The sequence below is a fragment of the Accipiter gentilis genome, chromosome 27 (genome assembly GCF_929443795.1).
Source record: "Accipiter gentilis chromosome 27, bAccGen1.1, whole genome shotgun sequence".
In the NCBI taxonomy this organism is placed as follows: Eukaryota; Metazoa; Chordata; class Aves; order Accipitriformes; family Accipitridae; genus Astur; species Astur gentilis.
Window position 1 is genome coordinate 8,584,114 of NC_064906.1, and position 144,179 is coordinate 8,728,292.

The 144,179-nt window shown below is 38.3% G+C and overlaps 1 protein-coding gene across 5 annotated transcripts; it reads right to left on the reverse strand.

Annotated features, from left to right (window-relative positions):
• Nucleotides 1–24,526: 24,526 nt before the first annotated feature.
• Nucleotides 24,527–94,050, reverse strand: NETO1 (neuropilin and tolloid like 1). 5 transcript variants are annotated; one of them, XR_007509764.1, is made up of 11 exons: nt 93,910–94,050; nt 90,245–90,298; nt 88,474–88,611; nt 79,675–79,923; nt 55,086–55,127; nt 54,846–54,973; nt 43,892–44,120; nt 31,648–31,761; nt 28,767–29,325; nt 27,534–27,622; nt 24,527–26,280 (listed from the first exon to the last, which is right to left on the reverse strand). XR_007509764.1 is itself a non-coding variant. In XM_049830298.1 (11 exons), exons 1-10 carry the CDS (start codon nt 93,935–93,937, stop codon nt 27,548–27,550), a joined length of 1,602 nt encoding a protein of 533 aa, XP_049686255.1. In that variant the 5' UTR covers nt 93,938–94,050; the 3' UTR covers nt 24,527–26,280; nt 27,534–27,547. The 5 variants fall into 5 exon arrangements, 4 of the variants coding, with proteins under 4 accessions (XP_049686255.1, XP_049686256.1, XP_049686258.1 ...); XM_049830298.1 differs by having other exon boundaries at nt 27,534–27,608; XM_049830299.1 differs by lacking the exon at nt 24,527–26,280 and having other exon boundaries at nt 26,445–27,622.
• Between the last annotated feature and the right edge of the window lie 50,129 nt (nt 94,051–144,179).

A 144,179-nucleotide genomic window follows, 5' to 3' on the forward strand; every position in this document is an offset into this window, starting at 1 on the left:
TAGCCTGTGGTCTGCTTGTTGGTTAATTTACACACCAGCCATAGCTTTTTATGCTCATATAGAGACACAGTTCTTTCTTCATTAGAGAAAAAAATATGGTATTGTTCCACGGGTTAGCAGAAATTGCCAAAATTGAGAAGGGATTGACTGATGAATAGGAAAAACTGATAATGAAAAAAACCAGTTTGGATAGGCTGAAATAAAAATGAAATTTATAGATTCAGCTGATACAGTGCTCTACTAGCTTGATTTAAAATAGCAAAATACTTCTAGTAGATACATTTTTCGTTTTGTTTTTTTTTTTAAATGCCAGACTGCTTGAGATTAAAGGATTAAAGAATGACAGCCATTTTATTAGCAAAGAAATGTAGAAGAATGGCATACCAGGCAAATACATTTTAAAAAAATCTGATTTATAGAGAGCAGAGAAAACTTGCCGTTTCATAAATTTTTGCAGGTGCTTTATGGATCTAGATATCCCAAAGTTCCTTGATTGCTCTCACAATTTACCCCTGCTTGTTTCTAGGAAAGAAGGTGTCAATGAAGATTATAAAACTAGAACGGAATTATCCTGCCCTAGAAGTGAGAGGCTGAGCAAGAAAGGGGCTGAATGAAAGAGTAGTAAAGTTCCTGTACATACAAGCTTGTTGTTCAGAAGGGTATAGGACAAGAGCCTGGAGCTACTGCTGCTGGTCTCAACCCCAGCAGAAACTGCCCAAGTCCTGGTATTTGTCTCTTCTTCAACAAAGTAGTTGCTTTGCTGTACAGTGCTGTGACCCAGGCGGCAGGGTCACAGCCTCAGTAATCAGTTTCTTCACCCATGGCTACAGTCTTGTACCACGGACATCTTTTTTCCCTCCTTGACTGTAATTCATGTCATTCATACGTCTTCCCTATCTGGAAAATAGCTTTCTCTCTTTATCTGTATTGGGTTTGTGTGGCAAGGTTTTGGTAGCAGGGGGTGGGCTACAGGGGTGGCTTTTGTAAGAAGCTGCTGGAAGCTTCCCCTGTGTTCGAGAGCAAGCCCATACCAGCCGGCTCTGAGACGGACCCGCCGCCGGCCAAGGTCGAGCCAATCAGTGATAGTGGTAACGTCTCTGTGGTAACTTTTTTAAGAAGGAAAAAAGAAGTTGGGACAGTGAGAAACAGCCACCGGAGTGAGGAGTGAGAACATGTAAGAGAAACAGCCCTGCAGACCCCCAGGTCAGTGCAGAAGGAGGGGGAGGAGATGCTCCAGGCGCCGGAGCAGAGATTCCCCTGCAGCCCGTGGGGAAGCCCCTGGTGAGGCAGGCTGTCCCCCTGCAGCCCAGGGAGCTCCACGGGGGAGCAGATCTCCACCTGCAGCCCGGGGAGGACCCCACGCCGGAGCAGGTGGGTTCCCGAAGGAGGCTGTGACCCCGTGGGAACCCCGCGCTGGAGCAGGCTCCTGGCAGGATCTGCGGATCTGTGGAGAGAGGAGCCCACGGAGCAGGATTTCTGGCAGGACTTGTGACCCTGGGGGGGACCCACGCTGGAGCAGAGTATTCCTGAAGGACTTCAGCCCATGGAAAGGACCCATGCTGGAGCAGTTTGTGAAGAACTGCAGCCTGTGGGAAGGACCCACGTTGGAGAAGTTGGTGGAGGACTGTCTCCTGTGGGTGGGACCCCCCGGTGGAGCAGGGGAAGAGTGTGATGAGTCCTCTTCCTGAGGAGGATGAAGCAGCAGAAAATAACATGTGATGAAATGACCGTAAACCCCATTCCCCATTCCCCTGTGTTGCTGGGGGGGGGGGGGGGGGGGAGGGGATGGTAGAGAATCCAGGAGTGAAGTTGTGCCTGGGAAGAAGGGCGGGGTGGAGGGAAGGTGTTCTGAGATTTGGTTTTATTTCTCATTATCCTTCTCTGGTTGATTTGTAATAAATTGCGTTAATTTTCCCCAAGCTGAGTCTGTTTTGCCTGTGATGGTAATTGGTGAATGATCTCTCCTGCCTTTATCTTGACCCACAAGCTCTTTGTTATATTTTTCTCTCCCCTGTCCAGCTGAGAAGGGGGAGTGATAGAACGGCTTTGGTGGGCACCTGGCGTCCAGCCAGGGTCAACCCACCACATTATCCCACTTTGCCCAGAGAACCGAAAAATTTGTTACATTTCATTCAAGTATATTACTCTTGTCCTGCTGGCAGACAAACTTTTGACTCTTTGTTTTCAAGGTCCCTTCTGTGTACACTGACTAAAACATAAGCCTAGCCAAAAACTTCTTCAAACACCTTAAATTTAGTCCAGTTTGAGAATTTTCACAGTGATTGTGCCACTTCTTCCATAGTCACATTCAGGGGTACTGATTTCATTTAATATCAATGCCAAGTAATGCCAAGGATGCCTTTTTTACTGTTTTTAAACTGCAAGTCAATCAGCTCTCTACCCAGTTAGTTTATCAGAATTTTCAGATCCTTACATTATCTGCTGTGGTTCAGAGCAAAAGTATTACCAAAACCTGCCTTAGGTATCTATAAATCTGTGCCTGTTACAGTAACATTATTTCAAAAACATTTGATATCTCAAAAATGTTTGGTATGTATTTGTTCTTTTCATCACAGTCTATACTAATATTCTGTAATAATTTTCTGTATGAGAGATAAATCTGTATAAAGGTATCATGAGCAGGCTTTTGTAGACTAATGAGGAAGATATGAGCCTTAGCTTTCATTTTGTCTGTCATTAATAAAGGTTGCAATTAAAGCTGAGCTAACAACCATTCTCTTCCATTAATTTGTGATTTCTTTTAACCTTTAAAGACAAAATTGCTTCTTATACTCCTTGGAGTAAGCTAATTATTATTAAGCTAGTAATTCCGTGGAGGTTCCGTTAACATTTAATGTGTTGCTGTTCCTGACCAGTTAACTCTCAAAACTCTCCAGAATTTGTAAATATTACACTAATGGCTCAGGTAGTGTGGAATGAACTAATCATCTGGGAAACAAACAAACAAACAAAACCCACAAAAAACCCAAACAAAACCAACCAACCAACCAACCAAAAGCCCCCAAAATGGTAATTTTCTGTTCTTGAATATGCAACTCAGGCTTAAGTAGTTCAAGACTTAGCTTTGGTAAAGATCTTTCAGGAGAAGTTTTGGTTTTTTTCCAGATATGCTTTACAGCTTTCAAAATTTGAAGCATGCACGCCTAATTGGGGTGTTGTCTTAGGACTCTGTTGAATTCATATTACTTCTATTTGGTCTGATGTGGCCATCAATAATAATCTACAAGAAACTAATAGGTGTTATATGGCCAAAAAGTATAGAGGCAGATGTTCCTCTACAATTTTTCAGGCAATATGTCCGTTGCCCTCAGCAGGAAGCAAGTCTAATGTGCGGAACGGATTGTTTCATACTGTTTCTTTTTCAGCAGAACCACCCCTGTGAGCGCTCTTCTTTGCTGCAAGTTCTCAAGAGATGAGCTGCTCCGCTCTTCCGAAAGCCTCCTAAACACCCAGACCTGGCAAAGGCGCATGCAGATGAAAGGCATACACTGAGCTTGTGTTGCTGGACAGAGATACTTTCCTGATGTGGGATCTGGATCTGGGGTCTACAGTTCCCTTGCTTTTCTCTATTTGCTCCCAGAAGATATTTAGTACCTACCAGAATATCCTCTCCTTTCCCTGGGCAGAGGACTTTGCAACAGCAGTTGCAGATTCTGACATTATTTACTCAAGTCAGGAACAGTTTCTGCTACTTTCTACCAAAGCATTGCTACAGCAGTATATCTCCCTAAAGGCAGCCATCACAATACTGATTTGAAAATTATTTTTTTATTAGAACCAAGCGAGTCATGCTATGTTGGGTAAACAATGTTTTAATGTAGATTCTAAGGTCTGTGTGCTTCCCACACAGCAGGGAGGGATCATGCCTGCTTTTATATCCCTCCAACAATATAGAGCATATGCCTGCCCAGTTTGGCTGGCAGACACCAATGGAGTTTTGCCCTTGACAGTTCCCGTTTGTACAGATGGCTTTAAAAATGCTACTGGAAGAGAAAACAGCCTGCACTGTAGGAAGAACCTTATATAGGAGACAAGACTTAACAGGGAAAACTGTTTTCATCCTTCTCTCCTGCTCAGCTAGACAGCTTGAGCACAATTTGACTGTGGGTCTTGAAACTAAATTTAAGCTTATTTTTGTGTGTTATATTTAGTCATGTCAAGATTTTCAACATGATATTTGAAGACCCATTAGAAGAGTCATTAGAGATCTGGATATTTGACTTGCCTATATTAGTCATGTTTTTCATTTCCCTCCAAGTGGAAGGAAGGAAATAATTCAGGTGAATCACCCTCCACGTACTTCTTCACACTTGCCTTTGGATGGAATGAATCACTTTCTAGAGAGGCCTATGCCTTCCCGCTGACTGCAAGGGGTGCTGAGCAAAACAAGATGTAGATGAACTATAGATAGGGCCAGCATTTCATTCCAGAATCATATTGAAGTCAGGGAAAAAATTCCCAGCACTGTTACCAGGCCTCCATCCTTTGTCATGTGAACTGCCAGCTGTAGGACTACTGCCACCAGTTATACAATAATAATGTGCCTCAGCAAAGTATGTTTTTTTTTTTTAAAGGGTGGGTGGTAGAAATTCTAGCAGCTGTTTTTTCAGCTGTCCACAATATGATTCCTTCTCATTCACTCATAAAAACAATCCCATCCCAACGGTCTGCAATCATATCTGGTTAATTTCACACCCCTCACCCCAAAACCAAACAAACAGAGCAATACAGAAGAGCTGGCACTAACTTTAACCTTGGTGTACAGTGAATGTAAATACCAGAGGTGAAATCTGGCCTGTTGAGCTCAGTGAGCCTTTTAACATTGACTTCAGCAGGACTGAGGTTTTGTCCCAGAAAAGCTCCTCTTTTTCTGGGCTAAACCCCTAAACTAAAAGGTATGTACAGTAACAATGCATCATGTGCAAACAATTAACTGCCCATCTTACAATTCCTTTAACATCAGTACATGCTCACCTCATCCGACAGTTCACAAAACCTGTCCATAATATATGTCTTTCCATTAGGTTTGAGACGATGATAGTATGACACTGCAGTTTGTGGACATTGCAGTTGTTCAACAGCAACAATATGTAAATCTACTGTAGCAATGTAGATAGATACATTGGTCTATCACTGAAACACAAATTAAAGAGAAAGAGCTTGCAGAAATTAATAGTACACACCATCAGCTGAGATAATGGAACTATAAGGAGTTAATGTTTTTTTCATCTTTATGAATTCAAATGATAAAATTAAATACTTTAAAAAATCTTACAGTACTTTTGTAAACAAATGAAATTGCTGTATATGGAAAAATTCTAAGGATTGCCTTTGAATTAATATCATGGAGATAGAGTCACTTAATCACTTAATATACACCCTATCACCTTTATTAAATTATGGAAATCAGAAAACAATTCTCTCTGACAATTTGCTCTTAGAATAGTTACATTCAGAAGCATAATCTTTGAAACAATATTCAAATAAAAGTTTTTGGATGTCAGTGATCAGCAGTGTACAAGTTTGGGGATAACACAGTTGTTGCCTAAACCTTTAAATATCTGTATTTTTGTTGCATACATTCCCCAAACAATTTTTTGCCAACACAGGATTCACAAGCAACACAGCAAAGTTGTTGCCTTTGAAGCAAAGTACAGTTTTGTACAACCTATTCTGTGAAGTTAATCCGCACTGAACAGAATTTGGTTTTGAACCAAAGTTCAGTCAACTTTAGATGCAATGCAATAATGAGTCTGCATTGGCAGTGCTATGATGAAAGCTTTATGTAAACAAACGGAAATTTCTTTCTTTGTTCTAAGTAGAATGAAGATTTTTAGGCACAGTACCTGTAATATTTGGAAGCGATTCACTTCATTAGGGAAGACTGTATTAGCCCTGGGAAAATTATAATGAAAGAGATGTAAGAATTTGTCATGTTAAAGATAGAGGTTTGTTTATCAGGGGTTGGAAGGGGGGAGCCCTGTTCTGAAGAATAAAGTAAAAGGTAACTAGTCATCACACGAGAGCCACAGATATTTACCTCAACCTGAAAAGTTCATTTTCTAAACAGGCAGCAGGCTAGTAGCTACTTCAGTGAAGTTATTGTGTGGAACTGGAGTGTACAATTGTGTCCCTACTCACAGCGTATAGTGAAGCTGTTAGGTACATTTGAGAGCCATTTAAATGCAAATAGGATGTGAGTTTGTCAGTGACTAAAAACAGTATTCAAGGCAACGGCCTTAGTAATTAGAAACCATCTGGTATCATGAAAGCATACAATACTTTCAGTATTTCCACAAGCCAAGAGGTTGCATTTTATCTCCTACGGTAATAGAAACACCTATGCTTATGTGTTAGAGCTCTGAAAATTAACATGTAAAATCAGATCCATCTTGCTATTTTTCATCTGGGTCACCCCTAAAAAATAAATAAATGAGAAGCCTGGAAGAGAGAGTGCCATAAACTACCAGAAGGATATTTAAGAAGAACACACACAAACAGATGAGCACCTGACAAAATGAAGGAGCCTTGTTGAAACCTTTACCTCTTTTTTACCTGGTAAGATTATGAAAGACATAAAGCAAAAGATAAGTTTGATAGCTCACCTGTCAGATCTTCTTACAAAATTATGTTCTGTATTTTCCATGTGTGGTATGTAGAAGTGGATTCAAAATAAAGTAATTTATCTAAAACCTGTCTCTTCTCTGTCCCTGAGAATCTTAGGGTTTAGGATTTTAACGCTGCAGAGGCTGAAATGAAAATATTCTAGTCTGTCAGTCTAAACATAACCCACCCTTCATCATCTTTGTTTCCAAGCTAATATACCCTAGAGAATATACCAGCAGGTTATTCTCTATTAAAAACAAAACAAAACAAAACAAAACATGACACCTTCAGTGCTAGTCTGGGAGATTAAGTAATAGTTGAATACTGACAACAGATAATTTGAAATTTAAATTAATAGTTGCAGTAATTGTTGTCTTCAACATCATATTTGCATGACGTTTACCATTTTTTACTTCATTTGGCAGTTTGTAACAGTTGACAACAATACAGAACTTCAGCTCCAGAATTTATTAGTGATAACTATAAAGGACATGGAAGAAAGTAATATTAAGATATTTCATTGCGAGAGTTTCAATAGTTAGAGGAGTAATAGGAGAGGCCCACTATAGTCATGCAATGGATGCAGTTTTTATGCAGAGTGAATCTGTTGAAACATCTAGGTCTTTGTGTCTAATTGACCTAACTAATTTCCAATGACACAAATCTATTTGAGACTATCAGCTGTGAATCAGAATGGTTATTCTGCTTTCTGGGTATAAATTCTCAGGTTAAGAGGCCTTGATATGGTTTCTCTTCTAACATGTATCACTTCCATACAAAATCAACATTATCACTCTCTAGTACTCAGAAAAGATGTCTGCCCACATTAATGGATTGTTTTATAGCCTTATTTCAATCATTACATGCAGTATAAAGAAATCAACCCTGTTTGCTAACAACAATGCTTCATTCAATATCCCTGTGTGTAATAGCTATTTAAGTAAATAATTTTCATATAAACACCCATTTGTTCTCTTTTTGTATATGAGAGGATGAATTATTTTTCTGTACGCTCTTGAGCTATTGTCCTAAATAAACCTTAATCAATGAGAAAACAAACCTATATAGACAATCAATTCCCTGTAATTTTTGCTTAATTTTCTTTGCCAACTTGCCCATCAGAATGGTTTTCTAATGTTCAGCCATTTCACCTCTGTTCACAGCTAATGCACACACATTAATTTGATATGAGAAACTAACAATAAGATATTCCTGATGTATTTGGAACAGTGATAGTTTCATAGATAGCTACATAGTTAACATCACTTAAAAGATTCTTAAAAATAAGACTGCGGCAGCTGTTAGGTCGTCTGTAGATAACATAAAGTTGTAGAGATAACGTAAAGTTTCTGTGGAACACTCTGTCTGAGCTGGGACAATATGCAATTTACCACACCGCAGTGGCATAGTTGAATTCTTGAATTCTTGCATTTCATATTTCTGTGTTATTTCAAAAAAGAAGAGAAGAAAAAAAAGTGATTTGTTTTAGCTGAACAACAGGAAAGGAAGTTTATTGACATCCCTGTAATTTGGTCACTTTGAATTATTACACTCCGTAAAACATATGCAGATTCTCTTTCAAGCTGAAGATGTAAATCATCATCCATAATAATAAATACAGTCCTTCTTTTATAACATCTCTCACTCACACAGCTGATCCTCCCAATCCCCATTCATACTTGCACATGTATTTTCCTTGCATGACACTTCTTGCCAAAGCTGTTGAAAGGTTTATAGTCTGTGCCCTTCACAGTTTGTTAGCTCAGCTTTACTGAATTAAAATCTAATAACATAGATGACAGAAATAATTTACACATTATAAAGGAAAACAGTTCCAAAACTTTTCGCAGTGTTATCACAGTATTTTCTCAAGAATATAAAGAGGCATACTACCAACATTCTCTTGCAAGTTAGGAAAAGAGATTCATTCCAGCAGGCCATATATTAAGTTTTAATTAGTGTTCTTGCATGAAGTCTAAGAACTAGCAATAGGAAAATTATAAACTGAAGTGAAGAGACTATATAAAAAAAAAAGAACAAGTGAGTGTAATATTTATTAGGAAACTATACAATATAAGAGCAACCTTCAAAAACCAGTAGCCCCAAATGAACCTCAAGACTGTATTTACAATTTACAGATTTACAGTTTAATTGCATTATAAACTACAGTCATGCCAATCTGCCTCAAAGAATATAACTTTGCAAAACTTAATAGTGCACCTTTCCAGTGTTCAAAGAGAATTTCTGACCTATTGTAAACTGCACAAACGGGATCAAATAGGGTCACATCAATCAAGGGAGATATGAACTATGACTAGAGTCACCTAATAAGATATGTAACTTTTTATAAGAAAACAAATTATCAGGTGAAATAACAATCCCAATTATGATACATTGACTATAAAGTTTCCTGTAAAATTTGTGCTAACTCACAAGATAAATGCATTCAATTTGTAATGGGAAAAGAAATTTGGATTAGATATGAAAGCAAGAATTCTTGAGGAGTTCCACAATACCATTCTGTTTCCAAAACAGATTTTTCCAAGCAGCTTCATCTCCATTTAAGTCCCATTGCAGTCAGACAGGGGACTCAACCTTTATGGAATTATTGCAGAGGATGGAATTGCCTCAGAAGCATCAACAACGTGCCCCATAACATTTGTTCACTACAAATGATTAGTTTTGTCAGAGATAATGCTAATTAAACACTACAGATAACTCTCTTCAGAGGTGTCAGATAGAACAAAAATTTCTGAGGCATTTTATTTCTCTCTATGCATCTCATTACACCTAGGAAAGGAGGACAGAACTCTCAAAAAATGACAATTTTTGACTGAATTTTCTACAAAGTACCAGAACGTAATTGCTTCAGGCTTTTGGCCAGAAATGCAAGATATGAGCACCCTCACATGGAAGGAGGAAAAGGAGAAGAAAGTATCAGGAGTGTCTGGACTAGAGATGTCTCTGAACACATGGCAGAAATCTTTCAGGCTCCCTCTTCTTCCCTTTGAAAATCACGTGATTTAGAGCTGTGGAAATTGCAATTGGCAGTGTCCAAGTCCTCTTACTGTTACAACAAGGATTGCTGGAAGTCCAAAGGCTTTCTCGGCTACTTCGCTCTTGAACCTCTAGCCGTAATTACAAGCTTTTTGCTGGTTTTAAGGTTCTCAGTTTGTATCAACCGAGGAGGGAGGCAGAAGCAAATCATGTGCTCAAATGTATGCATGTTATTTTTTTGTCATATTTATTCCTTTCATAATGAGTGGAGAGAGTGAGGTAGTTTTGGGGCACAGTTCATCAAATCAACTTTAAGCAACTGCATGAGCATGATAAGATTTCTGCTACAAAAGTGCTATCTGTAAAGGAAATCTTGAGCAACTAGCTCAGACATAGGGACAGTCCTGCAGATGTCCAAGTAAGACATCACGTAACCGAGACTATGAAGCCAAAAGCCTTGAAGCCATTGTTCAGTTTGTGCTCTCAGGCATTTAGGATTTCAGACATTTACATGACTTGAAACAGAACTTTTTCCTTGGAAAGTACATGGGTTCAAGAGGCAGGGGAGGATTTAAATTTTTTCTACTTGCTCTTCAATTTAGGAAGATTGTTTAAACTTACTCAGGAAAAACAACAACAAAACAGGAACTTTGTAATCCCCCACTATTAGTTCTTTGAAAGAAATACTTTAGTTTCCTTCAATTTTGTAGCTTCTTTAGATCCCTTTTATAGAAATAGAAATTTTGAAAATGGTCACTCCTCATAGAAAAATCAATGATTTGGTGTTGGTACTATTAGTTTTCATTACAGTCATTGTGACAAAAAGCGAAGTCTCTAGTGATATCATTGCTTTTTATTTCTGAATGTCAAGGACTCGCATACTAGGGTTCTGGGAGTCTTAAACTTAAATTCTCCCCTTTCCCTTGGGAACTAAGAAATACTCAGAAATTTATCTGCATTGTTTCTCATAATTTACCAATTTATTATATGAACAGAAATCCCTGCTTTCTAGCTCAAGTATTCTGAATGTGACAAGCAACACTTAGACTTTAACGGTTTTTTTTTACTTTTGAGATACACTGGGTGCTTCCCATGAGCAGTGAGCCATACATATAGCTGTACTCATGAGTGAAGTATACTATTGTCTTCTGTATCTTCCAAGATCTCAGGAAAGGATGCCACTTGCTTATAGCAGACTTTCGCTGGGAGTCTATTCATTTTAGGAAGTAAAGGCCTGATCCAAACCCCGCTGAAGTCAATGGAAAAAGACTCCCATTGACTACAATGGGCTCTGGATCATGCCCTAAGTCCAATCTCTTCATTAATGCAGGCTTAGTAATAAGATGTCTTTCCAGTAGCCTGGAGTACCTAAGGTCCCGGCCATTTCAGCTGAACAATTTCACTTTAGATTGCCGTCCACTGGAATTTGAAAGGTGAATCCGAAGTCTTTTTCAGTGACAAAAAAATCATTAACTGGGGTCATTTTCAGTTCCTAGTTATATTGAATCCTACCAGTTCAGTCAAAATCCTTAGGCATCCTAATAAGAAAACAGCAAGAACAAGTGAAGCCAAAGAAATATATGTTCAGTGCACGCTTCAGAAACACAGTGCAGGCTCTGATATCATCAACAAACAGATGCATGTTGATGCTTTTGGAGACATCAACGTAGAGCCTGACTACACAGGACAAATTAAAGATTATAGCACAGTTAACTGTATAAGGTTTTTGGTTGTATTTCTTTTTCAACTAACAGACAAGGCGAGATACAAGGTTTCTCAAAGTGTTCTTTCAGTTTGCAGAACAAAGCACAAACAGTTCATAAATAATGAAAAATGGCAGAAAGGTATTAATATTACAAATAGTAATAACACCCTTAAGTTCTCAGAACTTGCAGATGTGAATTGTGAATGTTTTATTAGTGCAAACTTTGAGAGACAGACGGTAAATGGATAGAATTACTATAGTGTTATTAAATCAGATATAAAAATATATCTGTATTATGATCATTTTTATATAAAATAAAAATCTGAAACAAACATAGTTTGTGCTTTTACTGTTTAAAATTTGTATTCCTGATAAACCGCTAGACAGATCAGCTCTTCCAAAAGATCTCTAGCATCACCCGTTGCTCACATTTCATTAAATTGCCATTAGCAGCACTTATTATTTTACCTTGGTTATCCATACTGACAAGAGTGGCTCAAAAGTTGAAGCTTTTTCTTTTTGTAATCTATTACTGTTTGTTGCACTGGAAAATATCATCCAGGTGCCATGCACTTTTTATAATAAAGATCTTTCTAAAGTTATATTCTAGTGCTTAAAAAAAAAATTATCAATGTAAGTTTACCAGAATTTCAATAGGATTTACCATTAAGAGACCAGCACATTCACTGATCTATAAATGCTCGCAGACATGTCACGATCCTCCAACTAAGCCAGTGCAATATATCAATTTGGGCTAAGTTTTGAGCTGAAGAACTGTTTTGCCTTCACTTTTACTTCAGTTATTTTACCAGAGCCATTTCTGCAATACTGTTTGACCACTCAGATTTAGCTATAAGCAACTCAAAAACATGCTGATAACATTTATACTAATTAATTTTAGAGATAAATGAAGCAGATCTTAAACGTCTACATCCAAATATGCCAGTTTTCCAGAAGAATAGATTTATTTTGCATAAGTATAATTACAAACTTGCTTATCCAAGGACTCTCCCAAAATATGGAAAAACCTCAGGTTTGGTTCCATGGTATGAATCACCTCAGACTCATGTATTTCTCTCCAAACCACCTGAATATTATCAAAAAATGGTGTGGGGTTTTTTTTTTTTTTTTCCTTGCTGAATTTAAAAAAAAAAAAAAAAAGATCATGTGATTTTTTTTTTCTGTAAAATAAACTTAGGTCATTTTACAAATCTTGCCAGTTTCTGGCAAAGGAAAATTTGCTTGCTCTACAACATAACTTCAATCACATCTAAAACTCACATAGTCATGAGTGACATCAAGGAACACCTGATTTGAGATAAATGTCTGTGACATTTATTTCTTTTTCTTCTTCATCTAACAAGTTCTGGCCAGATACACTACTTCAGCTTAGAATCTAGTATTTAGTAACACAAAAGCTAAACCAATTGCAAGCCTGTTGAACAAATGAAGTACAAAGCCTGTTTTCAGTTTGACTCAGTAACTTTTTCCATCCCTTCATTCTTGTTTAAATTGATATCTAGTCAGTACTGTTTCATTCAGACCATAGTATCTTAAACTTGATGGAGAAAATGAAAGCCTCCCACAACCTGGATCAGGTGAAAAAAGAAAATTCATGCAGTTTATATGCTGTTGGCTGGAGCCAATATAGACAAAGTTTCATATCTCTTTGTTTGAATAAAAGGCGTGAATTTCTTTTGATATGTTTTCAATCTATCCAAGGATGTCCATTTATCACTTTTCAGATGAAAGGTATAGCTATGATCAGCAAGATCAATAGACATCAAAGCTCTTTAAGCAAGGTTTAGCAACTGCTTGCTCGAGACATATATAGCTTGGCTACTAAAATTAGCCTGGGTCATTGGATTATAAATAACATCTTGATCTATGGCTCCTATTTCATGCAACTAAACAAATGTTAAATTCCTGCCCCTAGAGTCTCACAGTGACACTGGCCAAATTTCAAACCCTGGAAGTTGTCCAGGGTGTACAGTGCATAGAAAACATTCCCCACTGATTTTCAGACAGAAGGAAAAAGTGTTAGTCAAGATAAAATGCTTTGCTGGAGAGGATTCACAGCACAGTGCTGTAATGAGAAAAATTCTTTCTTGCCCTTACTCCATCTACAGCAAGGAACTTAAAGCGTGCAGAAGGACACTCAAACACTCTCGTCAGAGGGAAAAGTTAATGCCATGATGAAATCCAATACGTTGTTTAAGCTAGTTTTAAAGTCAACAATTACACAAAGGTATTTGTAAATTAAATAGATTGTTTTCAGCAGTTCTAAGTCTTTCAATATACATCTGAGACAGAAATTTCAGATCAGTCTGTAATGTTCCCTAGAGACCTAGAGAAATCGATAAACAAGGCCATAATGAATTCACTTGTAAGCAGCCAACAGTTTAATTCTTATAAGGAGTGTGAATCACTCTAAGGCATCTAACACACTAGACTGTGTTATCTAGGTTTTTAGAATTAAAAAAGTTAGTAGATTTAGTTACATTGCACACCCTTAGAAATAACTTCTTACTGACTTGGCGAGTCAGTAGATTGGGTGGGATTTTACTTTCTCACCTTCTATCCCCCTACAGTTATTAAATCCAAGCAAAAATTTAATTTTTCATTTCAGATGTCCTACAAAGGTCTTAAATTATCATCTTGCATGTACCAATATGCTGTATGTAACTGCACAGAAGAGAGATAACTAGCATCTTTTTGGCCTTGCACATAAGGCCTAAGTGAGTAACTGTAGTGCAAAATCTTTGCTTAGAGCAAAGTTAAGATTTTCAAATATATACCTGAAAAGAGGGCGATATGCATTCATTCTAGTATTAGCCAGGCAGTACTACTGGTACATAAGCTGCAACCCAACAAGTACATGGTCACTAGAAAAAGTCTGAATGAAAATCAAGACAAATCATTCCCTTTCCCTTTCCCTTCTTCTCTCCACCAGTCAGGTAAATATTTTCCTTCTTTATAGAAGAACATACTGGCATTCAACTATGTTTTTAGAGGTGTTGCTTTGCCCACATCTCTTCATGCTCTCCTCTGAATCTGTAGTCCCTGGTATCACATTCTTTTCACCTGTATTGTCAGGCATAGCAACCAATGCTACAAACTGGGTCAAAAGGCATTAGTTTTAGTTGTCACTGATGTAAAATAACAAGCACTGATCTGACAGGTTTAAAAAGAAGAATGAATGGATATGAATGTTATGAGGCTTCAGAAATGAAACCACATATCAGTAATATTAATCTTGTTTTTACAATGGACGTTCTGTGAAATAGAAAGGAGGTTTATTTTCTCTGGAAATCCGTGATGAGAACCAGGACTCTTATTAACCAAATGCATTATTTTTTTTAATTAAAAGAGGAGAGAGAATGCATGCTTGCTCTCATATCCCTTATTCGTCAGCTCATTTCACAATTCATCCTCAGGCAAGCATATTTGGTAGATTAGGCCTCCACTAGAAAAGAATCATGTTAATGTTTTTTCTCTCTTTAGAAACCATCAAAACTGAAGCATATCCTGAAAAGTTTTAAAATAAAACAGCCCCCCTTTACCTAGGCACAAAGGAACTCTTAATTAAAACTTAATGAAGGACGGAAGAAAAAGCAATAATACAATATGAAGGGAGAGGTAGATGAGAAGGAAGTAGTCACCCTGAGATATTTAATATTTTAATTGGTTATCTGGAAGAAATAAGAAAGTGTGTGTTATGAGTCTGATTCTAACCTTATTAAAGTCAGTGGCAAAAAGCCCGGTGAGTTCAATGGGGCCAAGATGAAGCTCTAATTGAATTAGGAACTGACTTCAGATAAAATACATTACTTTCTACCCTTCTTCTTCCCATTTTAGCAGAAAGAAATAAGAAAGATTTATTGAAATCTGTCACAGAGGCAGATAATTGAGTTTGTTTTGACCTGGATCAAAAGAAATAAGTACTCATGAGGAAAGTATCTTTGACTATGTATTCACTGAAATAACAATGCTGCACACTGAGCTTTCCAACAGAAACTGACTGTCCTATTGAAGTGTCTAAAATCTGTCCTGCACTAAAACCTCTGGTGTCTAAACACCTTGCTGATAAGGTAGCTCTATTTAAACACAATAAATATTGAACCTTTCTCTGGGAAAAAAAAAAAAAAAAAAAAAAAAGTAGAATTAACTGAGGGAAAAAGGCACATCCCCTTGTGCTTATAGTCTCCTCTGCCACACAGCACTTGCTGTAAGTTCACATAAGGAATAAGATTGCATGAGGAAGAACTGCCCAAAGAAACCTTCACTCCCTTTTACTAGTTGCAAGATGACTTATCAGTTCTTACTGGTGAAAGAGCAGTAATAATAGACCAGAAAAAGAGCTCCATTTCCCTTTGCCAACAACACCATCTCAGAGTCTCATTCCTCCAGCTGCTACTGATTCCTCTTTGACCTTGGTCACTGAGTTGAGGAGAAGGGAGACTTGGCTATCTAAGGCATCTATTGGGGACCAGCCCTTCTTCTGTAGGGATTCTCTTCCAGCCCTCATAAACAGGAGCTTCCAAATTCTCCTGGAATAGCAGAACTGAAATATGGAAAGACAGATGCAATATCAGAGCCTCCCTTCAACTGGAAGGTTTCGGGTAGCGCTACCTAAAGCTAAGAATTCAAGTAACTTAATGAAAATAATTCCAAAACTAACCACCTGCAAGTGCAACACTCTAGTTGTTCTTGCATAGTTCTCTGTTAAATTACTCTTGTGAGAACTATTCCTTTTCTGTTTAAAGACCACCATTCATTAAAATAAGAGGGAAACTGAAAGGAAAGGAGTGAGGAAGAGTCTAACTCCTTGGCCCAGTGGTTGGAGGCCATTTTCTTTCATGTGAGAGACTAAGCTTGAAACCTCCCAGATCAGTTTCAGAAGGAAACCAATTCTATGTCATGAAAACCAATTCAGATGAACAATCACCTAGTAGTAAGTTAGAAGAATGTCAGACAGCTTGAATCTGCCTCTCATATTCTTTTTGATGGCAGCAAAAGAAGTACTTCTTTTACAGAAGAGGGGCTTTATTTACAGTGCTTTGGTTTCTGATGTACAATAAGGTTAAGGAGTCCAACGAACCTTTAGACGTTTTTTAGAGAAGGCTGTTTCCTTCCCTACTCTCCCTGCAGTGGCACAGGCTTGGGGAAATGCCAAGTACCCATTGTTCCCTTTGGCTTCTGCTGTATTTATCCTAGTAAGGGTCCAACCCATCCAAGATCTTGAAGCAAGATTCAGCTTTGAGACATTATGTACCTTTGACTAAACAGCTTTTAAAATTCATTAAGAGTGATTGAAAGACATAAAACCCAATAACAAAACACAAATAAAGTAAGTGTGGAGTTTCTTTAGTCATGATCTGGTAGAACAGATGTTTTCTAAGCATCATGACATTTGAGCTGCATCTTTTTTCCCCCCAGAATAAAATACTACCAGCATCTTCAGAAAGCAAACTGATAAGTCTTTTTAATTTATGTTCATAATCATAGCAATTGAAATACATTTTGTAATGCCAAGCATGAAATATTCTGGAAATGGATGAAAGCCTTCCTTTGTATTTCTCTGTCCAATTTCTTTGTGCAATATCAGCCCAAATACTTGCAGCATTAGCTTGGGCACATTTGCAGTTTTCAGCAATCTGATGACTGCTTATTGCTGTCTGGGGACATATAAGCTCTTGTGTCCATAATGGAGTATCCGCATACCTGGGAGATATGCATACTAAGTGATGAAAAGCATGCCATATTAGAAAATTGATTGCATATGTCAGCATATGCACCACATTTTTACAAATTAGTCTGTGTTAAACTCCACTCTATGCATGACTGGGAGGAAAGGAGAGATTCATGACTTTTGTTCAAACTTGAGCTTCCTGCAAAGTTTTAATCTAGAATGTATTTCCTGTTGAAAACAGCAAAGGCAAAATGCTGTAATATTCTCATATCATGTTTATTGGATTTATGAATTTTATAAAACTTCAATAACAAGCTAGGGGAAGGCTTGCATAAGCATCAGCATTACACGTTATGATTGAAAGCCTGTATCAGCGCAGCGTTCTCTCCAAACAATACATCGCCCAAGCAGTAGATGTAGAGATAAGCATTACTATTATCATGAAAGAAAAAAATCTGGATTGTGCTTTTTTTCTCCCTTTCTCCTTCACAATGCTTGTTATCATTTTAGACATCAGTGTACAAAAAAGGACAAATTCAAGCTCCTCAGAAGTAACTCTGCACTGCCTTTTTACTAAAAGGTCCTTTTCCAGGGTTCTGTGGATTGGGTCGTTGAATATGACCTTGTATTACATCATTGCATTTTTCCCTATTTTTCAAACAATGTACTATGATTACAGTACTGGCTAGATGGCATAGCTATGCAATGTTTTGCCATGCTCAACAGGAGTTCCGTAGCATAGTACCTGTTTCTAAATGATCTGTAAAATACATAGAGCAGAGGAAGGTGTTGAAACTGGCTGGCTAACAGCTTTCAAAAGTATTTCGGAATGTAGAGAGTTCATAATTCTTAGAACTAGATGAAACAAACATAACTAAAATGTTAGCAGACAGTGCCTGATCCATGTCTAAAAACAAACCCCATCAATTCATTAGAGGATTTTCAAATTGTCCAAAAGGAACAGAAATGGCTCCACTCCATGGTATGCTGTACATTAATTTTAGGCACAAGTGTACAATGATTATTTACTTACCACTGTTGGGGTTTTGGATGTTTTTTTCCTTAGCAGCCTCCTTCACTTTCCACTTTCTCTTGTATGTACTTTGAAACTGAGGATAATAAGGACTGTTTTCACATGGCAAAAATACAGCTATGGCATAAATCTAGCTAGCTGGAACTTTAAGTTTTGTTTCTCCCCTAACAGTAGAAGGATCCATGTGGCTATAGTACTCAGGTTGTTCTTTACATTGAGAAAATATATTAGCAATCTTCAGATGCAAAGATCTTCTTTCTTCTGATCCAGCTGGTACTCATCGCTGACAAAAGTCGGCTCCAAACAGGATAACAGTTCCTGAGAGGCTTGGAGAACTTTAAAATGTTAATAAATGTTGGGGAGGGAGGGGGAAGAGAGGATACAAAAATTTAGATCTTCAGACCTTCATGCTCAAGCTAAATGTTGTCTGAGCCATGGTGTTCAACAAAAAATTCTTCAGATAGGTGTTTATCAATGAACATATCTCAAGAATGCTACAGAAAATCCAGAGTGATAGGATGTATTTAAAATTAAATTAGTTACCTCTTCATTTCTACTTTGACTGCTAAAATATGGAGACAGATACAGTCGGCATAGGTATATAGTTAAGGCTTAACTAGACCAAGTTCTCCATCACCCACTAACTTCTATTATTACCGTCATAGCTGAAGGTGGGATTTCAGTGCTAACAAGAATGACAACAGGTCTGTCACAAAGAGCATCGCCTCTGAATAATCAGCCCATTTAGCATCATCAGCAACAGAGGGTGGTGAGCCCGTCCTTACAGACTGGATGACAAGATCTTGATTCAGGAACTAGATAAAAGCCTTGGTATGAAAAGAAGTTTCCTAATGACTTCACTGGATATTATGCCCTTGGTATGTAGCAGCTTGAAACCATATGCCTTATAGTAAGGAAACCAAAGGATGTTAAGTTTTGCAGTATTTCAGGGTAGTATTGATTAGGTTCAGAATTGCACACCATACTTCTACACACTTTTGCTACCATGATCTACTTCTGTTGCGTCTTAAAGACTGCATTTTATACCTTCTATTTAAATGTTTGGTTCATCATGATGCACAGATTCTACAGAAAGGAGCCTGTGCAAAGTCTGTTTGACTGATTCTGATATAGAAGAACCACTCATTTTCTCAAACCATTAAAAAGTTCCTAAATGTTCCCTTTCTTTTCTCTATATACTCCAAACAGATGTGTGTTTAAAACTTTATGCTATCTAAAGTTTATGTCCCTGTTGAGATTTCCATAAAAGTTTATGCCTGTTGAGATTTCTGTCTTTTGATCAAAGCCAGTTGAATAATAAAATCTTAGAGAACTAAAATCATGCAGAGCTTCCAGAGCACTTTCCTATTTTTATTTTTATGCTTCGTGGATCTAATAATTTTCCAGCAGCATATTAAGTGATTCAGCTAAACTCTAATGACATCTGGTAGCCTTTTTTTTAAAAGCTGTATATTATATATTATCATAGCAAATATTTTTTTTCCTTTTGAGTCCCCACCAAGATAAGCTACTGAATTGCAAAAAAGATGTTCATCTGATAGACGTATACAGAGTACCAAGTTTGCATTACAAAAAGGGGAGGAGGAGTAAAACTAAGAATTCTAGCTGAATTTAAGGAGAATCATCACAGATCTGAAAACCCTAGCATATACAATAATAATGTCACATTATCTTTGCTCCCTTCTGCTATGAACTGAAAGTTTTCCCTGTTAATATCACCCTCTTTTTCAATCACCAATGTGATGGCAATATTAACAAATGGAGATGCCATATTCATATTATTTCTAATAATTTAAGTTATTACTAGCTAACTAATGCTCAATATTTGCCTAGAGTGGTGTAGACTTTCCACCAACACACCAGAAGTTAACAAGATCCTTTATGTCACTAAAGTTGCTCTCAAATGACAGCAAAAGTCTCTGGGCCTGGATCTTTGCCATGCAACTTAGATAAGAGTTGAAGAAATTCCTCCTGCAGGCAAAGCTGTAATGTACTGTTTCATTACTAAAGAGGTGCCAGATATGCTCAGAACATGAAACAAAACCACCCCATGGGTGTTTTCTACACCAAAACAGTCAGTAGAATGTGGGAGTGAAAAAGTTGGAAAGGAATTAAAAATTTTGTCCATTTGGCAAGGAAAAGTCAAAATGCAGAGACTTGGCTCTGAAAAAGAGGAGACAATAATTCTTTCTGGCCAGAAAACCAGTTGTATTTAAAGTGTCTGTCCCAAAAATAAAGGATATCAGCTCCTTGTTACAGATTTTTAAATGTTAGATTTATAATTTTAAACTGGTATACAAATATAAAATCATTTGCGTTCCTCAGCTGAACTCCATTTTATGACAGTATGAAATTTGTTACAAAAATGGGGGTTAGGATTGGGTTTGTAGAGTAACGAAGTGTTCAGCTGTTAGTCTTGTAACACTTAAAAATATTATTGCTGCATTGATCATTTGGAAACTATGCTTACTTCAGTTTTCTGGTGTTCTCTTTCATTGTTTTACTTCCTTTTCTAACTTACATGGGTCAGTTAAGTATAGAGCATTAAGTTTGCTTTGAATCACAGATTTGTGAAATGAAGGGAAAGAGCAGCTCACACGTACTTTCACTGATGTTGAAAACCCATCCAGCACTAAGCAAGAAATGAGAAATGCTCTCTTTCCCCAATGTAAACCGTATTCTGTGCTTCACTAAAGATGGTGAAAGCCATTCGCTTTCAACAAACTGATTTTTCCTAATTAAAATTTTCCCTATACTCATTAAAAAGGAGGATCTAGAGGGTTGATGTGAACAGAGCATGAATCAGGCCCTGCAGTTTTATTAGCAAAACCTCAGGTGGGAGGTGTCTTCATTTACTGATGCAGTTGATGCAGCTGAATGGTTCATTTAACCAGATACATGTATCTAGGGTCTGTGCAAAAAACCCCAATTTTTTTTTTTTTTGCAATAACTGCAGCAAGTGCCATGGATGCCTTTCACATCCAATTCAATTAAATGTCAAGTAATCACTTTCCAATGAAGCCACCACTTCAGAAGTAGTTGAGTGCGTTTACTATGTCTCTCAACGGAGCTGAGGAGCACAGATCGAAGAATGGCAAACTTAAAAGGTCTAAGTAACTAGATATTGCAGAGCTGTCCCCTGCATGTGGCAGCACAAGATTGCCCCTATAGGCCCAGTAAGTTCTTGTCTGCCCACATTCATACAAGCAGCTGTTAAGTCCTTCCAGAGCCCTGAACAGAATCGGTACTCACAGTTGTGGTATCCTTCTCCCTGGGAAAAAGAAGTTTTGCACTTCAGTCTCCCCTTATCTGAGAATGAAGAGGTGCAATGCTGCTGCACAGTGTTGGTCAGGCCTGTTACTTTGGTAATGAAATCTGAGCATCTCCTTCTTTCCATTTTTTATCATGGGCTGCTTAGATTGTCTCTCTACTCCTAGTTACGGTTTGTTGCTTGAAGGGGATGGCAGCTTCCCTTTTTTCCCCATAGTGACCTTGTTGGGAGATTGCGGATCCTTTTCCTGGGAAAGAAAACGGAAGGAAGCAGCAGCTCCTGCTTCTCCTGATGGTAGCTGATGTTCTTACCTTGCTGATGATAGCTCTGACACACCACTGGCAGGTTTTTGCTAGGCTATGCAGCTCAAATGTGTTTTAATAGGCACATGAAGGAGGCTAGGACAGGGATTTGTGTTGTGTGGAGGGACATCCTAATATAAATACAGCACAGGAGAGAACATAGAAGCGCTTGAAACAAAACTTGGTTTGACAGTGGTGCAGGTATCACTGGGAGAAGAAAAGGGGTGGAGACGAGTTTCTCTTTGTGCCACGCTGAGGTATGAATATAGCAGGAGCAGGCATGCCAACCCAGAGGTAGATGGCCCAGACAACACTGATGCACAGTCATTACAATACAAATCCTGTATCCCTAATAAGCCCGTACTGCAGTCCATTCCAATGTATCTTCATAGCTTTTGTTGTGCTGCATAAATTAAAGATAATTAACATATGCTGCAATCACTTGTTTTCATTTTGCTGTCTATAGGCAAGGTAAGGTTAAGATGGCTCTGAAGTGATAGATGGGAAAGAGCCAGGTGGGTGCAAGGGTAACACAAGGTCAGTGAGCTGATAGATAGCATTTCAGCATTTTCGGTGATTTTGGAGGAGAGACGGGAACAGAACTAAGCTCGCTGTGGACAGGAATGAAAGGCAGCTGCGATGTAAAATGATCATCAAAGAGTAAAGAGAGGTGATGCTAAGGTGACGATGAGGAAAAGCGGTGGAGCCATGAGTCCACAACTTCACATCAAATGTTGAGTCAGGAGTGAGGAGATAAGAGACTTCCAGATCAGATACGGACTTCTGTGTTAAAAAGTGTTTTGAATGCTGTGGTTTTCATCCTTTGTATCATTTAGCTCTTCAGCTGTGCTCCCTCAGCTGGAATATCTTTGTGGTAGCAGAGAGATTGCACATAAAGTGGAAGACAAGAAAACTCAAAAGGCCAACTTCTTTGCAGGACAGTGTTCTCTAAAGCATAGTTATTACAGCTATGTTTTGGAGTTTGACGTGGACAGTACCTTTTTATTTGCTGTCTAAGGAATTTATCTGTCCTAAACGTGTCTGTAAATTTGTGAATGGGTATGAGCAACAGTCCTTCATACTCTTCTCTTAATTAGCATATCTTTCTCTGTTTCTTTTCTTTGTCTGAATTTTTTTTTTCCTTTTTTTTTTTTTTTTTTTTTTTCCCTTGGTGCTAGCTATTTCTTTTGAGCAGGAAACCTTTCTACTTTATCTTATTCCCTCCCATTGGCTACATCACTGCTAGGTTCGAGAGTATCTCCAGCATAAAAATAGAGAACAATAGAAGGATAAGGTACTAATATTTCTCAGAGCCTTTTTTTCCCCCCTCTTTCAAGCTGTTCTTAGAATTGGGAAGATATAAAAGGTTTACACTGGGATGGTTTACAAAATGGACTTCCTGTGATTTTTAAATGATGCTGCAGAGAAGACTTCACAAACAAAAGGCTGTATTTCCTGGAGCAGAGAAAAATTATTGGGAGTGGTTGTTCACACTATCATCTAAAAAGAAAAGTATATACATAACACTACAGCAATGGGAAAAAGAAAAAAAAAAAGCAAAACTATGAGCAATATGGCAACGCACTGTGATAACAAAAACTCATCTTTAACAAACGTAAGAAATAAGCATACTGCCAACATGGCTATACATCACACACATTGCAACAGTCAAACCAAAAAATGGTCTAATAACTACCATTCTTAGTTTTAGCTTGAGGCAAACATGAGGTAAAATGCATGAAGGTAACACTACCAGCTGAGCTAATCCACAGTAATTTACTAAGTTGTTACACAGAATACATGTAGCTGTGTTAATTTAACAAGCCAAACTTTTTTTTCCATAAAATGGAAAAAGTGTAATAGAATAGGTTAAATTTCACTTATAATATGTGGTCAAATACCAGTTTGAGTATTCTCTTTATAGCTAATTAAACTCGTGTGAACTTGAAGTTGCTTAAACTAGACTGTCTGTTTGAACTGGCTTGCTTGAATTGCTTTCTGTTTCTGAAAAAAGTGGCTTCATAATAATAAAAAATACTCATAGGAAAGGCAAACTGTTTATTTTCAGCAACAACCCCTTTTATTTTAATATTTTGAGTTTTATAGATCACATTATGATATCCTACTATTTTGTGATACCAAACAAAAGTTAATCTTTACTGTTTGCAGTATAGTGGACTAGGCTATCATTTACATTGACTATATACAGAATATAATTACTTAACTATTTCAATTATAATATTTTAATTGGGTTTGAATTTATTGTTGTTTATTTTTTAATTTTATAATTCGACCCTGTTCCCCCAGTATACACATATTTTGTTACTTACAATGGTGTTTTTGTTTAAGGGTATACCTAGCTGTTAGACAACATGTTTCTAAAGGAGTTTCCAAGACCAAGCAAGCATTACCATTTTCACTTTGTTTGACCTGCTTTATTTACACAGGTTTTTATGTTTCGCACTCATGTTACCTGATGCAATTAGGGTTTTTTAAGAAAGCAAGGATGTGCATGCAACATAATTACTAATACCCATGTCTTCTCCACTTAAGTTCTCTCAGTCAACGCTTCACTGGAAAAACCATAAAATAGATTTCATTGTGTCCTCGTCTAGGAGGGACTAGACCAACTCTATGTTTCAGTGAGATTTAGGCACTTACATAGCAACTTTAAAATCCAAGGCTTCAGCATTTTTCTAGGTGACCAATATAATTTATTCAGAGCTAAATTCACATATTCAGATTTCTCCTTATATATTTATTAATATACTACCTCCATTAGTAAATATTTATAAATATACATAAATGTGTGTGCATGTATATGCATTTCTTTTAGCAAGTCTTTCATTCTTCCTTGATTTTATAATGGATGCATGGATGCATCCATTTGAAGCATGGATGTGGTAAATAACATAATATACTTAAGAAAGGATCATAAGATAGGACTTGGAAAGATTAAGGAAGAAAAACAGTGATAAAGTATATGAACTTGGGAAAGAGATACTGATCTGGAAATGAACTATTAGTGCATGCTAAAAATCCATGTAACTGAAAGACAACTCAATGATGCTCAATGACTGCAGAGGATGGAGGACTGGTTCTTGCAGCTAATATGTGACAACAAACAAATTAATCAAGCTAAAATCAAATTATGTAAAATACATAGCAAATACAGTGTACAAAAAAGGAGGCAAATATCTGAAACCCTTCTTCTCTTCATGTCATTCCTAAATCACATTTGTAGAAATTGTTTTGTAGAAATCAGATTTCCTGTATTTTTAATTATGTAAATTATGTACTTTCTATTTAAATAGCTGATATAGATCACCTTATTTTTTATGTCTGTCTTTCAGTTTTTCTCTTTTCCCATTTATATATACTTTGGGAAGATTCATGGAATTCTTCCCACTTTTTCAATAAAACTAGCAGAATTTTTATACAGAAAAACCTAACAATCATGAATGACACTATGTTTAAGAAGGAACTGGGATTTGTTTTGAAACAGAATTTGGAAGATAGGACTTTAAATAGGTAATGAAACTGTGATTTTCTGCATGGTTATTGAGTTCTTAAATGAGGGAGGTTTCAACTTTACATAATTGTGGCTTTTCAGCCTACAATAATTCCTGAATAACTTAACCTCTCAAGTTTGATCTAGGTGTTGGTTACTAGTGTTTATAACTTGCATTATCAATATCGTTTTATCTTGCATAAGGAAGCAGTTTATATCTGTATCTCTAAAACTGGAGCCCAGCCATAGCATTTGTATAACTGATAAAAATCTGCTACTCTGCTACACTGAAGCAAACTTCCTAATAATTGCCATGGAAATAAATAAGTTAAGAGTAGAGAATTGAACACAAAGGTTATCATAAACCTTTTAAACTGAAATTACGTGAGCAACTTTATGTATTACAAATTCATTTAAATTTTTAAAAAATAATGTATTTTGCTTTTCAGTAAGTGAGGGATGAGAGAGAGCTGATTCTCTGATGTATCTGGGTTTCAAGTTCCTAGAAGCTACATTTTGAGCTTGATCTTCCGAATTACACAAGATTTATAAATTTAGTAAAAGAAAACATTGCCATTAAACTCAAGGTAAGAAATTATTATACATTGTTTTATGTATCTTTATATAAAAAGTTACAAGTAGCAAGCATATGACACAGAAATGGAACAGTAACAGCAATAATTGTGAAAGCATGCTTTTTACAATGTATCTAAGAAAGGGTTTTTTGCCAACTCAAATATTCAGTAACATACATGCAGATTATTTTCTCAATGTCAAATTCAGTCATATTGCTAGATGCTTATCCAACAAACATTTCTATTGAAGTGATTATGAATGGCTAAATACCTGATTTCAATAAATTGTTCCTGAAATTGGGAATTTAACTTGCAACAAAAAGAAGAGAGAAAAAGAAAAAGAGAAATGACCGATAAGCATAATAACCAAAGTCTTATTGCCTTCTAGTAATTTTACTCAACACTGTTTGCTGAATTTTGTCATGATATGAGAATAGCTGGTCAGAGAGTCCATAAAACCTCTAGCTGGTGTTTCCAAGGACGATAGTTTCACATTTCATTGTAGCATGTTCAAAATCACCCAGGAGCGCACTATTCTCAAGCAGTCTATATAATGAAAACAACGTACATATAACAAAAGTTCAATGTAAATCTTCTCCCACATATCACACAACATACAAGTAAATAACAGACATAAAACATATCAACTGAAATAAAATTAAGATTAAAAAAAAAAAAAAAAAAAAAAAAAAAAAAAAAAAAAAGGACGATCTCAGTTAGGAGCTAATTCCTTCTTCAAGTTTGCAGCAAATCTCCAAATGTATTTAAAAACTAAGGAGCACTTGGTGGCTGACAACCAAATTACAAAAGAAACATTGTGCAATGGGAATGTCTTACTAAGGAAGTAAGATATGTCTGTACTTCTTAGGTTTGGATAAAGGCAATGAAATGAAATTGGAAACATGTCCACTCTCTTTTTCAGACAGCTGAAATAATTCACTATAGATTTTTCAATTCAGAGTTTGCATGATTGCATGAATAGTTGTCTGAAAGCAAACCAAAGTTAAAATATGCTCTTTGTATGAGGAAAAATATTGACCTAAACTATCTAGGAGCAATGAAAGCATTGATGGATTCTTTCCCAGTAAAATTGCTGTATACATATATACACATATAAACATGTATATACACATCTATGTTTATATATATATACACACACATATACATATATAAATTGACAGACTAGCAGCTATCTATAACTACATTATATACATCTGAGATAATGTTTATTGAGATTAAGTGTTGATAACAAATTATACAAAATGAAAAGCCTAGGAAAAGACTCAAAAAAGGAAGTTTAATTTGCAAACATTAACATTAGTGCTACAGAATCTCTAAATTTATCAGTACTACCACACACCCTTCCCCCAACACTTCACAAAGTTGAATGAATAAAATGAACTGAAAACAGATAGTTCCGCATTTTCCTGGCTTCAGTTAGATCGCCAAGTTTTACATACTATTTCACATGCTGGGACTCTAAATTTTATTTTCGTAGATAAAAGAATAAATGAAACACCAGAGCCATGCAAAGCATCTGTCTTTATAATGTGTTTGGAATGAAGATTATATTTAGCTAGGGGATGATTACAGTGCTGTTGAGAATAAGGAATTAATAGCTTTAGCTAAGTTTACAATGCTAACGTGGTCATCTGTCTTTCAGTTTTCTCGGTATTCAAACCTGGCTCTCTCCATACAAGGTGACATATAACTTGAGAACTAACATGCATTTTAGCAGTATAACAAATAAAATGGAAAGCAACAGATGGTTCAATTGTTGTATAGGTATGTTTACTTACCTCAAGTTTGTCCCTTAGACCCTAGTTGTGTTGTACTCAGACTCATGTTTGCTTAGAGACCCAATGAGGCAGAACCTGGAATGTTATGGCTATTTCATTCAAAATAATAATGTTTGCATAGAAAAAAAGAAATATATGCATATAGATACTTAATAAACAGTACACCTTGAATATCTGATCAATATTCATGAAGTAATCTACATTGGCATGCAATTAGGTTAAAATAATCAAATAACTTATTCTTTTTAAGAGACAGAAATGCCTTAATGTGCAAAGAAAATATGGAGGGCATGTAAACAGTCACAAGAGTGCATAAATAATGCATGCAAGAGAAAACACAAATATATATTAAAAGTTTCTGTGGATTTTTTCAAATAAATTGGTCATAAATGTTTCTGCTTTTCTTTTTCTTTTACTTGTAAACTTTTAATCATTCCTATTTACAGTCATTCAAAGTGCAATATACAGTAGAAATAGCTCTCATTAAAAATATCATGCTTGACTTTTTTATTGATTAGAAAGATTCCTTTTAACTACATTCTTATATGTAAATATATGAGTATTCTTTATCCACTATGCTGTCTCATGTTCTAATCAATATATATATGTATGTTAATATGACAAGCCAAGATACTGCGATTAATAATGGAACAGATACAGTAAAGTTTTGCAAATATTGTCATTCATTATATAAAAGATAATGTTTCATGAGAAAAGGGGTTTCCTTACCCCGGGATTGTCTTTCTCATTATTGTGCCATGCATCAAAATGGATACATGTATTTTTTTATTTATTGATGTGTTGATTTAGAGATGTTAGACCAACAGTGGATGATACTCAAGGCCACCTCAGTTACATGGAAACCACATGTATGTGGCTCTTTCAAAAATTAGAGTCACACAAAATCTTCTTTGGTTTTTAAAAATTGTACCTGTTCTCTGTTGACTTGTGTGTGTATGCATGTTGCTATGTGTAAAATAGTAAAAGAAAAAGAAAGATATAAAGTAGAAAAGTAAAACTGAGATACAGGATCCTTCAGGAAACAGGAGCAGAGATGAGAGAAAGGGAAACAGGAAGAGAGAGAGAATATAATGGTATGTGCTATCAGGAAACAGAAATGTAAGCAATAAATAAAGAAGAAAGAAAATATGTCTTTACTGAATAAAGAGTGAATATGTTTGGGCAATCAAGTCCTTACACAATAGTCTTCATCAAAAATCTATTGATACTGACCGCTGAACAGCTTTATCATGTCTGGACAGCCTGTGACTTGTGGTTGGTACCTCTTCAATTTCGTCTATCTCGCACGCATCTGCAGCATCTTGTGAGTAGCTATGCTTCATGACAAGGATATTTCTCCTGTTCATGGGCTGAATGAGTGGTTTTACAGGCTGGGGTTGTATTTCTGTCAAGACAGAAGCATCTCTTGTGCTGAGGTTACTACGGCTGCCCTTAATGCTAGACACTTGTGATCCACAGTGATGGTCATGAATGCATTTTGAAGATGATCTCCGCAGTTTATGATAATTTTCAAAGTCTTCTGCAACATCAGCAAGGTCAGCTGTAGGCCCTGTCCCTCTGAGGGTGCATAACTCATAATGAGGAGGCTCAAACACCTCCTGGAACACTGTTTGATCAAAGTCTGTTTTCCTTTGGACAAATTTTTTACGAGGCTGCTTGATCTGTACTATAACAGAGATAACAATGAGGATGATCACAATGCAAGAAGTCACCCCAATTATAGTCCCACTGGTATTGGTAAGTTGGTCCAATAGGTTAGCTTTTCTTTTTTCTGTGTGACAGGAGAGAAAAAAAAGCACAACATTAATTGCAGTTCGAGAATAAAACCAACCATGATGGGTTCACAGATTACTGCAAAGCTGAGCCTAGTCTGTGTCTGAGTTCACTTAATCAATCTCACTGACAAAAAGAGAAAAGGAAGAAAACAGGTATTTGTGAAAGCCAAATAAACACCACACAAGTCCCCTGTGTGCCTATTCACTTGGAAAGTGATTTATTCAGGGTATATTACAAGCTTAATGAAATAAGAGAATTATTTACATTTTTTATAAAAAGCAACCACTATAACAAGCAGATGGCTTTAGTGTCACCTCTGAACTCCATTTGCCTGCTAAAGCCCCCAAGACTGTTACAGATGTTCTCTTCGTTATTTTCTGTCTCTTCCAGTAAATATATGCAACTAGGACATTAGGACCAGTGAAAGAGCAAGACTTCACAGGATTTTAAAATAAATTCTTTTTCGCGTTGGGAACTTTGATGAAGTCCTAATATTTGTGAGCTGACAGGGCCTGTTGACAGTATTCAATGAAAAAGCTAAATCGGGAGAAAATAGAAAAGTTATTCAAACTGAGGTTTCCAAAAAGAAAAAAAAAAACAAAAAAAAAACAAAAACCTGTGCTAGTTTTTTCTTTTGTTCCTGACCTATTAATTACCACAACCTTTCTAAACACCCATAAAAATCCAAAAGCTGATCCTACCTACTATCCTTTACTCAGGGGCTTCTAGGAAGTTAGCCAGCAAATTCAGCATTGTGATTGAAGAAAAACAGAAAACATGCAATAAAATAATGAAAAGAAAAGCAGTTTCACCCTACTGTTGTGTATATTTCTCTGTGATTTGCTTTGAAATGGCTGCAGACACATGAGACGGTGACTGAGCCTTGTAGAAATCCAAGCTGAAAGCATTCGCATCAGTCTCTCAGAGGCATGGCAAGACTTGACAACTGTGATTAGGTTTCAACACCCAGTTTAGTGTAATTTTTCCTGGCAATGTAAAACATATCAAAAGACTTAATGAAAAGCCTTTGAAATGAAAGTTATTGGCACCAAAACAATAACATCCATCTCTTCATAATCTCCTAGATACCAAAAATGAACTTTTCAGTACTCCCAATTGCCTACTCTTGTAGATTCACCTGGGGTTTCTCTAACTGACTGACACAGACTCTGGGGAAGCAGCAGAGTTAGAAAAAGCAACACAGCAGCAAGCAACCTTTTTGCTGGAATCAGCAAACTAACTTCCTTTTACTAGTCAGAAAAACAAGAGAGGATAAATGCACAAGACCCAATAAAAAGATATTTGGCAAATGAAAGATGAAAATCATTCTGGAAATTAAAAAGTGCAGAAGGTTTTCACTTTTCCTCTGTGCTGAAGAAGTAGAGAACAGATAATTATTTCCCAATTGTATATTTAGTTTCTTTGAAGAATATTATGCCATGCCACAGTTTTTCTGTGTTCTTTTGAAGTAAGTTTTCATTTGTGTTTTACCCTATTGCACTGCTTGTCAGGATTTTACAGGCTTCAGCAGATTTATGAACTGACTGCTAATCCACCTCGTTCTGAATTTTTTCTTGATTGGTTCCTAAATTTGGCACATCCCATGTTTCCAGGAACAAATCGCTGGTAGTGAGGGGGGACGGGAGGGAAGCGAACTGTCTCCCTAGCTGGCAATGTAAGTTAGTTACGCTCTTTTCCCTGAAGACAACGCAGATGCTGATTATTCCCACCCCCCCGCCCCCCGAAACACAGAGCAGTATTTAGAAACCATTGTCAGCACCTGGTTAGGAACATCAGTCCCTACCTATGAAATAGACATTATGCCTGATTTCCTGTGCTTGTTCCTTGCTCTTCAATTTCACTTGATTATAGGTAGATTTGGTTGCTTTCTTACAGTGTTACTTCTATTTCACCTTGGCTTTCTAGCCCATCTGGGCCATTATGGGCATGGCATGCAGCTAAAAGACACCTGCTACCCATATGTTACTCCACTACAAAGGTAACTATGGCAAAGGAACCAAAATATGACTTTTAATTACATTTTAGATTGTACGGGAAACAGAAACCAAGTGATCAGAAAGCCTGCCAGAAAGACATAACCAACACAAATCAACACCAAGCAAAACAAATGCAAACACTGAACGTATCCACTGGTATTTTACCTCTCTTCATTTTCTCTATTGCTTGATGTATGTTCTCCCCGTATTACTCTTTCTGAGCTTTGACCCATATGGCACATTCTTAAAAAGAAACTAAGGATAATATGCTGTATCCAATGCAGTCTAAATGAATTGACATTTCCAATTCTACACATTACCTTTGCAGTGGTTTTCATCCCAAGGATACACACAATTCTGGAGTCCATTGCAGACCAATGTATTATTAATACACATATTACTGTGGCAAAAGAATGTGTTGGCTTCACAAGGGGCTAAAAACAAGAGAGAAAAAGCTGATATTAAGTAGTAAATCATTCAGCTCTCCACAGCAAACACATCTAGGAGTGATCATGTAATCTGTAATAGGAAAAAGCTATACAACACAGGTTCCTGATATATAATATTCGACATGCAGCATTGAGAGCACTCAAGTCACACACTGTTTATTATTCTGTGGCAAGAGATTTTCAGTTCTGTCTAAGATGGATGGACTTTCCCATAGGCTGAGTCTCATGACTGTACTGGGTTGGCCCCCCATACATTGGGGGGGGGGGGGGGGTCACTGATGTGTTATCAACAGTTTTAGCCACAGATCCAAAACACAGCACCTATGGGCTGCTATGAAAAAAAGTTAAGTGTATCCCAGCCACATCTGGTGTATAGGAAATAATTTGGTTTTAAGTTTGTTCCTGAAACTCCAGTTTTATGAGAAAACTTGTGTGACTTAAAGAAGATATGTACTTTAGTGCCCATATCAATGGTCCCTGAACATTTATACATGGAAAAAAGAAAATTATTTAAAACCCCCTTTGATCGCAAGTGTGAAGATTAAAAAAAGCAACAGTCTTCAGCGTCCCTGAAGCCCATGGTCTAGGAGAATCATGCAGATCAAAGCTGCAGGGTGAAGGCTTCACTGAAGGCTATGTACTATTACTGTGAAGAAGCAGCTTGGAAGCCATCAGAAGGAATTTGACATGCTGCTAAACTGTGCTACTTACTGAAGTGTTGGGAGATCCTTAGGTGTTGGGGTCGTACAGATACTACTCCAAAATCGTATAACATAGTAAAGATAAACCAGAAATAAAAACCCAAACCAGAAGGTCCCCCTCCATTTAGAAAAAGAGCTACAAACTTTATCAGTGCTAAATCAGTAAAAATTAACTGTTCATGTATTTTATTAGCTCAAACAACTCAAAAGCTTTATTATAATTATTTTTAAGGGAAAGTTAAAAAATAACCTAAGACCCTTAACTAACTGGAAAGGAGTTATGATACTCATATTATTGATAGTTAGAATTTGATGCTTCATGGCAGTTTTTCTCCTCTGCAACTTTAAAAGCAGTTCCTATGACAACATATATCCATAGCCCAGAGACTGGCTCAGAGCAGATGACTGATTCAGTGGTTTGCTAAGGACAGTACAAAGGATTTATATTGTAGAAGTTAATGATTCCATACATCATGGCAAGAAATCCACTTTTCAATAAGTGCTTAAGTTCAGATATCCATAACTGACTATAATGGCTTCTTCAGAGCAGTTATGGTCTGTTAAACAAATAGTAAATGCCATCAAAACTTGTACACACCCCTGAATATGCAACCGTACACTCAGATATAACAGTATATGTATACTGTATCTCTTAGCCAATGCAGAAGACTGATCAGCCAGACTGCTTCTACCCACTGTTCAATTTTTGGAAAAATCTGGTATACCATCTCCTAAGCTGCAGTAACCCTGATCGGGTGTTAAGTTTGTTACAGGAAGGATTTCACTTTAAACTGGACAGAATGAGCAGAACAACACACGTGCATATTAGCAAGAGAGGGTGCTTTGGGACCATCTTTATCTACCGTTGCTGTCATTTGGGGACAGTGAGTGCTGAGCCTGGAGGATACGGTGTCACATCATGATGTGACACATCATATAGGGAACCCACCAGAGACACTGTCATCCCTTCAGAGTCTAGCTGCAATCCCTGTCTCTGGGCAAGGCAAGGATCTTTTGGGACTGGTTCTTTCCAATACACAGGAAGAGTCTCACTGCCTGCTCTAAGCAAAAAAGTGAAACAGAAAGGGAGAGAATTTATGAAAGGGAAACCTAAGAAGACCTATGTAGCTATCCATTCAAAAAACATGGTAGTAAGTAGGAAGTGCACAAGAAAAGAAGACCCAAATGACAAATAGAGAAAGCACAAGGAGTGACAGGGGAACAAAGAAAAAAAAAAAAAAAAAAAAAAAGTAGTGCAGGATTAGGAATGTTTATGCTAATAAAGCCACAAAGAAGAAAAAAAGACCCACCAAAACACCAAAAAACATGCAGAGTGGCATGAAAGGCCTTAGAAGTGAAGTGGTGAGGACAGAGTGCTGTCTGAGCAGGCAGAACCTCCTAGATGTCTGTGGCTTGCTCTTGCCACTTTAAAATCAGCCTGAATGCAATAACAAAGAAAGGATTAATAGCAGGAAAACAATCTCTAAAAGAATAGAGAACAATTTAAAGGAAGGAAGGACAGTTGTGAAAGGCAGAAATAAAGGAATTTAGAAGTATAGTGGTGGTAAGTAGAAAAATAGAACTAGAGGAAAGTAGTAAAGGAAATGAAAGGAAGAGGAAGAAAGAACGAACTGCACAGCAGAAATAGATGACACTTAAGGCATTCTGCACTGAAAGGAATGACAAGAGATTTTACATCAAATTAAAAACATTAGGAAATGTTTCAGGAATAAGAGAAAAAATAAGAGCAGTACAAAAGATATTTTTTGCAGATTTAAGAACAAGGGATAATTATGCAAAGTGATAGCGGGGAGATCTGGAAATGAAAAGCAAGAGAAAGGAAGAAAAAAGAATGAAAATTTCAGTTTCTCTACATTGTGCTGTTGAACTATGGAGGAAAGAGATGTTATGTGACTAAATGTCAAAACTAGATGAATAGAGAGGCAAAGCAATTTCAAGGTACAGCAAACTTAGTATGAGAGAAACCCAAATGTAAGATACCTAAACCTAATGACAAACAGCCCCCTCTTGTTCATGTTTATAAAATTAGTATAGTCAAGTCTTCTCTGTGGTTCCTTGAACCTGGAGTGTATCAAGCTGGACAAGAAATCAATATATTTTCCCCACTCTAATGAAGGCTTTTTGTTGGAATGAATGAAAGCATCAAGGGAAGCTGAAAACTTGTCAGTCCCATTGTACATTGGAGGAATTAGGGTTTTTGCCCTTGAAGAGGCACAGCAAAGGGGTCTTGGGATGGCACATCAAGAACATTCTAGTAATAGCAAAAAGATAAATGAACTGGTAGTAAACAGGATTCTTTTACAGCAAGATGGATCTGGACCTGATGCTTTCCTGAAGCCGTTACAGAACCCAGGATGGGAGTGGAATCAAGCAGGCAAGGTATGTGGAAGCAATACTTGATAGCTTAACCTAAGTCTTGAAAGTAATCTCTGGCAATGCCTCAATATGTAAATGTTTAAACCTGCGGAAAGGTTGTGGACGTTTTCACAAAAGGAAGCATATGCTATCATTAGCTTCAACTAGATAAAGCACCACAAACCTCTCCACCCAGCAGAAGCTCTACTCTACCAGTCTGTGATCTTCCTCATGACTATATAAATGCCCTTTATATGAGAGAGCAGTGAAAATGCACAGAGCTTTGCCTTGGGTTGGGAGAGGAGCCAAGTGAGAGTTTTTGGGTCAGGATTAGTGGCAAGTCCAGTGTCGGCCCACAGCTACCAATATTGTAGTTGGTGTCTGTCTGCTATGAGCTACCTGATCAGGGACAAGAAGTAGATGAAACCTTCTTCAGACAGCTGGAAGAAGCCTCACATTCTCAGGCCCTGGTCCTTATGAGGGATCTTAACCACCTGCTATCTGTGGAGGGCAACACAGGAGGGCACGAGCAATACAGGAGGTTTCCAGAGTGCATTGATGATAACTTCGTGATACAGGTAATCAAGGAGCTGATAAGGGGAGTTCTGCTGGGCCTCGTACTTATATAAACAAGGAAGAACCAGTCGGGGATGTGAATGTTGGGTGCAGCCCTGGCTACAGTGATCATGAGATGGTGGAGTTTAGGATGCTGCAAAGAGGGAATAAGGCAAAAGCAGGATCACAGCTCTGGGCCTCAGGAGAGCAAAATTTCACTCTTGAGGGATCTGAGGGGTCTGCTTGGAAGAATGCCATGGGAGGTCTCCAGGGTTCCAGGAGAGCTGGTTGATTCTGTAAGATCACCTCCTCCACCCTCAGTAGTTGTCTATCCAGACAAGCAGAAAATCAAGTGAAGGTGGCAGTTAGCTTGCGTGGATGAACAATTAGCTCCTGACTAAACTCAAACATAAAAAAGGACACACACAACAGGTGGCAGCAGGGTTGGATGACCCCAGCAGAAATATAGGGGCACTGACCAAACGTGCCACAGTTAGGAAAGCTGAAGCCCACCTGGGGTTGAATCTGGTGAGGGCTGTAAAGGGCAACAAAAAGGACTTCCACAGGTATGTCAGCTGCCAAGGCAAGATGGGGGAAAATGTGAGTGTGATGCTGAATGGGGCAGGGGACTTGGTGACAAGGGACATGGAAAAGGCTGAGGTACTGAATGCCGCCTTCTCCTCTATCTTTCTTTGGTGGGATTTGCTTTTTGGAGTTCCAAGCACATGAGATGAGGGAGAAAGCCTGGAGCAAGGAAGACTTACCCTCCATGGAAGTGGACCAGGTTAGGGAATATTTAAACAAACTGGAAAGACACGAGCCCATGGGCTCTGACGTGATGCCCCCAGTAGCTGGCTAATGTCATTACGAGGCCACTCTTGATTATCTGTGACAGGTCATGGTGATCGGGGGAGGTTTCTGAGGACTGGAAGAAAGCAGATGTCCCCCCGTCTTTGAGAAAGGTGAGAAGGAGAATCCTGAGAGCTACAGGTCAGTCAGCCTCATCTCGATCCCTTGGAAGGTGACAGAGCAAATAATCCTGAAAACCATTTCCAAACACATGAAGGAGAAGAAGAGTGTTGTCTGCATGGACTTATGAAAGGGAAATGATGCTTGACCAACGTGACAGCCTTCTACAGCTGGATGACTGGCTTGGTGAGTGAGGGGAGAGCAGCGGACATTGTTTCTCTACTTAAGAAAAGATTTCAACACTGTTTCCCATAATATCCTGGTAGACAAAGTGATGAATATGGGTTAGATAAATAGACTGTGAGTTGGACTGAAACTGGCTGAACTGCCAAGCTTACAAAGTTGTGATCGGTACCACGAAGTCCACCTGGAGGCCAGTCACTAGTGACGTACACCAGGGGTCAGTACTGAGGCCAGTACGCTTTAACCTCTTCATTAATATCCTGGATGATGGGACAGAATGTATCCTCAACAAGTTCACAGGCAGTACAAAACTGGGAGGCCTGGTTGACAGACCAAGCGGTTGGGTTGGGTGGTTGTACAGCTGGGCCTCAATAGGTTGGAGAAACAGGAACTTCCAGCAGATCAACAAAAGGAAATGCAAAGTCACGTGCCTGGGGAGGAATTACTTCACGCACCAGTATGTGCTGGGGATTGACCATCTGGAAAGCAAGTCTGCAGAAAAGGTGCTGACGTGCAGTAAGCTGACGATAAGCCAGCAATGTGCCCTTGTGGCAAAGAAGGCCACCAGTATCCTGGGCTGCATTAGAAAGAGCATTGTCAGCAGGTTGAGAGATGTGATCCTTCCCATCTACTCAGCCCCAGCGAGGCCACAGCTGCAGTACTAAGTCCAGTTCTGGGCTCCTCAGCACAAGGGAGACATGGATGTAGTGGAATGAGTCCAACAAAGGGCCACAAAGACCATTAAAGGGTTGGATCATCTGACATACGAGGAGAGGCTGAGAGAGCTGAGACTGTTCAGCCTGGAGAAGAGAAGGCTTGTGGGGACTCTCATCAATGTGTACAAATACCCGATGGGAGGGAGTAAAGAAGACAGCACCAGGCTCTTCTCAGCGATGCCCAGTGGCATGACAAGAAGCAATGAGCACTAAATGAAATACAGCGAATTCCCCTTAAATGCAAGAACAAACTTTTACTTGGAGGCTGGTCAAACACTGTGCAGGAGCTTGGCTTCCCAGAGGGGCTGTGGAGTCTCCATCATTGAAGATATTCAAAACCCAACTGGACCCAACCCTGAGCAACCTGCTGCAGCTGACCCTGCTTTAGCAGGATTGGTCTAGACCATATCCCGGAGTCCCTTCCGTCCTCAACCCTTCTGTGACTCTCTGAAGAGATGGCATCGTAATTAAAGTAACAGCTGGGAACACACAGTTATGTTATTTCTCCTGTGTCCCAAAGCTGCCTTGAGTCAAGCTCTGCCAAGGTACTGGCCTAGAAATAAGTGAGATAGCATATTCAGCACAATGAACAATTCATATTGATTATAACACAAGCAAGCAAATTAGAACTATACAGATAATTCAACCTGATGTATTTTAATAGCTTCAAGTCTTTGATAAATTGTTGGATTTTAACAGCATGAAAACACTATAATTTAAATTAAAACACTAATTAAAGAAAAAAATTATTATTAAAGGTTCTTTTTCCAGTTTGGGATTGAACCAATAATTACTTTTATATAAAATTATAGTTTATAGAAAGTAATATATACAAAATGAAATACTTTAAACACTTTCATTCTACAGTATTTTTAACAATAATATTTTCTTTTAAAAAATTTGTGTCATATGTGTAGGGATGCCTTGTATCTTAATATACAAACAGATTTTATAGTTATTGAATTAATTATAATGTAACATCTGCTTTGCAACAAGTATTTATACTGAACACAAGATGGTGCACTTATCCTAGAAGATATATATAAGCAAGTGAGTTAACAGGAATAGACATGATATCGCAGAGTTTTTTTCAGATTTAGGAAACCTGTACTTTAAAAAATCCTATAGTAATAACCCTACTTCTGTCATGTAAATATATTTTGTTTGTAGTACAAGTTAGGGGATTGTTATAATGATCATATTTCCAGAAGGTTGCCATCACAATATTAAAAAAACCCTGAGGTTAGTATTTGAAGGTTACTGCTCTCAAAATTTATAAAAATTGAGCCAATGGATTTGTCTATGTTTTCTTACTACTGGAAGGTTTTGGGAATACACATGGAGCCAATAATCTATACTTTTTCATTTATTAAGGCAAAATTAGCATAAATTCTTTTAATCCTGAATAGCCCTAAGGCAGAGAAACAAAAAAGAGCGTTAATAGTTCTTCCATATGCCATGTTTACAAACATGAAATAAGCAGTCATATTTTATATTTTAAAAAATACTGCTTTCACTGAGACAATAAATAAATAATCACGAGTAATACATGGACATTTATACTATAAAATAACAATATTTGTAAAACACTACAGCAATTAAATATTCTGTGCGTTATGAATAATTGTACTATTGTGATGTTATGACATTAACAACAAAATACATTATCTGTGTGTGTTGAGCACCATTTTATTGGGCATTACAGGATACTTTGGGTATAAAATGCAAACACAGCCAGGTCAAAACATGTTTACAAGATGAAGCCAAAAGCTGACTTGTTACGGACCTGGTGTGAAGCCTGGCTGTTCCACTTCAGTGCAGTGCTTTCCCCAGTGCACTTACACTGTTCTCAGCACCATGCAGAGTTAGTGCAACTCCTTTCCTTCTAGGGCGTGAACTAGCTCTGAGCAAGCTGGCTTGGGTGTCTACATCGTACTTCATTGAACCGTGTGGATTTACCCTTTGAGCCTGTTTCAAGACAAGGATTTCAGTCCGTGACTCCCTAATCTTAGATGAATGCCCTGCCCTACTTGCTATTTTTAGGCCTCTCTCCTTTCCCCCCTTCCCTTCTTGTCATAGCATTTTTGAGAGGTCTTGCTTTCTCCTGAGGGTGAATGGGAAAATTCTGAAATCTTAACAATGGTTAGATGTGAGAAATATTTTACAGCGAACTTGTTAGACATTTCACACCTAGTCCTCACGCACTCAAGATAGCTCATTGCATCATGCTCTGCATATGAATTCTTTAAGTGTAGATCATTTGGATTTTCCCACTGATTCTTACTGAAAAATAGAGCTTGCTTTCCTTCACAAGAGAAAGAAAAATGAAATTCTTTAGGTGTTCCTTGAATCAGCCTTGAAACAGAGGAAGAAGTTTTCTCTCAGCCTCTCCAAGGAACAGTTCATCAGTCACACTGAGAGACTGTTTCATTTACTTTACAAAAATTATAAAATTATTTAGATGGTTTTAGTACTGTACACTACAAGTATATTACCTAAAGTAAAATTACTTATCTTTTCATTTGCCACTAATGAAAAAAAAATCTTATTAAAATACAGCTCTTAGAAACTTGAAAATGAAATGTGCTTAATAACGAATTTTCCTTCTCAGCCACCTTCAGACAGCTCTGTTCAAGATAAATGTAACTTTTACAGATATTTAATACCAGATGCACATCGATAATCTGGTCTTTAAAATACTCTTATATGTGGTTTCATGGGGTTTTTTTGATATACGAACCCACCCGAGATTGGCAGCTCAGGAGCATGTGCTCAGAGCTCCAGTCTGTGTTCAGTTTATACACTCTAAGCGCCAAAACCAGTTATTTTGTTCAGGGTCGGAGGGTCATTGGGATGCTTAGCCAGTGAGGGTTTTTCACTAGAGATAGCTGCAAGTAGCACAGAGGGGAAGAAAATCACAATGAGTGCTCACCAGTAAGGAGGCAATCCCAAAGTTTTCTTTTTCCTATATTAGTGTGGAAGCAAGGAGCAAAACCAACAATCTATTTACGCTCCTAAGTCCTTGCAAAGGGAAACCATCTCTTCGCATGAGTTTCACTTATAGCTTTGTTGTTCCCTTTCTCAGGAGTTCCCTTTGCATTACCACAACAAACACAGTCCTTGATACTGCATACCTGCAGTGCCTTTTCCCCATTAGAGAATTGCCCAAGTTGGGGTGAGCATCTTCAGGGATTCTGGCTGTAAACAAGGACTTGAGTGCTGTTACTCAACAAAGCTATGCACTACCCTTCTAAACATGGCCCTAGATTTCTATCCAAATACAGGTTTTGTTAATAAAAAGAAAATGATAGAACTTGTGCTTCTTTAGAAAAGCCACATGTGACAGGGCTTTGAAAACAGGATTAGAGCTCAAAGGGGCAACAAAATAAGAGAAGGAATGGTATTTTTCTGGTCTGGAGTTTGTGATGCTGGGCTAGGGATGGAGAAGGAAGCAGTGCTACCAAATAGCAGTCAGAGGTGAGAGAACGAATGTCCTGCCTGTCGTGCATACAGAGGGATTCTTCTCTTATGCCATACACCCTGCTCCTACAAATCCGCTTTTAGGTTAAAGCGTAGGTGTGTCTGCTCAGGAGCAGCTCTTTGAAGAAGCCGTAGGTGTAGCATGTCTGTCATTAATCAGGCTGGAGATCACTCTCAGAGTCATGGCAAATGAAATGAACAGTTAGTCAGCGGGTGAAAAAACAAAGACTCATTTTTCAAGTCTTCTTACCAGAAGAACAGACACCTTTTGATGATAGCAGCTTTCTTGTTTTCCTTTTTCTGATTCTTAAATTAATTTATTGGATATTTAAAGTCTATTGTAGGCAGTGACTACCATACACAAAAATATGATTAGATATATATGCTTAGAAGACATATTAAAGATTAAAAAGGTAAGGACATAAGCACACAAAACCCATAATGATAGTTAGAACAGCTAATAATACTGATCATGAAATATCAGATCATCACTCTAAATTACCAGCTATTACGAATTAATTGGTTCTTAAGTGTTACTTAGAGCTCTACTACTATTTTGATGTTGTGAGAATCATTACTGATTTTCTGGCATAGGAAATTTAACAACTTCTTGCATTGTATGCCTTTCCTTCAGACATATTTATAGCACTGCTGCTCTGCAGAGCATCACTGCTAGAGGTTTGGAAACTTGTAAGACCACTTTTTGGAGGCCAACGAAAAAAGACATGTATTTCAAATGTAAGTGGAGCACACTGATCAAACCATATGAAAATAATCATATAAGAAATCTCTTGAAAATTTCTCTGTTCTACATAAATGTCAAGTCCCCAGGACACGGCTCTATAACAAGAATTAACACTGAACAGACTTGCACAGAAAGAAAACGTTCCTCAGGCTAAGTAGCCTGTTTCCACAAAAAAGCACTTCCAGTTCACAGAGCTTTGTGTAAGGGAAGACTCACAATCTCGACAACTTCACACTAAGGAGAGGAACTTGGGGAGCTACATATCGCAACACCTCCTGGTCATCCCCACAGCAACAGTAAAGACAGGAATTTTACTCTGTCGCTCTTTCCCATGCATATAACCACAACGTAAATTTTGTTTCTTTCTCAGCTCTAGGTGAACAAAATAGCTTTTTATTTCTTTCTTTGTCCCCAAGCAGAGACACAGGTGTCTGTTCCCTGACGCACATCTCCCTGAATGAGGTCTGACATTCCTTTTCTTCCATGCAGATCATCTAATTATTCCCACAGACTGCTGAAAGACGTTGCGGTTACATGCTCTGAGCTGTGTCTCGCAGTGCGCACGCTGGACATCTGCTCCAGCTGACTCCTGACAGCCAGCACCCGTCTGCGGCACAGGGCGGCACTTACGGACAACTGACACGGCACAGAAACTACAATCCGCATCACCTTTAAATCTTTAAAGTCAATTCCCAGCATTAAAACCACAGATGCAGTTGCTTCTGCTATTTATGAGCAGGCTGCGTATACATATCTCAAAGCACAATTTAGCCCTTAATAAATTTTCAGCTTTTAGCGTGCAATGACTGTTCAGAATAAATTTACAGAAAACACATCATGTTAATGTTTTCAACTTCCCAGTCAGAATACCCTGCAGTATAAACTATCGTTTGTTTACAGGAACGGAGTAGCTGGTAAGATGTAGCATGTCAGGTAAATATATTAGGAATAGTATATGAGAAAAAACCCCACATTTTTCCTTATTTTCCTTTAAAATATGAAAGCCTTGCAAACACACACTTATTCAAACCTTCATTTCAAGTTAGTCATCATAGTGCTTCACTCTCCAGTTCTTTATATGCTGTGAACCTCCAGTGCAGTTGTTTCTAAGGTAACAGACCAGGATGCCTTGTGAAAAAAATGAATCAGATCTTGAATATTCAAGACATCTCCAGTTGCAGAAATGAGAAAAGGGCAGTATCATCTCAACTGAGGGTTCTCAATATCTTTTAGGCCCGGGCCTGATTTACAGACAAGAAAAATATAACCACCCTAAGGCTGCAGTGTGAGAGTACAGTGGCATATGCAGTTTCAGGCATGTAGACTGTCAGAAATTTTTAATCAGAGCCATAATTAAGGAATTACGGAGGCTGTTCTCAACAGAGTCTCACTGCCTCATTGCAGGGTACACACACACAGAATACAGATGAAGAATGTGTTTGGTAGGATTGTGCCTCCATTCTAACCGCTGACAGCCGCACAGAAATCTGCCTGTCAGACATGTGATGTGCAAACCAAAAAAATACATTAAAAATCAGCATGAATCAGCATGTGAAAATAAATGTGTATACTCCTTCCTTAAGAGACCAAATATGCATTATTTTCATCAAAGAAAACAAATCCATATCTTTCACAGGTGATTACCTGTGATTACCCATTTTAAGTGAATGGGGTTATTGGGTTTTGTTGAGGGTTTTTTGTGGTTTGTTTATTTTTTTTAAACTGGCTAGAACTACCTTTTGTTTCTTTCAAAGGCTCTTTTGCTTATTATCTGAGTCTAGAAATCATATAAACATATGAATGCAGGCAAGGTGCATAGACAGAATATTAACCAAAGTATCATGTAAGGCTTCTACAAAACTTCTCTTACTACAAAAAAAACCCTAAATTCCTTGCTTAACAACATCTGACATATACTTTTATTGATATATGCATTCTGGAATATGCACAAACACACCCATCATCTGTGATAAAATAATCATAAGGTGCTTTTCAAACACCCATCATAATGAGATCTAAAAATCAAATTCATAGAAAAGGATCAGGCTTGATAAAAACCTTCAGAGCTCTATTATTTTCCATGTCTTATATGGGAAAACTGAGACATAGCAGCCCGGTAGCTTGGGTGTCAGATAAAAGTCTCAGTCATACAACTAGACAGGTCATGACTACTTGTACCTGCCTTCCTGTCTCTGAATCCTGTGCTCTATCTACTGCATTACAAATTATTGCACTCTATAAATGCTTGGAATAAAAACTGTTCTGAATATTTACATAGCTTGTTTGGGAACATTCTTCAGTGACTACTCTGCACAAAGAAAACATTAACAGTTTTGGGGACTTGTATCATTTAACAAACTGAAAGGCGGACGTATTGATTAGGGTCTTACGTTCTTGGAAAGATGTGAAGAGCATCTGGAATCGGCTGTTTCGACTGCCTTCATCTGCCCACATGCGGATTACACCCAGACCTGTCCGCAGCATTACATCATTAGCAACCGTGCTGCAAAACTTTGCTTTCAAATCCTCCACAGCGCTGCTTCCGTCATAGACAGCTACAAAATTCCTTTTGCATTCATTGGAATTCTGCATCTCATAGTCCAAGAATCGCAAATAGATCTATGGAACAAGCAAACAACAAACGCAACATGTACAGATATTTGAGAATGACTAAACAAACATTAAATACCTTTTCTCTACCTTGTGGGAGAAAGACTACACACCACCACCATCAAAATAATTTTTCTGGAGCTCATGATCCATAGGCCACTTCCCTGGAAAGGCATTAATATGGAAACTGGGCACTGTTTATACTTCCAGGTATTTTATCTTGCTTCAAAGCAGAATCAAGTAGAATCTAGTGGAAGACCTAGATATTTTTATTCTTCTTTTCGGTATGTCTTTCCAAATATATAGCCATCTTTGAGAAGTAAATACAGCAGTCCTTCAAGCTGAAGGACAGACAAGCTAGAAATTTCTTCTTTCTCTGGCTGGCACAATATTGCTCTATTACTTGCCTGACATGGAAAATAATAAGGCAAATAATTGCTGCTCCCTCCCCAGAGTCAATATGTGTCATCTTTGTGAGATGTCTCAGCTACACTGATTCAGGAAGTGAGAATCTGGGAGCCAGACAGAACTCAATCATTAATCTTTTTATGTTTCCTCAAGCAATGTGGTCACCATCTCAGCTTTTCTAAACAAAGCCTTACGGTATATATCTTCATAATTTAACAGGGGTGAAATCAAGTGTATTTTGTGGAAACCGCTAGAAACCTAGAAAGCTTTTTAGGAAATGTCTCTTGCATACAAGCTAAGTTCTCTCATAAAAGTAAGAGATGTATTGCCCTTTGCAAAGAACCCTTTAAATCTACCCAAAAAGACGCAGGGGTGAGGAAAAAATGCTATTATTTTATATTCAACTCTATATGGACCTTAATAGGAAAAAACTATTCATTTTAAAAGCAACTGATAATACAAGCAACATCAAATATTCCAGTAACAGAGAAGGCAAGCAATATTTTCAAAAGACCCGATACATAATCAAACTGCCAAGCATACCCAGGAGACTTCAGGAGAATGATACAGAAAGGTGAAGTAGGGCAGAAATAACATAAAAAGCCAGTAAATATATCCAGCACCCAGCTATATGCATGTTCACTTGAAAAAATAACCAAAAAGAAACTCCACTGTATTAGACATCAGATATACTTCTTTACAAACAATCTTATTAACTTCAGGTAGTTTTTTACATGCCTGGAACAATTGCTGAAAAAGCTCCTTTGGATTTGCATAAAGTACACAAACACAGCATATCCTAGTAGCAATAGGACTCACCACTTCACCTCAGTAATATATTAAAGCTCTTATGGTTTGAGAATTATGTGCTATTAAGCAATCTGCCACTGTTTAATAATAGCACGAATTTTTAAATGAGCCTTTTCAGGTAGTATATTATGGTACCTTTCCATTCCTTGTTACGCTTTGCAACTGCTCTCCCTGAAAAGAATATTTGTAAAAGAATTTTTACTATTATATGAAATTTGGTATACTAAGTTTCATGTTGCTTGCCTCACCTTTTTCTAGTATGTTATTTCTTACAGTAATCCTTACTTATGTTCCAACATTCCCATTCTCCAGAAGAACTCTGAGGAATATATTTCAATTCAGTTGCAGCTAAGTGAATTCTATTCTCACCATATGTCCTGGCCTTTAAATACTATAAATTAAGGAAGCTGCTTGTATTGATCTCTACAAAATGGAACAGTTAACAGCAATACACAAAGTAATATTCAGATGGCAATATCTTATATCAGGGAATACTTTTTATAGTGTTTTTTGTTTCATTTACTGGTCACTCCACCCCTGCAGTGGAATGAAAAATTGTTAGAGTTCAGTCACCCAGCATTGCTGAAATTGTCTCACAGTATCCACCACTTTTTATAAATGTGTTGTCTTGAAACATCTTGCCGTTTCCTCTCCTACTGGGGGACATGCAGTCTCCATTCCTGCTAAACCTTCGCTTACTTCCTTGGCGAAGTCATACTTAAAGGCTTGTTTTGAATTCTGAAGATTTGTCAAGTGCAGAAAATGCATTTCTGAAGTTCCTCTGCACTGGCTACATCCCTTTACAAGTCCCTCTTTCATTCTCTACTCTCTTCCTCCCTTTCCCAGGTGCTCAGGCACCTGACCCTTTAATCCTTCTCGTGCTCCAAATCCTTGTTCTTGGTGGTTTCCAGCTATTTCGAGCATTTCTGTCTTGCTGATACCTGACTACCTTAGCCTGTCAGGTAAACCTCATCACTGTGAAACCCTGGCACCCAGCCTCTCATGTGAGGCTGGGCAGTCCATAGTCCATCCCTGCATAACGTTTCGCTTACAACAGGGAGTTAAAGGTGCACCTTGCTTTTTTTTTCCTCTGCTAACAGAAGCAGCCTGCTTCAGATGGGTGCTTCAGTGCTTGCTAACTTTGTCACAGGTAATGCAATAAAAAACTTCTGCAGCTGATTATATGCAATATTGTATACATATGACTGTTTTCCAGAAAGTAAAGCATGTCAGATAAATGTCTCACAGGAAAGTACAGAAGGCTTCTGACATGTTATTGTCATGGATCATTACTTTTATATGGGTATCGTATGTATACCATCTGTATGTTACAATATACCATATATAGATATGATAGACCACACAGATGTAATGCAACGTACATATGTCATATTTTTATCTTATTCCACTCTTCAGGAAAGCTCTCACCTACTCCAGAAAAAAATTATCTTGACTGCAGAACAATAGTAAAACTATACTTTACCTAATGGGGGAAAGACCTCTTGCGCTTCCTCACTTGTTCTCTATTTCTGCCTTGCTCTCTTATATATATAGCTACATTTATATGTACATATGTATGTTTGTATACGTATATATAAGCACACATATATCTTGTATAGAGTATCCCATTTCAGTATTGAGACGTAATTTATATCCCTTTTCATTCTTACAAGAAATGTGTGCTAATCCTCACTGTGGTTATAAAATACCAGCTCTCACAGCAATTTCCAGCATTCATCAATTATTCCTGATCTGTTCAAACAGATTGTTCGTATAACAGTACAGCCAAAGTCTTATTTCTATGGGCTTATCATTTGACATTCTCTAGTTTCTGGTGGCACGCTAGCCTTATAAAATAATAAAATATTTCTTAGAGCAGCAGTTACAAATGCTGAGAAGGAACCAGGAGAACAATAATTTAGCATTTCAATTTGAGTCTTTCAGTGAAGAAGCCAACACTTTCAGTTCTTCCCAAGCCTGAATTCTGCTGTTGGTCATGCCAGTTCATTCCTGTGTGTGGTAAATCCAGCTAAGAACATAATATATAGAGACTTGATAGGTACCGGAACCACTGGAAGGAAATATTTGACTTAAAAAACTATGTCCATCCTTCAGAAGAAAGATGGCACCTTCTCCAACGACATGAAGAGAAAATAAATTCCTGATATTCTGGGGTGAGATGGAGTTCCATTCTCATAGGCTTCTTTGGAGACGACTATTCCCAGAACTCTATATAAAGTAATGAGGACTTGAGTCAAAGCTCACTGAAACCAGTGGGTATCTTTCCATTTACTCATTTGGATCAGACATATGGATTAAGACTGCAGTGCATTTTTAAAAACTGGAAACTGATTACACAAAATGACAACCTGATATTGGATCAGATTTTATTTTAAAGAGCTGGAATAATTTAATTGCATCTGCACACCTCTGCCAATTTTTATGGGTTTATTACTATATATTTGCCATTGTTCCTGTCACTGACTGTAAGACCCACACCAGCAGAAGAAAATGACTAATAAATTGAGTTCCCCAGGGAAAGCATAAAACTGATAATATGACAAACTCTTATCTAATGCAAAATGTTCCTGATACATAGTTTTCTGAAATCAGTGGTAATATTCTCATTACTTTCACTGGTATGTGTATCTCACTAAAAGAAATCAAGCACAAAGTGAGAGAAAAAATATCAATATTTCCATTTATTTCATTTACTGAGATCTTAGTCATTACTTCTACCAGCAGTGGATAAGAAACTTTGCTCCCCCAAAAGAAAACAAATGAACAAAAAAGAGGTCACAAACTCAAATGCCACCATCTGCCTTCGTTAAGCATTTTTCATCGATGCCAATGGGAGCTTATGGGATGATAACATTTCCATAGATACTGACACATTATATTAGCATAATCAGGACATTCTTGTTGAAGAGAACATCTTCTCTGAAAGAAGCAGCATAACTAACATATCTTCTTCTTTCACATTTTTGTTGTAAAGGTCTAATAAGACACTTTCCTCAAATCAATGGTTCCACATTACTTAGAAGAACAGGTTGCTAGTGCACAAGTATTAGCTTTTACTGAGTTTTGAGATGTCACTGCAAATGCCAATGCCATTAGCAACAAAACTGATAAAGCCTCACTGCAACTGTGGCATATATAATTTACACTCAGTCACATTACATTTTAAATAATTGTCTTGTCACCTTTAAGGTTTGTATTGTCATCATAATAATGAAAAAGGAAATGCTGTGTAAGTTTTACTATTTTTTTTATTTAAATTTGAAAACAACAGAAATCTTTGACCGCATATATTAGAAGAAAAAAAAAGGATGATTGGAAACTATGAATAATATATCACCTCAGTAAAATGATCAGATCATAATCTCTTCATAGTGAATCACTTTTGATGAGTTCTGCTTTTTAATCAATCACTGAAGGTTAGGGCTGACAACATGATTGATCAGGCCGGTCAGGAAAAGCTTCAAACCATATCCCAGCATATCAGACTTAATATATGTACACAGACATTCAGTCCCTTAAAACCAAACCAAACAAACAAAATGCCATCATTCAACTGCCAAAAGTAATTTAGACGTAAGACAGAAACCTCCTTTTCATCAGGGCCTAACGTCCAGATTTCGCACATTCAGCTCCTAGGTTCAGTCAATTCTCTTGTAAGCACAGGACTGGGTTAAATGGTCCTATGTCTTCCCCCATTGCTCAGTGATCAGTTACAGTGCCTGCTTTATTCTGCATCTTGTTCAGCTCTATGTGATTAACAAAGGACTTACAAGATGATACCTCCAATATTTAGGCCTGGGAAGTCCCATTTTTTAAAGCAGATTGTGCAATGTTAATTAATCTTCTTCAAGGCAAGAAGACAACATCTATACCAGCCTAAAAGGCATATTACTAACAATACTTGAAATTGTCTTCTCAAGTAGCCTGTCCTGTTGCTTGGATCCTAAACTTTTTTTAATCGACATTATTTCAGCCCAAAAGCGTTAACTGTGTGGAGTTTTGTTTGTTTGGGCTTTTTTTGACATTTTTGGGCCTCCTGTTCCTAATCTGGGACCATGTTGTGCAAACAGAGAACTCCACACCTTGTACTTTCCTCTCTCCTAAGACTTGGAGAATACTGTCTGTCAAAGGTGACAACCTTATACAGTACTTCTTCTAACAGCCTGTGATTCACAGCCAGGCTCAGACATCAAATACCTTCTTCCTGGACAAGTGAAGCTCTTTGGATTCCTTTGCCTTGTCCTATTTGTTTCTTCAGATTTCTGTGAGTCCCCAGGAACTGACATTTATTCTAACTGTCAAGTCATCCTCATTTTTCTCTCGTACAGTGGCAAAATGCTCACAAGTGACAACCTTTACAGTTCCTTGGTGCTGTTCTGCTTTTTAACACTGAAAACTTTAGATCACATCCTGATTCTGCTGTTCTCTTTGGCAGATGTTTTATTACTTTTACCAGTAGCTTCTTTTTATCACATTTCCTAAAATTCTTTGTTTGAGGATGCTGAGGCTGGTTGTATTTCTATATCTGAATGGAATAGATTCGTGCTAACTTAAAAGTGTTTTTTTTCTCAGGGCTACTCTGGCATGTATATTACCACGCCTGCTAGAAGAGATTCTACATACGAGATTCTACACACATACTTGTCTTATGTCTGCATCTAACAAAACTGTTTCAAATAAGTGATTTTAATAGTTTAACATACATAAACACTGTTTTCTACTTGTTTAAACATAATTTGTTCACCTTCTTCCAGGGATGCCATATAAATATGTTGGGTTTTTTTCATTCATAGTATTATTTGCAGTATCTGTATGTTAGGAAGCTTCAGAGCTTCTTCAGAGACGAAGCTCATCTGAAGTCTGTGAAAGTGTCTCTGGCTATTGGTTTTTTCAGTCTCTAAATTTCATTTTTCTGTAAAATTTCAGGAATTACCACTCAAATGGCTTCTATTGAATTTTAGTGTACTGCTTAAAGCTTCTCTTCTACACCTGATTAAGAAGCCTCCAAGAATTAGGGACATGCTAGTCTTCCAGTACGGACAGCTTAAACTGTTTTTATTGCAGGTCTTCATCCACAAGCACAAGCTTCCACTTCACATGTGAGAACAGAAAATGTTTTGGTTTAGTCCAATTGGTTTATAAAGACTTGTAGCTCTGCAGTTTGCTTCACCACATGTTTCCTCCCAACTGTCTAGGCAACGCGTGCCCAACAACCCAGTCTCTCTCCAGACTACAGTCAGTCCGAAGTCAGGCACCTGGAACCAAAAGCTTCATCTCTCTATTTGGTCAGGTACATGCATACAAGGTCCACCATGAAAACAGTGACAAGTGATTTAGAGCCTCTACCAGGTAGCAATACCTATCCGTTGTAAATACGCAAGTGTCTTGGTCCCACTTGGGCTTTTGGCTCATGCCTGGCCTCGCGCCTCTCCACTCCAGCCTCACGCATCGCTGAGCTGCTGCCTGGCCAAAGCTGGGGCTGGCCCCATGGCCACGTGTGAGCCCAGCCACCACCACAGCCCAGCTGCCACGGCCGGGCCTGCCCAGCTCTCCTCTGCAATAATATGTCAAAACTAGATACTCACTAATTAATCCTTTCAGTTTCTTAAGCTTTTTGTTAAGTCTTGCGTCCTATAACCTGTAAAGATATCTTCTTCACTCAGCAGCATGCTCAGGTGGGGCAGGAGAATTAAGCATCACTTCTTCTAACTAGCTTACAACTTCATTTTATTTCATGTAGTGTACATGTGGAGGGTAGCCTCACTATTTGCTCAGTCTAAATGTACCTCTTGCTCGTTCCTCCTGAATAGATGACTTCCACTGGACTGCAGTCAAATTAATGCTTGTCTATCTGTAGTTTGGATGCTCTTTCCCAAGCTGCCCAGAGCTTCTGATTATAAGCACTGCTTGCTGGTTTTTCCAAGCATCAGAACACCATCTTTGTACACGTTGTGTTACTTTTACTGTCAAATTCTGCTGTCTTGGTTTTTTCTACAAAACCTCTTGGGGAACAAGCATGATACAATGGTACCTTGCTGGGAAAGTTACCCACCAACGGGAGCGCTACCTGAGCACAAACATGTGTTCTGTTTTCCTGGGGGGTCTTGTCAAACTCTGCTAACACATCCAATATAGAAAAATGCTTGTCCACAATATTATCCTCCAACATCTCACCCTTAACAGAAAGTGAGAAAATACTATCATTCTTTTCATTTTCTTGTTTTCTATTCATAAATAGAGATTCCTTGCCAATCCACTCCTGTAGCCAATGATATCTCTGAAGTTTTTCAAATCCCATCGCAATAAGCTTATCCACTTCCTCCTTTGGGCTTTGTTCTACAGTGAAGAATTTTGGGATGGGGAGGTTTCTGCAGCTCTTTACTGTTCTGAGTGGGTTGGCACATTTGATCAGCAGCTCTCTTCATTTCCCATTCTTGCTCTGATTACCAACTGAAGTCAACTTCTACACGAAGTGCAGAACCCGCAGTATTTCTGAACTCCAGATTCACAGCTATCTTACTCAGCAGGAACTGACTTCGAATGATTACAAGACACACACACTTTGCAACCAGCCACTGTCAAATATAAGGCTCCAGGTCTGTGTATAGATTGAAGTCGTGTTTAAACTGCCTTCTGCTGTCTTCTGCACTTCCCAAAAGTTTCAGTTCTGCATGCATTGTCAGCATTTTATTTTTTGTGCGCTAAGGTAATCAGTTATGGCTCTATTTAAGTATGTGCAAGAAAAGTGCTGTTGTCTGTCCCATTCCAGCTTGCTGAGGATAGCAGCAACTTTACACCCAGACTGTCAGTTTGAAGCTCAGACATAGACATCTCAAGTTCATACTCCCTGACTGATCTCATTGCTCATATGTTGAGCTCAGACTTGGCTTGAATCTGGAACTGCAAACCAAGGAAAGGACTTGCATCTTGCTTCTGCAGACAGTTTAGATTGGATGAGCTTAAGCCAAATGAAATTGCAAGCAGCCGACATTCTGGCACAGTTTAATTAAGGAACTAAAGATGTAAAGATACAACCCAAACCCTGTCTGAGAAACTCTGGCCTTTTAGGCATAGTTCCCAGCAACAAACTGTGCAGCCCAGAGTACAGGAACATGTGGATTTAAAGACATCTGCTGAGTTCTTACTGTTCTTAGCAGGAGAGCCTGCTTTCATAGGTGCAAGCTGCCATAAATTAGAATGATGTCACTGAATGATCGTACTGAATATGTCGCTAGTTCAAGGTTAGATAAGCACAAAGGAAGCTGACTGTAAAATATGGACAATAGAATCCAGTTCAAGTGCTAAACTGGACTTAGCCCTCTAAGATGAATCTAGGCTTGAAAACTGTTTTGGTTTTTTTTTTTTCCTGGCTTGCTGAAAAAGCTTTCAACTCCACATGTTAGGAAACACTGATTTATATTCTTTTATATTGCCCCATCTGTCTACCCAGAGAATTCTGTAAGATGGGAGCAGCAAGATTTATCACCCACCCCACCCCTCTGCCTAAAGGCAGGTAGGATTAGTAATGTTTCATTACCTAACCTGCACTTTAAGACGGGTAGCAATGCTGGCTGAACAAACTTCCTTAACCAATCATTCCTAATCCTCTCCCTTCTGTTTGAAATTTTCTTCCCTAGTATCTAACCTGAATCTTTCTTTTGGAGTGCAGGACCATGGCTTATCCCATAGATATGGACAACACAGTATTCCTTCCTCATTGTATAGGCCTTTTATTATCTGGTATCATGCTCCTTCACAAAATCTTCTAGATGACATTAAATAACTTCCAGTGTTTCCACAGGTTTTCTACAGCTCTCTCATCACTCTCCCTTCCAGATGCTCTTCAGCTGGTATACACTTCTTGGTATACACAACTAAATGCAGGTACAGAAGTTCATGAAGAACGAAACAGTCTTTAATCCTCTATTAACAGTGGTAGTGTGGCATTCCTCTGTTACACACTGTGTTTACGGTCATGCAGCTACACAATTTGTATTTTTACATCGGGACTGAAATGTGGATAAATCCTACAGGTAAGTAAATATTTCTAGCAGGACTTTGAATAGTACAGAAATTTAGAGTTAGATCAAGTAAGAATATCACAGTGACATTAGCTGACTAACCAAGCATAAACTGAAATTAAGACTATAGGACAATTTTATTGGCTTATTTAGTTGTACTGATTCTAATAAGCACAATTCTAGTTTTGTGTTTACCTGTTTTCTTTCTATTAATACCTAAGTATATAACATATGCAATAATACCTGTTTTCTTTCTATTAATGCCTAAGTATATAACATATGCAATAATAATTCATCAGTTCAGTCATTTCATGTCTATAGCTACTTACTGCAGCAAAGTGGGAAACTCATCTACTTAATTGAAAACCTCTATGAATATTGAATTTATCCAAAAGTAAAAAAAAAAAAAAAAAAAAAAAAAAAAAAAAAGAGAGATTAAAGTATATTCTGGAAATAATTTATCTGTAGTCTTTATGAGCCAACTATTCAACTACGCTCCTAAACGTTCACAATAGAAAAATGCTGATACTAATGACTTTTTCTCTTCTGGAAACCCTTCCTCCTCCTTATTCAATACCACATGATGAAACAGTTAGATATATTCAGTACAGTGTGCTCTGAGATTTCACAAAAAAACCCTTATCTCTTTAAAGATGGCAGAGATTATTGGATATATAAATCCTACCTTGTAAAACCTTTCCTGTCCAATAAAAGACATCTAGAAATAAATATAATATGGAGTTGTCTTTAACTCAGTGAATGAAAGTAAGTGGGAGACACAAAGCTGTTCCAATTGCAAAGAGAGGAGAAACAGTAATGTAGCCAGCAACAATTAATCCATATAATAACTGATAAGCCACGGATAAGAGAGGAACTCAAAGAGAATCCAAGAAAAGAACTGTTAAATTCATTGCAACCCTCTCCTGTTTGTTACAAAGGCATGGCTTGCTGACTGTGGTGGGAGAGAAATGAGAACACTATCTCTTTTTGTCTGTGGCTCTAAACCAAAGGAACTAAAGGTCTCATACACAGGAATGTGAATTTACCTTGGCTCCATTTTCACAGTTCCCAGATGAGAAACAATGAAGACCTTAGGAAGCCAGCAGTGTTCCCTTAGTAGTCTCTATATGAGGTATTTGAAATATATTGAAAACTAAAGTGATAAGATTACCTCCCACTTAAGAAAACACATTGATTCTTTAAAAATATGAGCAAAATTAAAGATGAATTTAAGAAAATTACTTATGGCACAAAAAGCACATTAACGCTGCCCACATCATTATTTATAGAGAAAGAAGGTTATTTTGGCTGAGGTGACAAATTACCCTTCCACAGCAGAAGGAAAAAAATAGTTTACAAGTTCAAGCTGTAAAGTTATTAAACAAGATCTGACTGTACTAAGGAATGCACAACATATTAGAAAAGTCAATTTCTTAAATTAAATGGCAAATCAGCAAGTGGATGAAGGACTGACCTTGGATCGGGGTGGTGCTCGGATGTACCATTTACAGTCTACTGCTTCAGTTTCAGAAGCTTTTCCTTCTTTGACAATTTGTACAGATTCCACAATTCCTTCAGGTCCTCCCATCTCAAACTCACAAACTGAATAACAAAATACCAGAAAAAATGAAACCTGAACAGCAAACAAAAATATTTTCTACAGCAGAGTGCAAAGGCCTCCAAGTTAAAAAAAAAACCAAAACAACATACCAACCTGGCAATGGTTTCAAAATGCCAAGGTCCTTAAAATCTGGATCTTAAAAATTGAGAAAGAGAAAATTAGTTTTGTTCAATATCTTAGCTATAATGTCAATGTGCTAAAATTTGACAATGCACTTCAGTGATATAATTATACATATATTTCTTGGAAATGAGAAATGTTTCAAAACTATGGCAACACACTATTAATGCAGAAATTATTGATACTATCATATCAAGTTCTTTTTTTTTCTGTTACAAAATCCTGCTTTTCTCTATCTCTCTTTTTCAGAAGAGTGAGTTCAAAAATATTTCTGCATACACTAGCAAGCAAGAACATCACACAGCTAACCACATGATATTTTAATACATCAGCCTAATGAAAGAGGATATATTTACAGATCCATTCAGAATCCTTTTGCCTATTTTGCATTTTGCCGTATAACACACAACTTAACTACAGAAATCTAAATTTCATTCTGTGTTTATGAATACTCTGCCATCCCTATTGACAAAGAGGAGACACTTTCTTTGTCAGAAGCATCCATTTGGCCTTCCTGGAATAAATACCATAAAGATTTACCATTGTGCTAACCAGGTAATAAGTCTAATACATGTACTATTTTCAATCAGATAAGCATGATTATATTTACTGTCTGAGATGCTTTGTATCATGCTTTTACAGCCAGATATAACACATAGGTGAAATCAGTTTCGTCTTAGACCTATGCTTCAGTAGACAACTATCCATAGACAAACCATCATTTCACAAAATTTGGCCTAGTTTGAAGGTACTGCTCAAAACTAGAAATGGGAAAGAGGCTAAAGTATTTCAAGAGAAGATGATTTCTTCAGAATAGACTGGTCTTGTCTGGATGGTTTTTATCACTTGCTCTGCTTTTCTACCTAAAATGAATGTTCTGCACTGTTTTTCTCATTTTCAGGAGAAAAAAACAAACCAAACCAAACCAAAACAAAACACGAGAGAAATCTGCTGGCCTTTACATTTTTTCTGGAAAGTTGATAGGATCTGGTCTTCTGAAATCAACGATAAACACTTATATACAAACACTCTGCATTAAGCTTCTCCTGAGCCACAAACATAGTGCCCAGGCCTCAAAAGGATTGGACAAGATGAAAACCAAGGTAGAGTGTGAGGCATGTAGTCTACTCATGGAACCGATCTTATTGTTTCAGGATTGGGTCAGTGCAGAAAAAGCTATAAATAAAACAATTAAGAGAAAGTTTGGAAGTAGGAAATGCATCAAATGAAAAAAAAAAACAACAACAACAAAACAAACCCACCACAAAAACTGCTGTTCCCCTCTAGCCTTAGCTGAGTCAGGACAATAAGAATCATAAACAAATAATATCCTGAAAAAGTCTAGTGTTCTATAAGCAAGATCAGCCATTTTAACCTGAAGAGGTAGAATGTGTTGACTTCAAAAACTGGAGTTGCAAAGTATCTTTTTTAAACTGTCCCTCTATAACCAGGCTGCTGTTGTTCTTCCCAGTTATCTTTTACAGTTGCAGAATATAAATCGTGAATAAATACTCATGAACTTAAGGGACTGCAAATATAACTGCATAGGCAATTAGCATTAATTGCTAAGCAGTTTTGTAGATCAGTAGATAGATACGATAACCAGCAACACTAAGTATAATTAAATATTGCAGTTAATGTACTCAGATGTTGATATCTAGTGCTGACAGCAAGATACTTAAAGGAAACCTACTTTGACTACTGGTCCAAATTAACATCCAAACTGTGTCTAGTGTAACCATTACCTATCTTCCTTTTGCTGAGTTTGCAAGGATCATTCTGATTTACTGAAAACTCTCCACCACGTTAACAAAGTAGAGAGAGAGAAAGAAGGAGAAAAAGCTCCTGACAGGATTTCTCCCATAGAAGAATGTCCTGGTTTCAGCTGGGATAGAGTTAACTGTCTCCCTAGTAGCTGGTACAGTGCTGTGTTTTGAGTTCAGCATGCGAAGAATGTTGATAACACACTGATGTTTTCAGTTGTTGCTCAGTAGTGTTTAGACTAAAGTCAAGGATTTTTCAGCTTCTCATCCCCAGCCAGTGAGAAAGCTGGAGGGGCACAAGAAGATGGCACAGGACACAGCCAGGGCACCCCACCCAAAGTGGCCAACAAGGTATTCCATACCATGGGACGTCCCATCTAGTACAGGAACTGGGAAGTGGGGGCGGGGAATCGCCGCTCGGGGACTGGCGGGGTGTCGATTGGTGGGTGGTGAGCGATTGCCCTGCGCATCATTTGTACATTCCAATCCTTTTATTATTACTGTTGTCATTTTATTAGTGTTATCATTATCATTATTAGTTTCTTCTCTTCTGTTCTATTAATCCGTTCTTATCTCAACCCATGAGTTTTACTTCTTTTCCCCACTTTTCTCCCCTATCCCACTGGTTGGGCGGGGGGAGGGGAGTGAGTGAGCAGCTGTGTGATGCTTAGTTGCTGGCTCGAGTTAAACCACCACAAAGGAGTTCTTATATAAAGGACCACTGGTAGCAAGAGTCCAGACTGAAGGGTAATCTAGACCATGCAATTTGACCCACAAAACAATTCTGAAAGTATGTTCTCATTTGTTAACAATGCAGTAACATTGGTAACAATGCACGTAGATGTGTACAATCTGTTAAAATTCTAGACATATGGTAGATCTTGCTCAGTTTTGAAAAATAATATTTTTTGCAACCTTTCAACGTCTCAAGAGGGATAGTGAAATAAAATCTATGTCACCTGACACCCTTCATTAAACATGAATAGTATACCAATATTATTATAATAAAAACAACAATCTGTAAATAACGTCTTATCCGAGATGCTGAAAATTCTGCCATATTTAAGCCTGTTTACCCAGCAAATGTTTGGTTTTTAAATAGTCTACCATTAAACAGATTATACTTTAGCAGCTCTTCTGTATGTAATTCAATCAAATTGTTATTATCAGTCTGGCTGAGTCAGAACCCTTTTCATGATATCTAAACACTGACTGGCTAGATCTCCCGATAGACAGATAGTCCTGATGAAAATCATGTTCCCATTAGGAAAACCTCCCAAGACAGGAAGATTTTGCTGTGAAAAACAAGATTGATCACCTATAATGAGAGAGAAAAATAGGATGCAATTGGCCTTGAGAGGAATGCAAGACATGTACATATTTTTATGGGAATCTCCTTAATGAGGAAATGAAGTATGTGAAAAGAAAACCAGGAATTTTTATAAGAAATGAGAAAATGTGCAAAGGTTATATAAATGGAAGACCTTGCATCCAAAAGAAGTTCTGTGGCTCTTTCCTGAAGCATTGAACATCTCTTTTAAAACCAACCAAACACAACAAAATAATATCCAGAAATTCCCTTTGGTGATATATTACAACCTATTCCACAAATAATAGATTCCTGCAATGTTCAGTTACTATTGGCTTTTCTGTAAAGTCTCTGTGAAACATAGAATTACATCTGAAACTTCTTATGAGATGCAAAGATCTGTGCCAGGTTATTTAGCGTTACAGGCAAATGAGCAGAATGAGAAACTTTAGAGTGGCCTAAGGAGAAAATGGCAATAATCTGTAATTTCCTTAACCATTAAAAAAATGCAGTGGATGAGCAGACAGTGAGGTGGACTGGAAACTGGCTGAACAACCAGGCCCTTGATGGTGGAGATCAGCAGCACAAAAAGTCCAGTTGGAGGCCAGTAATGAGTGGTGTACCCAAGGGGTCAATGCTGGGTCCGATCCTGTTTAATGTCTTCATTAATGACCTGGATGATGGAACAGAGTGTACCGTCATCAAGCATGACACAAAACTGGGAGGGGTGGCTGATATACCAGAGGGTCATGCTGCCATCAAGGGACCTCGACAGGCTGGAGAAAAGGGCTGACAGCAACCTCATGAGGTTCACCGAGGGAAAGTGCAAATACCTTCACTTGGGGAGGAACAACCCCAGGCACCACTATATGCTGGGGGCCACCCAGCTGGAAAGCAGCTTTTCAGAAAAGGACCTGGGGGTCCTGGTGGACACCGAGTCGAACATGAGCCGACAATGTATCCTTGTGGGAAATAAGGCCACCAGTATCCTGGGCTCCATTAGGAAGAGTGCTGCCAACAGGTTGAGGGAGGTGATCCTTCCCCTCTATTTGGCACTAGTAAGGCCACATCTGGAGTGCTGGCTCCAGTTCTGGACTGCCCAGTACAAAAGCGATATGGAGCTACTAGAGACAGGCCAGCAAAGGGTCATAAAGCTGATTAAGGGACTGAAGGTCTCTCATATGAGGAAAGGCTGAGAGAGCTGGGACTATTCAGCCTGAAGAAAAGAAGGGCCAGAGGTGATCCTACCAATGTTTATAAATACCTGAATGGAGGGTGCAAAGAGGATGGAGCCAGACTCTTTTCAGTCGTATCCAGTGATGGGACAAGAGGCAATGGGCACAAAGGGAAACATAGGAGGTTCCGTCTGAACACCAGGAAACAGTTTTCCACTGTGAGGGTGACTGAGCACCAGCACAGGTTGCCCAGTGTGGTTGTGGATTCTCCATCCTTGGAGATACTCAAAAGCCGTCTGGACATGGTCCTGGGCAAGTGTCTTTAGGTGACCCTGCTTGAAAAGGAAGTTGGACATGATGACCTCCAGAAGTCCCTTCTAACCCCAGCCATCTTGTGATTCTGTAATAACTAAACACCAGAATTGGCTAATATTGAAATAACTAGTCAAAAGACAAATCTAAGGTAATAGCAGAGGTTAGACAAATCTATCACAATACAGACTTGTTTTGGTGGGATTTCCTTTGAGTCCTGTGAACATATATATCCAACCTGGAAAAACATGTAATATTTAGGACTGGTTTCAAATGGATCCACTAGGTCTTCATGGGAGCCTCTAAAGGTTTTGAATGCTGGCTATGGGATCTATTCTATACCTGGCCCATGGAAACCATGCTACATTTCTTTATTTTTAGTTTCACTGTTAACATACCACAAGTCTGACTTTTCCAAGCAGCTGGCAAGCATGGAGTTTAAATGCAAAACCAGGGAGACATTTATAATGAGTTAGGGCACCTGATTGCTCAAAAATCTTTTGAAATAAAGAAAATTGTAAAGTAAAAGGGGATTTTAGGTTAACTGGATTAACTCTTCAAAAAGAAGAAGAAGAATGTATTTATTTACATAAATGACCTTGTTTACAAGTAAACTGCAGCATCTTATGTGGTTGCCCAGCTGTGGCATATCCACCCAGAAACTTATTTACCCATCTATGCATACAGGTTTGCATGCACTCTCTCAATTTAAGTCACTTGCACAGAAGGTGAAATTGTTTAAAATTCTATTACTTAAGTGATTTCTGTAAGAGACAGGTAGATAGTATCCAATAGAAACAGGGAAAATGCATAAAGTTCAAACTAATTACTAGCAACAAGATATTCCACTGGTACTTATTACAAATCTATTTTAAAAGATCAAATTTGGAATAAAAAAATCCACAGCTATCAAATTATTGAACTTGTCATCAAAGATAGATTCCGTAATGCTTTTAAAAGTAATTTTAGGTCATACAGAAAAAATACGGTATTTTCTTTCCAATGCACAAATTTTTGAGAAAACCTCTCACATTTTATTCATCAGTTTCTTTAGCTTTTCACATAAGGTTCGTTTGGACACTTTCTTACACTGTCAATGTCAAACCTGTTGCTTGTACTGATAGAAATAATAGATATCTCACTCTTGGAAGTCAAATGATTTAAGTCAACAAAAGTTTCAATATCTCTTTCAAAAAATGGAAGATCAAGCTGGTATGTTCCTTAGCATATCTGGACTAGAATATACTTAATTACAGAGAATTTTTTATATCTGAAATACAGTATATACAGTGAAGAATATGAGCAATTGCTGTATGGTCAGAAGTCAAGATGAAGGAAATGTGTACCACAAAATCCTGGTGCAGATATGAGACCTGGTTGTGATTAAATTTTGAGGTATTTTGCTTTCCTTTCTTCTATAGATGAGAAATGAAGAAAATTTTTGATCAAAGTATACACTAGAAAGGGTTGATGTTTGGCCACGACAAACATAAAGGAGTTTTTGCTGTTTGTGAATACAGAACCCTCCTTTTTTGATGGATATATACACAAAGTAGTCACAATATGTAGAAACCATATTTCTCAAGAAGAAATAGGGAAACTGTCCCTTTTTATTCATTGAACAGATAGCTGTAGATACATCTTTTCATTTTCCTGTCTTTGAATGACTAGAAATAGGTATTCAACTTCTATCTATCAATATTTAAGAAATTTTAACACATGCACATAGTTCTCTGTCATGGAACTTATTAGAGACCTGATTTTACTTGTAAATGCTCATGGAAAAGTAAAGACAATTGCACTATTCAGCAAGCCTCCAGTTATTTATTTTGAAGTTTATGAAGTCAGGTTCTTTTACAATGATTTCTGGAAGCCTAAACCAGTCCTGCCCTCTTGAGGGGTGAAATATAATTCTCTGTAAAAGCAAAGCTTGCAGAACTCAGTACAGAACAGCAGGGTTATTCTAAGGTATTTTATGTGGTTGCCTCCTAGTATTTGATGATAAAGTAAAAATGCTGGAAGGTGATGACCAGAAGATTTTAAAAGCATAAAAATCTGCTCGAAGAATCACTAAAGCAATTCTAAAATAGAAAAATATTTCTATAAATAAACATTTTTTTGGGAGGTGTACAAAGGGGACTTAGCTATTCTGCTGGAGACAGTAAAGGAAAAGTACTAAGTAAAAAAATACTAGGTGAAATAGATATGCAAAACCACACAAATTATTGTCTTGCTAGCCAAAAATGAAATTTGTTCTGATGAATTTTTCAGTTCTGTAGTCTTGTTGAAACCTCCTTATATACATCTGTATCCGTATTAAAGATACCAAAGGATCTTCAAAGAAAGCCCATAGTTTGCTAGACACCCTGAGAAACAGTTCTATAATAGTTTTAGCTGGCAATAGTATGTACTGTATTTGCTCTTTGTTTTCTATGTTCTTTCTTTTAAGACAATATTGTGAGCAAGGGCAGCTATTTTGGAGGCTACATATTTATAAACTAAACCAATGCTTCTCAAATTTTTCACTCCTTAGCACAGTCATGAAAGAACTCAAAGGTGGTAAGTGCAAATGTAGAAGTGAATATGACTCTTGCTGTTTCACCTTGCAGCTCTACCTGCTATTAGATCAACAAGAAGCCATATGAACACAAATACAGCAAAAAGATTTGTATTCTGGAGAAGTTTGAGAAACTGTTTTTGAGAATGTAGGTCCATAAGGAGACACTGCTTTGTCTTGCTTTTGGTGATCTAACTCACAGTAAAGTACACTAAAGCTACTATTTGTTCTAGGAAGAAATTTTATAAATGAATGCTGCAAGCAGTAGGTGAAGCAAGATCCTATTTAGAAAAATACAGTCAACTTGCTCTAGTTACTTTAACCAGATTCCATATATTGTTGAAATAACACGAACTGCTGCCCAGAAGTGCAGAAGTGTGATTTCTAAAATGATTTTTTAAATTTTTTTTCTTTGTCACTTTTACTAATCTCAGCTCATACTCACAATCAAGGTGTCCTTATAGTGTAATTAATATATTAGACTGATTTAAAACCTGCACAGCTATAATGACCTCATTAAGATGAGATATACTGCAAGTTTAAGCAATAGCCAGACATTTGTATACCAAAAGTTAATACTTGTTTCTTTAACATCCATTTGGAGATGAAAAAGCAATATCATCAGAAAAAGAAATTCCATGTCTTTGCACAACTTCTTGCTAATACTGGTCAAACTGAGCAGACAAGAAGTGCCTGAATGACTGGAACAGACCACACGATTACAGAGGTTGCACCTAGATTTGTCCTTTCATGCACAAAATGGCAGGCTTTGAGATCTTAGCCTGCTTGCCTCCCGTGTCTACTCTGTAAACTGTTTAGAGTAGGTTCTTTCTCTAGTGTAAATTCTGTATAGGTTGGAACCACGTTAGAAGGTAAGAGGACTCACAAGAGCCTGGGTCTCATCTTCAAACAGTGTTTGCACTATTTGATATGTGCACCTAAATCCCAGAAGTAAGAAGTGCTTCTTGGAACTGACCTAGTGAGAAAGGAGAGCAAGAATGGGCAACAATGTCATACTCAGGCTGCTGAGTGGAAAGAGGAAGTCTGGGAGCCTTGATGATATGTGTGGGATTATGTGGCAGATCATTTTTATTATGTTAAATATTTACACTAGCAGCCGAGTGCTCCAGTTAGGCATCATATTCCCCTTATGCACCACACTGTGTGTGGAAACAAAGGGAAAAATGATCCTATGACAAATATTTCTGTGGCCGCATATACTTTTATTGGCCAGTTGCCTGGAAATAGGTGGAACAAGACGGAACAAGCTCAGGAGCCACTTTATCTGAGCAATACAGCCTTGCTGTGACAGTGCAGCTGACCGGACCACCAGGACTGACTATCAAGGGCAGCACCTTGTGCGCGTCCCCCCCAGGAAAACATCCCAGTGGCTTCCTGTGATTGACTAACAGTCTCTGAACTTGACTAGGAAGAAAGATGTGCAACATAAAGTGCTATGGAGCTTTTCCTGAATTATGTGGAATACTAGGTATGGCCTAGTCATGCAATTTCAGCGCCATACTACTAAGGCTCAGGATTTGTCTCACTGGTTTGCTAGAGATGACTTCTAGCTCTAGCCCAAAGAAATAACACTTTAAGCTCATGGCAGAAGCGTAGGGGAAATGATCCAAAGGGTTTGGCCACAACTGGTTGCTAGGTGTTACTTCTTCAGATTGAATCAATATATACATGGTTATTGCTTGCTACCATTGAGTGTTAAATCTGCATATCCTTTTCAGAGAGGCCATTCATGCTGTATCAGTCCATAGAGTGGATTTCCCAGAAGAGAGGGAAATTATAGGAATAACTTGGTGATATAAATAAACTTTGTTATTTTATCACAGGATAAATGCTTTCTCCTAGTTTTACCTCAGAACATTCAACAGAATGAATACATTCGCTGCAGCGTTCCCAATTCTTTTGAAGAGCTGTGTCTTTTTTCAGCTATTATAGTCAACAGAATATATTATTAGTGCTATTTCATATAGTACTGAATAACCTGTAGTTGACTGCACATTAAGACACATTTCCAATATAAACAGAAACATCAGCATAGTTTTTACCCCTCCTAACATTCCCCCGCTGCAGCTAGCCATGCCAGCTATGGCATGTATGCTATTGGCATCTTTTTGAAGATAACTGCATCTCACATGAGAAACTCAAATATCTCCTCTAGTTTCCACATGTGTGCATCCACGTTTCCACATTGCCGTCCACTTTAACAAGAGTTTTCTTGCACTGCCTCCAAATATTTTTCTCTTACAGCCTAGCAAAGGACCAGGTGGTCTTTCGCTGAAGTGAATAACCGTGTCAGAGAGCACCGGAAGGGAACTGAGTTTTGTTTGTAAAAACAACTGATTGCTTAATCATCTGGCCTTGTAAGATACCAGAAAGAGATGAACCTGACACAATACTCCAGAAAATATGATCCTTAGAGTGGAAACAAGTGAAGTAGCTGTAGACAAAAAGTCATTCATTAGTTTACTGTGCAACTGCTAGATATTTGAAAGTTATTGGATGAATTATGTCGTAGTGCTTTCCTATTACAAAGTCTTTGTAAGATTCCAAAAGCCAATGTCACAGGATGTTTTCAAAATTTATTCTATATCCAGAATAGAAATCTGTTGGTGTTTAGGATCAAAGGGAGAATTCTAGGTTTTCATCCCCACTGGAACCTGAATGCTCTCTTTTAAAGGAAAAATAAAAAACCCTAGAGCATATCAAAGGAAGAGTGAAATTCATTTGTTAAACCAAATTGTCAGCTCTAATGGTAATTATATGTTCCCACCACAGACACTTTCAGTGAGCAAGAAGAGGAGCTCTAAAAGCCACATGGTTCAATGAATTGTTGAGGAAGGCATATCAACACCAAGTCCCAGAAACAACTGTGGGAAAAATAAGTCTTCTGTCCTGTCCTTTTAGCATCCATGGCAGTATAGCTTTCAGTGACACCAGAGCTTTCCTTCTCGTTCTGCTACTGCTAGGAGGTTTCCTGCCGAGAAATTGTCCTTTCAGGGAGCACTGAGCTGTTGACCTCAGCAGTTTTCCCAAATATACAAAGCCCTCTCTACAGAATGAGAAGAGAGGTTTTCATCAGCTTTAGCTACAGAGTATACTGTGGTGCTTCCTTGGAGATGCTCTTGCACTTTCTTTTGTTTCTTCATCCTTTTTAACAGCATAGGGTAGCAGTTTTCTCTGAGGAAGAGTTTCAGTATAGTCCAGTTGTCAGAAAGCAGATAACTCTGTGTTAAACTGTGAATTGCTACTTAAATTACCCACAAAGTTATGAATTTTACATTTTATTATGCAAGATAACATTCAGATATTTAAAGGATATAAATAATATATGGGAAGGGAGCAATAACCCTTCCACTCTTTCCAGTATTATGAAATTCAACTTCTCCTGAGATTATGGGAGGAAATAATTTTTATAAATTTTTGGTTAAGTAAAGCTTTACAGCTAGGTTTTTGGCCTCACTGTTCATCTGCTTCCTGTTGGTTACAGCTTCATGAGGGTGACATTCCCTTTTGTTCAAATAGATTGGTTTTGTCCAATTTCATGCAATTAAAAGTGCCAGAGAACAGTTCAAACCATGATTAATTGCCAATACTGACCTAGAGTAGATTTAGTCTGTTAGAAAAAAGACACTAGGTCAGCTGGGACTTCTATTATTTTGATGAGAAAAACCCTACTGTATGCTTTACTATGTATTTGAACAAAATAAACATAATTCATACCAACCCTAGCTCCAAATGGTTTCCCCTTGAATTAATGAATAAAGATTGTTGCTCATCAGTAACAGTAAGACATGTTTGCTGCATGTCCACATGAAAAAATTCAACAGGATGATAAATTCTAAATCAAAGGGTGTTGTTTTCAACCTTTTTAACTTTTTCTTTAAATAAGAGCTTTCTAATGGATCCTCAGTCCTCTTTGCATATCATTTATGCCATGTGCTCTGTGTTCACTAACCAATTTTCAAACTGGTTTGTCATGAACATCAGCAAACAAATGGATCTGTGGACAACTGGAGGTCTGTAACCTAGAGTTCGAATACAGTTAAGATGCATGTCTATAAAAACTCAGTTACTACTGACTTTTCCTCACCCCAGAAACTCCAGATCCAGCTATCCCTAAAAGGGATTATATTCAGTATAGGTTAGTAAATTTTTAATTCTATTATCATAACATGGGAATTTAGATTAAAAAATTATAATTTCCATGGAATTTGACAGATTTGCAGTTTTTCTCCTCTATTCAAAAGCTACCAGTCTGAAGCAACTATCTGATTTCCACTGGATTTACTCACAGTTTTAATATTGATTCTAACAGAAGCAGGTTTAGGCCCACAATCTGACCTGAATTTAGCAATTGATTTATTGAGCGTGACACTGATCGACTGGCTCAGCCTCATACAGGGAATGAAAACTGTTTTTTTGCATCACATTCACCATGAAAAAGACATAGTGATTCATTGAATCACACTTTGGAAAGGCAGTGTTCGTAAGTCCCTATGCCTACTTTATACAATAGCCAATGTTGCCATTAACTGGCTGAAGAGACTGGGAAAAGAACAGCGAAGTGGGTACTGATTAGAGATTGCCCAGTTCTTCTACTGATGTGGCAATATTTAGAAGAAATGAGGTATCAGGACAGTTTTCACTGTCAGCCCCAGCAGGTCAAACATGATGGTCAATCACAGCACTCGGGATTTTTAAGTATGGGTCAGCCGCTTATCCAAGCAGCAGGCAATAATTAAATTTAATTTGACCAGATCAAGTTTTTGACTGCCAAGCAGCAGGATTTTTCCTAGCTTGATTTGAAAGAGTCATTTAAAGCTCTAGTGATAAAAAAAAATAAATAAAATCAAATATAAATAAAACCTTTCATTTAAAAGTACTTGGTAAATCATTGATTTATATATATATTGGACTATCACTGATATGCAATATTCTGCAATACAAACAACTATATTAATGCTACAAATTATTCTTGTGGAGAGAGCACATACAATTACAGAGATTCAAATTACCCAAATCTGATTTTTAAACTACTAAACCAGTATGCCTTTTATTAAAAAAAACCCCAACCTGTACACTTATTTTATATAATTTCAATATGGACTTTGTAGTTGGTAGCAGTTAATAACCAACTGTCTAATCCACATAATGAAATCAGCATTAAAGAACAAAGTATTTTTAATAATAATTTTCTGCATTCTCTTTTAATATTGATTTTCACCTATAGTTGAGAAATGAGCTACAGGAAAGAAAAAAAAGGAAAAAAAAATCAAGGGAAAACAAGAAGTGGTATCATACAATCTTTTATTAACCCACATACTGCAACCGGCAGATTTGATAACATTGTCTCTTGAGCTTCAACTATCAGATAACATCTGGCAAATGATGTTTGTAAGTCCTGTTACACAACATCTTCTGGCTTCTCGGTGTCATCTAGGGGACTGATGTGTGACTAGAATAACACATTTCACGCTGCCTGCCTCTGTCACTCTAGTACAAATTTTTAATAATGGATGTGCCACTGACATCAGTTTATTTGAATCTGAAATCTCAGAAAATATTTGGCAATTCTGTTCTCAGCATCTTACTCGGGACTCAAGCAATCTTTCTTAACACAAATTGCTGGATATTAGATACCTTTTGACATCAAGGTGTTCAAATAAACTTTCTACATCTCTGATGTGTAACAATCTCTGAAGCAATAATTTTAAAATGTTGATCAAAAGCATTTGCTTACTTATTTTCACAATTTTGCAGTTAATTTATTCCTTTCGATGGCATTCTCAATTGTTTGGTAGATCTCACCGCTTCAGACATTAAAAAAAAAATAATTAACTGAAAGTCCATTTTAGACTGTATAGCTTAGACCAAAACATTTTGTCTCACTGAAGTTAAATTTCCTCTACAAATCTATTTGAGGAAACATGAATGTCATACGCTCATTTACTTAGTGAATTGCACACTATGCTGTGATCATGTAAACACTGTGCATTTGACATAATCGAGAAGAGCCTTCAGAGCAAGAATAATTTGAGGGCACTGGATCTCTCAATTTCAAAAGATATTTGTGTACTTGAATATTTGTGGTATTTTTTATATCATGCATTTTTAATAAGAAACAGAAAATGTCTCTCTTGAGAATTGCTCTCTAAGGGCAGAAGTAATTTTGCTAACAGTAATGTTACCTGGTTTGGTTAAGAATGACTAGCATCTTTTTAATGAAACGTTCTGAATTAGACTGTATGTCCATACTATTGCAAAGCACTCTTGAATCAGATTGGATATATCATGGCAGACCAGAGTACAAGACTAAACCCAACCTGCCTGACTGTGCATCCAACTTCATTGGTATGAATAGAAGTCTATAATTCTTAAACCAGAGAAGAATTTGGTCCGTTTAGCTGAAATCTTTCTTGTATTGTATGAAGTTGTAGGTAATGCTTTTATGCATCAGATTATACTAGTTAAATAAACACTGGGCTACAGCAAAACCCCTTTGGGAAAAAAACCATTAAAACTTTAGGAAGACAAGAAGGGTTAAGGAATCCTGTAGTCTTCATTCAGTAATTACAAATGCAAGTTTTGAAACTGGTTTTAAATATTTCCTTATAGCAATAAACTAAAAAGATCACATTTTTATTAATAGAATGTAATTTCTAATAATCAATCAAGTTTTGGGTTTATTTATTGGGTTTGGGTTTTTTTACCTAAATGGGAAAGGAAAGGCAGACAATACAAATATGAAAAATGTAATTGAAAGATAATGAAGTGCAGGTCCACAAAGAAAATAAACTTCTTAAATTTGAGTCTTCCTAAATCCAGTTCTTTTGCTTAAATGGTTGTTTATTTCAACAGATGTCTCACCACCTAAATGTCTTTAGGCTTGGTCCTAAATGAATTGAGAAAATAAATGAACAGAGAATGTAGGCTCTTTTAAATGTCTGCAGATTGCTGAATAAATGAATGAGTAGTAGGAGTAAATAAACTAGTGATAAATAGTCATAGCTGCTGCCAACATACAGCACGGAAGACAGACGCCATTCTTTGGAAGATCTGCAGCTGAGCTAGCTCAAGCTCAAGAGATCTGAGTTTCTTCATTATTAGAAAGGTGTGCGATAAAGGCTACTACTCCTCGGTCCTGACTTCTACTGAGTTCCAAAATCAGCTAGAGTGAGGAGATGAGATTTTGCAGAAAGAGCAAGATACTAAAGAGCATCTTGGCTTTCCCTAGGTACCTTTTGTTTGTGGAGATTTTGTCTGGGAGCTTAACTTCCAATTTTAGAGAAAAGAAAACATCATAACACAAAAAAAAACACATGCCTCTTTTCTTATCAATAAATAGTTGTCCTTTTAAAAAAAATATCCTTAAGTACTGATCCATTTCTATTTTAAAAAGCCCATCTGGCAATGGATGCACTACTGCAAGTTTAAGTAGTGGGAATGTAGTAAAAATCTACTGGAAACTTTATTTTACATTTAAAATTTAAAATCCAAAGAGTGGAACCGGTACTCATTGCAAATGGTTGCAGAACTAGTATAACTTCATTTTACAACTTGTGAACCTGATTGACAAACTGAGTCAGACCAAAAACTTATCTGAATGAATTCTGTTCTAAGCATGATTGAAGAAAATTATATGTTTTTACATACAGAAAATAATTTAATTTCAGATGATTCCAAGGTGATTTTTTAGGGTCAAGAATATCTAGAGGAAAAAATAGCACAGGAAGAACAGACAAATCACTAACCATGATGTTCTAACTCCAATAAAAACTCAACTTACTGTAACAGAATATGAAAACACGTGAAAATTGGTAGTTAGTGAATAAGTTGAACCTACTTAAGGCTATATTAGTGTGATGTTGTTCAAACAGACAAACACTGAATTGATATATATCTACCACATAATTTGTGTAAAGGTAGTAAAATAGTTTTTAGTTCATGAAAGGAGTTGAAGAAATAAGTGTTCAGTTCTCCAAAATAAACAAATATTTCATTTTTACTTAGTTCAATAGATGAAAAGGTAGAGGACATTATTTAAATGTACTTACCTTTAAGTAAGTACCCAAGCCTAGAGACTGCCCAGATTTAGGCACATGCTTAAATGTAGGCTTCCTGAAGTTCTTTGCTAAACTGGGATTAGATCTAGTGGCTTGTCAATGCAGTATTTGAGTACAGTAAGCTTAAGCAACTGTTTTTTGGAATTATCCTTGGGCATATCAGAAAGTAATTTCAGAGATTTTTGATGGATTACAGTGTTATAGTAGCTGTTATTCTTATTTGGCTGAAGGGCCTTAGTGAAACGAACAGGTTTTGCAGAGAAAAAAATAAAGACACCTAGCATTTGGACTTGCCACAATAAAAAACGTGTGCAAATTGAAAATATCTACACATTGAACATAAATTGAACAAAAATTACTTACTGGCTTTCCCAAACAAAAGAAAAACTGTAGCTGTGCTAGTGGCATTCTGCATGTAAAGATGATTTCAAAGATTTTCAGGAATGAAAATTGTGTGACAATTTTTTTTAATTATTATTTCAAAGCTAACTAATAGAATACCTAACAAGATACACTGTAAATTACATTATTTGACATTATAGAAACAGACCACAGGAGGCTAGCAAATTCTGAAACTTTAAATAGGGATGTCAGACACTTGTGACATCCTTTATTTGCTGACTGAACTTTTTGTTAACCTTACCCTGCTGACCAGAAGAATATGTTACTTATGAGATTTTAAAGGAAAACCACTACATAATGTGAATGAATATTATAAGGAAAAAACCCTTTAATCTTCTCAGAATTCACAAACATTAAACAATATTGACAATAAGCAGGTGACTCTTGCATGAACCCATTATTACCATTATATACCTCTTCATTACAGATTTTCCTGCTTTAAAGATTGGATCCTTTTAAGATTGGACTTGAACTTAAAAAATTGAACTTCTCACTTCCTCAATTTGTCATAATAATTTTTAGGATAACATACCTGCATTTATTGTATACACAAAACCAGTTAACCTTACTGAGATGAGGTTTGTTCATAACTCCTTAGTGTATGTATAAGGCAAAGATATATATGGTAAAAGAGCTTGTCGGTAGCTTGAGGTGGGTTGCAATTGTACAGAGAGAGAGTGAAAGAGAGAAGGGGAAAAAACCAGATAGGAGTAAGTCCAGGTGTTCAGAGGCTTGATTCAAGCTCTTGATTTTCCACAAGGTTCGTGTCTACCAATACACACATTGGTTAGAATTACCCGTACAGATGACATCTGCCTCTCAGAAATCCTCGTATTTCTGCTCCTCACGTGGAGAGGACTATGCATGATAGTATTTCTCTATCCCCACACAGAAAAGACTATGCATGATAGTATTTCTCTATCCCCACATGGAAAAGACTACACACAATAGTATTTCTCTAGCCCATGAGAGCAGTATGATATTAAGGATTGCAGGCTCTTTGATATCACATAATAAGAGAGAAAGAGAAGACAGATCAAAGGGATAGATACTTCAATGGGCCAGCTAAAAAATTATTTACAAAATAGTTAGGAGAAAATTTGTATCAAAGCATGATCTTACTTTTGGACCTGAGCACCAAAGAAGCTCAAACGTGATATCTGAAAGAGTAACATAGTCTGCATGTCTCAACAGACAGTAAACAAATCAACATTGGTCATAGCCACCAATATCACAAAAGATATATTAAGGGGACACCGTACACCTACTAGAGCTACAAATATAGAAAACAATATTCAAGAACATTTACCTCAGTACTGGTAAGCAAATGACTCTCTGGATTGACCTCTTTACAAAAAATATGAATAGTACCCTCAGAAAATCAACCAATGATAAACAGTTGGTAAGCATACACAATAAAGGCTGAGAGAGGATGTATTTTGAATTTGATACATTTACTAATTTGCTAACCATTGCATACAGCAAAAATATTCAATTCTAGAAACAGAAACATGACTGACTTTTCCAAAGACTACAGTGTGCGGAATCAGAGCTACTAATTATAGGGCAAGAGCTCTTTTTATTAGTTACAGAAGACTGGGAGCTTTCTAACAAGGTTTTGTGTGCATTTCTTTAAGGAGAATTAGCTAGAAGCACTATTCAAAGAGAAAAAAATCTGTTAAGGGAAGCTAAATATGTCAACAAAGATCCTTACTTATTGCCGTTAGAATTGAGAAATACTTCATTAAACAGACAATAACAAAAAAATCATCACGGTTACTTGAATTTATGCAAATATCAAATTAACAAATATGGGTGACTGAAAACAAGTGATATAAACGTGCTTTTGTATCTAACATAAAAGCATCATTTTCTATATGGGCAGCTAAGGAATCAGACCACTTGCAACTCTGTGGCTAAAATAAAAAATAGTTTCTCTGTCTAACAGAAGGGCCACAGTCATGCTGATTAGACAAAAGCACTGAGGTGATTGTCAAGATTTATTGGCTATACCCGTAACACCTCAGAAACCTGTAGATACAATACATAAAGATGAAAATTCAACGGCTTAAGGAATGGATAAGTAAAGAAAAAGAATTGCTTCAATGTCAGCAGAATCTCTGCAGACATCCACATCGCCAAGGTCACTAAGAGAAACTATTACAGACAACAGAGTTGCCAGGATGAGGCCACAACACAATCAGCCAGAAGTGCATCCCAGTAAGAGCTATTAGAAAACCTGCCAGAGAAGGAAGTCAGATGATCTGGAACAACTTTGAAGAGTATGCAGAAACTCCTTACTCATTACATATGAGGCACGAAGTTCCTCATATTTTCCCTGGAGAAATAGGTGTTAAATGTTTGAATGAGAACTACCAAGTAAGATACTATGGAGGTGCTATTCTGAATATGCATATTAGTAGTAAAAATTCTCTTTGTAAACAAGTGTTTTCCAAACACATGTGGAAGTCAGCTAGCCAGGTGTTCTGTTTGGTACAAATTCCATATTACCTTCTCTGCTCTGCCATTTCCAAGTGTTTTAATCAAGAATTAATAGGGAAAGATAATGGCCAGAGCTCACTAGTTATTTCCACATTTTGCAAGTGTTTAAAGCAAAGGGTAATCACTCTATATCAGACCTAAGGTTAAGCTAACTCAGTGTAGTATTTGCATAAAACCAGAAGTATATCCTTAGGGGAAAGAGCAGAAGAAAAGACCATATTTAAGGAAAATCCTCTCCTGCCTCTAAGATTTTGTTTAATTGTTCTGTAACAAGTAGTAATATAAACTATTTTGAGAATTATTACAATGGTGGTGTAAAAACACAGCTTAATCTAAAAATATTGATTTTCTAGTATTATTTTTGAATGCACACCTAAGCTTGCTAAAGGTTCCTCCCAGGTGCTTCTGAAGATAGACTTTTTGTCAGAGAAATGTGGTTCCTCTGTAAATAATATTTAGCAATGCAACAGCATAATCACCTTTATTGTTGAGATCACCTACGTATCAAGAAAGCTATTTCTGGTGGAGGTAGAAAAGAATTATTTATACCTGTACTGCAGTACAATATCCTAGTAAACCTCCTCTAGAAGCCTGTGTTTAACTTGTTGTGGAATGGTTACAGAGAAGAGATTCTTGGAGAGAGGAGGTGTGGTGCTGATGGCAGGGGGGAAAAAGAGCCTATGGCGTAAAAAGACAGTACAAGAATTTGACTTGCGTAGACAAGCAAACTGCCATCTTAAAAAAGAGATGACTGCCATCTCGAAGCTCATGATGCAGTGGTGTATAGTCCTGGTGAGAAAAGACATTTCAAGGCTAACATGTAACATTGGTACAAGAAGGCAAAGACATAAGCTGGCTATGAATAACTTTAGGTAAGAAATCAGAAGACCATTCCTAATAATTTGGATCCTGGAACAGGTCTTCCATAACAATGGCTGAAGCAGAAAATACCCAAATAAAATTAAACCTGAAAGTCTTTTAAGATCTATCAACAGAAGTATATGAATTTAAATATTTATGATCAGTTGGAAACTTGATGCTTGCAGTCCCAGTGTGAGAGACAACACTATATGATTTGGAGAGCCCCTTCACTCCAATATTCATACACAGTCAATACAAATGCAACTCTAATGTCCCTAGTTAATGCAGCTCTTGGTTGTTTTTTTTTTCTTTCTTCCAATGTTAGAATACTTAAAACTATATCTTGTATTTCTATTGCTCTTATTTTTACAGCAAAGCTCAACATGGTAGGAACTTAAGTGTTCAACTTCTTTCTGTTGGTAATATGATACTCCCAGCATGCAGGGATTTCTAAACTAGGAAGTTGTGCAGTTGCCTTTTGTGTATTAATATAAGTAGGTGATAACAAGAGGTAATATGGGACCTGAGAATCCTGTGACATCTTTTAGATACTTATTTGCTCCACATAAGAAATTATTTTTTACTTGAAATTTAAAATAAACATATTATCCCATTACATTCCCACATTTATGGTACTGAAATACTCTGGGCATAATCCTACAGTTCCTGTAAGTTAATGGAACCTATAGAACAGCACAACACAAGTCAAATTCCATTGAAAAGACAATATTTATGCAGCTGACCATAATTTTCAATGTCACATGCAAGTGCATCATCCTAGATGTTACAGTGAAATTCCTTCACATTCACAAGACCAGATGCCCTATAGGTTGTAAACAGCCATGAAGTGCCTGACTGTTGTGCACTTGTATGAACACACTAAAAGTTCATAACTCAGGGCAGTTATAACAATTTGAAGTGCTGAGGGCAAGAAATCTCAATAAATAAAACAAATTCACACTTTAAAAAAAAAAAAAAAACCAAAACAAAAAACAAAACATCAGAAGGTTCTGGCTCAAAAGTTTAAGCAAAGAGTGATAATGAGTAATTTCTCATAATTTCAAACCAACTCTGATCCCAAAGGAAAAAGATTGACTCAAAATTGCCTGTCTCTGAGATTGTTTATTGTTTCTCAAAAAACCTAACTGGATTACAAGTTGGTTAAAAGTTTTTGTCACTGCTGATGTTAACTTAGAAGCAATCAGACAAAGTTCAGAAGAGAACACAAAAATAAATAAAGAGATAAATAAAAGCAAGTGAGCAAGCTCCCACAAGTATTCAGCTGTCCCAGATGCCTGGGAAATACCCCTTCCTTAAATATATACAAGGCAGGACATGGACATTAGATGGCAAAACAATTTGACAGTACCTTAGCTAAGTTGTTTAGAATTGTGATTGAATTTAATAAATCACATTATTTTTTTTCATCAGTCCTAATATACAGAAATTCCCCAATCAGAAATAATTCGGGTTGTGGGTTTTTTTCCTCAAGATAGCTGATGTCATTATTCTACTACCCTGACATTCTACAGCTACTTATATCACCGCAATGGGGATGTAAAAGTACTGCTATTCTGATTAGACAGTGTTTTACACTCCACTTTTCGGGACATGAAAGACTGTAAAGCTTTTTTTCTTTTTCCATTATCAGGCAGTTGAACAGAAAACATTACTGACTGACCTTTATATTAATGAGGCTAAATAAAAACACAGATGGCTTTTACTAAGTGAAGGAACTGAAGGTAATGATGTGCTATCTTAAGCCACTGTCCTGCAAAATCAGGGACCAGGATGAACAGAAATCTGATTATTCTAGCTGAGTAAGAAAACTCAAATAAACATATCCTCTCTGTCTGAATCCTTGTCTACACTAAAAAATTGACTGCTTTTAAAGAATAGTTGTCAAGAATAAGTCCCCTTGAAGTAATATTTGAGGTTTTCTACACAAAACAGTGATTCAACACCATTTTGGAAAATCTTCTTGAGATATAACTTTTTAGGAAAAATGAGGGTAACAGATTGAGTCCAAGCACCCAGAGATGCGAAATGCAATTTCAGGTGTAAGCCTTTCAATGGCCTAAAGAATGACAAAGCAAGAGCCAGAAAGAATTATCATGTGACTTATCTCACGTGTCTTTCCCTAGCCAACCATATTTGCATTCAAAATGAACCAGAGCAACTTGAAAATCTTGTAGTCTGATATGGTTTTTGTTCTATACATGAGATTTGCAAAACCACAAAATGTTTGTATACATTTATGAAGGTTTCATAGGTTCAGATAGTTCCATTTAGAAATGGTCACAGATAATCAGCATTTATCAATAAAAAACAAAATAGTACATAAAAAGTAAGTATGTTTTGTTTTGCTTATGAACTCTCATGTATACAAAATGATTGCAAATATACTTACCATCCAAATTGTATTTGGTTATTACTGATATTTAGCTGTAATAATATAAACAAAAAGATGACTTCTTCCCTTAACCCAGAGGTTTGACATTTAAAATAGTCGATGTTTATACCATACATACAGCTTCATTCAACCACATCTTGCTTAACGCTATAATTTATAATATCACAAAAATGAAAACCTAAATTATCGTCTTAATAAGGAACAGTTTTGCATAATTTTCAGTAGTTTTACCACTTCCTGAGTGTGTTTGTGTTGGTTTTGTGTGTAGTTCTGGATTTGTCATTAAAGTTGTTTCTTCTGCTATATCTCACCTTTTAGAGTGCTGAAAGGTGCTCTGAAAAATAATCTATTTAAATGGAACAGAATTTATGACAAGAGAATTACGTTTGTTTCAAGATGCCTGAAACCACAGCCTGTTGAGAGACTGTTGAAACTCCACTGGACTTTTGCATCGGTGGATGGAGTTCCAACCATTTCAATACCAAGGACTCAAAGAAATTACTAAACAGAAATGTTCTAGTAATTGCAAAATATTAGTCTATTCCTTGGGATTGTTCTATGTAATTTCTTTTTTTTTAGGACTTAGTCCAAGCTAGTTTTAAAATGCCTCAGGTGACAGGGCTCTTTCCATTTGCACAGACTAATAGATCTTCATTGGAACATTTTCCCTGATACCCTAATTGATCCTTTTTTTCAACTTCATCCAGTTAGCTGGTTTTGTACACCCTGGAGACAGAGTAAATAATTTCTTGCCCTGCTTCTCTAGGTACCATTCAAATAACAACAAATGGTTGCAGCTTCCATTCAGTCAAATTTACTTACTTAATTTTTAAGTATCTTGCCACACATTCAACATCACATTTCTTGTCTTTATCAAAAAACCAGAGCCTCCATTAAGACATCGAATGCAAAAGTGGCAGCTGAAGAACATTTCAGGGGTGGGTGGGGACCACACAGGTGGGAAATATCAAAGATTGCTGGTACTAAAGAAATGGCTCTGTTGTGCTTGTCATTGGGATGGAGGAAGCCTCTTATGCAAGCTGTAGTGAGGCAGAGTGTGCAGCTTGTGCCCAGTGAGATGGATGTGATAAACTGCACCTCCCCTGAGTGTTCAGCTGCTCTAGACACCAATAGTTTCCCAATGAATCTTTGCTTTGGATCATTTTCTTGCTGCTCTTTAAGAGAGGTTAGCTGAAAATTTTCTTCTGCTCTCTCTGTTGTTCATAATTTAATTTGATAAGTAGTCACTACCCAAGATGGATCTAGATGGTTTAGGTGATAATTTCTGGAGGCAATTCCTCTCTATGTTTCTCTTTTATGCACTCTTGAAAGCCATCAGTCTTTTTGATGAGTTGACAGTGACCCCTCCCACTGCACACATTTGGACAATGGATCTCAAAATGTCAAGCCTTATCCATGCCTACTTAATGAAGGACTGGTTAAGTAATCACACAGAATGAGAACTGGTTCCTGTTACTGGGGATCAAGGAGGCAGCAGTGCTGGTTTGCACTTGTCAGATTAATCATATTCTTATTTTGGCCCATATTCCTAGAAAACCTCTATCATTTGCAGAGCTTCCAACTGAAATCTAGGGAGGCAAGGGGAAAAAAAAGAGAAAAAAAAAAAGAAAAAGAAGCGATATAGCTATTCCATCTGAAGTCTGGAATAATTTATGCTGCTATAGCAATTTACCAGCATTGATCTCTGTGTAGAAATCCACCTTACATCAGTAGAAAAAGAACGAGGATAAAACATGGTCCATGAAATTGTTTTTCACTTGAGAGTTTTTTAGACAGAATAAGCTGCAGATTGTGCTATGAGCATCTTTTCAACCATAATACATAACCCTTTGAAACAAGAAGGACATGAAATCTAAAGCAGAGAACTTTTGGTGGAGGTGGGGAGGAAAATGGCAAAAGCCCACAGAGTAAATGAGAGATACAAATTTAACTCACTTTTCAGAGACAAGTACGTGTGGATATAGTAAAATTTCATCCATTGTCTTTGCATTTACAATAGATACTTATACCTGGCTATCAGGTTATTTGCTACAGAAATACTGTGTTCTGTTGCTGTTTGTACCTTCTAAATATGTTTACCCTCTGGAAGACAGTATCTTTGACTTAAAAGAAAATTGAACCTTGCTGGGTAATTTTGCAACTATTTTCCTTGCATTAGGGAAAGAAAACCGCATAGAGGAACATTCAAGTAGTCCTGCTATCTTCTATGATGCTATTGGAATAATTCAGCAAGCAGAATTTGGGGCCTGTTAATTTTAGTAGATATTCTAAAGCATATTGTTCCACCTAATACAACAATTTAGCTGAAACAATAGTAACATAATTGACAAAATTACATAATAATTACAGTGCTTTAGAGTGAGCTATATTAAGGTATGACTCATCACTCAATACATAAGAAGGTACAGAACTACGTCAAGTCCAGCAGTGCAGTGCAGTATAGTGTAGCTGCAGCCAAAAATGAAATTTAAAATCAGCAATCTTTTGTTAATAAGTGGGGGGAGGAGGGGAATTAATGGAAAGTATGACTATGAATTTTGTTTTACTTTAATGAATTAAATTTAAAAAGTGACAAGGAATAATTGTACAATTACAATTAAGATTTACATCTTTTTCAGAAAAATGTTTAATACATTTTACTATTTGAACCTCACACTTCCTCTGGCAATACTTGTAATAGTTTGCTTTATTGAAAATGGAGAACTATTCCACTCCTCAGCTGGGGAAATGATTGGTGAAGTGGAAAAGCAATGATGGAATTTTCTGAGATAATTACAATTTTTTGTTAGAATGCTTAATCAATGATCATTTTGAAAGAAAAGCTGCACAGTGTAACAATCAAGCATAAAACACATAACTTCCCAAGAAACATTTTGAATTATTTTCTATAATAGAATTCAGTTGAAAACAATTCTTTTAAAAACTGCAGAAGTTGAATATATGCATCTTGGACAAAGCTGTATGGAAAATTTCTTCCTTGAATAAGCCTTACTTGTTATGCAAAAGATATATATACACCTTCTATCATTTTCCGATCTGTTAATACTTTCCTTCATAATAAACATAGTCCCAATTAAAGACGTTATTCAACAGCACAATTATACATCATTAGAAAAGTTACTATGCTAAGCTTTTTCTATCAAAAAGTGGGATGGTTTGTACTCACCAGGTGTAAAATTATACCGAGCAGAAAACCCAATAGATTCCAGCTCACCATCAGCAAAAAATTTAATCCATAGGAATCTGCCACTGGATTTTATCATAGGTGGATTTTGCTGTCCACAGAAACGTCCAATGATTGGGGAAAAGCCAAAAGGTCCATCTCGTACTTCAATATGGTCAAATTTACACTCCCAAGAAGGCTCTATGGAATATTTTTCATCAAAGTGTAGTTCAATGCATTGTCTAGGGGCAGCTAGAGATGAAAAGAAAATTATCTTATTATTTTCTAAACGAAGACCCTTCAAACCTAAAACAAAATTAAAGAAAATCAATTATATCAATTTTGTATGCATCTTAGAATTTTGCTTAAAAACTTGTTTGAAAATTAGTACATCTATGTTTTTATAGATTTTATACCATCAGCTTACTTGTCTATTCTTTACCTCTAAAAAAGTGCCCACGACAGCAGTTCTTAACAGAACTAAGAGAGACATCTGTGATGTAATACAAAATACAGTTTAGGAACAATTGGTTCAAACACAAAATCTTTCTAAGAAACTTATGCAGTGGAAAACCAGTGTTTTCTTATATTTGGGGAGGGAAATGTTACTCAGAAGACCTTTTTACCTAATGCTTACAAAGATGAAAGAAAAACTGATCAGAACTGTTCTTTAGTAAGAAGGACAAATTCTGTTCCTATATGTATTGCAGTCAATGACAAGCTTGAGTGTTAATTGCTTATACTCAGAATTACTTATTCTCATTTGAAACATAAGGACAAGTGTAGTGAATTCTCACTTAAGAAACTAGATAACAATGAAGCAAAACTAACATTTAACTAAAGAGCAAACAATATTCTACTGAAAACCTTGAAGAAACTTTATAGTGGTCACTTAATTAGACATAAAACCCATCTTTATTCATAAATACTAAGGCTAGTGGCAGTCAGAATGATCTCTAAAAGAAATGTTCTCTGGCATCTCCTGTATAAAGCAGAATAGTTACTGGCTGAACTACAATATTTTCTCTAAAAGGAGAAAAAAAAAAATCATGGCTTTGTCTACAAATTTTAATAGATGCAGCATCCCTGGGGTGTACTGTTCCTATGCTTAATCCTGTCCGTAGCAAAAAATGTATGCCTTCAGCGTCTAGATCATGGTGCGATATAGCCTTTTGCTGACAAAGCCTTCTGCTAAGACAAGGGTTTGTTGTGTCACCGCCTGCTGTGCCTCTCATGGGATCATGTCCTACACTTTACACATATTAGAAGAGGTTGAAATTGCTCTGAGCTTTGCCAGAGTTACCATTCTCTTCACATGAAGACATGCAAGATCAAACTCCAAGCTAAGCACATAAGCTGGACATGAAAACTGCTGCCACTGCAGCAGTCAGTATCCTTCCATTTCTTTCCTCAGGAATAATAGGAAAACTACCAGTGTGACCAGAACCTAGATCTTGTATGTATTTCGAAATGTTTTAAATTGAAGCTTTTGGGATGAGCTCATTACTCACATAACAAGGGAGACTATTTAAAATGAACTAAATAAGAAGACAGTAGGTAAATCTTACAAGAGCATACAGTCAGAACCCATTCACAACTATTTCCTGTAAATAAATACAGCCTCATTTTAGAAGACGCATTGAAGAAGTTAATAAATATGTTATTTGAGAAGAAAGATTATTTTAATAGCTTTACTTTCAAAGTTAATGTAATTGGGTGATTGGTATTTACTGAAATATTTAATTTCACATAAGAAAGAAACCTTATCTACTGTTCTCAATTTGAAGAAATTCACATTTAGAGAAGTATTTACTATTGGCTTGTTGTTATTTATACCAACTCACAGGAAATTTGTGGTCTTTGTCCCCATACAAATTCAATAGCAAAATCAAACCCTAAAACTGCACATATAATTGCACCAAATTCACAGATTATGGAAATGAAATTTCTTTGAAAGTATGAAAAAAACCTTACAAAATTAAAATCAGATAATAAAGCTTGTAAATAAGATCTTATTAACACTACCTTTAGTGAGGTTTGAAGACCAAAGTAGATCTTTTACATTATAGTAAAAGACTGAATAACTGGAAGACATCATTGATTAATTTTATTCAGATGTTTCTACACTTGACTTCACATATTTATAACAAATATTGACTTAAACGTAACTAAGCATTACTAGTGCAGAAGAGAATAATCAACACCTTTCAATCTGGGATCATATTTTGTATGCTGTTATTCCATTTAAGGAGATTTGTTGAGAACTACTCTTCATTCACCTAGGGACTGCAGAGTCAGGTGTCAGAAACTCCATCCTGACAATGCTTTAGGTAACCTTAAGAATGCTCATCAAGGCTTGAAAATCTTATATACTCACTATTCAATTATTATGCTATTAACCTACCTAAAGCTTTATTGTAATGTTGTAATGTTGCAAACTAGATATGAAGATGAATTCTGCTAGGAGCGTTAGTGTCAGACAGCATCATACCACAGTGTGTGGCTGCTCTGCTTTCCACGTCAACAGAGATACCTGCTTCAAAAATGGCTTACACCATTAATGTAATATATTTGTCCTTCATAAACTTCCTGTGTTAGGCCTTCACTACTCTATTTCATACCAAAAGGAGGCTTATAAGTGCTGACCTATAGTTAAACCCTTAACAGGTCTTCTCTGAATCCAAGACTCATGTAGCGGATGATAAAAATGGGCATGAGGCCCCCTTTGAGTTGTAGCTCAGTCATTTGATATGGTTTTTTGGTGTTAAAAAGGAGCCGTAAAGTCAATTATAGCTTCACTGTAATATAAAAGGAGTCTTTGTCGGTAAAAGAGAATCAGGCCTACAGAGTTACGCATGAGATCTATTGACTCGAGGAAAGCATGGCCTGAGAAAAAACTGCACAATTTCCACAACTTCCATGTGGCTCTCTGAATCTCATGTTGCAAACTAGTTTTACAATCAGAATATTGCTATAGTTTTCTCTGCTTTTATTTATTTTTCAACAAAGTCAAGACGAGGCTTTTCCTAGTGAAGCTCAGTTCTTGCTAGAGGATTGGAGAGAATCACATCAGATCAAGGAGTGCTCAAGAAAGAGTTTCCAATTTGCCCCAAAGCTCCCATGTGTAGAGGCTGCTCCACTTTAAGAAGGGAGCATTGACTAGTCATTAGCAGCCTTTCTCCACTGCTAAATAAAACAAGGCCGGGGAATGAGTCTAGGGGCTGAACCACTGACCATTTACACTCCTTAAATGTTAAAATCACCTCCTGGCATCATGTTGGCCAGGCCAGGCAGAACTGACGAAACCAGTTCTTAGGTACGATGTGGTGGTTCGCGTCAGTCAAGGACCATTCACCGCAAGCAGTTTGTATCCGTTCTCTTGACGGGGAAGGTGAAAGGAGTTAATCTGCATGTGTGTGATAGTGCCTTAAGGCCAGTGAACATTTCCTGACCTGTTTTTAGGTATTAATATAGGTACTGCCCTTGTCCTAGCCTGCTCTGCAAGCTAGTCCAAAAAGGATGAGGTCCTTTCTCCTAACTCTCCCGAGAAATGCAACACTTGGTGTTTCTGTGACTGTGAGAACTGTGGTGATCACAAAAGGTTGGGCAAAGGGAGGAAGGGCTGCTATGCACACATCCATGCACCTTTTCATCATGTGCTTTTAAATGCACCTCTGTGCTTCATCTTGTACAATATTTAGAGTTAAATGTTAAATGCTTTGTTTGCAATAATCTACCTAAGAAACAAAATTATTCGAATCTTCCTGGAAATGACCGTAAGGGATGAAAACACATAATTCAAATTCCCAACCTTGACTTCCTTTCAGTGAAAAAGGTATCATTTCAGACTTACACTCTGGCTTTAGCAAAGGGTTTCTTTGCCAAATGCAAGCTAAAACAAGCAGGTATTGTATAATTATGCATCTTGTGCCACAGCTTTTGCAACCAAGCGTGTGCAAATGTGGTCACACTAAAACTTACAGAAACACAGTAAGAACAAGTCCAGAATAACGACTAATAATAAGGTATGTATAGCTACAGAAAACCAAACCAAACCAAACAAACAAAAAGCCCAGAATATGCAATTCTTCCAGACTGGATTGGAATCTGGCCGTCTAATCAGAAAAGAAAGGATGGAGCGGTCATTTCTCTTATTCACAGGTAAAGCCCATTCACATCTTCAGAACAACTTCTGTGGCTACGATGTCAGGAAAAGTTGTTGTCACGTCCAAATTAAATATATCAAAGCTGTCTCATAAAATGATTTTACTTCAAATCTCAGAAATCTTCCATATTTAGCTTCCAATTTTGTTGCTTCAAAAATGTTTAATACCATGGAAAGACTACTTAATGCTTGCATGTCTTGTCATATTTTTCATCTCATTATCTTACACCAGTGCTGTCTTGAGATTTTAGATTCAATGAAAAAAAAGGCATTGGGTTCCAACTTGCAGCAGAACAGTTGCAGCAAAACCACACAGTTAAGGTTTTAATTCTGATCAGCCTCTAAGTCTGTGTAGCTGACAGCTGAAGTTAAGCGAAAAATCTGTTTCAATTTACCAGACTGCATGGAAATGAGACATTGAACTCAACACCTACCCCCATCTATCTGAGCTGCTACTGTACTAATAGTTTTCAATAATCCTTGGTGTTTCTGGTTGCCCAGCTATTATCAATAAGAAAGCCACCTATATCCTCCTTTTAAAAGAAGATTCTTTCCTTGTTTTGATGAAAACATTTTGAACACAAAAATCACTGCGAAATACAAAAGGCATTTGAGCAGACGTTTTTTGTACAGTGATACGTGACCATTTTCTAACACCTGTGAAATATCTAGGCTTAAAGAGTTTAATGGTCTTTAGTGAAATCATGGAGGACCTTCAAGAAAGCTAACTCTAAATGTCCACAAACATATAGAGTGGAAGATTTATTTCACATCTCCGTAAAGCAATTCTAGTCCATACTTACATTTATAAATAAGCATTTAGTTATTAAAAACTGAAGAATGGACAAAATCTTACATGTATTTCACTTCTAGGATTTCTAAATTATTTCTTAAGATATATTATGTAAAGTATGACTATCCCACTCCCCAAATATTTTTAACACAAACAAAAGCCTTTGCTCCTACAAAATCTCCTGTGCAAATTTCCCTTTGGAGCACACATGCCAAATTTTCTGCAGTCTGGCAAAGGCTAATGCTGCCACTGCTGCGTTTTTTCCAGGCAGCTTTGAATTTTGCCAGGTTAGAGTCATGAATATGCGAAACAAGGGTGAAATTGAGCCCAACAGGGAATTTAATGTGTACACTCAGCTATTTCCTACGTTTTTTATATGCCCAATAAGACTGAAAGAAAAAAAAAAGAACAAATTCTCAATGCATTTTGAAAGGCAGATGGGATTCACCAGAAGCTCCTCTACAGCATAATAATTTTTGTACCGAGTCCATGACTTCTGGATGACCTAAAGGATTTCTTTTAGAAAGGCATCCAATCTGAACTTTAAAATTTCTAGTTGTTCCAATAGTTAATTATCATTACTACTAAAATAGAAGAAAAGAAAAAAAAAAAAGGAAGAGAAAAGGAAACTTCTAGATGTTTGATCTGCTTACGCCTTTGACTGCTAGGATAGAAGCCTCTGCAGTCAGAAATCCTCTTCTCTTTTAGAAACTCACAGTCTATGATCATGGCAATTTTTGCCAGCTCCTTTACTTCACCAAAGTAATTTTGAAATGATAAAAGGCTTGCATACATTTAAGATGAGCTACAATGTGGGGGAAAAAATTGTATCGAGATGAAATTCAATTTTATTACAACACACTACATGCTCAAGTCTTCACTCAAGACCACTAAAGTCAGTAGGAAATGTGTTTGAGGGAAGCCATCAGAATTTGCCCTAGATTGTGTTCGATAGCAAAAAATGAAGGAATGAAAGCAAGCAGGCAGGAAGGAACCTGATGATTCATATGTGTATTTAAACTCATGTCATACAGCTGTCAGTACGGTATATACAGTCCCGGTATGTTGAACTCTCTATGACTTACAAAGGGGAGACAGCACTGTGGGAATGCTATAGTGATCATATCGACAGTCCACCTAGTTTGGTACTTCGTATTCAACAGCAACCAGAAGCTATTTGAAGCATATTGGAATCTCAATACTAAATATAGGAATAAGATGCATATGGAGATGTTTCTGTCTTACTCTAAAAATGAATGGATGTTTATATCCTGGATTAGCAAGGATTGGCCACTCCATAAATTGTTGTCTGACCTCAAAGATATTGCTATTAGTAAAATAATTAATCCTTTTGTTTTGCAATCCTTTAACTTCAGTATCTTATGCCAATGAGTTCCACGGAATATAAAAGATATGGGAAAAAGTTTTCACTTGCTAGCCTTCTTTATAATCTCCTGCCATTTTTACATGTTGTAAAAAGAGTATGAACAAATAATTGACTGTAATTACAAAATAATTTTGTTGTCCTTCAGTGTTGCTCCTTTTGCCTCTTTTGAAAACTGCCACTTTTAAAAATATCATTGCTCACACATCTTACTACACCTCTGTTTATTTTTGTGACATCTTTCAGAAATGACTATTCCTGATCTTTTTAGAAGATAGACATGGGGAGATCAGAGCTGAAAATGTTGTGCAATATGCATGGTTCTCATCAAATTATATACTGAGAGAGCTGCTATTAACACAGGTTTTAAATACCATTTGCAATCCAAACTGTTGATTATGGCTGGACAGGAGACAGAAAATATCAGTGTTGTAAGAAATTATGTGCAACTGTTTTTTGCCAGATTGACATTTCCCATAAAATATAACAAGATGTCTGTTGAGTTCAGGTTACTCTTTTTACTATACGTTGCTCTAAACTTGTCAACATGGAATTTCACCTTCTTCATAGAAGCTGGTTGATTAAATCTTTCCTTCCTAAATTGTTCTTAGACATTTCCAATTTAAGCTACTCTAAATCAGGTTATTTCAACAGCATATTTTGCCACCTTTCAGCTTCTTAACTATATTTTTATAAGTACCTAATTACTATAATAAAGACAAAGGTCTTTACAGTCAAAGGCTTTCAGGCATCTTCTTACTAAGAGGAGGAACACCTTATGCCCTGAGATACTGGACTAGGGTTTACAAAAATGGTTTGTTTGGGTTTTTCCCCACACTCTTTCTCTTTAATGATAAAACGCATCTCTCTGTTTCAGATCCCTGAAGGTAAAACAGGCTTGCTTCTTCCCAGCCTCACAGGAATGTTAGAAAAATAATTTGATCAATATATGCAAAAAGACCTGGATCTAGCAACATAAGTGTAACAAAAAATATAAGGCTAAGTAGTACATATGAAAGGTATATATTTATCTCTTTTTAAATTCTCATTTTAAATCAATTACTAAACTATGAAAGAACTTAAATGTTTACCATACATCTGCTTAAATTTTGGACTCAAGTGGGAAGACTGGACAAGCATAAATTTTCTTTAAAGGGCCTGTTTGACTCCATGGTTTATAATCACCTCTTTACTTCTGACTTCTGTCAGGTTACCTAGCACTAAAGTGGAATTCAGAGATCTCAGTCATTTTGCTGTGATTTTTTTTCCTAAACAATAAATACAACATTTACTATCCATCATTTCCCTGGAAGGTTTTTATGAAATATATTTCTTTTAGTAACTCAGCACTAGATTTGGAGAGACAGACTGTTTTCTAAAAGGGCCTTGTGGGGAGTTCTAAAGCAGCTAATTTAACTTGAATCAGCTATACACCTTTAGAAATCTCTCTTGATACTACCTGCATCTTTAGGAAAATAAATATTTCTATAATTCCTGGCTCCATCATTTGTAGTTAATAATTCTATCCAACCAAGCATGCATAGAACAAGCGTGAGTGTTGTATTCTGCATGTACTCACAACTCATGAATGAATTTTCTTAGTTCCAATGACTTACCATTCTGTACCTGATTCATCTTTTCTGCGACTAAGCTCTGACAGTATCTAATCTCCATTACTTTCCACAGATTCATTTTTACAACAATCCTTTCAACATCTGCTGTGCTAAGACTGACGCAAAGAAACAGCATAACTTGCTTGTAATACACCTCTAGCCTTTTTTCACATCACCTCCATGCCTGCAACTGTCTACTCTTTAAAAACTGTGTCTTACAGCTGTTTGGTGTTAATGTTTATTCTTTTCTGCTATTGTTTTGTTTTGTTTTGCTTTGTTTTTAATTTATTTTCATTTCTTACGAACAATTGGATGGAAAATAATTTTACACTCACTATATGGATATTTTCTGTATGACTGTCTTTACTGTACTTTGCCTAGCTATGCTTGTCATCCCTGATTCAGTTATGATAAGTTTAAAATATCTATAGGAAAGTCAAAAGCATTTTCATTTCCTGTGTTCATTTTTTTTATTAATTTCAAAATATTCTTTCTCCTGTCATGTTACAGCATTTTAGGTTCTATTTGTTTCCTGAATATCCTGAAATAAATTATACTGTGTTTATTACTAAGTGACTCATGCATACTTACCACCTGAACTAATTTATGAGTGATGTCAGGACATAAATCAAGTATTTTCCAGTATTTCTTGGTATGCTCTACAAAACTTTTAATTTTTTTATGAAAAAAAAAAGAAGAAAAAGATATTTGCTAATTCTTGTGTCTTGAAAAGATTTATCATGATCATATAGGCTTTACCCACTCTTCACATATAATAAAATAAAACACGTTTGGTTTTTTTTTTATACAGTTGATGATAGAATATAAAGATTCTTCTACTGGTCACCTTCTATAATGTAGACACATTCTCTGTCAGGAGGATACTTGTTGGGGTAATTGGGAGAAGTGAAGATGCCTCCTTCTGCATATTTTGTCCAAGTTCCACACTGCACTGGTTTCTGTCCTTCGGAAGTAGTTTGCTTTTCTGTGAAATGATCACATTAAGCATTATATAATTAGCTCACAAATTATTATGTCCCTATGACACTTAGAACTCTTACAGAATAAAACAGTCCCTTCTGTCAGTGGCCTCAGCTTTTTTCTGCTGAGACTAAGAGTATGAACATGGACCTGGGGGAAAACAAGGCTGTTCTTTAGGGGTACAAACATGTAATTCTTACCCAAATCATTTTTTCAAAGCAGAGAAGAGGCTTGGATGTCTAGGGGAAGACATATTTATATAGCTTTTTAAATAATAACCTTGTGGGAAAAGCACGTGCTCAAGAAATGGGCGACATGAGTTTCCCACTCGTGTACCTCAAAAGGCTCAAGCATGCGCTGTATCAGCAAGCTATGTGCTGTAATACAGAAAGACATCAGAGCTGCAAAATCAAGAAAAAAACCCATAGAATTATGACAGAATATACACAGGGTTTTAAATTCACAGCAGCTTGACTCTATATTCACCGGACAGAGATAAACGGAGGAATTCCTGGATTCTGGTTTGTAGATTATTTTTATCTTGCTGTTTGCTGTAAAATTAATAAATAGCTCTGGGACCAGGAATCACAGCCCAGAGCTCTCCTCCTCCTAGGTGAATCATCGGAGAGCAGAGTCAGACCTTCTTCTTGGTTTTCTTCCTAGCCTGAAACTCTTGCACTCCTTTCTGCACGTTGGCAGAGAGCCTGGAGACAGAGGTTTGAGTCTGTTCAGGCTGAAGAAGGTGAAGGATCACTTCCTGGGCATCGTGCTTTAACAAGCAGGCTCAAATAAGATGGGTTCTTCATAGGGAAAAATACCTAGGCTGCTATTAAAATGACGGACAGTAGGTTCTAGACCTCACCCAGGTGTCCAAAGAGGACTCCTGTGTTTTGCTCTGAATGAGGTGTCTATACCCAAGGGGTGTCCCATCTAACTTCAGCCTCTGATGTGTACAGCCGAGTTGTTTGAAGCTCCCTCTTACCATCCATGGAGGGACACAGGCACCTTCCAAGGATGATTTTAACCACCTGAGATCCACCTCATGCTCTGCAAGGGTTTCTCTTTCTTCCTGGCCTGAGTAGGACACGGATCCTAACTTCCTGAAGTGAATTCAGGCCTGCAGGGACTGAGCGTTCAGACCCGAAGGAGTTCAGACACACACTGTGCTCAGCAGCTCGCCCTGCTCGGCTCTCACCACATTTTAGCATCCAGGGCATTTAAGACCCTCTTTGTATCCCCACCCTGCACAAATGCACCCATGATACCCAATTTCAGATTTCGAATTCTACTTCAACAAGCAACTTCTAATTTAACAAGCAAAAAGATCTTAAGTGTTGATAGCTCAGTGCCCAAACTGGACTTCCCAATTTGAAAGTGGGGACTCTTCACAGTCTTCGGTTAGAATCAGGCTGAGTCTTCAGTTACATCTAGCTGCGGATCAGGTCACTAACTTGGTAAAAAAAACACCACTGCATTTTTGTGTGTGTACAGGAACACTAATACCCAGAACAAATGAGCAAAGGACAGACACCGGAAGTAGGCAAACTACTAAAAATTTCAAGAAGTAAACTAACAACTCAAATCAATACTTGGGACTCTAATATAATGTCTGAAAAAAATGTCTGACATTTACATACCTGTTCCTTTTTTGGTTGCCCCAGACAAATGTAGGATGATTAGACTTGCTACAACTGAAAGAGAAATATGCATTAGATATCACAGTGTGATAGTGCCTGCGATCAAATCAATTGTAAACATCTATCTTAGAAGAATACAAATTAAATAGAATTACTGTAAGAAAAATGTTTCATGTTTACTTGCATCTTTAAATTTCACATTTTGTATAAACAAGTTCCTTTGTGATCTGTCCTTGTAGGTATTTATCTTCGTAAATGTATCCAAATAAAGAGGAGATCTCTTGGGTTTAAAACAAAATCCCCAGGCACTGATGTTTCCCTCCTATTTCTTCTCTTTTTTTTAATACTAGAGAAAAACATTTTACCAATATTTATTTATATAATCATAGCTTAGGCCAGTGATAGAAAAGTGGCTGCTTTTAACAGAGGGAGTCAAAGGCCTGCTAAGTTTCAGTGCCAGTGGACTCACTAATGTCTCTCGCTATGGCGAGAGAACAAAATTTGAAAATGAGGACTGGGAGTATGAAAGAAGCGAGGGGTTGGGTTCTTCACATCTATCAAAGCATTTGCAAATCCCCAGTGAAGTAAATTATTGTGTGTGCTTAACAGTCTCATTAATCTAGTTTGTTTGACTTGTTGAGAGGCTGTTGCTTTGTGCTGCAGTGAATCTGCAGCCCATTTTACAAATAGACATCTCCTATTCCCACCATGATAGGACAGCTATGCCTCTGGGGAACAAATGTGACCTTTCTGAGTTAGACTTCAACCTGGAGATAACTCCTGAGTTCCTAGGAGTTTCCGAATATAAGATTTTAACTAGAAAAGGCTAAGGGGCAAACACTTAGGCCAGTCATAATGAGAGTCCTTTGGAAGATCAAAGTGACTAGCTAGCTACCTGAGGAAGAAATCATGCACTGATGATAGCATTTTCTTGTCATCACCCATATCTTCTTTGGCTATTGGAGAAAGTGGGATAGAAAGAGCATAAGAGAACTGATCCGTCAGTTCTTGGAGTGCTCGGGGTTTTGACCCCAGCTAGTTTGGTGTTAAACACGGACATAATGCCCAGACTGCACTGAAGTGGGGATGTGTTGTGTGTTTATTCTGAGCATTTTGGATGGATCAGCTGCCATTCGTATTGTTGACTATGATGAGGAATTGATGGACCTGTGGTCTTTAACAAACGTAATTGAATGGCATACTTTCCTCTTCTTATCCCTAAGAGACACCAGAAGGCATCATGGGCTAGTAACTAGCTACGTAAATGATCCTTTCAAAGATGGCGGTCTCATCATTTTCAGCTTTTATACTGCAAATTGTGTGCAATTTTTACCCTGAAGGAAGCCAATCTCCATATTTCCAGTATTCTGATGGCACTGAGATCTCTATTTCTATGCCTTTGACCCTTCCTGTGTGACAGAGGGTTTGAGGCATGGATGATGGCTACCTTATTAAGCAGGGAAAGGCTGAAGTTCTGGGAGAATGAAGGCTTGGCAGCATATTCGTTATTTCTTGGTCAGGCTCACAGCCCCTGTGTCTTTTTGAATCCCTCAGCTAACAGAGACGGATGTTGGCAGAGCCGGTAGTTTAAAACTCTTCTGTGTCATGGGCATTCAGTGAGAACATTACATCTTCTGCCTGGATCTGAATACTACCCAACCATTCATGCCCTTACTCTCCTCGGGGATGGATTCTGGAAATACATGCTAGCTGGGACTCTGCCCGCCGGCGGTGTCAGAATCTAAAGGCAATGCAGGATTCGCTCATTTTACCAAGTTGCTCATTTACTTTAGCTGGGTTTCATGCAGTGAACATACTGCATCTATGCCTGTAATCCTCACCAGTCAAAACCTAATTTCTCAATAGTGTAAGGTGGATTGGTGTTAGAATATGGAGCCAGCTGCCGGCGTTCTTTCTGCCCACAGATTCATGGAAGCTAGAATAGGACGCACAACAGCCAAACAAACCCCATGTGAGAAATGTTTCTTCTTAGGCAATTAATAACTATTCATGCCTGATTCTTACAGGTTCATTTCAAGCACCTTTACCTGTTAGCTCTCCCTTCCTTTTCTATGTAGAAAAAAATTGAAGTTCAGAGAAGTAAAGAGAGTTGGTTCAAGTCACAGAGATATTATTACCAAGATGACAGAAAAAACACAGATCTTTTCAATTCCAGCTGTAACCGCTAGAAAGGATGCTTCCAAGTCGCAGAGCTATGTTATTCCAAAGCAGGGAGCTATACTTACACATCACCATGTCAGTATTGATTATTAATAAGGAGTCAAAATAATCTTGGTCATAAAACATAATAGACAAGAAGAGAGTAAAAGCCTAAGTTTTTTCCGGATGTTATCACATGTAACATTTGGATAGATGAAGTGAAATACTCCTCCCGTATTTCAAAAAAAGAGAAAGCTTCTTGATTCGGTGGCATTAACACCAGCATCACCGAAATCTGTACGTAGCTAGAAAGTAATTAAAATTGTGGGCTTTATGGGAAAAGATAATACAATATTTTTTACTTAAGCAGTCAAGGCGGTCCATTTTATTCTATGACCCCTTGCCTTTTTCTTTCTCAAGCCACAGGAAAAGAACAGTGCTTCTCACAGAGGAAAAAAGAACAAAAAAAAAGACCCCAAAGAGACCACTCATGCAATCTTCACTCGTCGAAAACTGTCGCTGGGGAAGCTTTGACAGTACGGCAACAGTAGTGTGATTATCTGGGTTTGGGAATTATTTTAAAGAAGTTTCCACCAAATTTCTTGTTGCATTCTCTCTGCCTTCCTCCTCCCCTTTTCCCTCCTAATCACGGGTGTAATTATAATCATGCTTTCTAGTGCCACTCTGATTACGCATCTTTGCATCTTTTGGGATCTGTGCATTTTTCCATTGCAAGCTGTACATTAAGAGATTTATCCCTCGGCCAGGCAGCTTTTTGGAGGCTGCGATTTTGGGACGGACATGGCTTAGCCCGAGCGAAGAGTTGTCGGACAAGCAATACCTGGCCATAGAGCTCCTATTTTACAGGTGCGGGCGTAGAGAGAGGTGCTGGGAGGGACTGTGGCCACTCAAACCCCTTCAGGAGAGTGGACCCTCTGCAAAACTGAGGCGGGGGGGGGGGGGAGGGGAGGGGGGCGGGGGGCACCCGGGCAGCCTGACGCGCCCCGGGGGGTCTCCTACTAACAGTTGTTACGTTTTCGTCCCTCCCCGCTGCTCTCCCGGAGGATTTCGCCCGAGGGGGCCGCCCCCGCCCCGCAGCCCCTCCGGGATCCGCGCCGGCTCCGGCCGCCCCCGCCGCGGCGCTGCCCCGCGCCCCCTCGCCCCCTGGGCCGCCGGTTCGAGCCCCGGCTGCGGCCGCGGGGGCCGTTCCCCCCCCCCCCGCCCCGTCACGCCGAAAGCCATCAGGTGAAAGCCTCCAGCCCGCGGGAGCGTGCCCCCACCCCGGCCCCACAGCGCTGACAGACCCCGGCTCCCCTCCGCCGCACCGCAGAGAGGTGGGGAAGGGGACCGTTGTGTGTGCGTGGGGGGAGTTTACCCCCACGCCGCGGAGGTCTGGGCGTCCCGTTACGCTAGTTGTGGAGGCAGCGGAGGGCAGGAGCCCGTGCGCGGCGGCGGAGCTCAGCCCGGGGGGGGGGGGGGGGGGGGGGCAAGGGGGAGATACTCACTGTGAAAGAAGCTGCGCCCATGGGTCATGTCTGTTCCTTACACAAGGGGCTTCGGTCTCCACTAATTCCATTTAGATACGGGAGGACTTCCAGTGACGGGGAGAGGATGGAAGTAGGAAAAGAAGAAGAAGGGGGGGGAAAAAAAAAAAAAAAAAAAAAAAAAAGAAAAGAAAAAATCCCGAAGCCCACACACAGCAGAGCGGAGCAGCCCTTCCTCTCCCTCGCTCTCCCTCACCGCCTTCAAATGATCACCGCCGGCTCACTCCCCTCACACCCGAGCCATCAGCAGCAGCCCCACCGTAAGCGTTGCATCGCGGCGGCGGACAAGGCGGCGGCGGCGGCGGCGGCGGCGGCGGCGGCGGCGGCAGCGGCAGCGGCAGCGGCAGCCCGCGCATCCAGGTGCCGGCGGGCGGGCGGGCGGCGGCGGCGGCGGGGCGAGCCGAGCCCCTAGTCACCAGTTTCATACAAAACCAAAAGCAGGTCGAAGCATTTCCTGCAGGACTCCGAGCCCAGCGACTTCCAGCCTTTCGGCTTCTTTTGATGCATTGAAGAAGGGATTAATGGGTCCGTCATCAGCTCCCTGTGCTTGCTCCTCTGAAGGGGTGGGGGCGGGCGGGAGGGAACCCAAAGAGGAGGGGTGGGGGGAAGCAAGATTTACCAAATAGGGGATTTAGTCATATTTGTGTGCAAGGCGATCCTTATTAGAGAAGAAATCCTTTAAAATCGAGCAAATCCATTTTTGCAAAACCCTCTCCCTGCGCGTAGCGTGGTATCAAGTGGTAGCAGCGGCGAGAGGCTGAAAACACATTGCGCCGTCTGAAATCCTCTCGGGAATGGATGGAGCGAGATAGAAGGCGGATGAGGCTACAGAGATGTCCCCTCACTTCTCCGGTCCAGGGCGAGAAGCAGAAGAAAACCCTGGAGGCTCTTCCATTCACTCAGTGCAGGGGGAAGAAGGGGAAGGGGAGGGGGAGGGCGGGAGGGTGGCGGTGGTGGGGAAAGAATGATTTCAAAACCGGGGAAGGAAGAGTGAGAGGAGAGGGGTAGCTTCCCCTCCCCTCCCCAGGTCAGGGATCAGCCAAAATGCTCATGACTTAGTTCCTCCTTGAACTGCACCTGCCAAAGGGAAACCGAAGAGGTTTTCCCCCTTGAGAGGCGACTTCTCCATTTACACCCCCCACACGCGCACGCACACCACACGGACACGCACACGCGCACACCCACAAAAGGGAGCAATAAAAGTTTAGCTGCTAATCCTCCGGCCGCAGATACAATGATTGCCTCTTCCAATCAGCCCAGAGACGACAGCCAGATCTCTCCCTCTCTCTTCCCCCCCTCCCTTTCTCGGGTTTATCTTTCTCCCCGGCCACAGCCCACGCCGCACACCCATCCCTTCGACGAGGTTGCGGGGGGGGGGATCGCGGCCAGGGCGGGAAGGGAGGGAGGGAGAGTAAAGTAGGGGAAAAAACCCAAAAAAAGCCATATTAATAATAAGAGTACTGCGAGAAGCTGAAACGATCTCGGCGAAAAACGAGAGAGGAGGAGGGAGTGCACGGAGAGGCAGGGCACTGGCCCCTCCTGGCCCCGGGAGCCGGCCCTGCAGGGCCGCGGCAGCCGGCACCCCCCGGCCCGGGCAAGGGGGGTGGTGTGTGTGTGTGTGGGGGGGGGGGGCACATCGAAAGGGGGCGAAGCGCACCGCTGGGGCGGCGGGGAGGGCCGAGGAGAAGAGGGAAGATTTGTGCCACACACACAAGTGCGAGGGGAGCAGGATGGGCTCCCCCGGCCCCTCCGCACCGTTGCTGAGGCTGGGGAAGGGCCGGCGCGGGAGAGCCGCCGCCGTCGTCGCCCCCCCCCCCCCGCCGGGATGGGGATGGGGATGGGGATGGGGGGGGGGGGGGAGGCAGAGCCGGGGGCCCCAGGGCCCAGCCAGCCCCTTCCCCCGGCTCCCCACGCCGCAGGCAGCACCTCGGAGGCAGGGCCGGCCCCTCTCCTCCCTGCCCGCACCTGATGCTCCCGGCGTTCGCGGGCGAGAAAAGTGTGTCTGGAAGCGCGCAGCCGGGTCGGGGGGGTGAGGTCGGGGAGGAGGCTGTAAATCAATTAAAAATAAAATGCCGGCGCGGATGAGGAGAGGCAAAGGGGAGGCGAGCGCGGGTCAGACGGCGCCCGGCGCCCTTCGCCGGCCGCCCCCGCGGAGGGGCGGTGCGCACCCGCGGAGCGGGGCCGCCCGCCGGGGTCGCGTCCCCCGGCCCGGGGTCTGGCGGCTACCTGGGGGCAGTGAGAACGGAGCCGGGCCGCCCGTTGTCTTGAGGGCAGCTTTTTAATGAGGCGGGTGCCCTCACTCCCACTGGGACAGCCCTGAGCAGCGCAACTGCTAGTCCAGGAGGTGAGTGATGAGGGAGACTCGATTTTTTTTTTTTGGTTTTGTTTTGATCCCCCCCCCCCAGTGAATCGACGTGTTTTAACAAAGAACCTCAGGGCTTTTTTTTTTTTTTTTTTTCCCAGCCTGTGGATTGTCTGCTCTGTACTCTGAAATCAAGAATATATCTGCCATCGATGCTTACGAATGCAGACAGTCAGCCATAGCGGTGTGCGCATTAGGGTAAGTCTGAGGTGATCTTGGCTAGCAGAATTCATCCATTCGACCAGCCAGCCAGCCACCACCCAGCCAGCCTGCCTTTGAGCATTTAAAAATCCTGCTGGGTGAGAAGGGCACAGGATTCAGCTACAGGGCTCTGCAGTAAGCTCCTTGTAATAAGGAATATAGAAGATATCAGACTTCAAGAAAGGATTCACCTATGTTGTGTCTAATCTGTCTTGCCATTAGCAACATCAAGTCTGCAGCTGTTAATCTTAATAAACTGTCCTACTCTGCTTTCTAACCCTCTCAGCACTTTCTCTGACCTTCCCTATTCTCTCCCGCCTCAAGTTAAAGAACTTTATTTGTGCAGTAATTGAAAGTCACCTGATTTATCCATAGGATAAACTTCTACAATACAGATGTGCAGCCTGCCTCAGCAAGCAACAGTAGAGTAACTGAAGAAGGATAGTGTTGAAAACAGTCATAGGAGTGTTTATAGACAGTCAGATGTTTCTTCTGCAGGATGATGCAGACATCCATATGGCTAAGTTTCAAGTTATAGTTACTTAAAAAAAAAAAAAGGTTATAGAACAAGTAGGCACAAAACAGCTGATTTTGCTGTTCTGGGAAAATGTGCTGTGTCACATCATATAACAGCGAGCTTCAACATTTTTCCTTTTCTGAAATAGGGTGTTTTCATCTTTAAAAATCTTAAATCTCTTTTGATTGGCAGTCTTAATTTTAAAGACACCATTGCAATAGTGTTGACTAATAGCATGTGGTACATACCAGGTACGTTTTAAATATGCCAAAATGTAATCAGTCACCATCATTATGGACTGAGACATCCACAAAATACCTGAGGAATGGCCACAGTGGCCATTGCATGTTCTGCTAATGAGACCTTAAGGGGATATCTCAGGATCTACATAGCTGGACGCTAAAAGCTTGTTCAAATGTGTTTATAAGCAAGCACACAGGGTTTGTAAGTTAGAGACTGGTCAAAATCACTTTCTACCTCAATAGATCTCCCTCCTGTAGAGAGTCTGAAATTTTGAACTTCATATAACTTTAAAGTCTTCACCACCACTTTTTTTTGCTTTACGGCTCATTTTGTTGCAAAATCTGTTTATATGAGTTTTGGTAAATACTCTTTCTAAAAAGGTAGTAGCTCACCAGCCAGCATACACCTTTCACTACCCTGGTTTTGTGTGGGTAAATATTTATATACTTAGTTGTAGCGTTCGCTACATATCAAGGTGCCGCGATTAGATCACTGGTCGACCCAGACCAGGGAAAGAGACAGTTAACACACACAGTGTGAGCGCCAACTTCTGCCTTTTATTGCGCAGTTGATTCCTTTTATATTAACAAGGGTAGGCGGGGTTACAGATACGTCATAGGGCTGCGACTAACCCTCCGTCTTTCTGTAACATCGTGAGATCTTCCGGACGCCGAACCCTACACTTAGTGTGTATTTTTTTGTGGGTCTTAATTAGCCAATAACCATACACTTACATTTCTATTAGGCAGCAAACTAAAAAAGGGAGAAAGGGATTCACATTTAATAAAACATGAAATGTTTAAAAAAAAAAAAAAAAAAAAAAAAAAAAAAAAAAAAGGAAAAGAATAGTGGCCATAAACAACTGTCTCAAATGACATCTTAGTATTGTTTGGAACCCTTTGGATTTTATTTGGTAAGAGTCCTATTGATTTTGAATTTTATTTTTTTTTTTTTAAAGTTTTGCATTTTCCTTAGAGTAAGAACATTGCCTTATTTTATTACATGGAATGACAGCTACACTTTTAGATTAGAAATGTACTTTTATTAGCTCTTTATTGGATGTCAGCTGAAATCTTATTTTTAAAAATAAGCAAGACAACCAAACACAATGATGTTACTTGGTTCAGTACATACAATGTTATTCTTTGTAGTTTTAAACCATCCATTACATGGTAATCTCTTCATATAGCGCATTCTGTCAGCCTCTCTCTTTCACTTTCACAGCTGAGTTTTTCTATTGATTTTTACAGGAGTTTGTTTGAACCCAGAATATTTTATCCAGCAAGATATGAAGCACTTCCTTCCTGTGGTCTAACATCTTTAGGCTAACCTAAGACACTGATCAGTCTGAGGATGGTTAGCATGGCAGAAAGGAGATCAACCATTTGGAGACCAATTTGAGCACTGTGGAACATTTCAAACTGAGATTACAAAATGAAAAAAGACAAGTATGAAAATATTTCTAACAGTTTTGTCAGAAAGAGTAGTGTACAGTCTCCCGTTGAGAGCTAATGAAGGAGATGACACTTTTTTTTTAACGGACAGAAGAAAAGCTTTTGCCTCTGAACTGTGTTATGCTGGCGTTTCAATCACAAGAAAATAAAAAAAAAAATCTGCCTTGCTTTCCCCTTTCTGCGGTTAATCTATGTGTGTAAATGACAAATAGCAGAAGTAAGTCCTGAGCAACTGGCTGCAGGTGACCCTGCCTGAGCAGGGGTGTTGGGCCAGGCGACCTCCAGAGATCCCTTCCAACCTCAACTGCTCCATGATTCTGTGATTCTGTAAGAAATGGGGGACAAGGGAACATAAAGGAGGGGAACAGTTTCATTGTTACGGTTAGTGAGATAAAGAAACTCCTTAATATTCAGGATTGAGTCAGCTTGCTTTCATTTGTAACATATAATAGAATTAGACAATATATCTGGATTATTTTCTCCTTCAGCCAGAGACTATTCAGTCTCCATTAAAACAGAAAATTAGTCTCAGTTAAAAATTCCCCAACACGGAGGCATCCTAGGTAAATTGCCCCTGTACTTTTGTCCATTAAAATCTTTCTTGTGAAAACAGAATCTGTCCAGCAGATTTTCTTGACCATTTCGGATAGTCTTGTCCTTTCCCTGCTCTGCCATTGACCGCTGTTCTAACTACACCCCTTAACAGTTAAGTGAATTAATTCCTCTTTGCGTAGGTAAAAGACTCAAAGGATTCAAAGTAGCCATGAGTTACTCCTACATTCCTACTTGAAAGACTCCTTGAACTGCAAGAAAGAGTGAAGTTATGAAACAGAGGAGACATTGGCTTCCTGATTTATGGAGAGCAATCTACCCATCTGAGGGTGGGAAAGAAGAAATAAGAGAGTGATATTTCACTTCTCTACACTTCCTTTAAAAACAGCATGGATTCTGTGCTGATGTATGTAATCGCAGATGCACTTTTTGTCACAATCTCTTTGTGAATGGTTTTTGTTGCTAGAACGTAGCAAATCCAAACTACAGGCTCAGAGTAATACATCTATACGCAGCGTGACATTTGGAAACGCTAAAATGAATCACTGAGCACATCTATGTTCGTGTTTTAGTTCAGATTAGGAGTGTGGTTTTGAAGTGAATCTCCCAATTGCCCCCACTTACCGCATTTTGGATTGCAAATTTGAGCAGTCTTTGAGTGTGTGAGCTGGTTTACTTATGGATATAATTAAGCTGAGAGATGTGCTGCAGGAGCAGAGTCTGTTTTCCAGCTTCTAAAGGGCATGTGGTACACAGGAACAGAGTAAAACTAATGCTAAATAAATACCCCTTAAAACAGGTACAGAGAAGGTGTGGAGACCTCAGTACTAACCGTTTCACCTTTCACATAAGCTCCTTCTGCACTGAGTTTTATTAATGTGGACTTATCGAATATTTCTTCAACTAGGATAGAAACTGAAACAAGAAAATCTGAAATATGCTTCATTCTTTTTTTGTGATGAAACACCTACTGAGAGGCATAATCTATCTATCTATCTATCTGCTTGATATCAGGATATTGGCACCATTTGGTCCTTTAAAATAAAAGCTTTCTCTCCTTATCCTTTTTGTGGTCATTTGCAGACCTGTCTCCTGTAAGTGCAGGGGGACCCTTCCAACAAAGGCTTTCCTGAACCCAACAGAGTTAGAACACCACTTCTCACAAAGTGTTCTTGGAAATTGAAGTGTGTTTCCCTTCTAGGTGGTAACACTTAAATATGAGAAGAAAGCAGTTTAAACAAGAAGAAAAATCTGATACTTTTTATCTGCAGAGTAACTCATAATTAGCCTAGGATTTACTAAGTGCAATTTGGATTTACACGATACCCCATGATTTCAATGAGATAATAGACTTCTCTTCTACAGGATGCTTACTTTTCTTCTTCCTTCCCCCCCCCCCCCCCCTTTCCTGTTTGCTTAGTCTCACTCTGAAATGGAATGAATTAAAAAGTATTTGGTGTGTGTGCGATACAGGAATTGGCAAGGTTGCCTACTGTACTTGCTTTGCTTTGCTTTATCTAGAACAGTGGTCTCCAAAATAGGGGGAGATCATGCTCTTACAGGACGTACAATGCAACCTTTTGGGATGCAGGAAGAAAGTATTTTTTGCACCATTAATAAGAAAAATAAAAGCATTTTTTAATTTGGTGTTTATTTCATCTTTATTCTTTTTCATTTCTATTTTTGTATATGTTTTATAATTTAAAAAATACATTAGTACAGTAGTACATGTATATAATTTATAAATAAATATATATACATATATTGGGGGTGCATGCTTAAAAAACTTTTACTGATAGGGGTTTGTGATCAAAAAAATTTGGAGACCACTGACCTAGAAAACCAGTCAACCATCCTCTCTGGAGCAATTGGTACTTGCAGAAGTGCTAGCCAGGATTCCAATTTTTAGGCTGAGATGTATTGGGCACTTAAATTAAGGCTTTCAGGAACTTTTGATTTTACCATTTCAAGAATAAGGGTCATTCCTAATGGAATTTCTTAGTACAAAATATGGGATTTTTTTTTTGTAATTCACATGTTGCTGAGTTGGTTTATGAATTAAACATAGACATACAGCTGTCTGAAAGAGCTCAAGAAATTCCATGCTTATTATTGGCAAAATCTGGAAGAAAGCTGTTAAACAGGAATATTTGAAAATATTTTCTTTCCAACTCATCCAGTAGGAATTTTGGGATTATTACTCTCTGCCCAAAATAACTAATGCTAAAACAAAAAAAAACCAAAAAAAAAAAAACCAAACAAAAAAAAAAACAAACACCCAAAACCAAAAAAAAAAACCCCAAAAAAGAATGAACAAGAAAAACTTATAAATAATCAGTTTTCAAAAGAGTACATGAATCTTATGGTAAACGTTTCCAAAGATTATATTCTGAATCATCAATCACAGGCTAAGAATTTGAAGACAACTGTGGAAGATAAACCATGGGTATATGCTTAATTGAAAATTGAAAACTGAAATGGCAGAAGCTAAAACTAATTTTAAAATAGATAACTTACTCCTTACGAAACTTCTATAATTTACCACATAATGAAAACTTATTTAAATTTTGCTACTTACATTTTTTTGTAAAGAATAACTTCCAGCTAGTTTCCACACAATGGGCATGTTGTGTGAAAGTCAAAATCTCTTTTAAATAGATCAGTCTACTGCAAATCACTAATATTACAGTAACAAAGTGCTACTAAATTTGGGTACCGCATAACATTGACTGGACCACCTTTGAGATGGAAGACTCAGATCTTAAAGGGTGACCCTTTAAACCTGATAACCACACATGATCAATAATTGGTATAATAAATTAAGGTCTATTGCAAAATCAAATACAACACTGTTTTCAGCAGAATGTTATGTTGGGCAGATGCATTAAAGAATTGAAATGATCTGATATTTATTATGAAGTAATAAATTACAGGAATATCATTATGTATGAATGGTAAATATTTTAACTGTTCTTCTGTAATTATTATTAAACCTGCTGTTTAAGACTAAGAACGTTCAACAACAGTATGATAATAAAGGATTCAAACAATTGCTAAGAATGGTTCAAAATGCTGATATAGCTACCTCTTTTTAAATTCTGAAAGTAACCCCTTGCATAGGAGAATATGCTCCTCTATGATTCATGTTTACACAAACAGAAGTTTGTGAATTTTTCAGACATGTAAAATCTCTAGGCTATCTTTCACTTTTATATCTTAAACTATATTTCACATTTTTAAATCTTCCTAAAATCAAATGCTACATATTTGCATAAACATGCAGAAATTTGGAATTAGGTATTTGTAATAGCAGTACTTTGCCTTGTGTAATGAAGACTAGAAATCAACCGACTTTGAGGTTTCTAACTTCATCTTTTTTGAACTATGCCAATTCAAGTATGAATACTCATACAAGTCAGAGCATTCATTTCCATATTTACTGGAATTAAAAGGAGTGCTTGCAGAGATTTTGCTCAATCCTAAAAAAAGGGGGAAGAAAAGAATCCTCCCCATGTGATGCCAGCTGTAGAAAATGTTAATCCAAAACGAAAGCATCTGATAAAACTGCAAGGCTCCAAAGTGGAGGAGTGAAATGTGAATTGTAGGATGGATTTCTCAATAAAATCAAGTGACTGCATCCTCCATAGGAGGACTCCAGCGCCAATGGACAGCCAACAGAAGCTGCTGATGAACTTCAGTAGCGTTCTGCTTACGTGAGTAAGACAGTTCTGGGCCTCATTCCTGTTGCTCTTCTGAAGGAGAACTTTCCCTTTTGAGTCATGGGGAAATAGAAAATTCCTCCTGTATCATCTTTAACTAGTTATATGTAAATGTGAGCATTCATTTACCTATTGGTCTGCCATGTGTGAATAGAAAAGGTCTGGAAATAAAGCAGATATCTATTGTAGAAGTAAATTATAGCCTAATGATTGATTCCATTAGGACGTCACCACAATATGCAGAGAAAGTAGACTGTATAGCTGTGTTCTGGTGGCATCAACTATTAGCTGATTCATCTGCAATTACCTCTGAGCCATGCCATTGTAGCTTTCCCTCCACTCTTTTTCCTATAACTCTATTTAGGCTAAATATATCCAAATGCCAAATGGGGGTCCCACTTGAAAACTGTATTTAGAAATGATCTGACATATGTAGGGACTGTATGTTTTTGTTCTTCATTGCATCTTAAGGCAAAGTTTAATTTAATTATAAAGATACTTACATGTTTTCCTGAAGCTCATTCAATATTCTTTTTGGCATTGACAAAAGAAATGACCTCCTCATTAAGACAAAACAGCACTGTTTCTCCTACGTAATAGTATGGAATCTTAAAAGGATTAATTGGAAAGTTCAACTAATTTTTATTTCATTAGTGTTCCAGTGGAACACTGTGATTAAATGCATTTTTCCATGGGATTGTTAATAGGAGTCAATTTACATTTTAAGACAAATACTCTTTTTTACACTAGGGAGACAGAGTAGGTCATCTTTATTATTTAAATGGAATGTTTGTTCCATCATGGTGTGGAAAGAAGAGCATGAGTCGTGCTGTCTTACCAAACTTTTCATCCTTGTGACACAGCAAGAGAGGCAGTGGCGGGTCACACAATTTGGACTCAAATTAATTATTGTTAGATACCATGAAAATATTCATTACTGTAGACCTGGATCAAAAAGGGCACTCTATTTATAATCTCTTGGAGAAAAGGAATTTGAATGCTGCTTGCAATTTGCTAACTGCCAAGTCAGCATCTCTGCTATATCCAGCACACAAGTTATATATGTAGCATATACAGCAAAACTACAAATAAATAAGTGAGGTACTGAAAACTAGATTGAGACGACGGTAAAAGAGGAAGAGTTATACAGGAACACTAAATTAGAAGCAGAAGCCTAGCTTGGTCAACAAAATTTCACAGAAGATGTTGGATACACATTTATCAGTCCAAAATCAGTCCAAATGAAGTCCTATTTTAATTACTAGCTTCTAGATTAACACATAGTTTAGACTTTCATTGTATTGTTCTGTTCTTAATCTTGAGGTGGGGAGAAAAGAGAAGGTTGGCAGGAGATGGAAAGAGTACATATATGAAGGCAAGTGTGACATACTCCTAATGGAGACTGGATATCCATTGGATATTAATGGATAACTTTGCAGACTTGACTCTTCTTGGGTAGAACTGCTTCATTACAAATACTTAAAAATCTAGGAAGATCCACTAGTAAATATCAGCTCAACATCTGGCATAGAAATCTAAATATTTCTGAGGACATGAATTCATGTGACAGAAGTACTCGGAGACAACTTCCACCAGGTAGGTTTCATTCAGGATCATACAAGCCATCTTACACCCTCCAGGAGGTGGGGTTTGGGTTTTAAACTCAGTAACCACGAGTGACAAGAGAATCATGCTGAGGTGCTCAGCAATACAAGCAAATTCAACTGGTAGTGTCCCCAAAATGGGGACAGTTGGCCTGGACAGAATACGAATAGCACTCCAGAGAGCCACTGTCCCAGCAGCACCTACACAAGCGGGGCTGGCAACTGCTGCTACAGGGAGTGTTCGTTAGCACCCAAAATGTCTGGAAGAGGCTGATGCATGTGTTTTGGTGCTGGTTTTGGCTGGGATAGAGTTAATTTTCTCCCTAGTAGCTGGTACGGGGCTGTGGTTCGGATTTGTGCTGAGAGCAGTGCTGATAACACAGGGATGCGTTCGCTGTTGCTGAGCAGGGCTTACCCAGAGCCAAGGGCTGTTCTGCTTCTCAGCCCACCCCACCAGCGAGGAGGCTGGGGGGGCACAAGGAGTTGGGAGGGGGCGCAGCCGGGACAGCCGACCCCAACTGACCATATATATGACATTCCATGCCATACGACATCATGCTCAGCGTATAAAGCTGGGGGAAGAAGAAGGAAGGGGGACACGTTGGGAGTGATGGCGTTTGTCTTCCCGAGTCCCCGTTAGGCGTGATGGAGCCCTGCTGTCCTGGAGATGGCTGAACACCTGCCTGCCCGTGGGAAGTGGGGAAGGAATTCCTTGTTTTGCTTTGCTTGTGTGTGCGGCTTTTGCTTTACCTGTTAAACTGTCGTTCCCTGAGCCCACAAGTTTTCTCATGTTTACTCTTCCAATTCTCTCCCCCATCCCAGCATGAGGGGAGTGAGCGAGTGGGTGCGTGGGGCTGAGCTGCCAGCTGTGGTTAAACCACCACAGTACTGCATGTGGTTCACACAGCCAGTCCCCATTGCCACGTCTGTCCTTACTTGGGTCTTTTTACTGCTTCCAGAAGTCAGTTGCCTTATGTAGGAGCCTACTTTATTAATGCCTGAAGTTATCTGGGGTGTTTTTCTTGTTCTGCATACATGGGGGTTTTACTTTTAGGAACATGGCATCACAATATTCTAAATGAGGCAAAATGATTGTATTACGGTTTGGGACAAAGTGTTAGTAAGTATTAAAGTTGTAATTTCTCCAAGAAGATAACTATAAATGCAGAGTCCTTCACTGACTATTATTTACATCAGTAAATTGTTATGAGGTGAAAACTTTTCTCAATTTCTGGTTTAAAATGCATGTCCTGTCATTTAAGTCCTATAACACTTCCTCATAGTTAAGAAAAATATGTTAAACTCCAGCATTTTTATTGCACATTTCCTGTAAGATGCAAACTATTTCTTTTCGAGGGCTGGACTTGTGGAAAAATAATCAGCTATCGTTAAAGTCATAGCTAGGACAAAATTTAGTATCATTAGGTCAATAATGTTAAAATTAGCTTTGATTTCCATCTTTTGAATGGCCTTTCATTCACAATGTGCATATGCAAATTTTCACAGAGGTCTTCATGTTTAAGCAAATAGTATGCACTTACACATGGCAGTTTTTTAAATTACAGTTTGGCTTGCTCAGTGTGTTCCGCATCAGCTTTCTAAAATGAATAGCCTCAAGTTTAGCTATTCTATTTTAAAACTGCCGAACATTATTAGTAAAGCAGAGAAGCAGTTCAAAAAGTAATTAATTCCAGGGCTTAGAGTAAACTGCTATTTTAATTAAAAGAACACTAAATACTAATGTCCTGCTTCTTTGTACTTAGAACGTGAAATAAAAAAAGTCTAAATCTGTTACATTTAACACATTTTAAATGTAAGTTGAAATACATTAAAGGCCTATGTCCTGCTCCTGCTATTTATAAATTGACTCAAAAGAAAAAAATCAAAAGTTAGAGACATCATAAACCATATTTCTTGGTTATGCTGTGCCATTTTTCTTACTTATTCTCTTCCAACTTGTGCCAAGCAGGAAAATCAACTGGTACATAATACGCCTTTTCACCATATTCGTATTGCATAGGATGCCACACCTCAGTTGTGCAGTTATGACAATTGCCACCTACAGGTCCACAGAAGAAGTAAGGTCCAAAACACTTCTTATCTGAAGCTGTGGAGTAGTGCTGTCGTGTCTGCGGTGTGCCATGGAGCATAGCATGGCTGCTCCCAATCTAGCACCGATCCCACTCGCCGCCAAACAGAAATCTTCGACAGGATAATCACAATGGCCTGAAGAAGCTTGAGCTACAAGGCACCCAGAGGAAACATGGTTTATTTTCTAGAACAGGATGCTGTATGTGCCACGTGATTGCATCAGCACTGCTTGGGGCTAGCTCAGCTATCTATGTATGAAGCTGCTTTGCACAACATAGATCTGCCTTATTATTCACGCCTGTCATGCTTATCTCACCTCGTAGTTGAACTGCAGTAGTGCAATAAGCATCACCACAAAACTCCCCATGTGGAGAAAATTCCAGCTTGTTCAAGAGGATTTAAAAGGCACATATTTTTGTCAAGAACAACAGGCTAGGTTTGTCCTTCTCTCTCCAATGATACTTGACTTTCCCTATAATTTCTAATTCAATTGCTACTTTATGGCCAGGGCCCATGGAAACTAAAAGATCAATTCAAATTTTGGGGAGGAAGACACAGACAACAAGCTTACTCTTCCAGTAAAAAAAAATAAAATCAAAATTTGTTGTAGATTATAGGTCTAGCCTGTAAGAGCATCAGATAAAGTTTAAGAAACTGATGCAAGGTTTTATCATCACTATGAAGCAAAGGACAGAAAAAACCTCCCCTTTCTTCCCAGCTACAAGGTTAATCTCTTTGACCTTGTCTTCTCTAATACACTTTTAAAGAATTGGACAGGAAACCTGCACCTGGAATCTGCAAAATATTAGTTCAAGTGGTTTTTTTTTCCTGATTGAGACTACAGATTTAATCTAGGGGTGCTGCATCCTAGGTAACTATCAAGATGTTGACCATGGCCTTTGGTTTTACTTATTTACTTCTCCTGGAAAATCCAATGCTGGACATAAGAAACTTTTCCCAAAAGATGTTTCTTGAAACTAACTCATTGCAGGAATAAGTTTCACTTCAACAAGTCATTATGTTTTAATTAAAAAAAACCAAACAACCCTGTTCCATCAAACTGCTGCACGTAAAAAGTCATAGCCCTTCCAAAATATAAGGTAATATGTTTGCAAGCTAGAAAAAACAATGCAAAGCATTCCACTGCATACTCAAGGCAATGAGATATCGAATACTCCAATGATGTTAGTCACACTAATTGATGCAACACAAAAATGATGTTGGACAGTCCATGAGGCTTCTCCATCTCAGGTATCAGGTAAGATCAACTGCAGAAACTCCAAATGTAAAGCATAAATATCCATACCAAGAATTATTGAATTTGGCTCCTGAATTTACATTACCAGCAGAGATACCCAGGGAGGGATGTTCAATCATTCACACTCTGCTCAGAGAATGAGTTTAACCATTCAATGAGTTGGCCATTCACTGATCCAGGATCATTGAAACTTGCTTTTGATGTACTGCACGCCTGAGTAACTGCTCTTTGCCTACAGATAAAATTTTGTCATCATCTTTTTTATGGGAGAAAATTTTATCAGGATTATCATGGTATTACATGCAACAGAATTTTTTGCAAGCTACACTATTGTCATGTGACGTGAATATTGGCCCAATGTTACTGATATGAGCACAAATCCTGGATGGTGTATCAAGGCTTATCTCAAGTTTTTCAGCATTTTCAATTTTAAGGTCCATTCTCAGTTTCTTATACTTTTCTAAGCTTTATCCATTTGTGTAGGCTTTTTCTGCCAAGTATCTGATTCTATCTTCATACTTTGGAAAAATGTCAAGAATGGTTCAGCCATTTCTCAGTCTGATGTAAAGAAAAAAAATCTGCTAGTTAATTCTTTATCTTTATGACAATTATTTCACTGAAAAATTGATAAAGTCCTTATTTTAAATAGAAGGATATTAATTTAAGTCAAATAATAAAAATAATAAAAGTCTACCCAAATTTGACCAAATTAGGAGACTGAGAAGCACATTAGGGCTATCTTCCATCCAGTAGGAAGGAAAGAGGAAAAAGATAGATATGAAAAGGACTAATACGTAACTGAAAGTATACTTCTAGATGGTGCTATTGCTTCGCTGTTGTGGAAAAAAAAATCTTTTTGGAAAAAAATAGATTGTGATAAATTAATTAGGGTCTATACTATTATTATACAAACAAGGGATTTTATTAGGATAGCAAATAATCTCACATATAGCATACCTAACTTCTGAATGTATATTACATATATGTTTTCAGTAGTTTTTACCGTAATTTTCAATTTTATACATATTGCTACAAGTGAATTACATTGCCGTAATTGACACTATTGATTGGATTTCATCTTTAAAATTTATACAATAATGAGCCTTTGACCACAAAAAACTTTTTCCATTGACAATATTAAAAGGCTTGAAAACTAGAAAAGACTCATGCAACACTCTGAGATCTGCATGTACATGTTACTAATCAGATGTCAGAACTGAAAGAGGTCTCCAAAGGTCAAAAAGGAAATGGACTAAATCAGAGGAATGTTCTTTATAGAGGTATTTGCATGTATTAGCATTTATAGCATACTAATCAATTCCTAAGAATCAGAATGTGTTCCCTTCTGTTCAGTTGCCTAATTTACTTACATGGATTTAAGAATAAAGGCTTCACTGGAAATAAATTGAGGAATTCAGTAGTATAAGTGCTCAGAAAAGCTGTAGTTCAAAATCACTTACCTGGCAAAAGTCCCAGGAAGTCAGCATTGGTGTCATCTACTCAAAACATTATATGGCTCCTTTACTGCAGTCTGTGAGCATCTCAAAGCTTTTATTGTATTTACTTTCAAATCTTCATAGAATCATAGGAAAATAAAGCTGAGAGGGACTTTAAGACGTCACTGAGTTCTCTGGCACAAGGCAAGATGAACTATATCTTTGTCATTCCTCATACATGTTTGTGTAGCCAGTCCTTAAATTCTCTAGTGAAGGGGGTGACAAAGGCTTGATGGGCAATTTCTTTCCGTGCTTCAGTAACCCTGTTATTACAGTTATGCTAATATCCAACCTGAATCTTTCTGGATGCAAATCCACCCATATACTGACAAAATGCCACGGGCCAGCTGAGTGTGTTTAAGCATCACGAGAGTCTGGGCTTACACTGCTCTGGGTGCAGTGGTGCTGCTCAGCTGCAGCTTATTCCTCCATTAAGGGAACTCAATTTTGCACTAGTCTTTCGCTCAAAGAAAGATCACAAAAGAAGAGTGCAAAAAAGAGATATCCCAAAACATAAACTGTGGGCTTAACAATCATAGTTCCTCCCCCTAAACTACCTTCAGAGGAACTCTTTGCCAAACTACTGCCCTGGCAAGTTATATATGGGGTACTTTAAGTGATTTCTCAGTGGTTTATGGAAAGCATTGCATTTTTAGTTCAGTTACACCATTTATGCTGCTTGTGGTGTATGATACAATATGACGCCGCATACCTGAGGCATTTGGAGTGCCAAGTATTCCTTCCTCATTTCCCTCCTGGCTGCCTAGAGCAGCACATGAGATGGTGCCCTTCACTATTGCTCACCTTGCCCATTTTCACTGCTGCTTCTAATTGGAGTTTGGTTCTTACAGCCCACTTCTGCATAAAGCTGTAATAAGCAAGAAAAAAGATAAATTACGAGGTAAGCCCAAAGGTCTTTATGCTTTATCCACAGTATATAATATTAAGCTACAGTCTAGCACAAGGGCCTGTGATCAGAACGTGCTCTCTGGAATCTAACTAATTCCCAGATAATCCCTAAATTTTCTAATAAATCTCATGAACAGTCAGATGATGGCATTTGTGAAAATAATAAAGCAATAATCCTCATAAATCATACCAGTTCACTTTCAAAATATTCAGAAACTCACCTGCCATACAGAAAGGGAGTAATTACAGGTGATAACATTTCTGAGATCATTCAAAAATTAATTCAAGAATGCTCTGAGAGTTATAGTCTGTTGATCCTGTGTTATAAAATTTATACTGTCCTTAACTTTTCTTTGAAATGTACTTCAAAAAATGGACCCAAATTCATCACTAAGTTGTCTTCACCCCTTCAGATTAAATGATTCCAGTTTAAAAAATCCTATTATTGATCAGCTTTAATTTCCATAGTAGATCTGAACCAAATAAACATATCACTGGTTTCATTTGATGAAATGCTGTATTTGCCAAAAAAGTCCACCACAAGCCACATTCACATTCTGAGTTACAAGATGAAAATTTTAATAGGATTAGCATTGGATTTCATACTACTTTCAGAACCAGAAATACATGATGTAGTGGAAAAGGGAGTGTTTTCATTTAGTTTCCATTGTGTCCATTTAGTTTCCATTGTATCGTGGTTTAACCCCAGACGGCAGCTCAGCCCCACGCACCAACTCACTCACTCCCCCCATGGTGGGATGGGGGAGAGAATCAGAAGAGTAAACATGAGAAAACTTGTGGGCTCAGGGAACGACAGTTTAACAGGTAAAGCAAAAGCTGCGCGCACAAGCAAAGCAAAACAAGGAATTCCTTCCCCACTTCCCACGGGCAGGCAGGAGTTCAGCCATCTCCAGGACAGCAGGGCTCCATCACGCCTAACGGGGACTCGGGAAGACAAACGCCATCACTCCCAACGTGTCCCCCTTCCTTCTTCTTCCCCCAGCTTTATACGCTGAGCATGATGTCGTATGGCATGGAATGTCATATATATGGTCAGTCGGGGTCGGCTGTCCCGGCTGTGTCCCCTCCCAGCTCCTTGTGCCCCCCCAGCCTCCTCGCTGGTGGGGTGGGCTGAGAAGCAGAAGAGCCCTTGGCTCTGGGTAAGCCCTGCTCAGCAACAGCGAACGCATCCCTGTGTTATCAGCACTGCTCTCAGCACAAATCCGAAACACAGCCCCGTACCAGGTACTAGGAAGAAAATTAACTCTATCCTGGCCAAAACCAGCACATTGCTTCATAGTTTAATGAAAACCTGACAGGGCAGATATATAAGGCATATATATATATAAGGCAGATACAGATAACATATAGAGAATATGCAAGAAAACTAAATTTTTATCAGAAAAAGAAGTAGATAAATTCTTCATATTGGTTTTCATCACAAAGGAGGTGAGGAAGTTCCCTCTCTGGAACTATTCTTTATGGGTGAGTTTAAAGTACTCCTTAAACTGGAATTGGTGCTAGAGGAGTAAAAGGTGACAGTGGCAATGCCAGCTTGTGAAAGAAAGTTAGATAATGATCTGGATAACTAGAGATCAGCCTGAGCTCCACAGTGGGCAAAATGGTAGAAACAAGAGAAAAAGGTGACCTGAGGATAAATACTGCATGCTACAAAGAATCAACACAGCTTTTGTACAAGAAAGCCATGTCTGATGCATCCAACAGAGTTCTCCAAGTCAGCAATACACTTGTGAGAAAACAAAAGGCCATTTGGTTAATAGACTATTCTTGGCTTTTCAGTATATTCTACACAAAATAAACTAAGATGTTCAGAGATACCAGATAAGATTTTCTCATGGTAAGAAGCAAAACACTAAATGGTCACTTTTCACAATTATAGGCACTTCTCAGGGGAGCGTTTTGGGGTATCTGTTGTTAAATATGTTCAGAAATAAATCTGAAAATGTTATAAGCAATGACTTGATATAGCTTGCTGAGAATATAAAATCATGCAGAAGAGTCAAAGCTGAACGTGAACTTGTCCTGGTTTCAGCTGGAATAAAGTTAATTTTCTTCCTAGTTGTGAAGGACTGAAGGAGTTAATGTCTCAAACATTCTGGTGGGGCAAGTTCTGCTTAACGACTAACTCCACATAACAAGGAACCCTGCCCAGCAAGGAACCCCAGGTGAAAAACACCCATCGGCACCCATCAACCAGCAGCAGGAAGGGGTGGCCGTGCCGGAGGGTGCACAGCTCCCAGCTCCGGTACTGCTGTTCCGAGGGGGACAGCTCACCCTGCTAGAAGGGGAAGTGGCTCCCCAAACAACCCCAAGTCCTAAAGGCTCGCAAACCGCTCATGACACCTAATTAGCCCAATGCCGGCCTGAAGGAGGGGCAAGGATGATAAAAGGACACAAACTGAAGCCCCATGGGTGCAAGCCCACCAGAACGGGATCCCTTGGCCGACTGAACCAATGCTGGACCCAGGACCGGTGAAATCTTTCTCTCTTCCCTTTTCTCTCTCTGTCTTGTTTCTCTCTATCCTTTTCCACAATCCCTACACCTCATCCCTTTAGACATAAACCACTGACCAAGTCTGGGACGGGGAGCAGGTCCAGCCGCCCCAGGCTCCTCTCTGAGAAGGAGTCTAGAAAGTGACGGGGTCTGCTCTCAACCTCGGGACTCAACGGGAGGGCTCGCCTTATTGTCTGCCCTCAACCGATTCCCAGATAAGCCAGGCCTGTAGTATATGTTCAGTGATGCATGGTTAGCACATGTTACACCATTTACTGACATAGTTTCATGCCAATTTTTGTTCTGAGCATACCAGTTCTTGTGGTGAGCATGCCAGTTCTTGTTGTGAGTGAATAAAAGTTGAGTTTTGTGAGTTAAAGGATCCCTGGTGTCGTTCCACCTTAATCCTGACCTGGGAATCAGCAAATCTGAGTCATCACCCTGGGAAATTGGGACATGACACTAGTAGCTGGTACAGTGCTGAGTTTTGGATTTAGGATAGGAATAATGTTGATAACACACTGAAGTTTTCAGCTGTCGCTAAGTAGTGTTTAGACTAAGTCAAGGATTTTTCAGCTTCTCATACTGCCCTGCCAGTGGAGGCTGGGGGTCCACAAAAAACTAGGAGGGACACAGCTAGGATAGCTGACCCAAACACGCCAAATGGATGTTCCGTGCCATATGACATCATGCCCAGTACATAAACTGGGGAAGCTGGCCGAGGGACACTGCGGTTCGGGGATTGGCTGGGAACTGGTCAGTGGGTTGTGAGCAATTGTATTGTGCATCACTTGTTTTGTATATTATTTTATTATTATTGTTGTTGTTGTGTTGTACATCACTTGCTTTGTCTATTCTATTATTGTTGTTGATGTTATTAATTATTATTATTATTATTATTTTCCCTTCCTTTCTGTCCTATCAAACTGTCTTTATCTCAACCCATGAATTTTACTTTTTTTTCCCCCCGATTCTCTCCCCCATCCCACTGGGTGGGGGGAGTGAGCGAGCGGCTGCATGGTGTTTAGCTGCCACCTGGGGTTAAACCACATTACAAAAGGGCCTTTTAATATTTGGATGAAGCCTCAAGAAACTGGAAGATAAAGTGGCAGATTAACTCAAACGAGATAATACAAGGTAATTAATTTAAAAAAAAATCACCCAGTGACATACTCACAATAACAGACTCTATCATGATGAATGAAAGAGCTCTTGAAGTTTTTGCAGGTAGCTCTTTGAAAATATCAGATAGAATTTTCAGGAGGCAAAAAGGCAAAATGAGTGTTAGCTATGATCAGGAATGGAAAAAAGAACAGAGTAAGCCACTTGGTTAGAAAACACATTCTTACATGCTGCCTACAGTCCTGTTCATCCCACCTCAAAAAACTTATTTTAAAATGAAAAAATATGGATAAAAAGATAGGAAGTGTGCTGAGAGAAATGGAGTACCTGCTTCAGGTTTGCAGAGAGACTACTGTCAACAGATATGATGAGAGGCCCACAGAATTATTAGTGACATGAAGTGGGTGAATTGGGAAAGCTGGAGGATAAATACTTTATTTCTTTTTTTTCCTTTAGGAATCTGCTCTTGTTGATTGTGAGGGACAGGACATTGAACAAGATTTTGGTTTAATGTAATGCATATTTTTAAAAATATTCTTATTAGCATGCTTTTCAGCCTCTCTTTCAAAAAAATGCAATGTCAAAGTATTATATACCATTGTCCTGGTTTCAGCTGGGATAGAGTTAACTGTCTTCCTAGTAGCTGGTACAGTGCTGTGTTTTAGGTTCAGTATGAGAAGAATGTTGATAACACTGATGTTTTCAGTTGTTGCTCAGTAGTGTTTAGACTATAGTCAAGGATTTTTCAGCTTCTCATGCCCAGCCAGCGAGAAAGCTGGAGGGGCACAAGAAGTTGCCACAGGACACAGCCAGGGCACCCCACCCAACGTGGCCAACAAGGTATTCCATACCATGGGACGTCCCATCTAGTACAGGAACTGGGAAGTGGGGGCGGGGAATCGCCGCTCGGGGACTGGCTGGGTGTTGGTCGGTGGGTGGTGAGGAATTGCACTCACATCATTTGTACATTCCAATCCTTTCATTATTGCTGTTGTCATTTTATTAGTGCTATCATTATCATTATTAGTTTCTTCTTTTCTGTTGTATTAAACCGTTCTTATCTCAACCCGTGGGTTTTGCTTCTTTTTCCCGATTTTCTCCCCCATCCTGCCGGGGGGGGGGAGTGAGTGAGCAGCTGCGTGGTGCTTAGTTGCTGGCCATCTGCAAGATAAATCTAAAAAGACGGAAATTTTTACTTGAACTAGATCATGTCACATAAATTGCTGGCCAAGTACTAATATGTGCTGGTACAGACTTCCATTGGGCGATGCTGGTTCTTTCACAGCTAGCTGTTTCCCCATCAGGCACCTAGGGACACCAACTGCTGCAAAAGACCTGAAAGATTCTTCTTTTTTCCCCTGTGTATTCTCGATGAGGTCACAAGGACTTGAAGATATTCTGATTCTCAAGCTCCAAGGGAGTCCTGCCAAGAAATCTTCCTCTGCCTTGGTGACCACAGAGCTCTTGCAATATTGGAGGCTCCCTGAGGTGCTTGGAAGTCCCAAAGGCTCTTAGTCCTCCTAAGTGTCCTTGAATGAGATTAAGAGTCAGGAGTTTTCAGGTTCTTCCCACTCCAAGGGTGAGCAGGAAGGTCCTCTCTTGGCCAAACATCCTTCCTGGGATTTCTGGAGTCCCTGATTTAACATTGGGCAGCTACAGAGTCTGGAAATCCTGGCTGCCAGACTCATGATCAGTATACCAGTAACGTCTCACAGCCCGTGCTTATTCTGCAATTTGGGTAAAAACCTGTAGCCGGTTACAGAGCTTTAGTGCTTGAAATATATACTAAATTATTTGATCTGATTCATTTACATTCCCAGAGGCAAAATCTCAGCTTAAATTTAATCAATATAGGGATTGAACTGTTAATTCTACAACTCAGTTCTGATACACTGCTGTGAAGAGTGCAGAGAAACCTTATCCAACCAAACAAAATCCCTTAAAACCAACAGACCAACACTCATTTTACAGAACTTTACAGAAAAGTTAGAAGTTTGGCTATAATAGAAGCTGCCTTTTGAGTCAATTCCTTTCTCTGTTTCACAGTCCTGAGTAACAGAACTTGTTTAATTTTTGTCTGTTTTCGTAAAGCTGCATTAAAAGGCCATATTTGAAAGAGAACTAAAAAAATTCACTTGCATTGTATGATTCAAGGTGCAAAAGAAAAGAAATGCAATTCATTCAGAAGTTTTGCTGTTACTTAGTCCATGATGTATTCTGCATTTACGTGTGTTTTGAATGCGCTGAATCAATGATATTCCCCAAATCCTGCTATAACCACAACATACAATGCAATACTTTTAACTGTACATTAGAAAAAAAGGTATTTAATTCTTCTTGGTTTCAAAGCCAGTCTGTCATCTTCAGTCACAGCCTGAATTTCCTTTCTTTTCTTGATTTAACATGGACCCATAACTGATATTTATATTTTCCCCTGTGCTTAATTATAGACTTTTTTTTTAAACTGCTTTAGGTTTGGACACTGCAGTTTGGATGGGAGAAAATGTCTGTTTGTTTGACTGAATAAATGAAGAGAGAACAGAAGAGAAACAAAAATATGAAGCATGATGAAGACACCAGCTAGTAGGTTTATTTTGTTATGCACCTTACAGATGTCATAGATGAAAGTGAGTGTTTGCTCCATGGTGAATCTGACATTTTTGAGAACTGCATTAATAAGGTTTGGCCATATTCCAGAATAAGCAGAACACTTTCTGAAGTGTCTGTCACAACTTTGCTTTCATTCTCCTACAGCATAAGAGGAAGCCCCTTCTCTCTTGAAAATCTGGCATATGCATCCCATCTACCCTTCTTAAAGTATAATATGGTTGTGGACCATCTGATTTGAATTGCATGGCCAAGCTTGAAGAGTTGTACTTTCACAGGTAAAATAAAGCCATTTAAAAAAGAATATGTGCCTCTGCATTGTAGTTGTGTGTCATCAATTACAGGAGTACAGTGAGATATTTTTAATTATTAAATTGTAAAATTTTTACTTGAGCAATAGTTGTGGCTAGATAAATGCTGAATGGTGCAAAATGTGACTGTTACAGGACGCTTTAAAGAAAATAATTTTGGGGAAAAGCTTATACTGGGTTAAACTTTAAACGTCTGTGAATGAACAGACATCACAGTGCATTAGAAATGATGAAGAACTTATTTTCAGCATTAATGTAGCATTAAGCTATTTCAAAGACATCATAAGATGAAAGCTCGAATGAGGATGGACAATCATTTACCACACATGCACATTAAACATATAGAAGTACAAGATGTCTTTAGCCTTCAAAGTTGCAGAACCTGACATGCATCAAAAAGATCCAAAACACATGACAATGCATGTGAAGATAAACAGACTTCAATAGCAGACTACCCACTTACCAAAATACAGCCAAGATGACTGCATGATCAATAGACTCCATGACAAAAATAAATTATTATACAAAGACTTGATGATGACCAAAGCTCTTTGTAAAAATAGGACTTCAGTATCGCAGTCTTTTTTTTCATGGCTACCCATACTGATAGTACGGGGCGGCGGGGGGGGGGCGGAACAAAAAGGGACATTCTGACCATAAGGGACCGTAGATGATCACTTTATGCAAGCTACAAAAATCCCGTTCCTCTGACCTTGAGGTAGTGAAAGGTGACTAATCAGTCTTCTTTGCTTTGACACCTACAGTTCACTGTCCTTGGGGCAAGCAGTGTGTGGCAATTTATCTCTGCATTCTTTAGTAGCTTGAAAAATGAGATAATAAGGCATATCTAGGTTTGCGACTAATGTTCATGTGGTCACAAGAGTGTCTTACATTGTCAGATATATTAACATAACGTTAGAGTTTCAAAATCATCAGGGTATTCCATAATGTAAAAACACTCTGTGCAGAAAATGCCTTTCTGTCTTCAGAATACCCTTGAGCAGTATATTCTACTATTTCTACAGGATAACCATTGCAAAAAGAGAATGTAGCTCTTCCAGGAGGTAATGAAAAGTCAGACAAGATTTCATTTAGCAATTACACCTGCAGACGCTCATTTTGAAGCCTTTCACATGGTGTCAAATGCTGGTGGTGTCAAGAATAATAAGGTGGTTCTGAATATATTGAAAAAGGTCATGCAGGAAAACAGACATTGTGAATGGTATAGTCACATGTCTGGGGATATGAAAGTTTTGATAGTGATTTATTTTTGAAGGAGGCACATATTATACAAGCTGTTCAAGTACCAGTTTGTGGTAAATACCACTTAGAATATTGTTAAGGGAAGCCCAATAATGGTGACATAAATGATAAAGTGATATTAATAGCAGGTCCTTGGGCCTTTTTTTTGTTACAAGTTGAAAAAAAGCAACCACTTGAATTTCCAGTGTCTTATGAACTACCAAGTGACTGCTGTAATCCTCTGTAAAGCTGATATAGAACGTAGCCTTAAGCTGCAAGATCTGTGAATAGAACACAGCAGAAGATAATAATAGCATTCTTCTTATGGTTTATTTTCATTTTTTTCATTCAAAATAAAATAGGAGCCTCTGAGTGCTTTAAGTGTGTACCTTTTAAGTGTAAAGGTTAGGGTATTCACTTGGATGATAATATTCAAAACAGGTTTAGGTCTACACTGAAAAATCTCACTCAAAATATCTTATATTTGCAGGTCAAGACCTTAAGCAATCAGCCTGAGATAATATTTTCACCAACATAGGGAAGAAATGCAGTGCAACAAAAAATGTTCTGACAAAACATGAGGTCACAGTTATTTCTTTCTGAGCACATTTTTGTCTCAGAGTCTCCACTCTGATCTATTTTTATCCAAACACTTTCAGAAGACCACTAAAAGTTACAGCCAATATAAGTTTCCTGGCGAGAACTTTTTTCTTTCAAATGCAATAAAGCAAAAGTTCTCTATCGTATGGTTTAATACTCTAGAGAGAAACAAGTCTGATCATATTTACTGTCAGTAGGGGTTATACTTCCATTCATTTCAACTTCAGTCAGTCAGGACACTGAATTGTAAAACTACATAAATGAGATTTGTTAGGATCCAGGAAAAAGCAACATAATCTGCTTCTATTCATGTTCTCAAAATACTTTCTGAAACATTTATGAACATACGTGCTTATGACTAGGAAAGGATCCTGCACGTGCAGATGATGGCACAGCAAATTGGAGCTCAGAAGTTCTCTTCAGGAGTTCAAGCTACCAGGCAACACCAACACACCCAGCTTGCATTACTCCATGCACCATAACTTGCATTTCACTCACATGGGAATTATCACCCATGCATGCCATTCTATTTTGAAAAACACTGAGAAAAGAGAGGTGGAAGTATTAAGAGCTATCTTCTCCCTGATCTTCCAAAGCAGCTTCATGTTTCAGTTGCTAGACTCAGTTTGGATGAATCTCTGCAAATTTAAGCTGAGGAATAACTAAGGAGACCATTTTGTGTTTGCCAGCTGGATAATTGCAATCTTAAGGGAAAAATCAACATTAAATCAAGGCAAATGAAAATGTTTATCCTATTAAAGAAACACATCCATAGAAATTGTTTAAAATTTTATGCCATTTTTGCTGGTTTCAGAAGGGTACAAAGTTGTGCAGGTACTTGCTTTAAGGCACTAATATAAATTATTGAGCTATCCTACTTTCTCTGTCCAACTACAGTCAGGAAGGATGAATGGGCATTATGGCCAAGACAATGCCCAGTAATTTTTCAGTGACAATTAAAGTGGGTTTCTGAACTTACCAACAGGGCTTAACAGCACAAGTAAAAAGATACGAATGAATGAAGCGCTTATGTGAACAAAAAATATACAAAAATCCACTAACAAAAAAGTCCTTCTTTTCACCTCATTATCCTAATTTTTACAGCTTATGTATTGTAAGAATTCCAAACTGTTCTTCAAAATTACAAATATTTTGTGACCTTACTGTCTCCTAGTTAGGGATGACCAGCTTATCCCTGAATGGTTTTAGAAAAACAGAAGTAGTATCTTCCTATTAACAAATGCCTGTAAATTGGCCACCTGAAAAATGAGTCACAAGCCATCAAACGTTATAAAAAGAATAAACCATACATTAAGGTTTTCCAGAAAGCATGCTTAAATAGACAAATCGGATAAGTCAGTTCCTTAAATTGTAGGCAGACAGAAACTTCTTGACTGGAAAGAAGAATGAGAAAAGTTGTCTTGGTGCCATATAACACAGGTTTCTAATATCTAGAGAAATCATCTATCATGCACATTCAAAGTTCAATTACCCAAATATACATTGTATTTGTCGCTTAGTTTCACGACATTTTCAATCATTGGTTTTCAGCAGATTTTCAGTCAGTAAAAATTCGGCACCCTATTTCCAGCTGTGTTGCAGTAATTGTAAAAACCATTTTGTTATATTGTACGAGGTGAGGTGAAATACACTGGAACTCCTTTAAATTCTGCTGTTCATGAACTACTGTATAGTAGTTTTGTTATCTAAATGTCTTCCTCTTTCCATCCCTAATATAGTGGCTCAGTTCATACTGAGAGTAAATGAGGAGTCTGTCTCAAAGATTCTATACCTGTTGGGGTTTAGATTATTAGGCTTATTTTGGTGCAAAGATCTTACCACATCTTGCCGCGGTCTGATTTCAGGAAAAGGGATTTATCAAACCAATCAAATATAAATCTAAAAAAGAGACTTACTGGCAGACACTGTTTCAGCTGTTGTTGACCTTATTTCTCTTCAGGCCTTTGGCAACAAGTGTAAACTTACAGTCACATTTCTGTGCCTTGATTATTACAGTCAAATCAAACCAAACTTTAAATATCTGTGGTTTGTATTTCCCAAAATTATTTGCTTATATTTATTTTTTTCCCCAGTAATATTTTGGCAATTATCTTGCCAGATTGTTGCACGTGCCAAAGAAAGATTCTTTGGTAGTATAATCACATGATATGCAGTATAAGTTCTCCACAGTATCAGGCAGTAAAGTGCTCCTTCTTTAATACTTTTTCCTCTTTCATATTTTTCTGTTCTTAGATGAGCTACAATAGTGCTTTGATAGAGCTACAGCTCTACATATATGGGATATGAGATTTGCCTTTTTTTTCAATCAGATACAAAAGAACCCTGAAAGCTTTAGAAAAAGAAAAAATAAATATAAAAAGTGAGTGGAAAAGTATACCTTAAAATATAACCTTTTTCTTTTTTAAGATTGCTAAGATATGAACAATTAATGGGTTCTTGATTTATTCCCTCAAGTTGCTATTACTACTTACTACTTTTCTAGAATCCTAAAACTCTTCAGCCTTTGCAATCTTTCCTATCATCTTGATCATTTGATCAAGAGATTTCTTAACCTCAAACAATTACTGTTACATTACACAGCAGATCCCTGGAAGCTCTTCTGTCTACAGTGAGGACTGCAGAAGACATACACCATGACAAATGAAATGAAAAAACTGCACGGCTTGGTTAAAAACTTGATTATACAGGAACAGTAGGAAAAACATGATTTCACTGTTTACCTTTCTTTCCAATCAACTATTGTACAATATATCTGAAACGTAAATTGTTTAACTTGTTAACATACAAATCATGTTCTTTTATAGTTGGTGATAAATTCATAATTATTCCTATAATCTAAGATTACTGCTTACTGTCCATTTGTATAAATGTGTGTGTGTTCATAAATACACAGTTTATCATTGACATCAGAAAGTCTGGTTTCCTTTTGCACAGGAAAACTGCTTTTAGACATGGACCACTGCCAAGAGGAACAATTATTTAACTGCGGGTGATTTTCCTTGGCTAGCATTGTCTCTCCATATGCAAACTCTATGGCCAACTTCTTCTGAATCACTGTACTTGCAACTCTAGGGTAGTAAGGAAGAAAAGCACATGCAATAGAAAAAAAAGATGCTCTGAATTGACACGGGAGACTTGGTTTAGTGAGAGTTGAAAAGAATATGACATGATGGGTTTAAGGATACTCTTTGTTCTTGTTAACTAGACATGTTTCAGATGAGACTGAATTATGGAGAAGATGAAAAGATATGTTAGTCAGTTATACTTCAAAAGATTTTCACCATGGCTAAACTGTCTGTTCAAACTGTTAGTGTAAGGATTGTGCATGATTTAATGTGTCTTTTGCGAAATACATATAAAAGCTGGTACTTGCTTTCTTCTCAGGGGCACTCTGGTAGGACGTGGGGATTAGGCAGTGAAGAGAGGAAAGGAGAATGGACTCCTTATTTGTTTGGCAAAATATATAACGGCCTTGAGGCTTTAAAGAATGTAAGAGCTTGTCCTGGTTTAACCCCAGATGGCAGCTCAGCCCCACGCAGCCACTCGCTCACTGCCCCCATGGTGGGATGGGGGACAGTATCAGAAGAGTAAACGTGAGAAAACTCATGGGCTCAGGTAACGGCAGTTTAATAGGGAAAGCAAAAGCTGCGCACACAAGCAAAGCAAAACAAGGAATTCTGTCCCCACTTCCCACGGGCAGGCAGGAGTTCAGCCATCTCCAGGACAGCAGGGCTCCATCACGCCTAACGGGGACTCGGGAAGACAAATGCCATCACTCCCAACGTGTCCCCCTTCCTTCTTCTTCTCCCAGCTCTATATGCTGAGCCTGATGCCATACGGTCTGGGATACCCCTTGGGTCAGTCGGGGTCAGCTGTCCCGGCTGTGTCCCCCCCCAGCTCCTTGTGCCCCCCCAGCCTCCTCGCTGGTGGGGTGGGCTGAGAAGCAGAACAGCCCTTGGCTCTGGGTAAGCCCTGCTCACAACAGCGAACCCATCCCTGTGTTATCAGCACTGCTCTCAGCACAAATCCGAAACACAGCCCCGTATCAGCTACTAGGAAGAAAATTAACTCTATCCAGCCAAAACCAGCACAGAGCTGGTATTCACACCATAAATGGCATCACTTCTAATTCAAACAACTTGGTATACTAGTAAAAAAAAAAAACAACAACACGTTTAATTCAGCAAGAATAACCTGTAATAAATGTCCTTGCTTTACTATTCAAGAATAAGAAGAAATCTCAAGGAAGGAAAATACTAAGATTCACTTCTTTTTCATTATGTAAAGAGTTAATTAAATATGAGCAAGCATCCCATTCCTTAAAATAGTTAATGGCAAGTCAGACTCAATGAAAATAGGAAGAAGATTTTGAAAAAATTATATACTTTGTCATTCATTCTCTAAGAATCAATATCCTAAATGCAACCTCTCATTACAGGTATACTAGGTTTCATCAAAGTGATAAGCTTTTCACCTCTCTCTGTGATGATCAGTTTGAACCTTCAAAGCCCTTAATGTGATATAATAGGTGTGGTTTCACAGTAGTGAGGTAGGGTAAGTGCAAGCCTGAAACAGGACTTAGGTTTGTGTCATCTGCTAACACCGCACAGAGAGGTAGATCAATGTTTAATGGAATTGCTTACTGCTTTAAATCAAACTCCAGTCTGACTGTACTTGGCAATAATAAATGTGATTTTTAGTGAATCCTATGACAAGCTGATTCTATGGTAGTTGCATACAACTACCGTAAGTGTTCTTAAGAGGGCCAAGGACTTCCTTGGCTCCAAAATGATGGAGTGCAGTGCTTAAAGTCTATCATCATAAGAAAAATGCAGTTTTATGATTTCAGTTGGTCATAAGTGGCCCACAACTGATTTTAAAATCAGAATTTAGAAAACAGAAGGGCATAGAAGATAGTGACAAGGAGGAAAGGTAAGGAAGAGGAAGGAAGTGCAGGAGAGGACAAGACAAGCCTTGGGTCTCATATGTTCCAGGTGAGCTCTCCAGGCGGATTGTAGGTGGATTGCCGTTTATACGAAAAGCATACATCCTCTCAAATTTTGGCTAGAGAAGTAAAGAGGTAGTGCTTGTCACGCCTTTTGAACCAGGAAACTAAATCACCAAGTTGTGAATGTCACTGGACCCTCAGTGTAAACTACATATCAAACAGCGGTCAAATTTAGTCAGATAGAATTATGCCCCGTTTCAGAAATGCTGGCTTTTAAGAGTCTTTTTGGCATTCAAATTCAGCACTTTAGAAATTCTGGAACCTCTGCAGCTATGAAGATATTTTAAGGATCTAAACTTTGCATTTAGACATCTAAAATGGCAATTATCAGTGAAAAATCGTTGTCTCAGTAGTCTTATCTCTGTCTTATTTTAAGACATCAAAAATGGTTCAAGATAAATAAACTCTAGCACTCTCCTTTAGGGTGCTGTGATCTTTGAAAATATGTTTACATATTCATTTGAATTGCTTTCACCATCTGTTCAGATATGAGTGGCTGCTAAATGATGATCTGCATAATGATACTTAAAGTTTCCTTCACACGTTGGAAGCTTTCGTTACAAAACCATCTTTGGCTGCTGCCCTACAAACCAATAGAGTCACTCACTGAGAAGGACAGGAAAACTTTTTAAAACTGGTTTTGTAAAGGTCTTTAAAAGCTGTGAGAAACCTAAATACGTTGTGCAGTTAGTCTAGCTCTTATTATATTGGATGCATTTGCATGCAGTAAGTAAAAAAACATACTTAAATTAAGAATACATGTTACTTAATTTGAAATAAAATGTTCATGATTACACAGCTATGTGAACTATTATAGAAAACATGAAAAAGGTGTTTATATATAGATTATGTAAGTGTAGAAAGGATATTTGGAGATTCTAGAATTGTTTCACTTGAAAAAAGTAGTGGGAGGTCCTGCACGGTTTTTATCAACAAATAGCCACAGTAAGTTACTGACCTGTCATATTTTAGAAGGTTTGTCAAGAACTGACATGCAAAAATTGAGGCATGTTGCCCTGGCATTCCACTCAGATATTCTGTGACTGGGGGGTCAAAATTTAATTTTATAATCCTCCACCTTTTAATATGAAAATGCTAATTTCAGGTGATTTAACTTAAGGATGAAATGCAAAAGCTAATTCTGGATCTGATTTCCACTTCTAAGCTTTTGAACTATGCTGAAACCGTCTGAGTTTCATTCTTTCCAGTGCATCTTTTCTCTCCTTTTAGGTTTTTTACCTATGACTTGGTCTAGATTCATGATCAGATTTTGTTAGCAGAGCTATTGTTTCCAACTTCTTAACCCATGAGAAAATATTTTGGTCTTTGGTGATGAGTAGACAGGGCAGGCATATATTTCTCACTGAAAATGTTGAGGTACATACTGCCCTGCTGTAGTAAGTGGACTGCTTTGAAGAGCCTTCAGAGTTTGAAGTGATTGTTGGGAATACAACAACAACAACAACAACAACAACAACAACAAAGGAGAATTTGCCAGGGAGAAGCAACAGGAAGATTTAGCCCAAAATTTCATTAGAATATTAGACAGGATAAAGTATCACTGTCTCCATAAGAAGAAGCCTTGCCTTTTCTTCAGGCTAGCAATTAATTTTTACCTTTGTGTGACAAAGAACCAGATGTAGGAACTGATCTGGCTTTATTTTTTATTTTTCTTCTTGATTTAGTTCACTAGTTAACTATCAACTCATGGTGAAAATCTGATTTGGGCAATGCCCATCCTCTCAGGAAACGTTTGTCGGTTTTGTTTAGGGAAGGACTGCCAAGGTCTAAGTGAAACTCAAAACTGAAAAAAATTATCAGTTGATTTCTGTATGGAAATTGATGAACATCTCACACTTAACAGATCAGGTTTTCCCAGCAGATACCATTTTTGCAAGCAAATGTCTCAAACATGGTGAGGCCTTTATTATTTGTTTGCCTTTATTATTTGTTTATAAAGAGATATTTCTGAGTAATTTTGGAAACATCAGCATGCTAGCAGCCAAGAAAGTTTTGTCTGAATGAAGACCATAAAAAATGGTCAATGGGTTATTAAACCGGTCACTGACAGAAGCAGAATAGCCTCAGGCATACAAGGATGCAGAATAATAACAGGAAATCTGTTGTTTACAGTGTACACCTTTTGGCTCTCTAAAGGTCTTTCACGGGAAAAATCTTGACAAGTTTATTGTCTGAATCTAGCCAAACAAGAAATTTAGGAGCCCGTTACTGTATTGGACATAATTGTCAGGGGTTTGCTAGTAAAGGGGGGCAGGGGGAGCCTGTGCAGGAGGGGGCCAGCTGCTGCCCTGTGCCAGACACAGCTGCTTAACAGAACGCATAGACACACCGTGTGCCAAAACTGAATCAATGTGATGAGTTTATGGTGCCTCTGTGAAGGTATTTAGGTAATGATGGTAAACACCAAGAAAACAACGCCAAAGGAGGGATGCTGGATAACGGAGGAGATGCAGGAGACAACGGCGGGGCAGGAGCATGAGAGAAGCAAGAAACATGCCAGGGCAGGAGGGATGGTAGAGCAGGAGAAACGTCAAAGAAAAGCTAACTGCCCTGAGCAGGGCAGGAGCCAAAAAGACACCCGAGTGGCAACAGAGAGGAGACCCAGGAAGAGGGATGACGCAAAGGCACCGCGGTCAGTGGAGGAACCCACGCTGGAGCAGCTGAGTAGGAACCACAATGCGCTAACCCCCATCTCCTGTGCCACCCATCGCATCCCAGGAGGGGCCGAGTTTAACCTGCACTCGGAGGCTACTGGAGAGCGGGAAGGGGGGGAGGAGATGTGTCCAGATGGAAGCTGAGATGTTTTCCCTAAGTGCTTATTTGTTTGTTTTTATTTTTCAACAGAAGAATCGGCAATGAGAAGTTTGCTAATTAGCAATAAATTAAATTGATTTAATTTCCCTGACTCAAAACTGGTTTTGGCTAAGAGAGAATTACAAAGAGAGGAGATTCTACACTTAATTTTTCTGCAAAGAGAACAGAAACTCTTAAGAAAGGTTTATTTTTCCCTTGACGATCAACTTTGGTGAATTCTACTTATCTCAGTAAGAAGTATATTTCTTTAGTTATTTTAAGATCAAGTGCCTAAGACATCATTACTGTAATTCTTAATTTGTGAGATATGTTCAATAACTCTTTGATCTGATTTAATCAAGCAGTCAGAGGGCGAAAGTATTTTCAGAAAAAAAGTACTGCATTCTCTCTAGTAATTCTAAAATATTGGCCTGAAAAAAGGTAAAAGAACGGAGGCTAGATTTCCTTGTGCCTGTATAAATGCTTAAATTGACTAAGGCTACATGGGCATGGTCAAAAAGTTAATTAAGTTAACCAAAGGTGTGAGTTTGAAGTAGATTACTTAACCCCATCTACTACTCATATGAACATGTTCATTCAAAATTTAAATGGAATAATTGATTTGGTGCAATTCACTTCAAAATACATTAAACTGAACTGAACTGAAATCCTGTAATTTTGATTAAGCATCACCACACAGAGGTTTAATGTAATTTAATTAGTCCACTTGAACAGCTAATCCACAGTAACTTTGGAACGTCTTTGGATACCCTTTGTGAACCGACTGGATGGCTCACAAAGTAGCAACTGTTTGTTAACTTTTTCAAGAACCTGGTTCAAAGTTTATCCAGGCTGATTATCAACAGAAGTTGCCTAGCGAAAATATGTTCAGCAATGTGGGTGTTTCACTGATCTACCTAGAGGGTAAATCAAAGCTGAAAAAATTATTACCGTGGTTGATATTAAGTATCTTGTGAGTTCACTTAGCAAAGGTCAACAACATAGCTATCAGGAGAATAAATTGTTCTTTCATGTACTTCCAGGACAGAATTAAGGGAAGCTGACAAGGCAAGACTCAGAAGTGGTGTATTGCTGAGTCATTAAACTGAATACATTTGACTGGGAGATGTGACTCTTGCCCATTTGTTGGGACTAATTATTTACATATATTCAAGGACAATAGCCCCAAAACATAGAAGTTAGAGCGCTTGTTGGAATTTGGGAGAACAGATTTGAAGTTCTGTGTGCGGCTCACGTAGAATGGAAATCTGAGCCTGGGAACACCACGCTAAATCTCTATGTCCTTCTTTGTGGAATAATTAAATAAATAAATGTTTTTAAAGATGTCCCTGATATCTCAGACAAAACCATTTCCCTTTTAGTCATCCCTGTGTGTGTGTATCTGTTTGTCTGTTGTAACTAATGAGATTTCTTTCTTCATTATGTTTGATTGGGTCCCTTGATAACCAGTGGCTTAAACAATTTGACAAGTAGATAAGCCACCTTCTTGGGCGTGTGCATGCATGTGTGTTGCCCTTCCAGAAATCTTTACTGAATCAGTGAAACTGAAACAGTGGTGGTGATTATTCAGATCAATCACTCGACAGAGAGCTGTGATCCTCACTTCTTTGTTTTGTTTTTCTTTAATTGCAGTTTAGGTTGCTGAAAGGCACTGGAGTTAAACTCTGGAAATCAAGGTCATTTATCTGCAGTTGTATTTGTCATACAGAACAAAACTGTCAGCACAAAGCTTCCCGTATGAACAGACATCAACTGACAAATTCCTGCTTGCCTTCAGAGCACAAGTTAAATACTTGATACTTCTCTGATCTTATCTCAAAGGTAATTTCTCTTAATGATCAAATTCCATTCTTTAAGAAGATTTCAGTTGTGACAATACAGCGGGACACATCAGCTTTTCTCTTGCTTGCTTAACAGCAAGCACTGAGTATTGTTCCTTTATTAGGGTATTGCTCTGTTAATACTGAGTCTTATGAGGAAATAAAATACTTTTTCTCCTATGGAACTCACTGGAGATAGGTAGTGAGTATAATATCACGAAGCTCATAAAATTGTAAATAATTTTACCGTATTTCTTCCTCTTTGTAATGTAGTATTTCACTGCAGTTCCCATTTCACATAGATTTCTGGTTTGGATCCTTATCACTCCTCATCTAAAAGTTTAAACTGTGCAAAACCCCGTAAAAAACAGGTACTGACAAGTGTATTGTCTTATTTTTCTACATTTTCTTCTTTCCATTTCCACTGGGAGAGGTGGATGAAAAAGAGGAAGAAAATGCAAGAGAAAAAGAAGTTAAATACTTCTATTAGTTGACAAATCCCAATGCCATAGAAATCAGCCCAAACAGTTACATTCACACCCAGAGCTGTAAGTATGGAAAAGATTGAAATTCAGAAAGGTCTGCATATAAACTTTTAGATCAGCACACCGTACATATAAAGCTGCCTATATTTGTACTCAGTTAGATTTTAGGCCATGAAGAATAAAAAAAAAAAAAAAAAAAGCAAACATCAAAATAATAAAAAAAACCCCCCCCCCCCCCCCCCCCAAAAAAAAAAAAAAAAACAACCCAAAAACCCACACAAATCCCAACCACCATAAATTATAGACAGGATGTTGTAGCAATAATTTCATTCAGGTTCATTACTATATAATCAGGGAGTACAGTTGTAAAGGTTTACACAGTGCTGTCAGTAAGCACGAATCTTTGAATTAACTTGTGTGTACTCAAGAACCAGAATCTTATTTTAAATTTGCATTGACATAGGCTTTTGGTTTTAATTCTGTATGCCTTCCTCAGTGATTTCTGTTGCTAACTGAAACCTGAAGGCACATGTGCTGTTTCAGAAGCTGGCAGTATATACCCTACGGACTTCCTACATAAATATTATACAGAAATCGATTGTATGAACCAATAACAAAACATGTAAGGTGTTACTAGACTAACATTTTGGAATTCTAACATTCAAAGAGCATCAAAGAAAATTACAACAATGAAGGTTTATTTCTTGGGACTGGAGGAGAAAATAAATCTCTAGGTAACCAGGCTGATAAGATTATGAATGAACTAGAATTAGGGAGCATAAGGACTTCTGGAATTCTTGAAAAATCTAAAATAAGTGTTTTATCCAATTTTCTTTGTTCAGATTGCTTGCCTGAAATTATCAGGTCAGAAGCAAAATGAGGATGACACTTTAAATCAAAATTTAGACATCTATACAAAATGAGATTTGACCTTGATTCAAGAAAGCCCTTCAAACATGGTCTTAACCAATATTAAGAGCACTTCCTCCTATTCTATAACACTCCTCATTTATTATCAGTAATCCCTTCATTTTTGGTGATCCGTACCTGCTCTGCTTGCCCTCTTTAGCTGTCTTTCTAGCACTGGGAGTTCTTTTCATGTTTACAAAGAATTTGGGGATATTATCCCTGTCTATTAGTGTGGACAGATGGGAAAGAATGAGGTACATCAACTTAAGCCCAAGAGGTCCTTCAGGTAATAACACTGACAAAACAGTAAGGAAACTACTTTGTAAAATCTCTCCAAATGTAACAGCCCATGACTAGCTCTAGGAAACAGAACATTTCCTTTCAATGCTCCCTTTAAAGCCTGAATAAAAATTCAGAAACATTGATCTACAGTTAAGGACTCTACAGAGACCATTTGAAAGAAAGAGCATCCTGGGTATCTGTTCAGGCTCAAAGTGATTCCAATTTTAGCAGCAAATGAATCTCATGACAGACAGCTGTGTTTAAAAGGTTTAAGGAAGGACAGCTTTTTTTTCTTTTAATACAAGAATTTGGACTTTGTACTGAACAAAGTTTTCAGAGAAAAAGCCTTGTCACCTTTTCACAGCAAGACATCAAGTCTCCAATTTTTATGGCCCTTTAGGATATACTCCTGTGTAAAGGATTCACTCTAAGTTACTACTTTCCCCTCCTACAGGTGACTGAGCCTTTTGGTAACTGAAAAATGAGAAAGAACATTATTCAACTTTATACCATACTGGCTAGGAAACGGTATGAACAATTGATGTCCAAAAATCTGTCTCCTATTTGGCACTCAAATTACAAGAGAAGCAAAAGAAGTGAGAAACTTCAGTTAGTTCTGCATATCCCATATGCACAATGGTGTATATATATATTGCAGTGCTTTGAACAAGGTTGTGCTCCATGCAGGTCGAATATGGGGGGACTTACACAATACAGATATGAACACTGTTCATTTTTTTAGATTTTTTTCCTTGACAGAGAAGACTGGCAAGTAAAGGAACCAGAAAAATATTTAGCAGGAAGACACAGGGTGCCATGAAGAAAAGGAGTAGATCTACTGCCACAACTTCACAAGGAACAAGAGGGTTTTTTACCATTACTTACTGTGCTTTGTACCGTGAAAGGACTTAGGCACATCACGAAAGTTCTCCAAGAATAACAAACAATGTACATCAGCTGATCTCTGCTAAAATTAGCATCCTTCACCCCATCATGCTCAACAAAGCTAGCAAAGCTGAACGAAATATATCTAGATGTTTCCACAATGCATGTGATTTTGACAAAGATATTATTTAGGAAATAAACAAGTTATATACACATATTATACAAAATTCAGACTCAGAAAGGATTTTTTTTGGAATGCTACAAATGGAAGCTATTTCCATTTTGACAGCTGCTGTCTATTATCTTGTAAAAATCATACATCTCCATAGAGATTATTGCAATATTATCACAGTTAAAAGTAGAACAGATATGACAAGGTAAATACTAAGGAAAAAACAAATCAGAGGCTAACAAAAGAAATTAAGTAGTTCAAGAAACACATGTGTTACCTGTTGCACAGACACAATGATGCACTCTCACACTTGTGCTCATTCCTCTAACTCTAGCACACACTAGTTACCGGTTCCAGGGATGACAGTTGGGAAGGAAAGTAGTTAATTTGTACAACTTGTTTAAAGCATGCACTTCTACAAACTCATGTCTTTGGTTTACAAGTTAGGTAGGCGAGTCCAGTGCCAGCCTGTCAAGGAATGGAGTTCTAGCCTAGAAGGACTTTACCCCAAGGTGAAGGAGGAAAATCTGTATTCAAAGCATTTTCAAAGGAGGGCCAAACTACAGTGTGGGATCACACAGCCTGGGTGGCAGCTCCTTGTCTTTATCTCAAGTTAACATTTGAAGAGAAATGTGCTAAATCTAGCCTACGTGGAAACACAATAAAGATCTGAGTTTTGTTTTGTCTCTGACCCAAAATCTTCCTGTAACCAAGATGCTGAGCTGTGAGTTAAATGTGTAAAAAAACCTCTGAGGAGATGACAGGTTCCTTGTAGACTCACAAGCCCCGAGAACAGAAATTGCTGAAGTATTGTTGCTCTGGACTTGCGCTTTCAAATCTTTTCTCAAGTGAGTTGGCAAGCAGGGGCTGGCAAAGGACTGCTTGATGTGCCTGACAGCAGCTGCTGTGTCTGGACTAGGAGTCTGGGCTCTAAGGTCAGTCATGTCTCAGACCCTTAGAGAAGAGCTTCTCACTTTATGGGAAATGGAACCCAGTCGTATAGTGAAGGTTTGATGAGAGAAGTGGAGATTTATATGTCATCATTGTTACAACTTAAATATAACAAGGCATTTTACCCACTGCTTATAAAAATTCACAAACCTGAAAGACACACTATATAGACAAGACTAATTTGACTGAAAATACGTAGATCCCTGCAATAGCTACTAGTGCAGTCTCCTTACCTTCTGCTGTGGTCCTTGTGGTGTGGCTGTGTTATTCACTCAGCAATGATTGTGATGACACATTCATTCAGCTTGTTAAAAAGCCTGCAGAAGAAAAATATTTAAAGAAAGAAACACAAAAGCTAAAACTCAACAGGAGTTGGCAAGTTTGACAGGAAATTATACAGGTCCAGTTGTATACTGGAAATACTCAAAGAATAAGGTGCACAAGCCATTTTTTCTGAAAGAACTGTTTAATTGAATATTTCTGCTGCGTTTCTCTAATCAAAGCCAGCCTGACAGGCCAAGAAAAACAATTGCTTTTCCTATGCAGTATTAATACTCATTAGCAGCTGCTGCATCCCAGATTGCATCATATCTGTCATTACTTGAAGGTTGTGGTTTAGCACCAAAGCACCTGCAGCATACTAAGCGCATCCCAAATAGTAACTGTGTCTTGTACAGTATGGTTGAATACTGTATGGATAAATTCTGTCAAACAGTTGGAATTATCTAGTCTTCTGTCTGTATCTTGTCTTACATAACCTGCATTAGGCTTGTGAGTTTGGAAAGTCATACTGGCAACTTGCCAAGCCTCAAGAATTCATTGGGATTTTAAAGCTCTTAATGATCTTAGCCGATATCACTGCCAAATATTTGTACGAGTGACTTTGGTTTGTTGCTCTTCAAATGAAAAGATAATCAGATGAGAGATTCTCCTAGGTTTTTTAAAGTGCTTTTTTCCTAAAATTAACTAGCAAGTACAACTATCTTACTCTTTTAAACCATTATTTCTCAAGAAGAACATATTGAAGTCATAAAAAAAAAAATTCTGGTTCAATACCTGTAAATTTGTGGAAATGGAGGAAATTCTTATCCTTGTTCAATCTTCAGAATCCTCAGAACTACATTGGTGAACAGGAGTTCTCCAGACATCTACATGCAGTGCTACAGGCAGCAACTCTAAGCTACTGTTTCATATTAGCATAAATGGCATTTCCTACTAAATAGCCTGTTTAACCCCCAACAATACTGTGGTATGTAATGACAAAAATCCAAGTGGCAAATGAAAGACTTCAGTCTGCTGTTGTCTAATCTGAAGATTAGATTCCAAGATATTTACACTTTTTAAAGGCTTTTTAAATAGAAATCAGATAAAAACTTAACTGATAGCTCTAATCAAATTACAGTTCAGTATGGTAATTCTTGCTTATTGCGTAATATATGAAGAGTCTGGTATATGTAAAACAAGACTGGAATAGTATAGCTGAAATACTTCAGACCCCTGAATATTTGCAGTCACTGGTTTGTTTCACTTCAAGAAGATGGCTCATCCTTAAAGAGATTAATCTACTCGGTAAGGCTCCAAGACCTTGCAAAGATTTTCTCTAAGTTGACTCTTCTACCTCTGTGTGTGGTTTACATATTTAAATGGTCATATTTAAATATTTCTATGACTTTTCAGCTCAGTTTGAGCAACTGCTTCTCAATGAGATATTTAAACCTTTGTGCACTCTACTCACAGAAGTAATTGTTCCTCATCTGTTTGACATCCACTGCAAAGGATGGAGCTAGTTACAAAGGATGTTTGTCTGAGCTGCGATTGCAGCATCAGGGTCTCAAAGATGTGGAGTGACATGAGGTGCTAAAGGCAGTATGACCTTACTTGTATTGTAGTTGTGTATTAGCTGCTTTGTACTTCAAATAAATAACTTGTGAAGCTTGGCAAACTAGCTCGACTGTAGGGTACAAACAGAGTTTTCTGATAGCAACCTCACAGCTCTGTACCTTAATGTTTCATTATGGAGGCTATACTTGACTTTTCCTGCTCTCATTAAAGTCAGATTGTGATTTCCTGGAGTGAGTTTTATTGAAGTATTCACACCCTGGAATTATACCTCTTTTTCCAGCATCCTTTCCCATAAGTGACTGAAGGGGAATAGTTTGGTTCCTAAGTAGCACTTCTCACACTCATGCTACTCAGACATATTTTACCAAGTATGGGTTAAATACTGAAGGGACAGCAACTGTATGGAAAAATAAAGCAGTCACTATGCTTTCAACAAAGGCTGGACAACATCCAGAGACATAGGCTTATTTTAGTGAAAGGGGATGTTGGCTAGAAACCTGCAGTTACTTGGTGGCCTAATAAGGAAAAAGAACAAATTCAGAAATCAAATCAGATTCTTTCAGGCAGACAGTGAAGAGTATTACTCATAGCAATTCATTGGCATTGACTTTCTATAGTTTTGCCATTTATTACATTTCAGGTCCTCAGTTCACTGGAAGGTTTTTTATTTTTTTATCAGTCCTTCAGCACTTTCACTGATATGAGTGAATGAATTCTTATTTACAAATACAAGAAAGTTCCCTACTCATTCTTTTACTTTGTATCATAGAATCATAGAATCATAAAACAGTTTGGGTTGGAATGGACCTTTAAAGGTCATGTAGACGACTGCCCCCGCCCTGCAATGAGCAGGGACTACCTAAGGAACCTGAAGGTGTACAAGTCCATGGAACATGATGAGATGAGGGAACTGGTGGATGAAGTGGCTAAGCCACTATCCATCATATTTGAGAAGTCGTGGCAGTCTGGTGAAATTCCCACTGACTGGAAAAGGGGAAACATAATGCCCATTTTTAAAAAGAGAAAAAAGGAATACCTGGGGAACTACAAGGCAGTCAGTCTCACCTCTGTGCCTGGCAAAATCATGCAGCAGATCCTCCTGGAAACTATTCTAAGGCACAGGGAAAATAAGGAGGTGATTGGTGACAGCCAACACGGCTTCATTAAGGGCAAATCGTGCCTGACAAATTTGGTGGCCTTTTGTGATGGGATTACAGCGTTGGTGGATAAGGGAAGAGCAACTGACATCATCTACTTAGACTTGTACAAAGCATTTGACACTGTCCCACATGACATCCTTGTCTCTGAATTGGAGAGACATGGATTTGAGGGATGGACCATGCAGCGGGTAGGAAATTGGCTGGATGGTCGCACTCAAAGAGCTGCGGTCAACAGCACGATGTCCAAGTGGAGACCAGTGATGAGTCGTGTCCCTCAGGGGTTCATATTGTGACCAGCGCCGTTTAACATCTTTGTTGGAAACATGGACAGTGGGATTGGGCGCACCCTCAGCAAGTTTGCCAATGACACCAAGCTGTGTGGTGCAGTCAACACGCTGGAGGGAAGGGATGCCATCCAGAGGGACCTTAACAGGCTTGAGAGGTGAGCCTGTGTAAACTTCTTGGTGCTCAACAAGGCCAAGTGCAAGGTCCTTCATGTGTTTCGGGGCAATCCCAAGCACAGATACAGGCTGGGTAAAGAGTGGATTGAGAAAGACTTAGGGATGTTGGTTGATGAGACACCCAACATGACCCAGCAATTTGCATTTGCAGCCCAGAAAGCCAACCGTATCCCGGGCTGCATCAAGAGAATCATGACCAACAGGTTGAGGGAGGTGATTGTCCCTCTCTACTCCACTCTTGTGAACCCTACCTGGAGTACTGTACCCAGCTCTGGGGTTCCCAGCACAAGAAAGACATTGACATATTAAAGTCAGTCCAGCAGAGGGCTACAAAGATGATCAGAGGGCTGGAGCACCTCTCCTATGAATACAGACTGAGAGAGTTGGGGTTGTTCAGCCTGGAGAAGAGAAGGCTCTGGGGAGACCTTATAGCAGCCTTCCAGTACCTAAAGGGGGCCTACAGGAAAGCTGGAGAGGGACTTTTTACAAGGGCATGTAGTGATAGGACAAAAGGTAATGTCTACATTTAGATTAGTTGTAAGAAGTTCTTCACTGTGAGGGTGGTGAGGCACTGGAAAAAGTTGCCCAGAGAAATTGTGGATGGCCCTCTGGCAGTACACCCTCCCAACAGAAAATGAAACTTCTCCAGGCAGGGAGGAGAGGAAAAAAACCCAAAGCCTACAGGCCACAGGTTGAAAATTGAACTGACGTGTTGAGATGTGCCAGGTACACTGAAGTGACCTTTTGGCCAATAGGGATTAAAATGACCACAGATCAGATTTAACAAGGGTATAAACAGGGTCCCACCGGAGGACATTTTAAATCAGTCCTCCTCGGAGCAGTGGGTCTGCAGTCGGGGACTCTCCCCTTGGGTCAGGATGCCATCCAAGGTAACTCCTTGAGATTGAGAGCCCTTATCTTTTAGGTGAGTGATAGGCACATTTTGAGTCATCATTTTAAATCTTAAGAATTCTTGTTGGCTGTGTAGCACTAATTCCCCTTACATCATTGGTCCTGTGGTTTACAAATGTTATCAGAGCTCTAACTAACTTTTTACTGAAGAATAAATCTGAGTTTTAGCACGTGGTGGATCTGATTGTGTATGCCTCTGTAACAGTTCCATCCCTGGCAGTGTTCAAGGCCAGGCTGGATGGGGCTTGGAGCAACCTGGTCTAGTGGAAGGTGTCCCTGCCCATGGCAGGGGGGTTGGAATTAGATGAACTTCAAGGTCTTTTCCAACCCAAACCATTCTATGATTCTATAATTCTATGATCTTCAACTAGATCAAGTTGCTCAGAGCTCCATCCAACCTGACCTTGAATGTTTCCAGGGATGGGGCATCTACCACCTCGCTGGGCAAGCTGTTCCAGTGTTTCACCACCCTCATTGTAAAAAACTGCTTCCTTATACCTGGTCTAAATCTACCCTCTTTTAGTTTAAAACCGTTACTCCTTGTCCTATCGCTACAGGCCCTGCTAAAGTGTTTGTACTCATCTTTCTTATAAGGCCCCTTTAAGTATTGAATGACCACAATAAGGTCTCCTTGGAGCCTTCTCTTCTGCAGGCTGAACAACCCCAACTCTCTCAGCCTTTCTTCACAGGAGAGGTGTTCCAGCCTTCTGATCATTTTTTGGCCCTCCTCTGGACACGTTCCAACACACTGAGGACCCCAGAGCTGGACACATTACTCCAGGTGGGGTCTCACGAGAGCAGAGTAGAGGGGGACAATCACCTTCCTCGACTTGCTGACCTCTTCTGATGCAGCTCAGGATATGGTTGGCTTTCTGAGCTGCAAATACACATTGCTGTGTCATGTTGAGCTTCTCGTCAACCAACACCTCCAACTCTCTCTCCTCAGGGCTGCTCTCAATCCCTTCATCCCGTAGCCTTTGTTGATACTAAGGGTTGCCCCGACCCATGTGCGGGACCTCGCACTTGACCTTGTTGAACCTCATGAGGTTCATGTGGTCACACTTCTCAAGCTTGTCCAGGTCCCTCTGGATGGAATCCCATCCCTCAGGTATGTCAACCGCACCACTCGGCTTGGTGTCATCAGCAAGCTTGCTGAGGGTGCACTCAATCCCACTGTCTATGTCATTGATGAAGATACTAAACAGTACTGGTCCCAATATGGACCCCTGAGGGACACCGCTTGTCACTGATCACCATCTGGACATTGAGCTATTGACCACTAACCTCTGGATGCTACCCTCCAAACAATTCCTCATCCATAGGGTTGTTCCTTCTACAAAAAAATCCTTTTCATTTTCCAAATTTGATACCTGTCACTCTGAATGGACAGTCCTTCATTTTCATATTCATATTTTCAGATTTCTTTAACTGTTTGCTATCCTATATATTTTTCAAGGATTGTGTTTATTTGAGGCAAAGGGTGGTTTATGGCTCTTGAGTAGAATTAGCTAAGTGTGTTTAACATTCCATATGCTTTTCCATTAATAAATAATTACTCCTTTTAGTTCAATACACTAGAAAGTTAAAGTGAAAGAGCATAGAGTGCTAACATTCAGGAGCAATGCTAGGATTATGAAGTGAGATTTATTTCAAATATTAATTAGTTTTGAATTTTTAATTTTAGCTACAATGGAGTTCATATTTCATTGCAGTCACTCAAATATAATAAAGCAATGTCAAACAGTACAGAATGGTACAAAAGGTTTGTAGCATGACCAAGACATACTGTGTGAATGTTACTGTCTACTGCAGTTTAATGAGCCTCAATAACTGTAGTTAATAGGCCATATTGTGCAAAAAAAAAAAAAAAAGCATAATTAAATGCAATTTCTATGTAATTACACCATCCATTATTCATTACTAAAATTAAGACAATTTTAAAAGCCTTCTATCACAATAAATTATTACAGAAAAGTAAAAATCATTTGAGATGAAACCTTGTTTTTATGCTTTGTTATATTATGTATCTAAGTGAGTGTCTGCAGCCTATCCTGGAAAAGGGACTCATTAACTTCCTGAGAGGAGAAAGTCACAAGAGCACACCAAACCATCATTATCCAACACTACCGCTTACACATGGAAAAGGATGCAAAAGAGGCATAAACAACCCCCATATCAGAAAAACACAAGATGCCATCCACACGTTTGGTAGTATAGAATAGCCATGCAGGAAGAGCGTTGTACATATAAGAAGAGGTGTTGAAAGCTAGGTGCATACTTGGTATGCTGTGAAATAAAACTAAATAACATAATTTTTGCCAGTGCTAAGCAGCAAACTCAGCCAGTGGAAGAATTTTCCAGGTGGTCTGAAAGAATCCCTGAAGATACATCTCAGTGCTTCTATTTCATTCTTCCTTTCTATTTCCATGGGAGTCTGGGAATCAGAATCATAGAAATTGAAGTTAATCGAGGTTGTGGTATCAATCCAAATATGGAACATATATCATCAGTAACAAAGTTTCCTATGAAACTCAGTAGAATACAGGACCAATCACGCAGGTGTGTTAAAAGCATTTTTCAGCAATAAAAATAGAAAAAATACCCTTTCTTTCCCTGCCCCGCATTCCCCCTACAGAAAAAAAAACCCAGAACATTGTTGAAGTACCACAAAAATGCCAGAGAAACACTCAAAGTTCAAGCATAGAGACATGCTACTTGTCTGTTATTACATCATTTAAATGCTGTAGCTCAAAATGCAGTAGTGATAGGATCCCAAAACTAAATTCCGAAGTTTAATATTACATAAGGTCAACAGTACCCACAAAACAAATAGGCTGAACCCCCCTCCAAGAACAAGTTTGTCAGCAAATCATCTGTGTTTCTAAGAAGAACACATTTTGAACACTGAGATCTAGTTTCATTGGAAACTTTCAAAAAGGTTTGGTTCCACCTCATCAGTTAGGCATACACATACCTTCAAGGACAAGCGAAGACCAGAAAATGGGTGGTAGTGAGATCCAAGTTCCTTCAGGATTTTATGTTTCAATCACCTAATTATTCAGATTGCGAAGACAGGAGAAATGATACAGGAGGAATGATGCCCTCTGCCATCCTGGACACTGGCTGGCAGCAAAGAAGTAAGTTAATCAAGCTGTTCAAGAGATTCTTGGGAAAAAATTGTACTGTCCTATTTATTGATCCACTGTTGTGGTGCAGCATTCTACAAAAATCCCAGCACCTGAAAGACGGTCTCCAGAAAAGGAACCAATAAGTGACTCTCAAGACAGGGCAGACAGCACACGGGCAGTGGAAAGATGATGGCGCATTTCTTTCCAAAGTATTACTGAGAAGACAATTTGGACTGTTAGAATAACTTGAATATAAAAGATAATGGAATTAGAATAACAAAGCATTTTTCAACAAGTGCCAGCAAAGAGATAATGAACCCAATTATACACTGATGCCAGAAGAAGAAATGGGCATTTATAACAACTTAAAATGTGGAACAGATAAAATTAGAGAACCATGTCAAGTCAGTTACAAATGGGAAGATGGATTACATCTAGAGAGAAACGAAATGAGCTACAGTCACAAACTGAAGAGGATACAATGGCATGTATAAGTTCTGTGGTCAGACTTGTTTCACATGGTGGATATTAGATTTGCTAGAAAATAGGTAAACTCCTGCCAAAATAGGCTGGACAACTATTCAGTGAAAGTGATGTTTTCCAGGCTGATAAATAAAAATTTCCCCAAAACTTAAAGTGAATATAGAAGACTAATAATTTCCACAAAGGGAAAACCAGTAATAAACCATGTAATATTTTAGAAGACATTATTAATAGAAGACATTCTAAAGACAGGAGAGACAATAAAGAGAGAGAAATATTGTTCTTTACATCATAGATTAAATGGACTTAGATCTTGGGTTTAATATTAGTCTTTTGCTAATGAGCCAGAAGCTTGAGTAAGACAGAAGCTGCTCCACTGTTAACATTACATGGAACTGTGATTTGCATCCAGTGTGACTGATTCATACCAGTAGTTCAGATTTTAGAGTAAATATTTTCAATTTTTCAGGTACATAAGGATATTTCGAAAGCTCAGTATTCTAGAGAATTAAATTTCTACCAAGACAAAATTGCTGCACCTTGTAAAACACTGTTAGCAACTGAGAATTTAAATAACAGTGAATGTTTGAAACATGTTTCCATCTATTGTTGAGGTATCTTCTACCGAATTGTCTTTTTTTATTGACCACTTTTTTGCACATAGATTGCCAACAAATTACAATATCTGAACTCAGAAAAAAATTTCCACAGTCAGTGTTATTATATCAAAATATCCCATTTTACTGGCTCGTATAAAGAAATGCTACCGCAGGAAAAAGAAATGGCACAGAAAGTTACATAGAGTGGCACCTTTGGAATATATTGACTCGATGAATATTGCATTAAAGGTCCAGAGAGTTATGCAGAAAATACAGGAAAATAAAGAGTAAACTTTAGTTAACCTCTACAATTTAGTTCACAAGTAAAGATAAAACCAAAGGAGAGTATTAGCTGCAGTCATGGTCAGGTGTGCTGTGTGCCTTCTGACTGGAATCAAAACAAAGCATGGGATGTCACAGTAAGGGAAAGAGGTGTTGCCCTCTCACCTTACATACTCTTACCTATCATTACCTAGAAACAGAAACATGCCAGCATCTGGCCTTAAATGGGACTTTTACTACAAAAGTAGCTTCACTGCCACTGGAAGTCAAGATGCAGTATGAGTCCTGTGGGGCAAATGCCCCTTACGCACTGGTCAAAATTCATTTTTCTCACCGAACACCGAACAAGCTTTCTCATTATCTGGAGTTCCTGCAAACTTAGCCTTTTGCTGTGGTATTTCCTAGATGCTTCCAAAACATGATGCTCATAAATGCTCCAAGTAAACTCTTGCAAAGCTGAAAAGCACTGCAAGGGCTGACAGAGAGCAAAAAGCACTCAAATAGTAACTACAGAGTTTTTGAAGCTCCATTGGTCTAGACAAAAAGTTGCTGCTGCTGCTGCTGCATGACTGCAGACCTGAAGAGCTTGATAATCAAAATGATAAGTCATTCTCTGGGTAATCTCAATTAAGTGGCTTCTAGTGTTCAGCAAATTCTTAAATGTATTTTCCTTCACAGAAGTGGACAAACAGCTACGAAACATTGTTTTAACCTTGTAGGAAAATGTCAGGCTTCATTAGTAGTTTTATGAAGATTTACGTCTTCAGTTAATGACACCATCTGCTTAAGTATATTTTCGCCAAATCATCATTAAAAAAGCACTGGTTAAAAGGTTAGGTAGTTAAGGGTGGCTTAAACTGTTCTCATTCTAATCAACTCGTGTCTGTCTTTTATTACTTTCATTTTTTGTATAAACGTTTTCTAGGTTTCTCCGTTTGAACTCAATGTCAGCCTTCTAGAGGAGTATCAGAAAACTTGTCAGATCTATTTGTAGAGTAAAAGCAAGCTGCCGCCTCAATATTTTTTGCTGTGTGCTAGAAATATTGAAGCCCATTTTAAAACTTCCATTCTAAAGCAATATTTTCAATTCTTGATTTGGGCTTCGAAATTTAGCTAGACTGTATACAATTGTTATGTTAGATGAGACTGAAAACAAATTATCTAAGTCCAAACAAAATTATCCAAAACTGATGTAAGCTGCAAGTAACTTAAAGTATTACTGAAGTTTGAAGGGTTTAATTTCGTGCTCTGACTGGCTGGTTCTCACATAATAAAACCATGATTGATGCAGATAAGGGGAAAGGAAATATTTTTCACTGCTTTTTCTAGTCCAAGAGCACGAGGTCATCTAATAAACTAGCCGATACAAAAGAAACTGAAGAAAACATGTCCATACACCATGCATAGAGGACTTGTGGAACTCCTTGCCACAGAACTTTTCCAGCGCTAAAGGATTCAAAAAGGGGTTGGACGGTTGCACAGAAGAGGATCCATGGCCTTTTATGTACAACATGGAATATCCTGCATCGCTCACCAGGAGCCCCTGGGTTTCAGCTCACTGGTCATTGGGAATGCATTCAGGGAGTATCACGACATACATGCATGGATTTGTATTTTTTTCCTGGGGCATTCACATTGACAGAGGGGGTGCTTAGCTGGGGCTTTCGTATAACCTGCAGTGGACATCTTACATTCTTAGAAAATAAATCTGTGTACTTCTGCAAGTAACAGGTAATACAATTCTTTCCATATTGAAGGGCAGAGGCCTGGTTTAAAGTTGTAGACATTAGCTAGAGTCAGGGTCTTGAACTCATCATCTAGCTGATTAGATTGCAGCCTCATCTATTAACTATTTACTTACTTAGCAAAAGCATTCCTGTAGCCATTATGATTTCTAAGAAGTATTTTGTATTTATCCAGAAAAGGTGCAGTTTCCTGAAACACACCTAGGTTACATGGCCAGGGACTAAAGGTTAAATTTCAGAATGGAAATAATCTTCACCAAAATGTGCCTTTGGGTGATCTGCCATAAACTGGTGGTTTTAGAACAGGTTTATACTGCATACTGGCCACTCAATGTATTCTGCAGCTTTTTTATTACTATGATTATCAACCATGAACGTAAGTGTTGCTGCAACTAGGCATGTTGTCATCTAATTCAAGTTAAATGTACTGCTAACCTGACTTCCATTGTCTACTGCAGCACTCAGGACTCATTTTCAGACTTGATTTGACAACATGGGATCTAAATAATAGGACTTCTCCTCTAGGCCGAGATGCAATAGTGCCAGTGACTTGTAAGCCAAAATACCAGTTCTACTCTAACATCTTTTTTTTAAATTGCTATGAGATCATAGACAAGTTATTTGAAGTCCCTCTGTTACCCCTTTCCTAGAGATTGTTATTTATGGCACTGTTGGTTATAATGTCAATTAGGCATGTTTGCTTGATTATTGAGAAGACACAACCCCAAAATGAGTTATTATCTTGCTCTCTGCAGTTTAAAGTAGCAGCAGAGAATCGTATTCTAGAGGACATAATTTCCTTCCTATATCCAAGTCTTCTCAGGGGGGAAGGTCGTCTTAGAACACACAAACAGTTGCAGACTGACACTTTTTTTTTGCTGCCAGAAGAATCACAGGCAAGGCACAAAAGAGCAAAATGAAGCTTTTAGGAGCTGTTGAAAGAATAGCTATGGTTTGAATATTTACTAGAGCAGAATTGTTCAGGTGTATACTAGGCAAAAGCTGTCTTGCACCACTCCAATCTAGGGAGGAACAGGCAGTTATGAATGAAGTGGTGACTGTGATTTTCCGACAATGCCTAAAGATTTTTGCTACCTCTTTCAAAATTACCATGAACCATGCACATTAGTGGATGGTGGTAAGGGAGAAGAGAGAAAAATAGCATGATATTCTCTTGTCTAGTCCTTGTGCGAAATACTAGTCGCAGGCCTGCCTCTTTTAACAGTGATTTACATGAGTTTCTGGCTGTCTGGGCTTCAGCACAACTACAGTCCTGGGAAATGAGCACAGCCCATGCACGGAACATTGCTACGGATAAAGAGTGAAGCTGATATATCTCAAACCTATTGAATGATTTCAGGACATGATACAAAGTAAATGTGCGATAGATCTAACATAACTGGAATTTGCTATACAATCTGCTGGGATATAGGAGGGATAGCTTACTT

Bases quoted from the DNA above. Each gene is read 5' to 3' on its own strand.
- NETO1 (XM_049830298.1), bottom strand. From the start codon at position 93,937: ATGACCCATGGGCGCAGCTTCTTTCACA. The intron at 54,974-55,085 runs GTTGGTATGTTG...TTTGTTATTCAG, and splicing joins CATTTTGAAACCATTGCCAG to TTTGTGAGTTTGAGATGGGA. The intron at 31,762-43,891 runs GTAAGACCCTAA...TCTTGTTTTTAG, and splicing joins CTTCACATCTTTCCAAGAAC to CCCCTTGTGAAGCCAACACA.